This window comes from Rhododendron vialii, chromosome 7a, assembly GCF_030253575.1.
Source record: "Rhododendron vialii isolate Sample 1 chromosome 7a, ASM3025357v1".
Lineage (NCBI taxonomy): Eukaryota > Viridiplantae > Streptophyta > Magnoliopsida > Ericales > Ericaceae > Rhododendron > Rhododendron vialii.
In genome coordinates this window covers 14,490,545-14,632,839 of record NC_080563.1, presented here as the reverse complement: position 1 = coordinate 14,632,839, position 142,295 = coordinate 14,490,545, and the positions used below count along the sequence as shown (strand labels likewise).

General features: G+C 38.0%; 8 protein-coding genes, 2 long non-coding RNA genes and 5 other non-coding genes across 34 annotated transcripts; 8 read left to right on the top strand and 7 right to left on the bottom strand.

Moving 5' to 3' along the window:
- The first annotated feature begins 8,263 nt into the window (after window positions 1-8,263).
- On the top strand, window positions 8,264-20,292 carry LOC131333705 (tobamovirus multiplication protein 2B). 10 transcript variants are annotated; one of them, XM_058368382.1, is made up of 6 exons: window positions 8,265-8,523; window positions 9,692-9,772; window positions 9,861-9,925; window positions 11,973-12,063; window positions 14,372-14,477; window positions 14,792-15,100. In XM_058368382.1, the coding sequence occupies exons 1-6, from the start codon at window positions 8,365-8,367 to the stop codon at window positions 14,815-14,817; spliced, it is 528 nt and encodes a 175-aa protein (XP_058224365.1). In that variant the 5' UTR covers window positions 8,265-8,364; the 3' UTR covers window positions 14,818-15,100. The 10 variants fall into 10 exon arrangements, with proteins under 10 accessions (XP_058224363.1, XP_058224365.1, XP_058224364.1 ...); XM_058368383.1 differs by having other exon boundaries at window positions 8,268-8,523; window positions 9,707-9,772; XM_058368380.1 differs by lacking the exons at window positions 14,372-14,477; window positions 14,792-15,100 and adding an exon at window positions 13,831-14,355 and having other exon boundaries at window positions 8,264-8,523.
- Window positions 20,293-37,904: 17,612 nt separating this feature from the next.
- On the top strand, window positions 37,905-44,503 carry LOC131333693 (ribose-phosphate pyrophosphokinase 1). 2 transcript variants are annotated; one of them, XM_058368360.1, is made up of 8 exons: window positions 37,905-38,199; window positions 38,568-38,732; window positions 40,287-40,535; window positions 40,788-40,931; window positions 41,032-41,199; window positions 42,398-42,467; window positions 43,042-43,123; window positions 43,636-44,503. In XM_058368360.1, exons 1-8 carry the CDS (start codon window positions 38,050-38,052, stop codon window positions 43,814-43,816), a joined length of 1,209 nt encoding a protein of 402 aa, XP_058224343.1. In that variant the 5' UTR covers window positions 37,905-38,049; the 3' UTR covers window positions 43,817-44,503. The 2 variants fall into 2 exon arrangements, with proteins under 2 accessions (XP_058224343.1, XP_058224344.1); XM_058368361.1 differs by lacking the exons at window positions 37,905-38,199; window positions 38,568-38,732 and adding an exon at window positions 38,803-40,175.
- A 1,365-nt stretch (window positions 44,504-45,868) lies between these two features.
- Window positions 45,869-50,748, bottom strand: LOC131333699 (peroxidase 20). Its single transcript, XM_058368369.1, has 4 exons — window positions 50,464-50,748; window positions 49,593-49,784; window positions 49,213-49,378; window positions 45,869-48,597 (listed from the first exon to the last, which is right to left on the bottom strand). Exons 1-4 carry the CDS (start codon window positions 50,674-50,676, stop codon window positions 48,182-48,184), a joined length of 987 nt encoding a protein of 328 aa, XP_058224352.1. The 5' UTR covers window positions 50,677-50,748; the 3' UTR covers window positions 45,869-48,181.
- On the top strand, window positions 45,988-46,080 carry LOC131335009 (small nucleolar RNA U61). The gene has a single exon (XR_009202403.1). It is a non-coding gene; the product is annotated as a small nucleolar RNA U61 (small nucleolar RNA).
- On the top strand, window positions 46,205-46,290 carry LOC131334970 (small nucleolar RNA snoR14). The gene has a single exon (XR_009202366.1). It is a non-coding gene; the product is annotated as a small nucleolar RNA snoR14 (small nucleolar RNA).
- Window positions 46,380-46,472, top strand: LOC131335008 (small nucleolar RNA Z101). Its single transcript, XR_009202402.1, has one exon. It is a non-coding gene; the product is annotated as a small nucleolar RNA Z101 (small nucleolar RNA).
- Window positions 50,749-53,511: 2,763 nt separating the features above from the next.
- LOC131333704 (tobamovirus multiplication protein 2A-like) lies at window positions 53,512-61,832 on the bottom strand. 2 transcript variants are annotated; one of them, XM_058368378.1, is made up of 7 exons: window positions 61,695-61,832; window positions 59,714-60,008; window positions 57,338-57,437; window positions 56,311-56,391; window positions 56,127-56,231; window positions 54,882-55,094; window positions 53,512-53,844 (listed from the first exon to the last, which is right to left on the bottom strand). In XM_058368378.1, exons 2-7 carry the CDS (start codon window positions 59,941-59,943, stop codon window positions 53,737-53,739), a joined length of 837 nt encoding a protein of 278 aa, XP_058224361.1. In that variant the 5' UTR covers window positions 59,944-60,008; window positions 61,695-61,832; the 3' UTR covers window positions 53,512-53,736. The 2 variants fall into 2 exon arrangements, with proteins under 2 accessions (XP_058224361.1, XP_058224362.1); XM_058368379.1 differs by lacking the exon at window positions 61,695-61,832 and adding an exon at window positions 61,448-61,466.
- A 14,287-nt stretch (window positions 61,833-76,119) lies between these two features.
- On the bottom strand, window positions 76,120-83,399 carry LOC131333681 (probable methyltransferase PMT14). 2 transcript variants are annotated; one of them, XM_058368341.1, is made up of 8 exons: window positions 83,185-83,319; window positions 81,761-81,932; window positions 80,837-81,513; window positions 79,274-79,484; window positions 78,508-78,790; window positions 77,521-77,901; window positions 77,202-77,279; window positions 76,120-76,497 (listed from the first exon to the last, which is right to left on the bottom strand). In XM_058368341.1, exons 3-8 carry the CDS (start codon window positions 81,476-81,478, stop codon window positions 76,254-76,256), a joined length of 1,839 nt encoding a protein of 612 aa, XP_058224324.1. In that variant the 5' UTR covers window positions 81,479-81,513; window positions 81,761-81,932; window positions 83,185-83,319; the 3' UTR covers window positions 76,120-76,253. The 2 variants fall into 2 exon arrangements, with proteins under 2 accessions (XP_058224324.1, XP_058224323.1); XM_058368340.1 differs by lacking the exon at window positions 81,761-81,932 and having other exon boundaries at window positions 83,185-83,399.
- Window positions 83,400-93,390: 9,991 nt separating this feature from the next.
- On the bottom strand, window positions 93,391-93,497 carry LOC131334950 (small nucleolar RNA snoR100). Its single transcript, XR_009202350.1, has one exon. It is a non-coding gene; the product is annotated as a small nucleolar RNA snoR100 (small nucleolar RNA).
- A 2,750-nt stretch (window positions 93,498-96,247) lies between these two features.
- LOC131333691 (uncharacterized) lies at window positions 96,248-106,047 on the bottom strand. Of its 4 annotated transcripts, none has more exons than XM_058368357.1 (10): window positions 105,617-106,047; window positions 103,397-103,524; window positions 103,203-103,274; window positions 102,963-103,108; window positions 102,721-102,835; window positions 102,572-102,652; window positions 101,712-101,849; window positions 97,502-97,589; window positions 96,817-96,946; window positions 96,248-96,666 (listed from the first exon to the last, which is right to left on the bottom strand). In XM_058368357.1, exons 1-10 carry the CDS (start codon window positions 105,873-105,875, stop codon window positions 96,627-96,629), a joined length of 1,197 nt encoding a protein of 398 aa, XP_058224340.1. In that variant the 5' UTR covers window positions 105,876-106,047; the 3' UTR covers window positions 96,248-96,626. The 4 variants fall into 4 exon arrangements, with proteins under 4 accessions (XP_058224340.1, XP_058224338.1, XP_058224339.1 ...); XM_058368355.1 differs by having other exon boundaries at window positions 96,248-96,695; window positions 105,617-106,019; XM_058368356.1 differs by lacking the exon at window positions 103,203-103,274 and having other exon boundaries at window positions 96,248-96,695; window positions 105,617-106,021.
- On the top strand, window positions 97,513-100,376 carry LOC131333740 (uncharacterized). The gene is made up of 2 exons (XR_009201883.1): window positions 97,513-97,647; window positions 98,064-100,376. It is a non-coding gene; the product is annotated as an uncharacterized LOC131333740 (long non-coding RNA).
- Window positions 106,048-109,476: 3,429 nt separating the features above from the next.
- On the bottom strand, window positions 109,477-112,866 carry LOC131333734 (uncharacterized). Its single transcript, XR_009201875.1, has 3 exons — window positions 112,675-112,866; window positions 112,446-112,629; window positions 109,477-109,748 (listed from the first exon to the last, which is right to left on the bottom strand). It is a non-coding gene; the product is annotated as an uncharacterized LOC131333734 (long non-coding RNA).
- LOC131334962 (small nucleolar RNA snoR100) lies at window positions 109,935-110,041 on the top strand. Its single transcript, XR_009202360.1, has one exon. It is a non-coding gene; the product is annotated as a small nucleolar RNA snoR100 (small nucleolar RNA).
- A 3,809-nt stretch (window positions 112,867-116,675) lies between the features above and the next one.
- LOC131333709 (uncharacterized) lies at window positions 116,676-124,638 on the bottom strand. 3 transcript variants are annotated; one of them, XM_058368403.1, is made up of 9 exons: window positions 124,556-124,638; window positions 122,454-122,521; window positions 122,217-122,357; window positions 120,478-120,519; window positions 119,333-119,472; window positions 118,144-118,245; window positions 117,220-117,964; window positions 117,072-117,131; window positions 116,676-116,871 (listed from the first exon to the last, which is right to left on the bottom strand). In XM_058368403.1, exons 1-7 carry the CDS (start codon window positions 124,630-124,632, stop codon window positions 117,836-117,838), a joined length of 699 nt encoding a protein of 232 aa, XP_058224386.1. In that variant the 5' UTR covers window positions 124,633-124,638; the 3' UTR covers window positions 116,676-116,871; window positions 117,072-117,131; window positions 117,220-117,835. The 3 variants fall into 3 exon arrangements, with proteins under 3 accessions (XP_058224386.1, XP_058224385.1, XP_058224387.1); XM_058368402.1 differs by having other exon boundaries at window positions 116,676-117,131; XM_058368404.1 differs by lacking the exon at window positions 120,478-120,519 and having other exon boundaries at window positions 116,676-117,131.
- A 4,078-nt stretch (window positions 124,639-128,716) lies between these two features.
- On the top strand, window positions 128,717-137,134 carry LOC131333701 (transcription factor MAMYB). Of its 3 annotated transcripts, none has more exons than XM_058368372.1 (2): window positions 128,717-129,744; window positions 137,112-137,134. In XM_058368372.1, exon 1 carries the CDS (start codon window positions 128,748-128,750, stop codon window positions 129,699-129,701), a length of 954 nt encoding a protein of 317 aa, XP_058224355.1. In that variant the 5' UTR covers window positions 128,717-128,747; the 3' UTR covers window positions 129,702-129,744; window positions 137,112-137,134. The 3 variants fall into 3 exon arrangements, with proteins under 3 accessions (XP_058224355.1, XP_058224356.1, XP_058224354.1); XM_058368373.1 differs by lacking the exon at window positions 137,112-137,134 and adding an exon at window positions 136,377-136,811; XM_058368371.1 differs by lacking the exon at window positions 137,112-137,134 and adding an exon at window positions 136,343-136,811.
- Window positions 137,135-142,295: the final 5,161 nt, after the last annotated feature.

Here is a 142,295-nt window from a genome sequence, read left to right as displayed (position 1 = left end):
TGTGCATAGTAAAGTCTATGTCAAGTCTGTACAATAGATATGTCAAAGTCTTGTAGCAGTAAATCCTAATTATATGGAGTACTATTACAAGGATGAAATTAGTCAGGCAAGTTAATGTTAGTACATAAGTCATGATATAAACTATAGTGTTTGTACTCTCTCCTTATGCTTATAAAAGGAGAGTTCTACCCTGTGTAATATTCAGGCCAGTGCCATTGTTCTATAATATCTCTCCTATTGTTTTCTCTATTGCTCTCTCTCACGATCCTAACCTACTTTGTGTTTGTATCCACTTCGTGTCTGTAAACTTGGTATCAGAGCCATGTCTTCTATTCTAGCTTATACCCCTTTCTGGGAACTTCTTTTCCAAAACTACTTTGAAGTGTATGCTCTGTGGTTGCCTTTTAAGGATCCTCCACATCAGAAACTTCATTAACTATTTTGGTTAAATTTTTTTTGTATCAGTGGGTTAAAAGTACCTTGAGACTTTGTGCTGTTGAGCGGTGTGTCTCGGTTTATCTACCCTAGTATACAGAATTTTATTAATAAAAATTGGTTAAAGATTTTACATTGCAAAAGAAAAGATTTGTTATGTGAGGGAAAGAAGAACCCAGATTTTTACTTTAAGAAATGAGTCGTCTGTATTCCACCTACTCCTCTGCTACGTCATCCTTAGTTCCTTCACTATCTTCCACCAGTAGAAATTCCTCCACCTCTTCTTTTAACCTTGAATACTTGTATGAGTTTGAATACCTTCCTGATGATAGTAAAGTTCCTCTTACTGATCTCCCTTTCCTAAATCCCTATAATGCTTTTGTCAGACCACAAACTTCTGTAAAAGAGACCGTCACCCAACTTTTCTCCACAAAACGCCCAACGTCTGTAAAAGAATATGTTCAAGCCTCTAAGTTTGATCCATGCTTCATAGCAGCTACAGAAGCTGAACAACTTTTACCTTTAGAAATCCCGATTGATTTGCCTCGCCTTTGGCAACAATAAGGATTTACCCATCTTCACTTTGGAGCAATCTGATTGGCTGTTACTTTCCATGGCAGGAAAGGTTTACCTGTGACTTCCAGACTTGCTCTGGTAGATACCAGGTTTCTACAGTATCAGCACGCATGCATTGCTACTGTCCAAACTACGTTAAATGCTGGAACTGTGATTTTTACCTTCTACCCCAATTTCAACATGCCATTAGCAGATCCTCATCTGCTATCTGCTTTGAAGGTCTAAATTCAAATTGGTAGTGTCTCCCAAATTTTCACCATATATGCAGCAACCCTTCACTACCAAATGGCCTATTGCCTTCAAAACCATGCCTTTAACATGTCCTTACCGTTCTCCACCGATGAAGCCCTTTTCTTAACTGTCAACGCACCTCACCAAGCTTCCTGTGTCCATGTTCCACGACAGATTTCTCGTCCTGAGCTTCTCAAGCTTCTCCCAGAGTCTTGGGTTACAGCTTATGAAAAAAATCAAAACAAGCCCATACCTGTCCAATCCTCAAATCCAACTTTCATTTCAAAACCTGATGGTACAGTGGAGATTTCTTTCCCAAAAGAAACCTCTGCCTCATCCTCCACCCATCCTGTCATTTTTCCCTCAAGAATTAACATGTTTGTGGATGGTTCTAGGCCTGGCCTTCCAATTAAATATTTTGATCCCAGTGGCCTTCCAGTCTTCTATTTCAAAAATTCAAAAACAGGTCATTGTTATTTTGATGCCTGTGACTGTGATGAGTGTCTAGAAGACAGTCTCATAGAAGATGATGAGGACTTTGAAGATCCATGTCCATGTTCCATATGTCCTTCATTACCCCCCACTCCTTGTAAATCTCCACCTCCTCCTCAACCTCCCTCAAATGATGGTTCTTCTGCTCAACCGAGTGGATGTCTTATGTTCACCTCATCTTCTTCCTGGACTGAAGCAAATTTTCCTCCTTTGGAATTTCATAGTTCCCAAGAAAAGGATGACCCATCGGCATAAAATTTCAGATTCTACTACCATTCTCCCTGATGGTAGTACCAAAGCAGTTTCAGCAGCAGAAGCAGCAATAAATTGGCAGTCAGCAAATTCCCTAGCTCAAAACAAAATTCTTCAGAGAATTGCTAACTCCCAGCAAAATTTGGAGAATGTTGTCCATAAGAAGTTATCAACTTTGGAACTTCTTATCAGAGATTTGCAGCAGAAAATTCAAAATGTTCACCAGGAACTTCTCCAGATGGCATATGCCAACCAAGCATTTTTAGCAGCTTTTTCTCAAAAGGATGCTGAAATGAAGCATCTAAAAAACCAGCTTCACTCACTTCAAGCTCAGCAGTATTCTCAGCAAAAAAGCCCATTTAACATGTTCATATCTTCCTATCAAAAAAGTTTGTTTGGGTATTCTCAAATGTCTCAACCCTTACCTATAAACCCTACCTCAGAATTTGGTGAGTCAAGCTCCATCTTTGGGAGCTCATCAACCTTCCTTCCTCCACCAAAAAGACCATCTCCACCAAAACTTCATTTCCCAAAACCCCAGATAAAACCTATCCAACCTCCAACAATTCCGTCTCCACCATCTACATCTAGTCCAACTACCTCTACTCCTTCCAAACCATCTGACCCAAATTCAAAGTCACCCCAGTTAATCGTTCAGCCAACATTTAACTCTTCCAAAAATTCAATCTCCACTCTCCTACATACCTTAGCAACTATACCAGAAGCCTCATCTCTTGAACCAACCATTGAGTCTGAATCGGATACTGAATCGGATACTGAATCCATTGACTCGATGCCCATTCCTCATGTTTTCATGATAAATCCAAAAAATACTCCAGAGGAACATGTTGATGATCCTATTATTGAAGAAGGTCCTGAGTTCGATACACCTCTAGAAATTCCCACTTTTGATTCCTTTTCACATTCCATATCCACACCTAAGGTTTTTCCTTTGATAACATTCCCCCATCAAAATGGTTGGATAAACTTTATGAAATTCATGCTTGGTGCACTGCTGCTATGCTCTCTCCGAATGCTACACTAAGTATTGTTATTACTAAGTGTACATCAAAATTCCTTGGCCGTCTACATCAATGGTACTTAGCTCTTGGTGAATATCGACAACTACAACTTAAATAGCTGCCAACTCTTGATCAATTTTATCTCAGTCCTGCATACTGAGTTTCTTGGAGACCATAATAACACAAAAGAGTTCGTTCGAGAGGAATATCTTAGCATGAAGTGTTGTTCATTCAAATGAAAAGATCTGGAAATTCATTGTAACTGTATGTCTCAGAGATTTTATCTTCTCAACGGCATGAATGATGTCAATCTCAAGCAAGCCTTTCTCAATTCCCTTCCTGAACCATTGGGAAATGAGACAACAAGGTTACTTCAGACAAAAGGATTGACGCTGAATGCAACATCTCTTGGTGGTATTTACCAGCACTCTTTGATTGCTTTAGAAAAATTGTACAAGCACCAGAAATTCCTCAGAACTCTTGAAGAACAGGAAAAACTTCTTGGTAAAGCATGTGACCGGCCAGACTTATCCATAAAGTGCAAAGACAAGAAGTGCACTTGCCGCCTTTCATATCGGAAGTCCAAACACTTTCAGAAATGAAAGTTCCAATCTCCTGGCAAGTTTTCAAAGTTTCCAAAATCTGGCAAGTTCTCACGCCGGAAAAAATGGAAATTTTTCAAAAAGAAGAAGTTCAGAGGGCAGCGAAAGTCTGATCGCTGCTACATATGCGGAAAGAAGGGGCACTATGCAAAACAGTGTCCAAATAAAGCAGCAAGGGACAAAATAGTGAGCTTTTTAGCTCTCATTGATGATGATCTTGAAGATGCTGATGTCGAATCTCTATTTTCTATCGACAATGAAGCAACAGATAAAGCGATCCTAGCATTTACCTTTGATGATTCAGACATTCATCAGAATCAGGTGACTCTTCTGATGATCCTGACTCATTCCCCTATGAAGTCCAAACAATTGGGTTCTCCAACATCATGATGGCTCAACCTTTAGCCAAGGTCAAAATCTTGCTTGGAAAATATGAGAAACTCATACCAGTCGTCGCTTTCTTTGATACTGGTGCAACAGCCTCCATTCTTAACCCAGCAATCCTTCCCAGGTCCTACTGGCAATCGTGTTTTAGACCCTTTACAGCAGCCAATGGAGGAATTTTTGTCATCACTTTGATCAGTAAACCTATTACCATCCAACTTTTCCCTGGATACACCATAAAACACCAAGTCTATGGTTCTGATCTCCCAGGAAAAGATTTATTGTTAGGTTTTGATATTCTTCAAGATCTCAGCAAAGTCTCTTAGCTCAAAAAAGGTTTAAAATATAAAAACTACCTGTTACCCTGGACCTCCCAACCAAATCTTTTTTCTATAACAAATTTCTCCTCCATCAAAGAAGCCATAATCCAAACTTCCTGTGCTGAATCTCATTCCCAATTTCTCACCAAATGCTTCAACCCACTTTGGAAAAATCTAGATTTCTTCATTTCTATTCCTTTTAAGAAAAATGAAGACATCAACCCCACCAAAGCTATCCATCATGGAATGAACCCAAAACACTACCAGTTTGCTCTTCAAGAGCTCCAGCAACTCCAATCAGAAGGTTTGATTGAGCCCACAACCTCTCCGTGGGCATGTGAAGCATTTTATGTGAACAAAAGGACAGAGCAGATAAGAGGAAAGCTTCGTCTGGTTATCAACTACCAGCCTCTTAATCAGTTTTTGCAGGATAACAAATTTCCTCTTCCTCGGAGAAGTGTTCTTTTTGCAAACTTGCCTAAAGCTCAAATTTTCTCCAAATTTGACTTGAAAACAGGTTTTTGGCAGCTGGGCATCCATCCAGATGATCGCCCCAAAACTGGTTTTTGCATTCCAGATCACCATTTCTAGTGGTCAGTCATGCCTTTTGGGTTAAAAACAGCCCCATCTTTGTTTCAAAAGGCCATGATTCGGGTATTTGCTCCCATCCTATCCTCAGCGCTTGTCTATGTTGATGATATCCTACTCTTTTCCCTAGATACTGAGTCTCATGTTGTCGTACTACAAATTTTTCATTCCCTAATCCAAACCCATGGTATCATGCTCTCAGAGAAAAAGATGCTTCTTGCCCAACCAGAAATTGATTTTTTAGGGATGCATATCTCTAAAGGTCAATATACCCTCCAGCCTCATATAGCCTCCCAACTTGACCATGTTTTAGATGAAAATCTCACAGTCAAACAAGTTCAACAGTTCCTTGGAATTGTAAAATATATGGCTGATTTTATTCCTAACCTTGCCCAATACCGAACTCCTCTCTCAGCTCTACTAAAGAAAACCCCTCCTCCTTGGTCAGCCCTTTGTACCAAAGCTGTAAAAGACCTCAAAGCGATAGCCAAAACTCTTTCTCCATTAACCATACCTTCAGATGGAAAGAGAGTTCTTCAGACAGATGCCTCTGATCTATATTGGGGAGTAGTTCTTTTGGAAGAAAATTTAGATCAAAAGCGCAAAATTTGTGGATACAAGAGTGGTGCATTCTCTCCAGCAGAGCTTCATTACCACTCTACCTATAAAGAAATTCTGGCAATCAAAATGAGCATTGAGAAGTTTGAATTTCATCTAATCGGTCATCATTTCCTAATTGAGATTGATATGATGAGCTTTCCCAGCATGCTCAGGTTCAAATAGAAGCACATTCCAAAGGCTCACTTATTCGACTGGATCTTACGGAGCCTGCTCATGTACGACACGATTCGGATCTGATCATAGAAAAGATTCTCTTCAAGTGAACCAGCCATACACAGTTACTCAAATGGGCAAATTGGTTTTTCAATTGGAGTTTTGATGTTGTTCACATAAAAGAAAAAATAAATGTCCTCCCTGATTTTCTGTCAAGGCTCAAAAAAGAAATCAATCAGTTTTCAAAAAAAAAACCACATTCCTTTGTTCCTGGTTGTTTTCCCATGATTTCCTGTTTCCACCCACTCAATTTTTCTGTCCACCTTCAGTGTCACCTTTTAGAATTAACCCTCCTTTCCAGGTCTGTCCAAATATGTCAAAACCTTCAACATCTCTGTATTTTCAAGTATGGTCTTGATGAACGTCCCATAAAAGGTCTACCTTTCCATCCTGTCTATCCCTTTCTCACCCAATTTGAAGTGTCTTACCATAATATCTTTTATTTCAAAAAAGAAGCATATCTCCTCTTATGGTATTTAGTCGATGTGTATACTATACATGTCTATTTTAATAAATCAACAGTATTAGTCTATCTGACTCATGCGGCGTTCAATCAAGTTCAACCTCCAGAGGATTTCTTTTTGAAATTTCTCTTGCTTTTTGGAAATATACCCTACTGGCAACAACAGATTAGACAAATCCCCAACAGTGCAGGCGGAGATCTCCAATTTGCTTTTTGGATAAGTCGCAACAACAAGAGTCATCCCAATCCAGATGGTTCTATCACTTGGCGAAAGGAGTATCACACTATATTCCTCTCTGCATATCAGGAGTCTTAGGACATCCAAACTCACAATGGAAATTATCTGGTCATGACTCAAATACTGTGTTCTCTCAATGGATTGACACCTGCAGAAGTTTCCTCATCTCTCCTCCATTATGAATCTACAAACTAGAAATTCAATAATACTTATCTGGAAGAATGACGCCAAAATATCCGCTATCTTTTGGAACAGTATTACTTGACTGACAGAACTGAAGACTATTCTAGAAGCAGTGGTTCAGATAATCCAGAGTGACAATCACGTGCTCATGCGACCTGTTTCTCCTCCCATTTCTGGGAGAGAGTGAAATTATTGGAATTTACTGTTGTGTACTGTTGTAAGGAGTATAATTGGTGTGTTTACTGTTGGTGTAAAATAGTAGTAGGAAAGTCTGCATAGCATGCGTGATATAGTCCTTCCTTTATGGGTAGTAAATGTTGTGCATAGTAAAGTCTATGTCAAGTCTGTACAATAGATATGTCAAAGTCTTGTAGCAGTAAATCCTAATTACATGGAATACTATTACAAGGATGAAATTAGTCAGGCAAGTTAATGTTAGTACGTAAGCCATGATGTAAACTATAGTGTTTGTACTCTCTCCTTACGCCTATAAAAGAAGAGTTCTACCCTGTGTAATATTCAGGCCAGTGCCAGTGTTCTACAATATCTCTCCTCTTGTTTTCTCTATTGCTCTCTCTCACGATCCTAACCTACTTTGTGTTTGTACCCACTTCGTGTCTGTAAACTCCCCTCCAAATCCAGTCTTATGATTCCCTCTTGAATCTTTAAACATTAATCCAAATTGTTCATTTGGTTGACGCCATGAAAAAGATATTATGTGATTAAAAATCAATTTTCATAATCTTTATAGTTTAAGATGATCATTCTAGGTTAGTATGAATGTATTGTCGGACTTGAAGACAAATGTTTGAGCGTAAAAGATAGAGTAAGCGTGTTGTGAGCGTGTTGTAAAAGAGCATCAAAATTTATCTCCTTCTTTCTCCCTCCTCCCTAGATAGACTCGGATCCAATCAACCCCAATATCCAAAATCCTTCAATTTTGGAACCCAACTTATCAAAATCCCCAATTCAATTCCCTAGTTTTGCTATTTTGTAATGAGTAAAAACCTATAAGTTATCTAGCTAATTCTCCAACTAACTAGAGTTAGCTGAGTTGGTCACCCTTATGCACTTTCATAGAAGAGGTCAGGGGTTTCAACCCTTGCACACTTTCATGTCGGTCATTAATTTAGTTGTTTGTTCACTTAATGAGCTATGGACTTATGTGTCTAGTTTTATCTAATCCAAATATTTGTATTCTTTTATTGATTCTAATAAAAAGATGTGTCGCTCGTCAAAAAAGTGAAAAAGTATTCTATCAAAATCAAAATATTTTGTATTTTTTTTTTTTGGCTTTTTCTTAGATTTTTTTTTAGAAATCATATATACCAAAGAAATAGCACAAGCAAACAAATATAAACCATACAAATGACCCATAAAACCACCCAATCAACTCGGCAAAACAAAATAATACCAACACAATCAACTAAACAAGGCCAATCGAAACACTACCACAAAACCCACGAGAATAACACAAGTATGCCCTTTTTTAGATTTTTTTTTAAAAAAAGGGGTAAAAATGACAATTTTTTACTTTTTAAATTTTTTGATTAATACAAATCAATTATTTATAAAAATTTGATGCAAAATTAATAATAATAAAAAATTGAATAAAAACAAATAAAAAAATCCCGAAAACGGAGTGGCCTTCTTTTTAAACTGGCCCTGATTTGGGATTTCAATTTTTCAATCCCAAATAGCATCGATCTTTCACTCTTCCGCCGAGCGAAGCAAAGTGAAAAAAATGGCGACGAATTCGTCTAAGCCAGCCGTTCCGAGCGGTGGAAGAGCGGCAAGCAGCAGAGAAGGGTCAGCAAAAGCCATGGTGGCCGAACAAATCTCTCAGGCCGTTCAATCCACCTCCAATCTCCTCCACCTCATGCAAGAATCCTCTCCTTCACAGGCACCTCTCTCTCTCTCTCTCACACACACACGCGCGCGCGCGCGCATACACGCGCACGTTCAGACACACATTGTCTTTACTATGTTATGACTTTTCTGAAATATGGGTTCAATAATATTGTCTGAGGTATGGGTTCAGGTGTTGTAAACACTGTAACGTGATGAACCAAAATTCCCCATGTTCTTTATCAGCACAACAACAATTTAGCATAAGATAATTTCCGTTTGCAAATGGAGTAATACAGCCAAATGGGACGATAATCTATTTGATGGACAACCAAACGATAACAGTACCCACGTGTAATCCCCGATCAATGGAGGTGTTGTTGGGGGTGTATTTAAAAACATACTAGTTTTGGAATTAGGGTTTTCACTTTAGACCATGCCGTGTGGGTGGGGAGATTTCTTCGGCTAACAGGTGGTGCAAAAATTTAGAAATTCCCGGTAAGACCGTCTCCAATGCTGTGCTCAAAGTTTTACTTAGTTTGAGGACAAATCTGAGCAAATGCTTCAGAATGACCGTCTCCGATGGGGAAACCCTGAGGCCTGATCTTAGCATGAACTTGAGTAAAATCTTTGCTAATGGCAAAATTAGTGAAGTCAAAGACTCAAAGCCATAAAGTTATGGGTAAAGAAAAAAGACAACTTAATTTAGTTGAATGAATAAGTAATACTCATTTTGGCTTTGATATGAATTAAGGGAGTGGGGAGTGATTTGGGTTCAAATATGAGTTTGGAACAAAGATTTGAGTAAGGGCTGGAGATGCCCCAAGGGGAACATACGAATTAAACACTGAAGTTAAATGGTACTGTATGAGTTGACTCGTCTAAATTTTGTAACATTGTTTGGAGTACTCTAAACTCTGAAGTTCCATGCAACGATAAGATTTGCTTTTTCATGTAATGTCTATTAGTATACGTATATTTATTAGTATTCTATCTAAAAAAGTGAATACTTGTTTTCCCAAAGTATAGTTTCCATCAGTCTAGGTACCTACTTTGTTGCAAACTGCGGACTCTCGCCTGTAGATTCCTTCTCATGAACAAGAATACACGAGGACATCCTTTATAAGATTGTTATGCTTTACCGTAATTATATTTTAGTTTTGCTGTTATTCCTTATGTTTTCTTTGCCACTGTGGTTTACTGTCCACAATAATTCATATCAGGTGTCTTGTTTACAGGTCCACTTAGCAAAGCTTCCTAGAAACCTATTGGCTAAAACCTCTACTATTAAGAACACTGAGCAGGTACATAGTTCTTCTGAACACTGAGCAGCTACATAGTTCTTCTGAAGGATTCCCTTCTGAGTCTTTGTTCCTATCTTATTCGATGCAGATATTAGAGCAGATGCCCCATGTAATTTCATCTTTGGATGCACATTTGGACAATGGATTACAAAGGTTGCTTCCTGCATTCTTCTGTCATATTATATTGAGTCCCCTAAATAGATATTCCTGAAACCACTCTCATTTTAGAATAAGGCTTCTAATTTGCATTCATCCGGAAAGGAAGGTGGAAAAAAAGGACAATGCAGCCTTCTAGTTTTGAGTTGCATTTTGGCTGACTCTACCTCCACTCATTATAGTTTGTCCTTACTAGTTGTATGGCACTGTGAAGCAATGTAATTTGTTTGTACCAGCACATCTTTGGCAATACCTATGCGGATAGAGACTGAACATGGAGATAATTAGGCCCGGAATGAGTTTAAGTTTGCAAAAGATGCTTATAAAATTTCATGCATCACAATCTACTTCAGGGCTATGTCACTAGAATGGTTGATCAGGTTTTGAAAAGTTTCACTTTAATATGCTCTGGTTAGAAAACAGAGAACAGTTGGAGAGAACATCCAATTCTATTCTGCTAGTTTTTTTTTTTTTTTTATCCAAACCTTCATTCTAGTCTTGTTTTCCAAGGGGAAAATATTATGGAGGGGATTGAATTTTGGAGTTAAAAAGGAATAAATAATTTTGGTTGCTGAGAAATTGAGACAATAGACCCATTTGAGAAGTTTATATTGGCTTCTCACAGGTATTTGTGATAGATTCTTCATTTTGGTGATAATGTTTGATGATTGGGCTGTTAGATTCTCTCTGTTTTTACTGACTTCTGTTTTTAGTGACGGGTCCTCTCCACATTTAGAATTGACTGCTTTCACCTACTCCTGGATATGCAGAAAGATAGGTGGTATTGATCTTAGTTGTCCTTCAACTGAATGTGATGTTCTGTTGTGTTGTGTTGCGCGAGGCACCATTAGTGACGGGTCCTCACCACATTTAGAATTGACTGCTTTCACCGACTCCTGGATATGCGGAAAGATAGGTGGTATTGATCTTTGTTGTTCTTCAACTGAATGTGATGTTCTGTTGTGTTGCGCGAGGCACCTTTGAAACACATGCAGCAGTGGCGTTGTGTCTTGATTTGAGGAGTTGCTGCATTCCATGCCTTCAACTGTAAATTTTCACCCAAATGTCCCATAAACACCTGAACTGTACTTTATTTTGATTAAACACTTGTAGTATACAAAACCCCCTAATTTAGACCCTTGTTGTCATGTTGCGTCCATTTTGTGAAGAAATGTGGTGCATGGCCACATTTTGCCGTTAAGTGCCCCATTGGAACAGAACACTGAGACCCAACAATTGCAGCAAATCAAATCCCCTCATCCTGTCCCCTTACATCACCTTTACGGCACATGGGAGGCTCCACCCAGTTGAACTCTGTGCACTCGGAGTTGGAACAACTAGCAAACCTTCGACCAGGATTTGCATCAGTCCATGAAGTGCAAATTATTCGTTGATTGTTGCAAAGAATGCAGAGGTTGTCATTAACGGTGGTTGCAGTGCTCTTCATTGTCTGTTCAAGAAGGGAGGAGGTGGTCTGGGGTTGAAGGGATATAGATTACAGAGTAATTCTAGAGTGAGGGAGAAGGGGAACAAGGGGTATGCAGTCTTATAGTGTGAGAAATGGAGGGAAATAAATTACGTCAGGTCATTTTCCCTCCAAAACGTGAAGTAAAGGGAGAAAGGGAGGGGTTTTGATTCTTTGCAACCTTTGGGCTGTTGTCAAAGCCTCTACTGGTAGGTCGACCAAGGCTCGACAAAACTCCCCTTCCTGAACTGGGAGGTCTTCGACGGGGTATTGGTTGTGCTGGGCATATTGCTCCACAAGTTCACCATCTAAATTTCTAGTCAACTAAAATTTTAATGGTGCCCGTTTGGACGGGTGTCTGACATGGTGTCTAAGAATGGCCAAAGAGCTTTGGTAATTTGACATGACATGCCTTCTTTGAAGTGTCTGACACGGTGACATGGTGTCTGACACGGTGACATGGTGTCTGATGTTAAGGGGAAACCGAATTTTATCCTCACTAACTGATTGTCTATATCTTTCTGTAGGCGCTTTGTATTTGAGATATGTATTGGCTAACAAGGGATTTGATTCTTGCAGCGTTCCTCATCTCAAAACAGTAACTCAACTACTTGCTAATATGGAAAGCTGCCAGCTTAAGTCTTTGTCCAAAGCTCCATCCTCACAAGAGGTATTTATTGCTTTGACTTCATCTTTTTTTTAGCCTAGTGCATATTGAAAGTGAGCATGGTAGTTGTTTTGTTGTGCATTACCATTTAAGAGCCACATAGCTGCTAATATGGAGTCTTCGCTTCTGATGTAAAAAGACAAGTACACTCGAAAACTAAATTACAAATAAATTTGAACAGTCAGGGCTCATTTGTTGAGTATTGGACTGGACACGTATTTGGTGTTTGGTTAAGACTTTTACAGCCCAAACTAAAAATGCATGGCATAGAAATTAGACGAATTGTTGTAGGTACAGTACCGGGAACGTGGTAATTATCATTCCTATCGCTAGTAACGTAATTGGATTAAAAATCGTATGGAATTTTGTATCCTATGTGATTATAGTGTCATTGTTAGTCACGTCAAACAACAGGCCCTCTGGGTAGAAATGTGCTAAACTTAATTAGGTGTCGCAATATGTGGAGATGCTTGTAGGAAAGTCTTATTTTTAATGTTTAAGATAATATTTCGTCAAGGTTTTATGGGGCATTCGGTGGCAAGACCTTATTTGAGAAAGAACTTATGAGAAAGAACAAAAATAATGATGCCTCCAATTCAAAATATTCACTGAATACCCTTCTTGCCAAATCAAAGATCATGTTTAATCTTTCCAAATTCACATGATAAATACTCAATCAAAAACATTTCATCTCAATATCTTACTTAAACTTCAACATTTTCATGTGATGTTAAAAATACTTAAATTTATTCCATTTTGCGTAGAATTTTTTTTACGATATGATGCGATGCCTCGCCACAAGATATGGCCCAAAGTCAAATATTCACTTGCCAAAGAGCAAATGTGCCAACCACTCTTGAGTTTTTGTCAATTGCCGTCTTAGTGAAGCTCTTAGAATGCAAAAAAATTTCAGGTTAATTATCCTGTTTAAGTATGTAATTGTCCTACATACATCCATATGTGTTAAGTTATGGATGTAGTGTGTAATTAGTTTATCATTGATCTCTTATGTAAATAGATTTGCAGATAAGGGTCTTAGTGTGTTTACTTCTTTACTCTTGTATAACTTCAACGTAATGAGAAAAGTAACCCTAATTTTTAGGTCTCAATTCTATCGTCTAATTTTACATGGTATCATAGCTTTAGTTGGGCCTTTCCATGGTGGACCGTTGTCCAGTTGCCATGCTTTGTGGGCCAGGAAGGTGTGTTAGATTGTGTCCCACATCGCTTGAATATGGCCCCTCTATTTTGGTTATAAGATACAGCCTTTCCTACTCGATTCAAGTCTGTTCCAACCATTTCGGTGCTCTTTTCAAGTGCCCTTTTACTGTTTCGGCAGTCGCAATCTATTTTGGAGTACTCATATTTGCATTTTTGGCTTGATTTCAGTTGGGTTACACTTATTTGCAGCATTTGGTGTTGATTTTGATTTTGCATTTTTTTTAGTGCTGACTTGACTAGGTATTTGTTATTTGGGATTTCTGCTCTTCTGTTGATATGTCTGGGAATCCAAAAAATGCTTCTGCTGATAAAAAGGACGGGTTGAGTTGAGCAGGGACTCTGGATAATTTTTCTTTGGATATTTGCCATATTAAGTTGGATGGTACAAACTATTTGATTTGGTTTCGCACTTTTACTTTGGTTATTGAGGCAGAGGGATGTCAGAGTTTATGACTTCGTACATTGGATCAACATCATCGATCTGTTGCTGTGTATTATGCTGACTTGAGTGGAGCATGGCAGGAATTTGATTATTATTAGGAATTTCAGGCCGTTTGTTCTGTTGATGCTGCTAATTGGCTAAAGAGGTTGGAGAAAGAGCGTGTTTATGACTTTCTTGCTGGCCTTGATATAGACTATGATCAGATTAGAGTGCAGATGTTGGGTCATGTTCTATTTTCGTCTTTGGGAAAGGCCTATGCCATTGTTAGGCAGGAAGAGAGTAGGAGGGGTGTTATGTTGCATACTCTTACTTCTGATCGTTCTGCCTTGGTTGCCATTCCTCAGGGTCAGTTTGGTTCTAGTGGTGGACTCGTTCCTCCACAGAGTGATAAGTCACAGTTTGGTACTAGCAGCGGGCCTATTGATCGTGAGTCACTCTGGTGTGATTATTGCAACAACACCGGCCATACTAGGAATTTTTGTTGGAAGTTACTTGGTCATCCCTCTCGTGGGTGAAGGGGTGGAAGCAGTGGTCGTAGTCGTGGTCCTGTGTGTTTTCAGGCCCAGACCCATGTTTTGGAATCTACAGTTGCCACCTTGCCTGTTCTAGGCTCAGGTGTCATTTGATCATCTTGGTGGTTTTTCTCAGGGGGAGATGCAAGCTCTTAGGCGCCTAATGGCTCGGGATGATTCTCCATCTACTATAGCTCCCACTTCCACAGCAGCCTCCACTTCATCTTATTTTGCGAACACAGGTATCCTAGCTAATGTATTTACTGCCTCTTCTGCTATTCCTTGGATTATAGATTCGGATGCTTCAGATCATATGACATGTTGTTCCTCTGTGTTTGATTTTTACTCTACTTGTTCTGGTAAGGATAATGTCAGAATAGCAGATGGGTCATTCTTTGCTATTTTAGGGAAAGATTCTGTTCGTTATTCTCCCTCTATTTCCTTCTCTTCAGTTCCACATATTCCAAACTTTGCCTCTAACCTTCTGTTCGTTAGTAGTCTTACTCGTTCTGCAAATTGTTTCGTGACTTTTTTTCCTACTCATTGTGTTTTTCAGGAATTGGATACGGGGAACGTGATTGACAGTGGTAAAGTACATGGTGGCCTCTATTTTTTGGAGTCTGCACCTCTTCCACCTATGTCATGTGGTCAAGCTCTGCAAGCAGATACACATTCAGCTCTTTCTATGTTACATTAATGGCACCGTAGATTGGGTCATCCATTTTTTGGGATTTTAGAGAAAACTTTTTCCTAATTTAATTAAGCATTATTTTCAGAGTTAGTTTTTTTGTGAAGCTTGGGAAACATGAACGTTCTTTTTATGCACCTATAATAAATAGAGTGCTTCTCCTTTTATGGTTATCCATTCTGATGTTTGGGGTCCGTCCCCTATTACCTCTCGTAAAGATTTGCTGTGGTTTGTCACTTTTATTGACTCGTGTTACTTGGGTTTATTTACTTAAGTCAAAAAGTGAAGTCTTTTCTTGTTGCGAACATCAAATTTCTTCGTAGTGACAATGACACTGAGTATATAGATAGAAATTTAAGGACATTTCTGAATGACAATGGTATTCTTTTTCACATGATTTGTGATGACACTCCACAACAAAATTGAGTTGCTGAACGTAAAAATCGTCATCTTACTGAGGTAGCTCACTCTCTTTTGCTCACCATGAATGTTCTCAAATTTTTTTGAGGAGAAGCAATTTTGATTGCTACTTATCTTATCTGTATTCCATCCGGTGTTTTCCATTTCAAAACTCCTATTGAGTGTCTCCCTAGCAGTTGTTGTGTCACAACTCTTCCCCTGAGAGTTTTTGGTTGTATGTGTTTTGTTCAGTCTCCTCACCCCTTTGGTGGCAAGTTAGGTCATAAAACCCATAAATGTATTTTTATTGGGTATTCTCCTACTCAGAAGAGCTATAAATATTATGATCCTCGCTCTAGAAAGTTTCTTGTCTCCATGGATGTCACTTTTTAGGAAACAGAGTCTATTTACTCTCCGCCCACTCCATCTCTTCAGGGAGAGCGCAGGAAGAGACGCTTACCTTTTTTATAATAATGGTGAGGGGGAGAAGGAAAAATCTAGAGATGAACCAATATCTGCCGAAAGAGCAACACATGACATTGGTGGTGACATTGAGGAACTACCACAACGGCTGCGAGGGGCTAACTTAAAGACCTACACTAAACGAAAAAAACGAAAAGTCCTCTTGTGTGATGCCACCTTGTCAATCACCATCACCAGCTCCAGTTCTGGTCTCCTAGTTTCTTCAGCTGACTCATCTGGTAATGTTTCCTCTCCCATTGAACCTCCCTTTATTGATTTTGATGATCTTCTTGTTGCTCTTCAGAAAGGTGTTAGGTCATGTCCTCAACATCTCATATCCCAATTTGTCTCTTATGATTGTTTATCTCCTTTGTACCATGCCTTTGTTTCGTCTCTTTCTTCTATATCTATTTCACAGAATTGGCAGGATGCATTTATGATACCTAAGTAGAAATGAGCTATGATAAAGGAGATGACAGCTTTGAAAAAGAATGATACTTGGGTGCTAGTATCACTTCTAGGAGGGAAGAAATCAGTGGAATGCAAGTGGGTTTTCACTATTGAGCAGAATGCTGATGGTACAATTGGGAGATATAAGGCGAGACTTGTTGCCAAGGGTTTCACTCAAACCTATGGTATTAACTACAAGGAGACGTTTGGTAGTGAAGATGAACTTTGTGCGAGCTATACTTTTGTGTTACCAATTTAAATTGGCCTCTTCAACAGTTTAATGTGCAAAATGCATTCATTCATGGTGAGTTAGAGCAGGAGGTATATGAATATACCTCCATGTTTTTCTTCCTTTGAGACCGAGGGAAAGGCGTATAGATTGAAGAAGGCTCTTTATGGGTTGAAGCGCTTGGTTTAACAGATTTTCAAAGGCTATGTTGAGATTTGAATATAAACAAAGCCATGCAGATCATACTATGTTCCTTAAGGGAGGTGTTGTTCATACCATGTTAAGTCTAGTCTGGCTCAAGAATTCGAGATTAAGGATTTGGGATATCACTAAGATACTTTCTTGGAATGGAAGTGGCAAGGTCTGATAGAGGTATTTTTATCTCCCAACGGAAGTATATACTTGATCTTTTGGAAGAAACATGTATGTTGGGTTGTAGACCTGCAAATTCTCCTATTGAGGCGAATCATCATCTTCATGGAGATATGAGGGAGCGCACTGATAAAGAGCGATATCAGCGACTTGTGGGTCAACTGATATACTTAGCTCACACTCGACCGAATGTTACTTATGCAGTGGGTGTTGTTAGTTAGTTTATGTGCATGACCCTCGTACTTCACATTTGGAAGCAGTTTATTGTATCTTGAGGTATCTCAAATCAGCTCCAAGGAAAAAAATTATGTTCTCTAATCATGGTCACATGCAGTTTGAGGCGTTTACTGATGTAGATTGGGCTGGTTCGGTGGATGATAGACGCTCTACTTTTAGCTACTGTACTTTCCTTGGGGAAAATTTGGTTACTTGGTGAAGTACGAAGTAATCAGTGGTCTCACCAGGTCTAGTGCAGAAGCTAAGTATAGAGCTATGATGCATGGTGTTTGTGAGCTCTTGTGGTTCCAAATTTTGTTACGTGATTTGGGAATGTCTGATAGTGGTCCTATGAAACTCTACTGTGACAATAAAGCTGTCATAAACATTGCTCATAATCCTGTTCAACATGACAGAACGAAGCATATAGAGATTGACAGACACTTCATCAAGGAGAAGCTGAGTGAGGGTTTAATATGTATGCCTTTTGTGAGATCTGAAGATCAATTAGCTGACATATTCACAAAGGGCTTGGTAGGAAGAGTTTCCACCCTATTGTGTTCAAGTTGGGCTTGATAGAGATCTTCACACCAACTTGAGAGGGAGTGTTAAGTTATGGGTGCAGTGTGTAATTAGTTTATAATTGATCTCTTACGTAAATAGATTAGCAAATAAGGGTCTTAGTGTAATTGCTTCTTTACTCTTGTATAACTTCAACGTAATGACCCAAAACGAGCCCAAAACTGTTCTGTACTCAGGGCATGTACTGGATTATCTGTACCAATAGCATCTCTCAATTTTTAGGTCTCAATTCTATCGTCTAATTTTACAATATGTAAGCCATGCTAATTGATAACATGGGTAGTATTGTCCACCTCGTAATTATTGCAATCCAATTGTAAGTCTACATCGTAGATAGCATTTACTGCATTTGAACAAGTCAAAAAAAAATTCTACTCTCTTTTCTCTTATCACTTTTTGAACCTTTTCCCTTGTGTCTTTTATGATTTTTTTCACTAAAGTATAGGAAGTTAATCTCATTAGGTACCTATGAAGCACATAATCCACTAATTCTTGAATCGATAGCTCTAGAGTGTTAACTTCGTCTACAAAGTATGTGCCAACACAATAATCTACAGATGCCACCATGGAGCAACAACACCGCACACCATGTTTCACTTGATTGATTACAAGAGTCATGATATTTTTCCTTGTTGACACGTCAAGAGATGAAGTTAAGGCCGTGCTACCTATCCAATCAAAGGAAGAAGAAACGAAAACAAACGAGGTGCTAATTTTAGAAATCCGAAGTTAATATGCATACATAAATACGCAAATGTAGTCAAATGTGAGTGAATGTACAATAAGATACTTGTGCACAAATGTGTAAAAATACAGAGAGAGAGAATGGTTTACGGGATCAAAGATCTTGGTGGTGGAAGGGGAGAGAACTATTGACGATTTTGATGGCATTTGGGAAGTATTGAGTCATTTGATTTTGAAGTTCGTGTAGGTGATTAAAACCTTGCAAGCAGGAAATCAATCGGAGCTTTTTCTGGTTGCAAGGTCTCAATGACTCAATGGACTTCGAACTTAAAGTCCAACCACTCTTCAAGTACCGTCAATGTTTCTCTCACCCTTTGATCAACAAACTCTCTGATCTGGGAAAGTTTTATGCACAAATATATATGCACGAGTATCTTATTGCACATGCATACATACATAAAAGCTTCCATACTTGTATGTTGGTATGACTTGTGTGTGTGTATAACCTTCTAGTTTCCATGTTCTCAATAAAATGGAACATTAGTCTTGATGTCGCTCCATGGTGCCGACCCTAGGTGTTTGTACTGCAACATACTCTTTTAGCAGGGAACCCTCCATAGTAATCGGACAATAACTGATAAATTATGTGTGCCTCAAAGGTACCCTAATAAGAAATTTTTTTTTTGAGGGAGGGCAAGAGGGTAATTTCATCTACCAAACTCCCCTAGGCAATTGCTGACTTGGGTGAGGTAGAGTGAACCCTTCTACTTAATTTTAGTGAATGAACTTCAACATTTAGCTGTGTTCCACCAAAATACACGAACCATTTTGGGGATGAACTAATGACAAACAGGCCTTTAGTGGACAACTGACCCAATCCCAAGCAAATGTAAGTAAGACTATTTGACTAGCAGTGTTTCACTGAAATACGCAACTCTTTGGAGTTGGAATGACGATAAATTTGCCTTCAAAGGACACTGACATTCTACACTAACCAATTCAAGCCACCATATAAGAGTAGCTTTTATTTTTTAGTAGAAATCTTAATTTCTTTTACATCAGAGTTCAAATATTAATATTTGTTGGCTCTTAATATCGATAATGTGCAACAGAACAGACATCATTGCTATGGAAACAAAGAGTTCTTTTCTTTCTTATGTCTAGTATGTTAGTTTTGTTTGCGTAACCCCATTTTCAATTGCGATATGCTTGCCAAGGAACCGAAACTAGAAGACCAACCATCAGAGGCAGGCTAAACAAGTCTACTCTTTTTGCTTAATGCCTAGAAGCAGGTGGTTAAGACTGTATATGGACTTGAGGCTGGTCTTGTATTTCATGCTTCGATGACGAAGTAGAGGCTCTGCGTCTTGTGTTGCTGTACTGATGTTTTTTTTTGTTTTTTGTACTGATGTTAATGAGAGTATTTGTTAACATTTGACCAAGAAATTGCCCAGTTGTTGGTTCTTCAAGGAATTTTCTCTGCAGTTGCGTTGTTTGGGCTTAATGATGGTTCTCCTTTTGTTCTTGAAGGATCTCAGTAGCCGTACATTTTAAGCATCTGTTCTGACTTCCAAGTTCGTGGCAATGAAGTGTCTTTAAGGCTGCGGCCGGATCTTGGATTTATAGAGCATGATGGAAGAATCAAAAGAAACAATATGTAGTTTCTTCACTGTGTTGTTTTCTTATCTTTTTCAGTTTTCTTCCCCTACAAACAGTCCCTCCACAAATCCATGATCCAAATGCAGCCTTAGGACGCCTCAACTGTTTCGGTAATTTGGTGTACCAATAAAGACACCTTGAATTTACCGCAAGAAAGATGTTTGTTATGAATATGGAGTGAGTGTTTTGATAATGGATACCTAGGTGCTACTGGAGTAATTGTACACTTAGCCATGACCCCAAATGAATGTGTGGTCGTGAAGAAGTTGGGGTATCACGTGGTGGTTTCTCGTGAACATGTATGATTTTTCTTTACTAGAGCCACCACATTTAATCTTTCACGCTTGTCTTCCCCGGTAAAGCACTCATGTTGACTTCTAGGTCATTCGTTTGATTTTTCTTCCTTCTGCCTGTAAGAAAATACTAGGATATATATGACTGTTCCCCTATTTCAAACCTAGAGATGGACAACCTGGAAGGTCACGTCAGTTTTAATTTGTGGTTTTGAGTTCAATGGTAGTTGAAGACTCAAAATATATGTACTGATCATTTTGTTCTCCAAACATATTTGAAGTTTTGAATCACCTTTCACCACTGAGAAATTGGGCTATTTCTTCGTCTCATTATGATTATTCTACATTTCTCTTCTAAACTAGGGCTAATAGAACTTCCATACCAAATCTCTCTCTCTCTCTCTCTCTCTCTCTCTCTCTCTCTCTCTCTCTCTCTCTCTCTCTCTCTTTTGGCGTTTTCCCTTTCTTTCCTTTTGAGGATTATCATCTTGCTTAATTGTTGGGATTATACCAATGGGTAAATGAGGATGTTCTTGCCATCTTTAGAAAGCAACCTCATCTTCTACAATTTGTTTTTATCACTCAAGTTGTGTAGATCAGCTTACAAGCATTTCGACTAATTCTTGAAGGACAAACCTTACCATTTGCTAAGCAAATAAACCAGTAGTCTAAGCAAATAAACCAGTAGTTTGCTGGCAAACCCCACCGTTTAGTAATTCTTGTGCGTAAGTTGATTCAGAAACTCTAACTTGTTCAAAAGATTTAATGGCAAATGTAGTTGCCTAGGTTATGTGCCTCTCAAGTAAGAGGTTTTCTGTTTGTATAAGCTACGAAACTGTTGTCTCTTGTTGGAGATATCAGAAAAGCTTGCCATTCTGCTAATGTTTTTGTTTGACCCTTTTTAATACGTCTCAAGACTCGGGGCTCTTTTGACTACCCATATTTGAACCAAATAAGCAAGTAATATGGCGTGACAGAATATGTAAATAAACAAGTCTAACGAGTTTTATGTTACCAGAAACGCGGATCGTTTCAGAGAACGTGATACACCACGTGTAAATTATGGTACGTAAGATTATCCAGACAAGAATAAACTTGAGATTGGGATGCTTATCCCAAAAAAAAAAAAGTGAGATTGGGATGCTTATAAAAAATAAAAAATAAAAAAACCTTTAGATCGGGATGGATTTGGAAAATAAATTACCGAGATTCCCCCGTAAGTCGATCAACAAGAGAGAAATTGGGACAGGGAGTATTTTTTGCTAGTAGAAGGGAAAAAAAAAAAAACTAGACTTTTGCGATTCCATGGCAACAAGGAATTCTGCACGGCGGTGGCGGCGGTGTCTAATCAGCCGCTTATTTCTCTTGTCGCTCTTAACTTTGTCTCTGCCACCCCGGCACCACCGGATTATTACTCCCCTCGATCGGCTCCACCAAAAGCCGTTTCTGGGCAAAATACCCATTCAGACATGATGATAGTGTATCTTTTTCGGGGAAAAAAGCCACTCTCTCTCTTACTCCACCGCTGCAAAATCATCACCTCCTCAGGGAGCATCAGTTCAAGCTAGTAGCAGATGTCAGGATGTAATTGAGCAAGGTAAATGCGAGGAACTCGACAACTACAGTAACGACTTGACAGAACTCGCTAAGCGTGGAAAACTGAATCCCGTTTTAGGTCGGGAAGATGAAATCGAGCGATGCATTCAGATATTGTCCCGTGAAACAAAGAACAACCCTATTATTATCGGTGAACCTGGGAAGGCAAGAACTGACGTTGTCGAGGGGTTATCTCAAGGAATGGTGTATGGGGATGTTTCTGAGATACTGGTCCATCAAAAGTTGATCTCGCTAGATACAGGTTCGCCGCTAGCCGGCACCCCAAGTCTAGACAACACTTTGTACAAAGGCTAGAAGCTGCTGTCTTGAAGGATATCACAGCTTCTAATAATGATCAGAAGATCATTATATTTAGCGACGAGATACATACCCTGATTGGTGCAGGGGGACACCACGCAGATGCGGATGTTGGAATTTTTTTTGAATTCAATGCTTGGCTGTGGAGGTCTTCGAATTTTAGGAGCGCACAACCAATTGGAGCGGGTATAACAAGTACATTCAGGACCTTGATCTCGAATGTAGATTTCAGAAACTACTAGGTGAGCATCGAGAAGGGGTATGTATGGCTTGCACATTATATCTTTGAATTTATTAGATGTGATTTAGTATGATTTTTTCAAAAATCTTGTCATGTCTTATTACTGATGATGTTTTATCAGCCCCTTTTCTTGTAACTAGTGTTTTGGCACGTGCGTTGCATGTGGCATGTTTTTTTTTTTTCCAGTCTTTGGCATTCTCATTTACTTTGGAGCTAGGTGTCTCAACAAGATCGGAGTCGTCAATATTAAGATTTAGTAATGACATTGTTAGTAAGACCACATTCAATGACCATCTTTGTGAAATCAAATTTGTGGTTCTTGAGCTGGTCTTCCTGATAGCATTATTAAAGGTTTTTGGCCGGCTGTACAATGGTTACCTGCATGGGGCAATAAAACATACTTACATAAGCCCATTTTATGAAAGAAAACAAATTAAAGGTGTGCAATTAGCAATATAAGTTTGCATTGTACCTCAATTGTGGACCTATATAGGTATTTTTATTTTATGAGTGTGTTTAAGTTTGCATTGTACCTCAATTGTAGACCTATGTTATTCCCAGCATTAGACTTGTAATTGTGCAGAGGCAGATATATAGAGCCTATGTTATTCCCAGCATTAGACTTGTAATTGTGCAGAAGCAGATATATAGATGAATATACATACAAAGATAAGGAGTTTAAAATCTATTATCGGATCAGCACAATGATATTTTCTATCTTTTCCCGCGGAAGGGGGGGAAAAATTCTCGTAATTGTCGTCCCAAACGGCCGACCTTCATGAAGATGAAGATTTTTAGTGGTGATAATGGTGTGTTCTTTCTTTGGGATGCTGCTGCCGGTTCTGAGTTTACATAGAGTAGACAAGGTGTCAAAGCACCGATCTACTCCAACAACACAAGAAGAAAACAATGTAGTGAATCAGAAAACTTCATCTACAGTTCTATTGGTGTCTGCACCTGGTTCAAAACCATAGCAACCTCAACATAATCATCCTTGCATTAAAATCGTTTCGTCGGCGTCTCCAAAAAAAAAAAAAATCCCCTTTCCGCTGGGAAACTTGTAACCTCAGTGGTCTCAAGACCTACAATCAATCAATACTCCCCTAACAGTCCTGGTTTGTATATCCGAATTCAGAGCATATATGGCTGCCATATCATGTAAGCCACTCTCTTTCTTATGAGCGCAGGGGGGGGGGGGGGGTGTGGGGGGAAGGAATCACAGTTGCCAAATAGCAAAAGTGTGACAGATTGCATCAACCGTCGAGCACCTACGCACGTTGGATGCCGTTGATTCCTGAGCGGGTCCACTTAGTTTTTTTTTTAGAATTTTTGAACGGCTTGGATCGACCGTCCGGTGGCCAGAGACGGCCTGGCGTGGCCGTCGATATGATATTGGTCGGTACCAATATCATTTCTAGTTGCTATACCCACTTTAACCTCTCTTTTTGTAACTCTTGCCATGTTCCAACTTCCAAGGCAACTCGTTTAACATTGAGGCTTAGATTTTATTTCGGTGATCAAATTTTATTTCCATGCTTTCTTTCTTTTTTATCTTTCATTCAAATATTTGTACTTTTTGCATTGATCTTAATTGGAATAATTTAAATAGATACCAAAAATTAAGATCCTATTTCAGAATATAAAACTTACTATTTTGACTTTTTGCATTTATCTTTCTATTAAAATTTAAAATGAAAAATTCAAATATAAATAAAGAAAACATACTTTATGTAGCAATTAATATGTAGAAGTTCCTATCCTTCCTAGAATTTTTTTTATGTGTTTTCTGATTTTTTCTAGATTCCCATTAGTTTTGGATTAATCATTCATCTCGACGAGAGGAGTGTAAAAAGAAGAAAAAAATGACCAAAAGCAAAAAAAAAGATTATTAAAGAAAGTAAATTTTATTTTGTCGTTAATATTGTCCTATCTGAATCTTTTAAAAACTTTGGTTCACATTTTTATATATTTCCTATTCCTTTCATCAAGATGTATAATTAATTTAAAAAATTAATGATGTCGAAAAGTTAAAAAAACAAATTATAAAGCACCATAACCGGGATTTTGCATTTTAATGATGAATTTTTTATGTAATTCAAACTAAAAGCACAATATAACATTGTTTTTTTTCTTTTTTACTTGTTTCTTTTTATTTTGTATGAATTAATACTAAATGGGCAATCAAGCGTGAGATCGAATTTGGGCACTCCAAATGTCGGGGCGATAGTGATTACTCACTAAAGTTGGAAAACACAACTCAACATGTATGCTGAGCTGTGATTAAAAAAAAAAAAAAAAACATGCATTCTGAGCTGGGAAGATCATTTAAAATGCATGGAAACACCTCACAGCTCTAAAATGCATGGAAACTAGTTAGAGTTAAGAAAATCGCCTGAGATTGATAAGAGGCACGTCTTTCTGTAGGGCCGGTCCTGATGTTTGGGTTGTCCAAGTCCAACTTTAAACTTGATTGCTAGCTTATTATTATTAAGTTATAAGAAATAAAAATACATACAAGTCAAAAAAATAAAATCAATATTATATTGTGCTTTTAGTTTGAATTACATCAAAAAAATCAAAATCAAAATGTGACCCTGGTTATAATGTTTTATGATTAGCCCGATCCGATTCAAAGAAAACACATTCTCATTGCATGCAAAAATTGGCAGTAAAGTATATTAGTGTAAAAAATAATTGTTGTCACAAATATGTCATCAAAAGAAAATGAAACCAAACCAAACCAAATCAAACTGAGCCTTATGTCCCAATCACTTGAGGTCGGCTACATGAATCATTTTTCTCCATTGAGCTCTGTCAAGGGCCACTTGTTCACACAAATCTATTATACTCATATTTTTGCGCACAACGGTATCTAATGTCAATTTAGATCTACCCCTCCCCATAGCATTGCTACCCAAAGCTATCATATCTGCTATTTTAACTACTGCATCTCCTAGTCTACGGTAAAAATGCCCAAATCACCTTAGCCTACTTCTCCTCTATAGGTGCTACACCTACCATCTTACGAATCGTTTCATTTCTAATCCAGTCTCGTTTAGTCTTACCACACATCCACCTCAATATTCTCATTTCCGCTACACTCATCTTGTTCACCTGTTATTTCTTCATAGGCCAACATTTTGTCCCGTAAAGCATCGCTATTTGGATTCATGTCATAAAGATATATCTGACGGATTTTTTATGTGTTGGCTGTCAGCTACCTAACGCACAACCTCCTCCTTTATCCGGGATATGGACCGGCTAGAAAAGAAAGATAAGGCTCTAGATGTGTCTCTTATTCTCTTGTTCATTTTAGTGACAACATAAAAAGGTGCCAAAAAAGAAGGGACTTTGGATGGTGGGAACAAGTAAAACCCATAACCTTCCTTGTATGGGATCTTAAATGCATGTTGTTGACCAACAAACTAGCTACACCATGTGTGTTATATATTTGTTAAAATATATACATATACATATATATGATATACACCACGGATCCAATGAGGGATCCCTTACCAGTCTACCGTGCGGACCTCCCATTTTTCGAGCAAATTTCGATGATCCGAGCTGCTCAAAGTGTGCAGAACGTGATTTTAAGGGTACGCGCGAGAAATCGGCAAAAAAAATGATCGGGAAGGGCTTGATTTGACCAGTTTTTTACTGAACCGTGTACAATAAAAACTGCTCCGATCAAGCCCTTTCCGGTCATTTTTTTTGCTGATTTCTCGCGTGTACCCTTAAAATCACATTCTGATCACTTTGAGCGGCTCGGATCATCGAAATTTGATCAGGAAAGCGAGGTCCGCACGGTAAAACCGTGCGGGATCCCTGACTGGATAAGGACTGTATATTATATATATATATATATATATATATATATATATATATATATATGTATATACAGAACCCTTCTGTTGTGGACGCCCACAGATTTCTTCAATGTGGACTTCGCCCGTGAGCCGTTGGATCTCATCCAACGGCTGGGATTTTAAAATCAAACTCGCGGGTAAAATGGGGACATGGGTCAGGTAAAATTGGTATCGGGTCAAACCAGTTCCCACACGCAGATCCTTTTTCTTTCCAGCTTCCAGTGGAAGCTTTGCTTCAAACGGAGAGAGAGAAAAGGGCAATTTTGAGACGGCCACCGACAAACCGAACATGACGAAGAACAAATTGACTGCAAAAACCACGAAGTTATCTCTCTCTCTCTCTCTCTCTCTCTCTCGATTTTCCCCTAGACAAGCATAAACCCTGACTCGATTTTTTTCTTGACCCGTAATGCAAGAGACACAAAGTTATCTCTCGATCATGTGAAGGCGAACACGAAAGACCACCAGATTAGGGCTCCATTTCAGGGTATCTTACTCTCTCTTTTTGGATCTTTTTTTTTCTCTCGAGAAAATGGGTATTTTAGAAGTCTGTTAAATTTTTTTTTTCGAGTTACAGTTCCAGATGAATTTGTAGAAGGTTGGATGGAAATTTTTACTGCTAAAAATTTGTATTGCTGAAAATATTACTTACATCTGGGGATACTATGTGAATGATAGAAGAGCATCAAATTTGGAATAGAGGCCTTCAAAAATTCCATTAGTTCATAAATTTTTGGTTTCAATGAGTGAAACACCACCAACAGTTCTGCACGTTTATTTTTATTCTTTGTTTGGTCTGATGGAAATTGGATGAGAGTGGGTGATACCCATATATTTTTAGCTGTTGAAGTTAAGGGTTTTTTTTTGAAGTTAGGGGTTTTTTTTCTAGAATTTAAATTCTGTGGATTTGACTATTTTCTCAAAGGACCATATATTTTGTCTCTTGGTTTTTAGAATGCAATGTTCGGAAAATTTGGAAGAAATGGACGTAGTCTCACCATTACCATCTCAAACGTGTCAATCATCTGCCAATTCTTCCCAAATATCTTACATTTCTCAAGTTAAGAATGACGTGATACCGAAAATTAATCAAGAGTTTGTCACTTTAGACGCAGTTCATAATTTTTACAACAATTATGGTAAAGAGTCAGGAATTGGTACGCGAGAACATTCTAGCAGGAAGAATGTGGATAAAGAAGTCGTTAGGAAAGAGTATGTTTGCTGCAAACAAGGTCACTCGGTGCCCAAAAAACCTGTAGAAAATAGTGGATCTTCTAAACGACATCGGGGGATAATTAGAGAGGGTTGTGGTGCAAAATTGGCTATTGTGAGAGCCAAGTCAGGTGACAAGTATGTTGTCTCCCAATTTGTTGAGGCACATAACCACGCTCTTGCGTCTCCAAGGAGGACGCATTTGTTGCGATCTCATTGTAAAGTGTCAGCTGCCAAAAGAGCTTTGGCAGAACAACTATTACAAGCAAATGTCCCAACTTGCCAACAAATGAGTATTTTCGAGGTGCAATCCGGAGGTCTGAAAAATGTTGGGTTCGGACTGCAACATCTCTATTATACTGAAAGGGATATAAAGAATGCGTTACTAGGGCAGGACGCCAATATGTTGTATGAGTATTTCCAAATTCAACAACAAAAGAACTCAGGGTTTATGTTTACAATGGAGAAAGACGATGAAAAGAGGTTGACTCATTGTTTTTGGGCGGATGCCACGGCTAGAAAGTCGTACCAATATTTTGGGGATGTTGTGGTTTTTGATACAAAGTACAAAACAAACCGATACTGTATGATCTTTGCACGTATACTAGGGGTTAATCACCACAGGTAGACTACGCTATTTGGGTGTGGGCCTTTAAGTGATGAATCGAGTGATTCTTTTGAGTGGCTATTCAAAGAATGGTTGAAAGCAATGCCAGGAGGCCCGCCCAAAATGATCATAACTGATCAGGATCCGACAATGACAAAGGCATTTGCTAATATTCTTCCAAATACGCACCACAGATATTGCATTTGACATATTGTGAGTAAATTTTCTAAAAAAATAAGTGCATTATCTTATAAAGATCATTGTGATGAGTTCAAACAATGCATATGAAATTCTGAGAGCCCTGAAGAATTTGAGGCTAAATGGGTAGATGTTGTACACAAAGCCAACTTATCCTCCAATGAATGGTTGAAAGCCATGTACAAAATCCGTGAGAGATGAATTCCGGCATATATGAAACACATGTTTTCCGCCCACATGACTAGTAGTCAAAGGGCTGAGATTTCTCATTCTTTCTTCAAGAAGTATGTTTCTTTAAATAATTCATTGTACGACTTTGTCATGTGGTTTGCTAGGGCGCTTTCTCACATACGACATAATGAATTGGATTTGGATCATAAAGATCTCAATGAGAAGCCACAATTGATAACATCGTTTTCCATGGAGTCCACAATGAGTGAGTTGTATACATTGGCCATAGTTCAAAAGTTTCAAGATGAACTCTTTCAAATTGGGGCGTACATGGTTAAGATGATACATGAGGATGAACACTATTGTTTCTACACTGTTGAGAGCGCAAAGGTGAGTGGTTCGAGGGTTCATAATCTTTTGGTAAATAAGTCATCAGAACATGTAAGTTGCAATTGTAAGCTGTTTGAATGTGACAGAATTCCATATAACTATTACACGCATGTAGATCAAGAAATGAATGAGTTAGAAATTGCAAATAAATGTGAGCCTAGCACAATGTTAGCAAATAAACCCCAATGAGAATTATACTCGGAGTATTTCTAAAAAAAATGAAGAATTCTATTTGAAGTTGTTTGGCAAGGTCATCAGCAGAGGGATTTAGCCTCTCTTAACAATGAAAAGTGAACTTCCTTGGCAAGGCTACAGATTGTGAGAATAATGTTCCGTAATAGCTCTTTCGCTAGAATGCCTCATATTCGTCTAGTTTCTTTCGAGTCTTCTAAAATTGGGAGAAGGAATCTTTTGTGAACCAACAAATTCACATGATCTAATTAGTTGCAAAAGAGAAAGACTAATGCTCGGCATTTGTTGGCTTACTTCAATAGAATGCAGATTCTTGATCTGCCTCATGAGTTAATTTTGGCGAGATGGACTAAATCCATAAAAATTAAAACAGTTGTAAATGATGTGGGTGGATCTGTCCAACAACTATGTGATACTTCTGTGTTCGAAAGGCGAAATAAACTCTTCAAACTTGCGTCTAATGTAATTGATGACACCGTATTAACAGAAGACGAAAGTGAGCTTTTGGAAAAAGCTTTGTGTTCTGTTCGAAATAAGCTATGTGCCATGAATCTTGGAAGCAAAGGTGACAAATTGAGTGCTAGCTAAGTGTCTATGCTTTGTGAACATATTTTTAAAGAACGCTTCAAGTTAGGGCAAAGGGTTGTGGTAAGCGATTGAAGAGAGAAAAAGAGAAGGCGGTCAAGAAGAGTGGCGTTGTAATGGTTATGGGTTAACAAGATAGTCACATGACAAAAGAAATTGTCCAAAACTTTGCAACATGTACGTGTATTTGTTTCTTAATTCTACACTTGTCCTAAAGTTGATTGTTTAGTTGTTGAAATGTTAATAGTCGTATTTGTTTCTTAGTTCTTCGCAAGATGTTAGGATGAGTGATGACGACGACGATGTTGACGATAAGTGTAAGTGTTTTTGGCACATCTAAGTTTATTTCTTTAGTTGTTCGTGCCTATTTTTTCTTCTATTGATATTATTACTTATTCGGGTTGCAAGATAGATTGGTGCTTGCACATGGATTGATGCTTCCAAATGTAGATGAATTTAGAACGTTATGGAATGTTTGCTGCTTCTGACTTTAATTTGCAGTTCAATATTACTCTGTATTCTGTTTATGATGCTTTGCTGCTGTCTTGTTATGTCTGCTATTATGCTGTTTGGTTCTACTGCTGTTCTGTGAGGAGCAGCTCTAGGAATGGAGTTCTATTGCTGGCATTATGTGTTTTTGCTGGCATTCTTGTTGCTGCTATTTCCTCACTGTTTTGTTGCTGTTTTAACACCCGTGTGTCGTGTTTCACTGCCGGTGACCATCTCTTTTTGTTGCTACTTTTTAAAGACTGCAAGATGCTGTCCATGATGAGCTAAACTCGTGCCATCCGGTGGTTCATGGAGTTAATCTAGGCTCTTGGAAGCTCAATAGCTTTACTTGGTTCTTTCAGTAATTTGTAAATGTTTGGAACTGGCTTTTGATCAATGTAACTTAGAAGAGACTTGTATTTTTGCAACTAAGGAGTAGGAAGAAAAAGGTGTAATCTAGAAAATGACTGAAGGGATGTTTGTTTTTTGTTAGACCTCTTAATATGATCTCTTAATGGTGGATGTATGTTTTTTTTGTTTTGTTTTGTGGGACTTGTGTTTTTGCTATGTGGGTGCACTGTGTATTTGAACATTCTATGGAGGAGGTGTTGCCATTGCCAAGTGAAGAGCTTTATGGGTTTTTTCTTTGATTGTCATGCGTTAACAAGTTCAAGTTTACCAGTGCTTCGTAAATCTAATTGATTCTGCTAGAGCTAAACACCTGGTTTCCGATAGCCTAGGAGAAACAAATAAGCCTATTAGTATCAGATTTCCTAACCGCTCTCCAAGAACTAAACAAGGATTTGACATCATTCTCAATCCTGGCCACCAACTGATGTTCAGAGGAGCTAGTCCCTTGGAGGATCTTAGCATTCTTCTCACTCCAAATATGATAAAGACAATTTGAAAATCAAGTGTTGAAGAGAGGTACCACCTCTTTGGATACCAGCCGATTTCACCTCCTCTGATAGATCAAGAACCTACCTATGAATCTTATTCTTCACCATAAAATACGACCAAATAAAAGAAGAGAAGGAGCAGCCAAAGAATAAGTGCAAATGAGATTTACAACAAAGAGAACAATTGGGATCAGAAGTAATCCCCCACTGCATAATCTGTCCCTAGTCTACCACGAGTCTAGTCGAGTGTTAGAGAAATTTTGTTCAACATAACCATTACATAAACCAACTAAAAAAATATATACATGATGACCAATAAAATTAAAATTTCTATTACAACTCCAAGTAAGAGCATTGCAATGTACACGCAATGTTTGGGCAGCTTGGAAGGAGTTTGATCATCCATGTTTGCTTGCACAGGTACAAGCAAAGGTGGATAATCGGTTGGGAGTTCAGGAAGTTGAGGAGACAGCAATTGCACATTGGAATGAGCTTCAACATACGCAGTCCAAGCATTATTTGCCTCTTCCAATGAGGGATATTTTTTAAACGCAGCCCCAGACAAGCGAGTTACTTGTTCGCTACAAGCTATCCAACTTTCATAGATTCTGGGGACTTTTCTAATAAAAATAACATAGAAGAATCTCTTTTTTGCCATTCCTAGAAAAAAATCAACTTGATACGCAAATAAACAAGAACTTCAAAACTATCGGTACCTCTTCCATGTATGGCTTATTTATATTGGAAGGTATTTTATTCACAATGAATGTATGAGTTTATTCATGTACATGTGCATACAGGAGTACCTCGATTACAAGTTGAAGTTTATATGGGATAATCTGAGCTTGAACAAAGCAAGTGGCTAAGATAATATCCAGATGCATAGTTGTATGCTTCTGGGATGTTATTTTAGGGAAGAGAAGGGAATTTAGGTCTCTGCATATGAAAAGAATTGCAAAAGAGTCAAACCGGTACGGCAACTTCTTGCCCAACATTTGTTTATCATACAAACTCTAACTCGAAATAAACAAAATCAACTTGATAAGCAAAAAAATCAACTTGAAAAAAATCAACTTGATAACCAACAATGTTGGGGAATTCCTCCAGATGTGAGTCACTCTCGAAATTTAAAAAAAGAGAGCTAAAGAACGAAATAAACCCTAACTCGAAATAAAAAAATATAGAGATCAAGAGAGAAAGAGAAGAGAAGAGAAGTTACCTTGTTCTCAGTCAATCGTTTTTGTGTAGTACCCTCTAGTCGTTCCTCTTCTTCGATCGATCTGTTCGTGTTAACTGAAAAAACCCAAATCGGACAAAACCCAAATCAGATTTCAAACGAACGAACAAACGAGAAAGAGAGGGAGAGATACCTTCTTGGTTTTTGCAGTCGATTTGTGCTTCGTCGTGTTCGGTTCGTCGGTCGTCGTCGCAAAATCGCCCTCAATCGCCCTTTTCTCTCTCTCCATTAGAAGCAAAGCTTCCACTGGAAGCTGGAAAGAAAAAGGATCCGCGTTGGAAACCGGTTTGACCCGATACCAATTTTACCCGACCCATGTCCCCATTTTACCTGCGAGTTCGATTTGAAAATCCCAGCCGTTGGATGAGATCCAACGGTTCACAGGCGGAGTCCGCATTTAAGAAATCTGCGGACGTCCGCAGCTAAAAGACCCTGTGTGTGTATATATATTAACATGGATTTTTTTTTTTTGGGATTGCCCTAGCCTTGGGGTTGCCCAAGCCCATTGGCTTGTGAGGCTTACCCCCAGGCTGGCCCATTGGGTCTTAAAGTCATATTTGTCTTTCTTTGTGTAGGTTCTAATGGTTGAAAATGACTTCAAGATACATGCATAGATCTCACAATTTGTCTTCACATTACACAACTAGTGAAAGACAAGAGTGTCGAGTCTAAGTCGGATGGCCCATAATATGAACAGAGTAATAAAAAATAGTGAGACTCAGGGAGTGTTTCAACTAACAAAAAAACTTAACGCATTTTACCATCTCGTTTTCATTAATAAAAGGGCAAATTTTCGTAGTCATCCTTGTAGTTTTACGGTAGTCTCACTTTCGTCCCTCTAGTTTCAAAGTGCTCCAATTTCGTCCCTGTAGTTTGTTTTACGTTCCAAATTGGTAAAATCGTTAACACCGTTAACGAAACTAACGGCAAAAAAAAATAAGTGTTCCAATTTTCAATCCGTTTGAACCGGTGCAAATATCTTATTTTTCTGATCATTTTATCTTAAATGGTCATAATAGATTTTTGGCTCTAAGGCCTTTCAATGAGCACCCTAAGAGAGCCCTGTAACTAAATAAGGAGTCTTCGGGTGCTCGTTGAAAGGCCTTAGAGCCAAAAATTTATCACGACCATTTAGGATAAAATGATCAAAAAAATAAGATCTTCGCACCGATTCAAACGGATTGAAAATTGGAACACTTATTTTTTTTTTCCGTTAGTTTCGTTAACGGTGTTAACGATTTTACCAATTTGGAACGTAAAACAAATTAGAGGGACGAAATTAGAGCACTTTGAAACTAGAGGGACGAAAGTGAGACAACCGTAAAATTACAGGGACGACTACGAAAATTTGTCCTTAATAAAAAAGTTGTTAACAAATTAAAAACTTTTTTTCCTACAGCAACTTTACTCACAAACCCATCAACAACTTATTCACTACCGGAAATAACTTGACATTTCTCTCTAACTTATTCACTACCGAAAATACCTAACAATTTCTCAACCACAAATAAAAATTTACAAATTTCATTACCAGAAACACCCTCTCAAGACATAAAAATAAAGTGGGGTGGCCTTTATTTATATACCTCTGCACAAGTGTCATGTCCCTTGACTTTAAACAACACATCTTTTCATTTAATTTCCTCCTCCTAAATAAAAAGGATTGGTTTTTCAGATGGCAATTTTTGGCTCAGTTTTTCCAATTTTTGGCCCACTGGATCCATAGTTGACAAGAGGAAAAGAGGAGAGAGAAATGAATTTTTTTTTCACTTTGCACTGAGAGTCGAGAGATCATGAAGCAAAAAAGGTACTCCCTCCGTCCCACTTTGTTTCACCTGTTTTCTTTTTGGGACGTCCCAAAAAATTGTCTATATCTCACAATTTATAATATTTTATATATTCAATATGGATCTTGTTTGATAGATCTCAAATTATTTTTTTAAACAAAATTTTCAAAATCATAAAAAACATTGTAGATTGTGAGATATAGACAATTTTTTGGAACGTTCCAAAAAGGAAACAGGTGGAACAAAGTGAGACGGAGGGAGTACATTAAAGGCACAATTGTCAATTGTAACTGTGTTCGAATGTCGTGGCATTATATGCATGAAAACCAAATCCAATTCCTATTTCTTCACTATCAAGACTAATTACCCTAATTTTCTATACATGAAAACCTATTTCTATTCTATATAAAGCTTCCTAAACCTAAAAGGTATTTATCCCCTTTATCCCTTGCCTAGCTGACGATAAGCCTTCAAAATAAACCGTAGTTTAAAACCAAAACCGAATAGTATTTTAAAGGATTGGTTTGGTTCTATTCTTGGGTTGATTTGGTTTCCAAATTCATAATCCGGTATTGATTTATTATAAAACCGAACCAAATTCCGACCATGCTCACCCCTAGCAACAAGAGAGAAATTGGGTCACTGCTAATCAACAAGAGAGAAATTGGGACAGGGAGTATTTTTTGCTAGGAGGAGGGGAAAAATCGAGACTTCTGCTATTCCATGACGACAAGGAAAATATTCTGCACGGTGGCGGCCGGTGTCAAGACAGCCGCCTATATCTCTTCTCGCTCTCAACTCCGCCGCCCCGGCACCAGTACCAGATAATTACTCCCCCCGATCGGCTCCGCCAAAAACCGTTTCTCGGCAAAATACCCGTTCAGACACGATGATATCTTTTTCGGGAAAGAAGCCACACTCTCTCTTACTCCACCGCTGCAAAATCATCACCTAGCAGTTGTCAGTATGTAATTGAGCAAGGTAAATGCGAGGCACTCGACGAGTACTGGAATGACTTGACAGAACTCGCCAGGCGTGGAAAACTGAATCCTGTTTACTCGCCAGGCGTGGAAAACTGAATCCTGTTTCACGCCGGGAAGACGAAATCGAGCGATGCATTCAGATACTGTCCCGTGATCAAACAAAGAACAACCCAATTATTATCGGCGAACGCGGGAAGCGAAGAGCCGAGATCGTCGAGGGGTTAGCTCAAGGAATGGTGCACGGGACACTGGTCCATCGAAAGTTGATCTCGCTGGATACGGGTTCGCTGCTAGCCGGTGCCGAGTTTGGACGACATCTTGTGCAGAGGCTAGAAGCTGTCTTGAAGGATATCACAGCGTCTAATAATCATGATGATCAGAAGATCATCATATTTATCGACGAGATACATACTCTGACTAGTGCAGATGTGGATGTTGGAAATTTGTTGAATTCAATGCTTTGCTGGGGGGGAGATGTTCGAATCGTAGGAGCAACCACCTGGAGCGGGTACAAGGAGTACATTGATCTCGAATGTAGATTTCAGAAAGTACTGTGTGAGCATGGCGAAATGGGATGGCTTGCAAGTATATCTATGAATTTATTACAGTTGTTTGCTGATCTTCTTACAAGGATCGAAGACGCTGAATCGCTGATGTTTGTCTTTTTATTAGCCCATTTTTCCTGTAATTGATGATATCTGGCTCTCTTGATTGTGCCCCGTACGTTTTGGGATTTCAAATCTCTCTTAGCACAGTTTTCAATAATTTTTTTTTAATTTATCTCTCTTTATTTATTATTCTAAAAAAATCTCCCTCAAAACCCCAAATCGAACGGAGGGATTTCTTATCCGGTCTTCAATATGCTTTAAGGCTTTTTAAGCCATGTTTCCCGCGCGTCAAAAAATCTTATAGAAATTGAAGTAGGGTACAGCTAGCTTCTCTCCATTCCCTCTGGTGGATTGAAATATTGGACCATATTATTTCGGCTGTTTAATCGTCTATTCAACCATAGTGATTAGTCACTAATTAAAGTTGAAAAACACAAATCAACATGTATGCTGAGCTGGGAAGATCATTTAAAATGCATGGAAACACCTCACAGCTCCTTTTAAATGCATGGAAACACCAATATATGGATTGGATAGCTGGAGTTGAGAAAATAGCCTGAGATCAACACGTCCTTTAGTACTAGGTCTTAAAGTCCTATTTGTCTTCCTTTGTGTAGATTTTAACGACTAAAAACGACTTTCAAGATACATGCATGATCTTACAGTTTGTCTCCACATTACACAACTAATGAAAAACGAAAGTGTTGAGTCTAAGTCAAATTGCCCATAATATGAACAGAGTAATAAAGAAATAGTAGGACTCAAGACATAAAAATAAAGTGGGGTGACCTTGTATATCTATATACCTCATGTCCCTTAACTTTAAATAACATCTTTTCATTTAGAAACTAAAAAGTCAAACCTTATAGATAAAGACATATCCCTCCAATAAAACATGTCTTTTGATGTTTAACACATCTAAGCTCAGTTTGAATGACCGAAATCTTCAATAAGAATATGAATGTGATTACTAAGAATTAAATTGAGTGTGAATAGGAATATATTTGCTAGGAATACAATACCTAAAATAATTTTATTCCAATGTTTGGATTAATTCAATAATCTTATGCTGGAATAAATTATTGTGGAAATTTATCAAAGTCAATATTTCTTTTTTATTGATTGAGCCAAAAATCTAAGATTCCCGTGGTGTAATGGAGGGATCAGATTCCCGCTTAATCTCGTAATGTGATTCCTGGTTGGATGCGTTGTCAGGAATCATAACCTTATTCTTGTCTCTCCCAAACATAAGAATTTTGAGAGTGTGGCATCACATTCATATTCTAAATGTTGGAATCATGAAAGTATGGTGTTACATTCCTATTCCTCCTCAAGATTCCTGCCATCTATACTGAGCTTTAGTTTGATTTATGGGCCTCAGAATCAGCCAGTTGTTTGTGCTTTTTCTTGAAATTTTTTTTTTTGAAAATCGAGTTTCGATTATAATTTTTTACTTTTGCAATTCCTATCATCGAGACCAATAATTCACAAAAAATAAAAAATAATAAAAAAATGTAAAAATAATTTAAATACAAAAATAAAAATAAAAAGCCAAGATGATTTTTTTATCAGAGAAAATCCAGCCTAAATCATTTATGTTAGTATGAAAAAATTTACACATTTTTAGGCTTTTTAAAGGAGATAAATATTTTGAGAAAGTCTTTTAAAACGGTGGACAAGTTATATGGGGTGGGGAGTAATCCCCAAAATTGAGAAGACGAAAGACTAAGGGCCCGTTCCGCTTTTTACTAAACGAGCTTTAACGAGCTAAGTCTTTAACAAGTCGAGCTTTGTCATTTATTAAACGAGTATCTTCAATTGAGTTGAGCCTCTCTGAATGAGTCGAATTTTTGTCAAACGAGTCGAGCTCAACTCAGTTCTTTGATTTTTTTTTTAACAAGACTCGGATCGTTTACTAAACAAATCAAAAACTCGAGTTTAAGCTTGACTCATTTACTAAACTAACTGAAAAGCCAAGCTCGCGAGCTTGTCAGTTTGGTTACAGGCCGCCGAGCTCGCGAGCTTATCAGTTTGTTTATGGCCCTACTGAACACACTGAAAGTTGAAAGTTACTTCCTCATCATTTCGACGTAAATGAACCGACCCTGGAGTGTAGAAGTAGTATTCTGTGAACTCAATACGGCGTCGTTCCAAAGCTGCCGTATGTGCGGACCTCTTCCGCTCTTGGTCTCCAAACGAAACGAAATCCGTGAGCGAAGCGAAGCGCCATACAAATAACAACGAAGAAGCAGGGAGAGAAAGCTCTACTCTGAACTCTCTCTCTCCTTCTCTCTCTCTCTCTCTCTCTCTCTCAACAGAACGACGAAACCCTAGCCCCTTATCACATCGATACACAAACAATCATATATATCTACATCTCTTTATCAGTTTACCACACATGGCTTCTCTGCTCTTGCCCTCGCCTTCGTCTTCCTCAACTTCACCACCTTCTTCTCTCTCATCAACTCTGTTCTCTCGCTCCTCCCTCAACCACCGATGTCTCCGCGCCAATGCGCCTCGCTCTCGAATCTGCTTGCGTAACGTCGTCGTAAGTTTTTCTCTTCACTAGTAGCCGCAACATTTAGTTGTTTTGCATATGTGGAAGGGCCAAGGGGTGCAAACGAGCCAAGCCGAGCCTAAAACTCGAGCTCGGCTCGTCCTTAAATGAGTTGAGCCCTTAACGAGCTGAGCCTGTAATTTACATAATGAGACTAAACAAGTTGAGCCGAGCCGAGCCAAGAGCAGCTTGGTTCGTTTGCAGCCTGAGTCTCAACTACTAACAGTGGAGGGAAGAAATAGGAACAGCATCGCTGGGGAAAAGTTTGATTTTTGTTTCAAAATTGTTGTCAGTGTGTATATATACGAATACAGTAGTTAAACTTACATGGATTTTTCATACCTGTTCATGGTTTTCAGAAATGTAGTCTTAGTGAACCGTTGAATGGAAAGCCATGTGTACCAATACTTAATGATGGATCTCTGTCCAAGTTCTTGGCATCCAAGCGCCTGGAGAGTGCTGTTCATAGAAGCAATAACAGGTTGAAAATATTCTCTGGCACCGCTAACCCTTCTCTTTCTCAGGTAAAAGGCCTTTTATATTCCCTTGTTCCTTTAATCATTCCAATTTTGGGTGTTTTAGATCTTGCATTAGAAAAATGCTGTTTTGGATCTATAAACTAACAGAGTCACAGCTGTCTTTGCGAATAGCTTGTTTAAAGAACTGGGTATCGCACAAGATTCGATTAGTACTTAATACTTTCTGTCTGGTGTTCATCAACCATCATACATGTTGTTTCTTAGTTAGCTTAAGTAAGCATAGAATCTCAGCATCATGAGGTTGACAACAAGAAATCTTGTTTACCTATCAGCTCTATCCGGTGTTGTAGCCTCACAAATGATCATGAAAGTGGTGATGAATCAGCACAGAAGAAATAAATTGACCAAATTATTTGAGTGCAATGCATGACATTTGTGTTTTTTAGAACTGCCTAGTTTAAGCGATTTGTAATCACTAAGGAAAAGAACTGAACTACAATTATTTCAAAGTCTCTAAACGAGCTTCTTCATTGGTAGTTGTATCGCCAAAGCTATGATTTGGCAAACCATCAAATATTAGCAGAGTTTTTTCCCTTTCCATACTAGTCATATTTGGGGTGCAATCAGATGAGTGATAGAGAGGGATTATTTGGGGATGTGAAGGTTGGCTGCCAAATTTGGTGTAAGAAGTGGCATTGGAGAAGTTTGACTAGACATATAGCTAACCCATGGAGCTTGGCTTTTGGTGACCCCTTGCCAACTTTTGACAATCAAGTGTTTTGCCTAACCAACGGATAAGCTCCAAAATCTCCATGTATAATCTTACCATATAGGCATATACAACCAATCATCCTATATGGAGCTTGATACCACTTTCGTAGTTACACAAGGGTTACTGCTTTTATTCTTACGTGGGAAAAGGAGTCCTAGTAAATTTAGTGTTTAATTTTTTGAACAAATAGATAATTGGATTTTTCTTAGGAAGCCAACTACTGATATATCAGTATGGTTTTAGAAAATTTTCTTATCTGTTTTGTTCTACTCTGGGTGTGTATATGTGTTTACGAGATGTCACTTCTAGTGTTATGAGTCCTATATTTTACGAGGAACCTTTAAGTCATCTGCTGACTGCTTCCGTTGGGCTTTTGTCATTAAGTTTGCATTTCTTTTGACTTGTGATTTTTCAATGTCGATCTAGTACTTCAATGGCACTTAATTGCACTTTTGTAACTTATGCAAGTCAATAAAGTCTCTGGAAGTAGGATTATTTTGTCAATTATTTACGGGACTCTGGTGAAATGTATTTTTAGCCAGGTAAAACGCAATTTTCTTTTGCCCATTGAGCTCCTGGCTTCATTTGCTTGTTTATGACATCCTCATTTTCATAACTTCACTTCTTTTAATCTTTTTAAAGTTATCATGGACCACTTCCTCTAGAAACAAAGTGGAAGGAGGAGATAGAGAGAGTTTGGTCGCATATATTCAGAGGTGCTAATGGTTGCGGAGTAGTATCAAATTGTTGTCCTGAGCTAAAAAAAAAACTCCATTTATCTGAACCACGTTATTTCCCTTCCATGACATTGTCATTTTACCACGTAGGAAATTGCTTGGTACATGGGCCTTGATCTGGGAAGAATCAAAATAAAGCGGTTCGCTGATGGCGAGATTTATGTTCAGTTGCAAGAAAGCGTTAGAGGGTGTGATGTGTACTTAGTGCAGCCCACCTGCCCTCCAGCAAATGAAAATCTCATGGAACTTTTGATTATGATAGATGCTTGTCGAAGGGCATCGGCTAAAAATATCACTGCTGTGATTCCATATTTTGGGTATGCCAGAGCTGATAGAAAGGCAAGTTTAATTTATGATTCAGATTAGATGAAATTTTTGTAATGGAATTGTCGTTTGAGTACATTATGTATTATGGATCACAGGCACGGGATTTCTGGAACTGTTTAAGCACATTTTCTTGTTCCACCTTCCCAAACTCAACCAAAATGAAAAATGCTTCACAGGGTGGTCACTATTATCCTTTTGTTTGAGACTTGAGTAGGCAGCTAGGAGTGAATAAGTTCACCTTTTTCATTTTACTTTTGTCTTCAGACACAAGGGCGTGAATCCATTGCTGCAAAACTTGTAGCAAACCTAATCACAGAAGCAGGTGCAGATCGTGTTCTTGCTTGTGATCTTCATTCCGGGCAGTCCATGGGTTACTTTGACATTCCAGTGGATCACGTATACTGTCAGGTAATGGTCCATAAGTTGCATTTTTGAATCAATTTATATTCGGTATTGTTAAATTGGCATTTTTTTTTTTACTTATTTATTTTTCCTTGGCATGCACAAGCCTGTGATTCTCGATTATCTTGCTAGCAAGACAATTTGTTCCAATGATTTGGTAGTGGTCTCACCTGATGTTGGAGGAGTCGCTAGAGCACGTGCTTTTGCAAAGAAATTATCTGATGCGCCTTTAGCTATTGTGGATAAAAGACGTTATGGCCACAATCTTGCTGAGGTATTTAAGCTCCTGGGCTTTGCAATGATTTCGACGCTGTCTCACTTTCTCTAGTATATATCCTTGTTGGGGATTTGGGCAACTTGCTGACTTTACTTCATGAAACAATTTAGTTTGGGGAATTATTCTAAGGCCTGGCTACATGTTGTAGATTGATCAGGGAGAGAGAGAGTTGGGGGGGGGGGGGGGTTGGGTTCTTCCTATGCTCCACAGTCCACAGTAGGGAGACACAGGTGCATGCACCGCACTTGTGTGCGATGCAAAACTTTTCCTCTCCAACTGATGCAGTTTGTCCTCGTAGTATGCAGAGTCTGTAAGATGCTATCTATCAGCAAGGAAGAGGTCTATTGTTCTAACTTGCAGCCATCTTAAGAGTATATGAATATCAACTGTGTTTAGTTCTGTAACCTGAGCTAGACAATATTAGCCATCAGCATACTGTGCATGAAACTTGGGGCCTTGGAGCTTTTCTATTTCAACTACCATTGTAAGAAGCTCAACATTTTTCCGAAGGAATATCTATTTGAGTTGGGTTTTGACTTCAAAGAGTTTTGTGCTAGCTCCCTAAAAAAGAAATTGGATTTAGTATTACTTTTGGTGATTGGAAGGAAGTTTGGATGTGTACTTGCTACTTTGTCTTTGCTGGAGCATTGGTTTTCCAAAAGGGGCTGAAATTTCAGGGTTGAGAAATGGTATCCTATGCGCCTTTAGTTAATACATCAAACGAGAGGGTACAGCTGTAGTCTTTCGGAATGGTCAATGGGAAAAGTTGTATCTCCTCAGAATCTAGTCCTTGTAACGTAATGTAAGGTTCTTATGTTGCTGAGTTTTCCGCAACACTTGTTAGACGATGTTTATAAGATTAATTAAAGCAGCAGCAGACTGGCTTGCCACTTGACCATTAGCTCAAGGGGATGTTGATGTGTTTGTGATCTATTTGCGGCAATGCAAATAAATTATGACAAAGTTGAGTTCACTTGCTAATGAGCTGTGTAGCCAGAATGCTTTCATAGTAAAAACCGTAAAATAGATCATGATCTAATTGAAAATATTTTCTTTCTCCTTTTTTTTTTTTGTGCTGTGATGTTATTGTAATGGACATATTAGTGAAAAGCATCTTGGCTTTTCATTGTTTTTTTAAATTTGACATGAAGTTATCTTCATGGCCATCATTTTGAACATAAATGTTTTTGTGCAGGTGATGAATCTAATCGGTGATGTTAAAGGAAAAGTTGCAGTTATGGTGGATGACATGATTGACACTGCTGGTGAGTGAGGCCTAGCACCGAGATGTCAAAATCTAGCTTGTAGGCCATTAACGAGGAACTGAAATAAAAGTTGAAATTTTGAATAAAAAGGAACTGGGGTATCATGCTGTTTTCAATGGAGAGTGACAAGTTGTTGGTTCCACGCATCATGAGCAAAATTTCCATTGGTTCATGCTGCAAAATTGAAAACTACATTTGTAACTAAATTTGGTTATTCTAATTGTCCATTTTAAGTCGGTACCTATCTCAAGGTTTCTTATTTGTTTCATTTTTATGCTGGCCAACTTATCCGAGGTCATTTCTAGTGTTATTGCATATTATGAAGTCCTGTTGATATGTATGTTTCTTTCATCTTAGCTTTGGGTCCGAAAAGTGATTATCCTTCATATCGGGCTCAAGTTATGGCCTAAGCCATGGGAAATATTTTCTCTAGTTTTCAGAGTCCACTGTTAGGAACTCGAGGAGATGGTGTTTCCAAGTGTTATTAAATAATCTCTGGTAGAAGTTCCTCCTTTGGAGAAAACACAAGCGTGTTGTGTTTTCAGAATCTAAACACTTTCTTTGAATTGCATAGGTACTATTGCAAAAGGTGCAGCTCTGTTACATGATGAGGGGGCCAGGGAAGTCTATGCTTGCAGCACTCATGCTGTTTTCAGGTAAGGGCTTCTTTATCCACGGTGTTTGATCTTTAACTGGATCTCTCTAACTGCTTGCATGAAAGCTTTCGATTTCTCCAAATTTAACATTCTACCCTTTATCAGTGTTAGTTTCTTGACTGCTTTGAAGAAAGGAAATTAGGTCGTTGGGTAGTTGTTACTATGTGATAGTATTCCAACTTTAAAACTTCTTTTTTATCATTGGTGCGAAGATGAGAACTTTCTATATTCTGCATTCATCTAGTTTAGGAGTGTTAGGAATCTGTTAAATGCACAAATTGGGTTTCTTGTCTCAATGTCTTGCATCATATTACATGCTATGCATGCCATTGGGACATCATTTTAGATCGACAAGTCACAAATCCAATAAAGGAAGAAGAAAATATGTAGCACTTTGTATAAATATACCACCTCGTCAATTGTTTTTCCTCAAATGGAAGGGACAATTTAGGATGATCTCTTTATTTTACCTATCAAGAGCTTGTGTCGTCCTTAACATTTTCTCTTTACAGCCCTCCTGCAGTTGAAAGGTTGTCTAGCGGCCTGTTTCAAGAGGTCATCATCACAAACACAATTCCGGTGATGGAGAAGAACTACTTCCCACAGTTGACAGTGCTTTCAGTCGCAAACTTACTGGGTGAAACCATTTGGCGGGTCCACGATGATTGTTCAGTGAGCAGCATTTTTCAGTGACATCTATCTTCATATCTAGTGATTGAACTTCCCGCCATTTGCGTTGGTGGTGAATGGTTCATGTCTCTTCCCTTTGTCTATCAGATTTGTTTCCTTGTACCCTTTCCCTTACCCCCTCCCCTCCGTTTACCAAACTGCACCCCACTCCACCCCCTCCCCCCACTCCACCTATGCTTTGCCTCCTTAAAGGGGATTTGGGGTGGGTGTTGCGCGGCCTTAATGGGCTGCATCTGGGCCAGCTAAGTTGGTCCAAATTCTATATTTTCAAGGGCTTGCAGAGCAGATCATTCAGTTGAAGATCGACGTAAGTTCTTGTTTTTGTCTTATTGCCGGATGTTCTGCTATGGAATTCCTAGAAAATGATAAGTTCAGATCACATTGTGCGTCCAAAAAGCCACACAACATGGTGTTGTGCGCTGTGCGTTCCCTGTTAAAATGGTTAGGACAGCTTTTATCAGCATTTCAACCAGAGCTGCTTGAAGAGCTACTGGTTTTTATTTCTCCACATTCATTCTCTCCCCTGTAAATTCGAGTGCCTGGATTTTTTCAATTATGCAGGCTAGGCATTCGGGGATGAAAACCCAAGTATTCGATATCAAATTTAGAAATATATTGTTTGTGTAGGACATACTTGATCAAACATTATGATATCTGTAATTTGATTATCCAAGTGATTAGTTACAAATATTTTCCTATTTCATCTAAGGTGATGATATGTAATAGGGCTTGCGAAAGTTGCGATGACTCGGTTTTTTGTTTAGTTGTAATCACAAAGAAAATTATTCACTTGTGAATTGCTCCAAGCCATAACGTGTCATGGCATTTCTTGCCATGGGCCAAGACTTTTTGCTTCTCGTTTTCTACCCGGAGACTCCCCTTCCCCTCTATGGTTCTATTTGATGTTCTACCTTGAACCAAATAACCAGGGAAAAAAAATTGTCTGAATGTAATTGATTTGATGAACTGAAATGTTGAATTGGATAAACTGACTGCAGTATTTATTTTTTCGTATATCAGAACTATTTAGAAGTATCATAGGAATTAGGGATGATGCCAAAATTATTTTTGTTTATGTCAAAACTGTAGTGCATAACCTTTGTACCACATGCAGTGCAAAGTATGAGGCTTTAATGCACTATAGTTTTGACAGAAACAAGTACAATGTTGACATTATCATGTTCCCGGAAATTATCCAAATTAGATACGATACTGTAACCATTGATACACGCAATGGCAGCTATAACAAAATAGAGAGGCTATTGTGGAAAACAAACAACTCCTCAAAAACATCCCTAGTTAGAAACAATAATTAATTTCATCTGCTAGTTAATCCAATTTCAAATGTGAGAGTTTGGGTAGATGAATGATGTAACTACCCAGCTCTGAATTAATTTGAGAGGCAGAGATACAATAAATTTTCTTGTGAGAGCAAGTCCACCACCGTGGTGCCAAATTTCATGCCAAAGCCAAAATTTGACATCAAGAATGGCAAAACCGCCAACCCTTGTGCCAAATTTTCGTAATGCCATCTTTGGTGTCAACTTTGCCAATTGTCAAATCATCCTAGCCATTTAATTTGCATAAAAAAATGAAATGGATTTAATTTGATGGACTGATACAACAACATTACTACTTCTTGACATTTTGACACTGTAGCAAGCCAAAAAATGACTTTGACAGTGTCATTTTGATACCAACGAGTGAACTTTTTCTAACCCGGCCTTGTAAGCTAAAAGAAAATCACATGATATGGGGGGATAAAATTAGGTTGTGTTTGTCGCAAATAGTAGTAAATTGCTTGCTGTCACATATTTTCCTTAAATCTGGCAACAGTTGAAAATTAGTTAGATTCATGGTGACAATTCATGGTGTTCCAATGCAATTAGTAGATTCTAGGGGACGTTATCAGAAAATTATAAAACCTCAAGTCAGATAAAGTAAAACTAGGGCACCTCCTCAGCGGCCGAACTCGCTACTTTATTAGGGTTTCGCGGGGTCTAGGGTTCCTCTCCAGTCCGCGCCGTTAAATACCTCGCTCGCACTCTCCCCTACAACTCCACAGCAATCGTCTCTCTCTCTCTCTCTCTCTCTCTCTCTCTCTCTTCATATTAGATATAGATATGCAGTTTTCGATTCACGTTTTTGTTCTTCAGTAGTATTTCGGAATAGATGTGCTATGAAGATCCAATTTTGTGTACCAGAGACGGATTTCTCGTGAATCCGTCTGTGACGGCTAGCACAACCCTCTAAGAAGTTCTGAGCCTTCTCGTACTGCTTTCTGCACCAAACGAATTTGCAAATTCGAGATTTTTTTCAATTATTTCCTACCTCCTATACTTTTGGTTCAATTTTTTGTAAATATTTCTGAGATTTGGGGTGAGTGGTAAAGCGAGATGACGATAGAAATTCATTTGGTCTGTCAATCCACTGATTGATTGTGATGTTATAATGAAATCCCGACAGGTTCTGATCGCTTTTTCCCTCACTCTTCACACGCATATACGCTCACATTTATAGGTATAGTTATGTAGTTATGTATACGTTTGGGGTCGGCTTTCACGAAATTGGGCAGAGGATGAATCTCAATAACAAATGGGTAATTTGCGTCTGAAGCATTTCGATGATGCTAAATCACCTTGGAGAACTGATGCCTTTGTTATTTATTCTGTCACTGTATGCTTAGTTATTTTACTTCAAAATCGTTTTTTATTTATTTTAATTCTGATGTTTTGAGACCGGAGAAGGCAATCTTTATGCCAAAATGACGATGGGAAACCACAGGCATAAAGGTTGCCATCTCTAGTCAGAAAATATCAGAATTAATTATGAGATTTCTGAGATTTGGTGGGTTTAAATTTAGTTCTGAATAGAGGGTAATTTGATGTCTTCTGTGAAGAGGCATTGGTAGGTGTCCGATGAACGATTTTTATGCTAAATGCTGGGTGTGGCTGTTACAGAAAGTTTGCTCTCTCTTTTCCCACATTTTTTATGAGAGCTACGATTAGACTTAAGGCCAGTGGTGGTGTTTGTCCGATTAATGTACAATTATTTGGTCTTCTCTTATTCCAAGAAACGTACTAATTGATGTCCTAGACATTGGATTGATTTGCCGATGTAGCATATGATTTTTTGGTTCCCCATGTTCAAACCTTTTTATTAGCAGTTGAGCTTCAATTGAGATCAATTGACTACTCTTGCATGGATATGCTATGAAACGAGTCTTCAAATCTAGAGGTACAAACATCTGAAAACTTTTTTGGATGCTTGGTCTCCCGATGGAATCTCCATGTTTGCGGTTCACTCATTTTTGAAAATCAGTCTTGCGAAGGGAATGCATTATTTGTTCAATATGGATCCTGAGAAACGAGTATGTTTTGCTCTAACTACTCAGCACCCTTTTCTCAGTTGTTTTTCATCTTTTATCCAAATAATGTTTTCAAATTTTTGAATCTCGTAGTTGGTGAGAACCATTCAGCGTATTGGTGTTTTTACATCAAGCTGTGGTTAAACTTAAATAGATGTTCCAGTGATTAAGTGGTATTTTGACATCCAAGCTGTGTAGTAACTTGAATTGATGTCCCAGTGATTAAAGTGGGGGTCTAGAATTGTTGTTGATGGAGCTTTGTTTTCAGAGGACCCCAAAATGGTGGTGCTACATGGGTGTTATTCCATGTATGCAATCACACAAAGAAATCAGCATCCGTGGGTGCAGAATGCCACAGCTTGTATGGGTGGTGTGCAAACTTGTACTTTTTTTGTTTTTTTTGATCCGTGCAAACTTGTACTTGAAACATAAGGAATTGGGCCACCAGATTTGGTCCCTTCTCTGAGACAAGGCACTCGTATTGTGACCTAGATGTTAATAAGAATTGATGGGCTACATTGTTCTGAAGTTTGGGAAGCTTTCATATTTTCCAAAGCTGGCCTAAGATTGCAGGATTCATTTTTGTTGTATTTTTATCTTGGAATTCAGGACATGGTCGCTTTTGTAGTGTTGTGTCAATTTCATCAAAGGCTCTGATAGCAAGTGATGTAAAGGCCTGTGGTAATTGTCTCAAACTTGGAAGGGAAATTCTTAAGCCATGGAAAGGGTAAAATGTACTTATTGTTCTCAACTTTAGGCACTTGATTCAAATGAAGATCGACGCTTCTCTACTCTTTCTCTTTGTTGTTTCTGTTGTTGATTTCTCTCTTTCGACATTTATGTAAGAAGAGTATGGTGTATTTGGTTCAATATCTTCTTTATATTGATCGATCTATTTGGTGACAATTGACTAGACTGATCGCTAGTTTGCCAAATACAATTCCCTTGAGTACAACCGTTGTGAGGTTCTTAAAAATCGCAAAAATAGAGACTTTGAAGATTCATTTAGTGTTCACAAATCTACAATTCCTCCTAATCTCTCCCTCCTCTCCAGTAAGTACATTGATACTCCCCATCTTGATCATGGAATTTCCAAATGAATGAAAGAAAAAATCTTGGTCATTGGCGAAATTCCAGACATGCTTTCTTATGTCCCCTCCAACATCTTCACTCACCAACACATTATCTGATATTAACAAACCTTGTCCTTGAATGATGTTATGGTAGTAAAGATTGTCAAACCTAGCTGGAGTCGCTGAATCAAGCGGTGCGAATTTATCATCTTTCCCTGATTTGGGACATAGCGATCGTAGGATTTCTTGGTAGGTTGTGTCCCTCTTGAGATGGAACTTTTCTTCATCTTGATAGATCCCTTGCCTGAAGGTAAAGCATCTTGATTTTCCAATTGTGTGGCTGCCTGTTACCAAATCCCTTGTAATCTGGATATGTATCATTATCATTTCATCTATCTAGTGTTAAGAAAGTTGAAGAACTATTTCTGGCTTCCTATGAAATCCGATCAAAGGGAGAACTACAACGTCAATAGAAGATTTTTTTAGTCGTTGAGAATCTTGAGATGACGGCCAAATTTCAGAACAATCTAGCTCTATTTGTGCAATGTCATTTGCGCTATTTTCTTTCGAGCATTTCCAATGGCTTGTGCCGAAATGGCTGCTACTGTGCGAACTGTGATTTTTGGACACTGTTCAAATGCTATTTAAGCTGATCTATCATTCCTTATCTCCAACGACTAATGATCACTCGTTTTTGTTTAAGATTCATTATCATATCCATTGATAATGAATCTTAAAAAGAAACGGCATTGTATAACCTCGTGTTAAATATAGCACAATAACTCGGGCACCCTACACGAAAAACCCGGAATGACAAAATTCGAACTTCAATAGCATAGCACTGAGTATGTTGAAACCACTTGAAGGTAAGTGCAAAGAGTACTAAATTTGATTTCGCATTTTCGAGAACCTAACAGGACGTTCCGAACGAATCACTTAGACAAGTGTACAGACATTACCTGATAAAGCAACCAAATCTAGAGTGTCAAGACCATGTTGTTGGAAATTGGCAACAAGAATCTCTAGTGATGAGTTTGGAGCTGGTAAGAATTTGTTGGCATCATCTAAGCTTGCTTTTATAGAGTCCCTCCTTCCAAAATGAACATCCCATCTGTGTCCACCCCTCTTTAAGAGAAAAGGAACAACACAAAAAAATCCATGAGGAAAACAAAACATCATATAGCTAAACTCCGGGCCGGTTGGTGTTGATCGTGATGAATTTCATTCGTTCTGATGCTTTGTACTGTCTACCCATTTTATCATTTTAATTTTAATAAAATTATCCTTCTTTGCTGTTCAAAAAAAAATCTAATCAGTTATTTAATAGAGAAAAACGTACCAAAACGACGGCATCACGAGCAACGAGGGCTACGATATCAGCACACGAAACTGTTAGTGGACATGCCTCTTCCAGTGTGTGTTTTATCTCATCGATGACATCAAATCCTCGCAGTGAGTTTTTGTTAGGCCCTGCCTGTTTTTCACTTACGATGCTTCCGGAGTTGTCTAACAAAACTGATGCATCGCATCCCTGCCACCCCACAAGGAAATTGGAAGCAAAAACTTATTGTACTTTCGCAATATTTTGGCAATAACAATCTCGTGTCCAATAGAGTCTTACAATGCACAATGGCTAATATGAAGTGTCAAAAATCAAATTTTGGCGCACCATGGTACTGAAAAGGAATGCCAGAGTTAGCAACCATCCTCCGTTGCTAAAATGTTATACCTTTTAGTATCGATTTTAGCATGCTATAGAACGCGAGATCCTGAAACATGACAATCATCCTCCACTGCTAAAACGTTATTTCATGAATGCCAAAACATAACATTCCTCCATTGTCAAGAGTGTGTTCAGTTGGTTTTGTTCACAAATGCCAAGTTCGAAGTAGCATTCATGGGCCTCAAGAGAGGAAAGAAAAATTGACATTGTCATACCTCGTGCCAAATTCAATACCAAATTTGGCATTGCTAAAATTTGGCAAGTCATTTGACAAGTGCTCCACCAAAAGATGTAAAATGGTATTCTCTATCGCCATTAGTTTACATTCCATTTGGCCTGTCCGTTGGAGATGCTCTAATCATTCTTAGCTTCAAGTGTTTGAGAGAGAGAGAGAGAGAGAGTTTACCAAGACAAAACAATCATGAAAGTGCGAGCGAAGGGGAGAGAGAGAGAGAGAGAGAGAGAGAGAGAGAGAGAGAGAGTTTACCAAGACAAAACAATCATGGAAGTGCAAGCGAAGGAGAGAAGCAGCCATTCTAGGTTCTCTAAGCACTGCAATTTCCACATTCCGCTGCACAATCTGTTCTAAATGGGGGCATCTTTCTTTGTAGTAGTCAATATCCAAAGGCCCATTATCACTTAAACTTCCACAGCCATGAAGAATCAAAACCAACAATGCTATTAACAGTACTGAAACCATTCCAATAAACAAGCTGAGCAAATTGTTTTTAAATTTTTTTTGTTACAGCAGATAAAATGCATGGCAAGGGGTATTTATAAAGTAAAAATAGAGAGGAGAGTTTCTTGTACTGATTCTGATGTCTCTTTCTTTATAATCCAACCAAACCCTATCTTTTGAACAAACATAACCATAGTAGATACACCTAACTCATACTAATCGGTTCATGTATTAACAATCCCTATGAGAAGAATTAAGTAGGAGTGATAAATTAATGAACGAAGTTAATTACTCGAGTTTGAAATTAAATCACATTCGTTGGATAAAAGTTTGTTTGAGATCGGGGCATTGAATGAAAAAAATAAAATATGAACATTTCGTGGACCTCGTTAAAGCTTTCAAATCAAGTTGGTCCGGGTTATAATTTTAAAAAATTCAAGCTACTCGGGATTAACGATTAGCTGCTCGTTTGAGATCAACTGCTTCATAAACAAGTCAGGTTTGAACGTATTTTGAAACTTGTTAAGCCTTCAAATGTGGAAAATCAAATGCTCGATCAACTTTTTCAACTCATCTATCCGTCCAAGAAATAATCAAGTTGAAAAAAATATAAGCTGCTCGGTACTTTAGGAATTTGAGACACCAATATATTCTAATTCTTTTTTTCAAGCGGTATAGATCAGTGGTGGGAGTTAAAGGTAGTTAGTAATTTAGTCCACAAGGGTCCAAAGGATATCTATAGTCCTGAACCATAAACACGCTTGACGGAACTCGAATCCTAACCTCCCACAAGGGAAATACCAAGAAATCCCATGTTAACTACTCCATCTGACCCAAAAAGTGAGATCTTTTTTTGGATAGCGTGTCATTTTCAATTACCTATATTTTTCAATGTGAGTGTTAAAAAATATGCAAGATGAATCTTATTTGATATATTTTAATTAATTCTATTAAACAAAAATTTTAAAATCACATAAAATTTTATAAATCAAAAGAAAATATATAAGCAATTGAAAATTACACGCAGTTCAAAAAAAGTCTAATATTTTGGGATGGAGGGAGTAATTATCTCTCAATAAGCAACAATCGATCAAAAACCACTTTTACATTTTTGGGTACACAAATTTCTGAAATATATAAAGTCAACATTATATAAATTCTAATGAATAAAAAACATTATATAAATTACCAAAAGCAGGATCCGGATTCCTGACCTAAAGCAAGCGAAATGTCCAAGGCAGATATTTAAAATTGCTTAAACAGGATTAGAACTGCACTAATTTATTGGTTAAGGTAACTTTCTGGCTAACTGCTTACCTAAAAGTTTCATCTTCCTCCCCAATGAGATTTAGATAGTTTTTTTTAGCTCCTTGAGATAAATCAATACAAAAAATTTGACGCGAATCTAACCTATAGTGCACTTGAAGACAATGGCTAAAATTTAGGCCAAACTCAGCCTTAATGACTAAAGTAAGGGTTGCCCCAATGTACTTGTTACAGTTTCCAAAAGTTTTTTTTTTTTTTGCCCATCAGGTCCAGAAACCACTGTGTGAATTTTTTTAGTTAGCATTAAACTTGAGCGTTCAGGTTCAACCTTTACTGCCTACAAAAATACTGCTAGAGCTTTTGGAGGTTTAATTTGTCGTAAACTTTAGAATTTTGAAATTAGTCAAAATGCGGACAAACTAGTCAAGATATTGAGTTGTAAAAGCAAAACCAAAAAACTGGATAGCCTTCAAAAAAGGGTCACCCAAGTCCTATATTTTCAGATTGTACACTCTTTCTTGTCTAGATATTTTCTTAATATTCAGCACAGGCTGTACTGGAGTGGCTTGTAAGGTTAAATGAATCTGATGGCACCGGGGTTTTGCTGGATTCGGAAACCCTGTGCACTACAGGGCTACAAGGCAGATTCAAGCCGATTTGAAATAAACTCTTCCAAATTTGAAATACTTTATTTCAAATCCGGACCGTTGAAAGCACGTCTACAACTTGCAACAAACTCATGTTTTCTTGTTTTTTGATTTTCTTGTGGGAAACCAAAACTAATTTAGGAAATAACAGAATGGACTGATGAGTCAACAGGGTGGCTAAAATATGATATAGCTTTCAGACAAGCACAATCAGACAAGGTCACTCAAAAGAAATTGACAGCCATCCCAACTTTTTGAAATGGGAAGCAATTATCAATCGTCCAGAATAAGGAACCAAGGACGTGCAGGGGTGCAGTAGAGGGGTGTTGCGCACGATCCATGCCATCCAAATATATTTTTAATGGTCTGGATGAGTTGAAAGTATTCTCCGAATACACGCCATGACAATCCCAGTGAACCTTCAAATACCAGGCATTTGGAGAAATAGGGACATGAAATATAATCTCGGCGCAGGTGCCAGTCATCTTCAAAAACTACAAGTCCATCCACCTTGACTCATCCATAGTCTTTGTGTTTGAATTAGCTCATATGGGAACCCAATCTTCTTTAGACCATCCCTTTCGAGCAGGAATGGAACCAGAATTTTGTAAACGCCAACTTTCGAGGGGCCCTCCTTGAAGGTAGTAAGACAGATAGTATTAGGAAAGACCCACCTGTAGCTGCTCTTCCACTTCTTAGCTCGTATGGTACCCAATCTCCTACCCACGTAACAAAGCCATGGGATACTCCTAGCCACATGCCATGACGCCTTACTTCTTGGGGCTTGTACCAGTCGTGGACGTGCTAGATAGACAACATATTGACTAGGAGTGCAACAAGGCTTAGCTACACGAGCGGGGTACACATTACCGTATGACCCAAAGTCTTTGTTTTTTTGATCGGCCTACGCTTACTATTCTTGGTAGCTTAACGAAACTTAATCTTACATCACCAATTTCATGACACTTGATATTCCAAAAATCGGGGTGTAACAAGGATGTTGGGTGAATCAATGAGAAAAGCTCATGATAATTGTGTGTGGCACACAAACTCGAGAAAAAGAAAGCAATCGTCTTCTTCAGATACAAAGTTCTGCGACCAGGCAGCGAAAAACAGAGTTTCCAGGAACTGCTCCGATTTTCTAATTCTGCAAAAACCAAGATGGCGATTACATTATGCTGCAACGACTCCTCTCCTCTGCTGGCTGTGCTGCTGTTTGCTGGTTCCGGTTTGACTCGGATGGATTGTATGTGAACTCAGAAGTATCAAGTCCATACTGGTTTTTACATGCAGAAACGATCAAAGCAAGATTAGTATGTGTGTTAGGCAAAAGAAGCTAGTCACAGTGGTAAAACATAATTCGCTTCAGATGGTAATTGTTATAAATCCATCATGGCTGTTCTTTGGTAGTCATGATAAAATGTAACTTGGTGGCCCAAAAAGAAAGAAGTGGGATACAAAAAATATATGCATCTGAGGAACAGTTATATTCAGACTGTTTGATTCTGAAAGTTAAGAATAGAAAGGAACAGTTATATTCAGACTTTGATCTTGCAAGTGACCGCAGGGACTATCAAATTTTTGCAAGGGAAAATAGAGCCCCTGAAGAGACATTGAGCTAAAAATTGGCCAGAATTTCAAAATGGATCAAAGAAAGAACTCTATCGAAGAGGGAAATTTCTAAGAATAAATTCCCAAATCTACAACTACTATAAGGTTTATGGGAATCATGAATACACCAAAACTGAGCAAACCTGAGATGATCAGGTAACAACTGGTGTTCGAAAAGCATCAGAACACCGTATATATTTTCTATGACCCTTTGTCTCACGCAGGGGCGGTCCTAGGGGGGGGGTGCACGAGGGGCCCCGGGCCCCTACACACCTCCCTTTAGCCCATTATTTCTACTATGTTTTTGGTTGTCTGTAAAAATTATGAAGAATGGCCCCCACATCGCAAGCCCAATTCAAAATTCTTGCATTGCTTTTCCCTTGAGAAAACATTTACCTACTCATTTTCTTCCAAAACGTATACTTATGTAATTCATTTTGGTCTTTTCGAAGCTGAAAACATAATTCACGCTATTCATTTTCGTTACTTTTTGGCATACATTTCTCAGTTATTAATATTTAAACATGAGATTCTGTCGTTAATCTTATGAATACATGTGGTTTGGTCCCCCTCATTAAGAGTCATGTGTCCGACATTAGTCCACGTGTCCCAGTAGTCATGCAGTACATAAATGTCCCATAAGCCCCAAATAATGAACTCAGATATTTTGTAACATAACAGTCAAACATAACAGATTTGCACCTTTTCTCTCATACGTGTACTCCAAGCATCAGTTCTGCTTGAACGCTGATCAAGGGCACCAGCAGCAGGGACACCGGGAGCTGGAACTGGTGGCCTGTTGATCAGCGGTTGCCGGGCTTGCTGCCTTGGCCCACTAATATACTCATCATCGCTATCGTATTCTGCTGGTCTGTTTGCAGCTCTTACAATAAGAGCTAACAAGAATAGAAAGGCCTGCAATTACCAACTCAAGGGTAAAGAGAGAGGCAGTAGCAGATCACACAGAACATAAACAACTCAATAGCATCCATACTAAACAGCAATTTAATCAAGTAGTGTTTTTCTTCTAGAGTCATATGAGATTCTTTAAGGACATGCACATTCCAAGGTTGTTATTACCAAATTGTATTCAGGCGAATCATCTAATAAACAAATCAAGCTCAAAGTCCTTGCAGCATCGCATATTTTGCCATACCAAAAGTGCCGGAGTGTTTACAGGTCAGACTACTTGGGAGATCCTATCTAAATTCAAAATCATTTCTGCAATTTTGTTCTCTCCTCAGGTTGGCATGTCTGACAAACTAATGTTGAGGGCCTACAACAATATACTACCTCTGTGCCTTATTTTTGGTCCTTTTTCCCTATTCAGAAGTATCCTAAAAATCGCACATATTTTTTAGTCTATTGTTTATCAGATGATTTTTGTAAACTCTGTCTACACAAGCTAAATGAGATCTTTTGATTTGGGCAAATAAACTTGATTTTCTTCATAAAAAATTACATGGTGTCTTAGGTTGAGAAAAGGGCAGAACCGCTGAAAAAGGAACCAAGAATATGAGACAGAGGGAGTAACATCTCCCTCCTTCCCTCCCTTCTACAGATAAGCCATGCCCATCTTAAATACATGCAGGTGACTCAGTTTTCCAACATTCTGCCAGCAGAACTTAATCATGCCATCCAAATTTTCAGGAACCCAACAAAGTGGTTAACACCATACGCCGGAAGCTGGGAGATGCCCTTTCGCATGAGTTCTATCAAATTTTAGAAGTCAAAGGGAGAGGAAGCAAGGTAAGCAACGTAAAAGTCAAAAACAATTCTTAGTATGGTTGTTTGCATCGCAAGCAATGACATAAAAAAAACAATATGCGTATGCACGGAACTTAGATATGTCGAATTGAACGAACTTAGATTTATCTGCTACTCAGATCCAGGAAAGAATAAACTAACATTTTGTCTCAAAAGCAAGTGGAATTTTCCAGTGCTTACCTCAAATATAACAATCCCAAGAGCAACCCATTTGAAAATTTCCCAGTTCTCTTCCAGAAAGTCATATATCATATCGAAGTCTCCAGTATCATCGGTTGGAATATCCTAGAAAAGATCTTTCGCACTCTAATCAGATACCAAAGTATAACATCTTGAAAGCAAAGGTCAGTAAGATAACACTCACGTCTTTCCAACTACTGTCAAAGAATATGAAAGCTGCGCATCCCCCTTCTACCAAGATCAGCAAGAACACCAATACTGAATACTGTCTTGACTTAAGGAATCCGTACATCCTTATCAAACAAGGAAAAAAAAAGAACGAGACAAATTGAAAAAAGCAGGGGCGGAGCCAGAATTTTAGGTCCATGGGTCAATACTTAAAAACATACCTAATCTTTTTCTATTTTCTAATCAACACATAATTACTACAGGAAAAATGCCAACGACTGGCAACTACCCTTAGTGCAGTGCTTAATGTGCACAAAGTGCCACAATATCTGGAAAATGCGCATAGAAATTTGGAAATGATATTAGTGAACTTTTATTGAACTTTCAACTTTTTTGACATTATGTATGTATCATTTGCGCCTATTGAGCAGTAGTTAACAAAACAATAGTGTCAAAATATTATGTAATTGTTAGTGCGATTGCTGCTTGGGACAATATTATGATAAGGGTGGAGTCCAAAGTGACCAAATGGAGATAAAATATCAATTGATCAATGAAGAAATTTGGAAGTGAGTGCGGTCAAGTGTCCCCATTTGACCTATACCCTCTCCACCCCTGGAAAAAAGAGAACAGAGAATGCATGCCAGGTCGCCCACCATAAACGATCCAACAATCTTGCAGGGTTCCGCATCACAAATTTCATTACTAGAGCAAATTAAGATAGGCATGGTCAACAAGGATGAAGTGGCATGTAGTCATCATAATTGATTCATCAAAATCAAGAAATAAATGAGAGGGGAAACCGGAAAAGGATGCATATGCGTACACCGATTCACCCAAGCACACAATTTGGCAATCTAGCAAGGTTTCATTTACCAACTTCATTAGTGAAGTAAATGAGGCGAGTCGTACTCAGACAAACATGCAATGTACTAAAACTGTCTTTATGCTCAGGAAAATGGCCTCATGGCAATATCTACAAGGTCATCAATGTCCGATGGGGCATATCCTAGAAATGTAGAGTGCACAAGTGATTAGGATACGCTAGCCAGGCAGCATCCATTACGAGTGGCTGCTGCAATACACCCGAAACACGAGATTATAAAGAGAATCACACCAACACCAACAAATACACATATGAACCTGCAAAAACATGTAAAGTAGGAAAATAAGTTCATAATAATAATAAATAAATAAAACTCTTCAACAATTGATCCTCACAATATCATGCATTTAAAAGAACAAACAAAAACATCTGATAGGCTTTTTATGTCATGACTCCAATCACAAAAATCATTAACATACTTTACGACCTCAGAAGTGTAATATGCTTCTGGCCAACAACATGGCTCACAGTTTCTTAAAAAATATAATCACGCAATAAGCATCTCATGTTTTGACCAAGAAGTGTACATCTACGACATAAAAATATATTTAGATTCATGAAATTCCTAATAATATCAAACTAAAGCATCATAAACGGCCCATATATTTTCTGCATGTGGACCAAAAAAAGCGTGATTCTGATTACAAAATCCACAAAACTGGGTAACATGCAGGTGGGCACCAGGAAGCACCAAGACTCCTCTAGTCCTGCTTTCTTATTTTAATACTTTTGAACCTCATAGATGTAGGATATATCGTCTGAAAACTTTGAAGTTTCCTAGGGAAATGGTAACATTTTTAGATTTAATGGGCTCTAGAAGAACATGTGGTCAATTTCTATCACTATTACCTTGAGTTTCTAGACCAGACTCGGTAGGGACAGATTGATACCAAGATACATGAGACACATCTGAGGCCATTATAACGTTTCAAGAAAATGATTGGGTCAACATGTAAAATCAAAAGAGGCAGATTTCGTTCAGGATTTGATCATTTAGAAAATTAATTGAAACAACTTGGATAGTTGGTTGTTGCTACTTGCGTTGTGTTATACAACATATCATGAAACACATGCAATAAAAGAAAAGGTAGATATCACGTGAAAAATGAATTCCTTATTTTAGAAGTATTCTTCATGCATATAACTTTGTGAAATAATATTAAGAGGTTTTCATCACTCTGCTTTTACCATAAATGCAGCATGCGAAAACATTTCTTTCCTACCTAAAAAATGTGAAAACAATTTCTTAATACTTTGCTACAATGGATATAAAAAGTAATAGTTTTTTTGAAAAAAGAAAAAACAGTTTATCGTTCAATATAAACACAAATATAGTACTTTTTTTTTTGTGGTGTCACCGTAGTATCCTGTTAGTATTAGTGTGTGCGTATCAAGTTGTATCCAAGTCATGCCTATGTGCCTCTAAAATTGGAATTGCATCATGTCACCACCCCTCCGTGTCAAACTTGCACTGCTAGTGGATTTATTCCAATCCTCCACCAATATGTCTCTTACTTCACTGGGTTCACTCGGTTTGCAACTCGCCCTGCCTGCAACAATCATGAAGTTGTTACACGGTCTTGGTTCCAACTCAACCCAGAAACATAGTATTGAGGTGATGGCCTCATGCATATATGTTGCACAATACTTGCATTCTGAGACAATGGGTGACATCGGTTTTCACACCCACCTAGTATTGACGTAATGGCTCGCACATATTTAGGCATTTCATGCTGAGACAATGGGTGACATCCATGCACACTCTCCCACAGGCAACATGCCACTCGGCAACACCTACAGCATGAGAACAGGGACAAGTAAGGATGCACCCTGGCCATCCTTGTGTACTCCATTACTGGAGCCATGCTACACAATATTGGTTAGAAGTTAGAACTTAAAAGGAAACCCCCAAAAGCTAGGTAATGAGTGATGACACTGCCCCTCAAGATCATACATGCCGGTTACATTCGTACCCAGAGAATGTGGGACTTCTCTGCAGCTAACTATGCTACATATCTTGTGACTAGTAAAAGGACAACCACATAGCATGAGCAATAAACAAAGCGTTTCAATTCCAACTGATGAAACAAAAAAAAAACTTAAGCAATAAATTTAGTTGTGGCAGTGGTTCTGGTCCTCAGATAATCCAGGGAAAAAACAATGCAGTAATAGATGACAACAATGCTGTATACAATTTCTCAAAGGAACGCAGTCACACTGCACCACATCAATTCCTATCTTTCATTGTTTAATTGCCTGACAAATTTTTCCCTGAAAATCTAAATTTTCTTTCATGTTTTTACTTATTTTATTTTACTACCTTTCCCACAAAGAAGATGTAGCACGAAGAGCTAAATTCCATCTACGAAGGTCCTTAAGTGAGCATAAAACATAAAGGATCAATGCAAAAGGAAAAACGTCAGTCCAACCCCGCAGAAAACGTAACACAAATACATATGAAGCGCCTTCTAAAAAATGAATCAGCATATACAACTACAGCGCTAACGCATTTCGCAAGGGCAGGGTACCATACCAAGCTTTCGGCAGGTCATCAAAAAAGCTGCTGGACAGAGAGTCCATGAGCATCGGCCGACCAAGTTGTATCATAGCATCACTTGTGTGTGAGGCAGCAGAACTACTGGAAGACGACTTCTCATACTCCACAAACAAGTAGATCCCATACCCCACCATAGCCAGACCCACAAGAGTCATTAAGAAGTTCAAAAGCTTCAATATGCATTCCCAAAACCCCCTGCACGCCATTCTGTACCACCCCGCTAATCACAGGCCTTCGCAAATACCCTTCAATTCATCAACCCTCCAATTCACTACAACAAGAAGTAAAAGGAAAAATCAACCCCACGAAAGAATAACACTCTCAAACATAAAAACAATCTTCTAATAGAAGATTGGTTCTACAAACCGCAACCACTAGGCAGTGGATACTCCACACAAACTGACAAAAAAGTGAGGTTTAAGGGTGTTTTGGCTTACTAACCATTTTGGTTTATTTTGTCTTTATTATAATTATTTTCACCTTTGTTTTGAGTTAATTATTTTTTTAGACTATTGTTTCATCTTGATGAGAGGAATCTAAAATGTAAAAAGTTATGATCAAAATATTAAAAAAGTTTGCTAAAGCCAAAAATAATCCAAAACATATACTGTAGATTTTTCGGCACTATTATTGTCTCTATTCAACTATTTAAAGTTTCTTGGAGTATAATTCTACACTTATGGATTCCTGACCTCGGGACAAATCAATATCAATATCCACAAAAGTTAACACAAAGCTAACAAAGGCAAAACAAATAGAATAAAGAAAAAAAAATACATATCCAAAAGAATTATCAATCCAGAACACCCCTTAATGCACTTCTCACAAATATCAAAGCACTTGCACAGATATCTATACACCGAAAGATATTGATGCATTTTTTTGGCACATTAGCCACTGGGCTGTAGTTAGAGCATGTACATCAAGGGATCTGCATTTTAGCTACAAAATAGTGCACTTATTTATTTTACCTACTCAAATCTCTCTCAACCTCACACCAATCCTCTCTACTATCATCTCTATCCTTATAAAATACTATATTATATTATCCCATCTCTCCCTCACACACAAACACCCACTTCATTAGCAGAAAACTCAAAAATTGAACCCAAAAAATGACTCCGGCGAAGAAGCTGATCGGAAACCTCTCCGATTTTGAACCCAAACCCAAACCCACAAATTGACCCCAATATCCAAAAACTGAACCCAAACCCACAAATTGACCCCAAATCTCTGATTTTGAACTGTACAAAATCAGAAGAAGTCGGAAAATTCGGCCCGAAGAAGCCAACGAGCACGTGTCGATCTCTGCCGACTCCGGCTTTCTGCTGCTCGTCTCGATCTTCTTCTTCCTTGTCAAAATCTTCAAACTTTTCTGCTGCCTCCACACGGGGAGAGAGAGAGAGAGAGAGAGAGAGAGAGAGAGAGAGAGAGAGAGAAATAATAAAATAAAGGATTGCTGGTGAATAATAGCTCGGTTGAAGTACCGAGCCATTGAAGCAAAGGTATTTTGCCTGTGTGTTTGACTAGGCTAGTGTAGACAGTTTTTGTGGGTTTTTCTCTTTATTTTACCTAATAAATTGGATATACAGAGACTTGTGTACATGCTCTTAGCATGTTCCATAAAGATTGAACTACCAGCAAATTACGGATACAGATAAAATTAAACAAATACAGCTAAAATGTAAATTAAGCTGTAAGGAATTTAACCTTGAAGCTCAAAGTGATTAAGAATACATCAAGATGCGTATAATTCAGCGGAATTCTAATAAATCTAATGTTCAGATCTTCAACGGCAAATACAATGCGTGCGAATCCCCAATCAAATTCCAATTAAAAGTACTTCTTGACAGGAAAACAACGAAATGTAACTTAATTGGCCAAAAACATACGCTTTGATCGTGAAGGGAAGAGAGTCAATTTCGTCTACGGATATATAATAGAAGAGAGAACTTACGATTAACGAGAGGCGATTTGGGAGAGCTACAGAGATTGGAAGAAATCTGAGAAGTGAGAGAATCAGAGAAAGGGTCTGGAAAGAGAATGGAAGAAACAAGAGAAAGGCATAATTCAGATTCTGATCGGTGAGCTGTGTGGACACGTGGGTGTTGATTCGGGCACGTGTTGGTTTACTATGCGGAAGCACATTGCATTGTGAAATGACATTATTGTCCCCGTAAGTTTTTTTTTTTTTTTTTGGCTGGGGTTTTCGTACTGGCTCAAATATTAGAGGGGGGAAGAAATCATCCATTCAAAAATCAATTGTAAAGGTGATACTGTCAAATTGTAATAGTTTAGGTTGTCCTTGGTGGCGGAACCAGGATTTGTCAATAGAGGGTGTCGGAATTTAAAATTTTAAAGCATGAAAAATAAACTAACAAAAGTGGGCTACATCCCATTCAAAAGAGTAAGGATTTTTTTTTACATTAAAAAAGAACTTCATAGATAGATAAAGAGTCATTATAAGAGTTCAAAGATAATAAATACAGCCCCAATTACAAAAGGTTACCAAAACTACCTAGATATGAGAGAATCAACAAGCTTAAGGATAGACAATTTTCAAAACAAAAAGATCCACTTTTAAGTAAAAACTATCCATTATCAAAGGGATAAGATGTGTTAACTTCAGAGTGAATCTTGGAAGAGGCCGCAAATCTTGCCAAAAGGAAAGCTTGATGAACTCTAGAGCGCTCACATAAAGATATACTGCAAATGTGGACTTCTTGAGCGAGAAAGCAAAAGTCAAAAAACAGAGGGGCTGTGAATGCTGGAATTCCTTAGAGCTTCTCAACTGCTAGAAAAGATAAGAGTCGTTAGTGTAAATGTTTATATGCAACATACGGTTATCAATGACCCAACTCACAGCTGCCATGAAAGAAATGATAGAGGCACAGTTCCTGTGAGAATTGTAGTTCACATTTTGCCAAGTTGTTTTTACACACATACATGTGTATGTTGATGACAAAATGAGAAGATTTTGGAGATATAATAACCCAACCAAATCGAAATAGAACTCCTAACATTTTCTCCCCATTGTGAGTATTTTAGAAGCCAATTCTTTCAAATTCCTTCCTTCGGAGACTGTTTCTACTCCCCTAGATATTTTGGAAGCCAATTTTCCAATCTCTCTTACGCTTTTCTTTAAATGTCAAAAGTTCATTTTAGTGTTTTCAATGGAAGTAAAAAGTGAACAAAAGCCCAACTTATTAGGTTACCACAAAGAATAGCCCAATAAAATATTTTGCTCAATGATAAAATCTGAAATGGCATTTTTGAGATTTGTGTGGTGGGGGTGCCAATATCATAGAATCCTAATAGAGAGGTGCTATTCACACAGACAAACGGGGCACAGATTGTGCACAGATCTCAATGTGGGGTTCACTAAGGATCCCGCACAAATAATCCGAGCCGTTCATTAAATTTGAAACATTTTTTCAAGGCCCCCTGCAAAAAATCAGCTTAATCCAATACCTAAAAATACTCGATCTAATCATCTAACTTTTCATTCAACTTTGAACCTGAATGAAAACTTATATGATTAGATCGAGTACTTATAGGTATCGAATCGAACTGATTTTTCACGAAAGCCTTTGAAAAAATATTTTAAATCTAATGAACGGCTTGAATTTTTTGTGTGGAACCCGTAGTAAGCCCTACATTGGGATCTGTGCACGCTTTATCTGTGTCAACAGACTTACGCATCCTAATATTGGCCCTCTTTCTCTCTCTGGAAAAACAGGGGTGTCCTGCCACCCCACCCTACACTGTACGTTGGCCACTGGTTGTTCTCAATTTTTTGTCTATTAGCAAGAGTTGTTCTCAATAGTTAAAAGCTCCCTTTGGAACTTATGGAAAGAAAAGAAAAAGAGAAGAGAAATGTGAAGAAGATGGATTCTTTTCTCTTATTTGGTGGAAGAAAGAAAATGAAAAGAAACTGTTAAGAAAATTAATTTCTCTTATTTGGCTTCAAAAGGAAAATGGAAAGAAAAGAAATTTTTTTAATTATCTTTTCCTTGTAACTATGTGGGAGGTTTTCTCTCCCATTTTTTTCAGTCATTTTCCTCTCCAGAACTTTCCCTTCCTTCCTATTTTCTTTTCCTTTTCCTTAAATATGAACCAAACAACCCTTAAGGAATTTTTTTTTATTTTCCTTTCTTTTCTCCTATTTTCCATTGGTTCCAAACAGAGCCAATCTTATCGCATTGTTGCACCATATAATGTGATTGTGTATATATATTTTTTGATGTGGTTGCTGTCCTTTTAGCATGACTTCTTATCCAAAGCAAATCTAACGGTAATTGCACTTTGACAGCCGTCCAGTTGACGAATTTATGCAAAAAAAACTTGCAGTACTAGTTTTTTTACCAACCAGAAAATGCAGATAATATATATAAAAAATATATTATAAATAAAAACGGACACTATCGGTCTGAAATTATAGAGAAAACAAAAAACGAAATACAAAAAAAAAAACAAACAAACCAAAAGCCCCTTGAAGCCAAGACGTACGCTGAAATCGGACCTATCAATCATACTCGTAAAGGGGTTTAGAGTGGCCAAGACTAGTTGGATGACAATGATAGGTGCAGTTTTCGTTGAACATTGCAAAAGTTTACATCACCTTGGCGCTGGCAGATCTCGGGACTGAGCAAGAATCTACTACAAAGGTGCAGTGATTATCTGGACCGTTTGTTTTTTCAATTAATGGTTCAGATTTGTTATTAATTTTACATATTTGAATCATTAATTACAGAGATAAACGACTCGAATTGCACACTTCAGGAGGCATTAAAGGGTTACTCACTACAAGGTGGGCTCCCGAGCGTGTTAGGGCCAATCTCGTATTGATATATAAAAACAGAAAAGCTATGTCTTTGTACATCAGATGTCATCGTGACGCACAAACATTAAATTTTACATCCAACAAAACATTTAATTGTATACAACCAAATAAAGTAGTACAAAACAAAAGACATAGTAGTTGTGTGTGATGCATGTGGTTTCTTTATTGTCACGTAAAGCAAATCGAACTAGCGGAACAATTGATTGTTTAAGCTTAGTTTGAAACCTGAATGAGTATATTCGATCTTGGCCTGTTCATGTGACGAACCAATCAGATTTATTCAAGCTGATCATGAACTGATCTCGAGTAGCTCAAATTTTACAAATAATAAATTGAACGAGTCGAGTAATAATTTATTCAAACTTAATTCGAAAGCTTAATGGGCTTTGAAAAGATGTTTATCTTGATTTGTTTACGCAACGAATCCATCCCGAACGAACTTTCAATGAGCGAATACGATCTAAATCTGTTTGGTTTGTTTACCCGTCTCGCGAGACACCTCTTCCTCTTGTAGTCAAAAGATTGTGTCTATTCTGTCTGTTGTCAGGGGTACTATTTAATGCAAAATAATAGAGTGGGCGCTGCATGTGCATGCCACGTGAGATGTCTATTTTTTTCCACTTGAAAAGGCGGGAAGTCCGGTAAAGAGAGAGGTTTGAGGGAAGGGGGTCCCAACTTCCATTCAAAGACATTAGCTACCTGTCAAAGGAGAAGAAAAAATTGATTCAAATTTTGATTGCTCAATTATCATATAGTACTACTTCCCACCGTGTTTTGACAAATTTTTTGCCACTCAAATTTTTTCAAAAACCTCTTAGTTTTGCACCTTCCGTCCTTCAATAGAATGATGGGGTTAGCGGTTGCGCTTAATCAGATCCAAAAAGGGAGAGGACACATAGGTGAGTGAGCAGGAATGCTATTAGTAAAGAAACAAACTAAGAAGACAACAAAGAATGACATGGAAAGTTGAACAGGGAAAAAAAGGGCCCCACTACTTCTCTCCTGCGATGGAACAAAGCGCGGGAAAGAAAAATCTCCAAATTGATTTTGGTTGTATTTTAAACCAAAAAAACTCCTCTCCTCCATCCTCCCATTCTTACTCCTGCTGATCAGTGCAACCACCATCATTTGGGTGTATTTTAAACTAAAAAACTCTTCTCCCCTCCATCCTCCTGCTAATCAGTGCAACCACCACCGCGGAACCACCATCATCGATTGATCACCACCGGACAGCGGCAACCACCGCCAGAGCCCCCACAGACAGCAGCCCATCCACCACCATCGATTGACCACCAGTGTCTCTATGTATGTTCTCTCTCTCTCTGTAACAACCCGATATTTTTATTAATAGTAATATCATATAATTAGTATTATTGATAATAAAGATTAATTATTCTTTAATAGGATATATTTATATCAAACATAATTATCCTATTCTAATTATCCTATCTTTTTTTTTTATTTGCATGCATGCATATTACGAAAATTCCTTCCACCTCTCCCTCTCCTACTCAGACTCTACTCCCTCTCCCTGATCACATCTCCACTCCTTTTTCGTCCATCTCAAGCCAAGAATTAGAATCCCATCAAAACTCAATTTTATCACTTTTATCAAATAAATTCTCTTATATAAACCCCATTACTCCGAACCTAGGGCATACCACGAAATTACCCACGCCCCACCAGTCCAGAAGAGAGAGAGAATTCGGAGAAAACGGAGCTCCAATCAATGGAGTTCTAGAGAGAGAAAAAGAGACAGAGAAAAGTGGGTTTCCTTTCCGAAGCCAATCAAAACCCGAATTGACCATTCCAATCTGTTTCCACCACTCCTAGCATCGCTAAACGTCAATCAATTCGAGCCCAAGGTCCCCCGATCGCCAAAACCGAAGTTGTCTTCTCCAAAGTTTCAAAATTCGTTTTAAAATCAATTCGGCCCGAACCAAGGTAGTATAATCCCTTCCAAACACTCCTCTAAGTATATTTATTGTTTTTACGCGTAACCCAATAGCCCGAACGAACCCATGCATCAAAACCGTGACCAAAAACCAAAAAAATCGGATCTGACCCGAACCTTGCGGCCGCAACCTGCGGACCGCAAGAACCAGTCGCGAGTTCGCGGCTGGGCTTCCCACCGCAACCTTTGACCGGTCAGACCTTGCGGTTTGACCTGTTTCGTTTCGAATCGACTTTTCGACCTTCCGAACATCGTTTTCGACCCCCGAACTATTTTTCCTAGACTTTTCATACTTCAAAGATCATAACTTGTTAAGATCATATTTTTTTTTATTTAATTATCTATTTATTAAATTATTTGTTCGTTATCTATTAAAGTTTACACACGAAAAATATTTGCGACCTTCCAAACAACGTTTGAACACCCAAACTAATTTTTCCTAGACTTCTTGCATCTCAAAGATAATATCTTGTTAAGATAATATTTCTTTTATTTAATTTACTATTTATTGTTATTTCTATAGCGTTTTCAATCAAAAATTCTTTACGACCTTATAACCTTATTATAAATGCCCGAATAATTTTATTTAGACTCTCTATATTCTGAGGATGAAATCTTGTTAACAGTAGAATATTTTAAATTTGCAAATTATTTATTATCTATTTAATTCACTTTCGGCCACTTTATTTAAACGTCTTTATTTAAATTAATCCCGTGACCTTCCAAACCCAACTTTTAACACTCCACTGGTTGCATAGGACCTTTAGGACTTTTATTAAAGTCATGATAAATGTTTCAATATTTTTGTCCAATTAATGTATTTAATTAGTTTTTAATTAATCTATTATCTTAGAATTAATTAATAAAAGCCTGGAAAATTTTCCTTTTAAATTCCTTTTAAAACTCTTACTTTATTGTTGACATTGGGACTATACAAGATTAAGGGCAATGGCCCGTTCATAATAAGTTGCGTGATTACGTTGTTTATTAATTGTTTTAATTATTATTGATTCGTTGTATATTGCATCGATTTGAGTGATAGATTGGACCCTAGAGACATGGGGTGGTATGCGAATAGAGTTCACATAGACGATACTAGATAATGGATGAATTGGAAAGTTTTATTTCTAGATTGCCTGCAGGCGTGATGTTGAGATTTGTGATGAGATTGAAACTGGCGGGTGTCCAGTGATAAATTGATAGACTGGCGGGTGTCCAGTGATGAATTGATATACTGGCGGGTGTCCAGTGGTGATTGTGATGTGGTTTGTGAAGTGGTACATAAGATAAGCGAACCCTAGTCGTGATTCAGGCATGATAAGCTTTCCCCTTGTTGTAGTTATTGGGATGCATACTCGGTACATAACTTAGATGCATCTGCGACAGCAAAGGGAAGTGATCTCATGGGACCGAGCATGGCTAGTGGTTGGGGAGGAAAGATCCCGTGGAGGAGATCTTAGATTACACGACAAGTTAATGGATAGTAATAAACTGATTATATGGAACAAACTCTGTGTTACTTTTCGCACTATTATTATCCTGTTGCATGCTAACTGTAAAGTAAGAAGGGTAGTTGGGTTGGATTATACTTCGGGGTGAACTCGTTCACTCAGGTACGGATTGCCTGGCTTTCGTGCCAGATTTTGCAGATAATCAAGAAGAAACACCAAATCCCGAAGGTGAACAGTTTTATGCTGAAGAGAACCCAGAGGTGGGAGCTGAGCCAGAATATGCTTGGGATCCGTATCAAACTTAGAGGATGGCTCTGTGATTTTGTTTAGTTTATTACCACAAAGACTATTTTCAGTATTTCTACGATAATTTGTAATAGACGAAACTTTAGGGTGAATTATCCGGTTTGGATTTCGAATTTTAATTTAATAAATTTTTAGAAATTAATATTTAAACCTTCGATTTTATTTTCAAAAATCGGGGCGTTACACTCTCCCCCCTTTTTTGCAGTGTCAGCATCACGTCTCCCTTTTTGCAGTGTCGGCATCACTATGGAAGTCTAGATTAAAACTAGAGATTAAAAAAATGACGGGATTAAAATCAGGAATTAAAAAATTAAGACATTAAAATAAGGGATTCAAAAATCAGGACTCGAGATTAGAAACTGGGGATTAAATATTAGAACTCTCCGGTGGTTCAATTAGTTGAGTATAAGTTGCCCTGATTAGTTCAATAGTTTGCAGCATACTAAATGTTATGAACCCATTTAATATTACTAGGGATTAGAACAATTAGTTTAATAGTTGCCGTAATTAGTTTAGTATTACTATAAAAATTAGGACCAGAGATTAGAATTAGTTAAATTTCTCCATAGCACTGTACATTTGAACTCAAGCCTCAATTTTAGTTTGCTGCTCTGGCTCCTTAATTCAGTTTGCTAAGAAAGTTTAATTGTATTCGTTATTGTAGAATCATGGAAATAGAAGATATGAATTTAGAGAAGAATTCGAATTTGGAGGAAAATCTGAATTTGGACACGATATTGGAACCTAAGGTGGGAACAATATTCAATTCTGAAGATGAAGTGAAGGAATTTTACACTAGTTATGCGAAATCAAGAGGTTTTGGTGTGGTCACAAAAGTCTCTAAGAAGCGTGACAATGGGGTAAAGTCAAATATATCTTATGGTTGTCATCGAAGTGGAAAGCCCAGGACAACGGCTTTGAATCCCGTTAAATCCCATCCAACAACGAAAATAGAGTGTAAAGCCGGTATGAATATCTCTTTGCAAGTTGATAGAAAGTGGATGTTAAATTCGATTCAAATGAATCATAACCATGAAATGGACCCGGAAAAAGTGAAATATCTTAAGTGCTATCGGAGTATCCCACCACATTCGATGAGGACAATTGAATTGAACACGGCAGCCGGAATCACATTAAACAAAATCATTGCCTCATGTGAGATCGAGGCAGGGGGGCCTGATAATCTGATGTGGATAAATAAAGATGCAAGGAATTACAAGGATAAAAAAAGGCGTTCAGAGCTCAAAGAAGGGGATGCTGAAGCAATGCATAAATACTTTGTCAGAATGCAAAAAGACAACGGTGACTTCTTTTATGCCATCGATCATGATGAAGATTATCGATTACGGAATGTCTTTTGGGCCGATGCTAGGAGCAGGGAGTTATACAAAGAATTTGGCGAGGTGGTCACCTTTGACACCACTTACCTTGTTAACAAGCACAATATGCCTTTCGCACCATTCGTAGGGGTCAACCATCATGGACAATCAATTTTGTTTGGATGTGGTTTGATATTACGGGAGGACACAGCTTCATTTGTATGGTTGTTTGAGACTTTTCTTTCTTGCATGTTCGATTCCCACCCTAACGCCATCATCACAGACCAATGTCGGGCCATGCAAAATGCGATAAGTCAAGTTTTTCCAAATGCACGTCATCGTTGTGTACATGTATTTGTCCCATGCTTTGGTTCATTTGAATGACTTAGTCCGTATCCGTGTTGTGTCATGTCCTATTGAGTTTTTGGCATATAATGAAGGCTTGAACGTTTTCCTTTTGCTTTTTAGTTTCTTTTCCTTTTCGAGGTGTCTCACATTTACTGAAATATAGGCGGTGTTTGCGCTGCAGAAAATTCCAGAGAAGAAAAGAAAAACTTGATTTGGGTATAAAAGTACTATACAACTCAGTCAAATTCTAACAAGTATGAAGTATCTAATCTATTGTTAGCTTTATAGGAAAAGCAGTCCCAGAAAGATACATCAAAACTAGATTTCATGCCTGCATCTTCATTGAACAAATTCTCTTTATCAAAAAACATGCTACTTTATTTTGGATTTAACAAGCTTCTTTAGTGGATTGATAAACGTGCATCTCCAGTCAATGTATACACTTCATTTTCAAAACAGATTTCGCTTTTAAAAAATGTGAATGAGGTTTGAACTTCTAAATCCCATGTCTTAAATCAATTAAAAGATCCCAAAATGTGCAACTAACGGGGAAAAAATTTGACAGGGTTTCCTTGCTTTATGCCCTAACCCGATGCCTAGCGTCTCAAACTAACAGTTGCAACAACAAACATCAGAAACACAACATTGCATATGAGCCCACGCCGGACGTTTCTCATCCTAAATTACCATTTACAATCAAAATTCACAAAAACCCACACTAGGCCTTTTATCGTCATACTTATCAACAATCCAAATTCACATAAAATCCATAAGCCCACACCGGGCGTTTCTCATCCTAAATTACCATTCACAATCGAAACTCACAAATAAACCCACGTCGAGCCTTTTATCATCCTACTTATGAACATCCAAAATTCATCCATAAGCCCATGCCGGGCTGTTCTCATCCCAATTGTCATTTAAAAAGAAGGTACAAAGTTTAGCATTGTCATTAAGCCATACATTATTCCAAAAAATAGAATCACGACGTCAATTACATTAATTTGACATGTGGATAGTCCACATCCAACTTCATTTTTCTGTTTCACTGGAACTTCCTTCAACAAATTCCAATAATGTAGGGAACTGAACTTGCTCAACTGTTGTTGTGTGTCCGTTGTGCTGCACCCAAGCTTTGTTTACATCGTCCAAATAGCCGTATTTTGTATGCACGACATGAGGGAATCCAGTCACTGGTTCACTACAACCTGACCAAGATTCATAAACAAAGAAATTTAACGAACAAAGTCAAAGCCAAAGAAAACATCTAGGTATTGGCATGCAAAACAAAGTTAAGGCCTTATGCTAGCAGAAAACTTGGTACTAAACTGAGGACAAAATTACCTTTATAAGCAAACAAACATAACTGGTGGCATGCAGATATAGAAATCCTATTCAGTATTGGTATTCTATAGTCTGGTTTCTCAAGGAGTGCCTAGATGGAGTTTTATTGAATGGTCGGCTATTTGGGGCAGGCTCTCCACAAAAGATAGGTTGGGAAGTTGGGGGTTGGCAGTTAGCTCCCAGTGTTTTGTGTGTACTGGTGGTATGGAGAACCATTCTCATCTTTTCTTTGAGTGCCATTACTCTGCTGCTATGTGGAAACAAGTTTTGGTCAAGATTGGTATATTAAGGGGACTGCTAAATCTGCCTCAGGAGATTGAGTGGGCTATCCAGAACCGAAAAGGCAAAGGCTTTAGGAATACCAACTACAAGCTGTCTCTTGCAGCTTCTATCTACTATCTATGGGGTGAGAGAAATCTAAGAGTATTTCAAGGGAAATCCAGAGAGGTGGCTGATTGTACTGATGTGATTTTTACTGCTATTAGAACTTGCAAGCAGCAAGATTGACAATACATTGCGTAACTCAACCAAAAAGTAGTGTCTAGCTTAGCACACAGCAATTCACCCCATAGAAAATATACTGGTATTAGCCAATAATCCAACTCCAAGATTGATTCGGTTAGTGCTTAGGCACCAAAATGTTTCAATTTATTCCTGATGTTTCTTGGATTTTAATTAAAGCCTATCAATAGCAGTTAAGTACCTTAAATTAGGTTTCTAAGACTCCTTTTTTTTTTATCAGTTGATTTTGTTCCTAGCCCAAGCTATGGCGGTGAGTCCGAATCTGAACTCTTTGCCAGAAGGAGTTTCTCTTGTGTGGAAATTTCAAGGGTTCGGGTTCGCCAAGTGCGAGAAGAGGAAGAGATACAGTGGAGGAATAAGGAGCAGTCGGAGTGGCCAAGGGGCCGGCAGCGGTGACTGCCCGTTTCCAATGTTGTGTGCGGGAGTGTTGTAAATTAGTATGAGTCTCACTACTTCAGCATTAGAAGGTGAGAGAAACACAATACAGTGATATGCGCATATAAGAGTTCTCCCTAAACAACAAACTGATAATCCAAGAAAAAGGTTTGCATCTAAAAAAGCCATAGCACGCACGTTAAAAGAACAAGTCAAACCAGATAAAGAGAAAGCAAAGAAAACTAGACAAAGTAGATCTTTCAAGCGGCTGGTTTGTCTCGAGCTCCTTAATCCTAATGATTTTTCCTAAATTACCGAAAAGAAGAGAAGGGTATCCCAGCAGAAACAAACGTGATCCCAAGCGGCGGAGGTCGGGGTGGGGTTTTCATACAGGAGTAATTTTTGGGTTATGTTGTAGGGCTTTTTGAAAGAAAAGAGAAGAACCAAAATTAGGGCTTCGAAATTACAGAACTGTACCAGCAAGGCGAGAGGCTGAAAGTGAGAATAACCGTCGGTGGTGGTCGTGCGTCGGCGGAGGTCGTCCATCGGTGTTGGTTGAATTTTCACTAATTGAAGTGGGGTCTATTATTTTGCTTGTCAACTTTCCATGTCATTCTTTGTTGTCTTCTTTGTTTCCTTCTTTACAAATAGCATTCCTGGTGAGTGAAAGACGAGGAAATACCAATGCCCTCTTCTCTTAAAATCTCTTAGGAGGCATCATGCGTTGAGTCTACACCCGGTACCCAGCTTCCCGTAAACGATACGACAATGGAAGATCCGTAGACATAATGACCCTCATTACTGGAACAAGGGATATGGAATCTTAATATGCGATAGGAGACGGGACTCAGGCTTCATTCCGGAAACCAAAATAAGTTCTTATTTTTTAAGAAGACAAGTTCAAAAATTATGATCTTATTGAAATCTAAAAATCTGCAATATGGATCTTGTTTGAAAATTTATTTTTCATTTACTTTATTTTTAAATTTAAAAATGTAAAATAAGTTACTTATTTGGGGAACTTAATTAGCCATCCTTTTTACCCTACTTATTTAGGTGTTCATCCTAATGTGTTTAAATACTTATCTTTCCATCCTCAAATTCAATTAAATCCTAAACTACCCTTTCTTTCTCCTAATTTTTCAAATCTTTCTATTTTCTTTTTTCTAATTATCTCAATTCTCTCTCCTCTTTCAAACATTTCTCTCACCTAATCTTTTGAATTTCCCCCAATCTTCTCTTTCATATTTTCATTCTCCTAAAATCTAAAAAGAAAACATGACTCTTACAAAAACGAATGTGTAAAAATATGATCAAAACCTGATCGAGGTAGATGAATAAAACAAGATCAACTAAAAACATGACAAGGTTGGAAAACATGACAAGTTTCGAGAAGTGTAGGTTTCGATCGAGATAGATGAACAAAACATGATCAAATAAAAACATGACAATATGTGAACATTTCGACAAACATGATAAGTTTGTTACCTACGTACATTACAACAAACAATATCAATTTAAAAACTAAGCTATCCCGAACATGATCAATATTACAAACATGAAAAAATTGTTAAAACCACTACTGCCCATTCAGAATAAAGAAATGTTGCATTGAAACTCAAACAATCCCTTTTTATACGCACTGTCGACAAAAAAATTGTACCAATCTACCATTAAACTCAAACAAACCAAAAAAAGATAATAACTTGTATCGCATAATAAACTTTTAAAGTCATGATCAAATTTAAAAAATATGACCGAGCGATCTTCCATACAGATTATGAAAAATAACATATAGCACAAGGAATTTAGGTAAGGAATAAACATAAAAAAATAGAGAGTAATCCCCACCAAGATTTTTGGATGAGTAGTACTTTACATGGTCAAATTTGGTGCCAAAAAATAGGTCGGGTAATCGGGATGACAAACAGAAGAACAGAGTTCACTCGAAGGAATGAAAAAACCGATCGGATGTCACCGGAATATTTGGCGACAATTTCTTGAGTAGTATGGCTTGGACAGGGCTAGGATCGTAGGAATACCACCGCTGATTTTGTTCTTCTTCAGCAACCAAACCATCACCGATGCAATCTTGGTTGATTTTGTTGTCCATGGAGAGAGAGAGAGAGAAAGAGTGAGAGGGGCTGTTCGAAGGGAGGAGAGAGAAGCGGTGGGCATAAAATTTGGTTCCAGAGAGAGAGTTTTATGGGCGAGAGAAACCTGAAAATAGGGGCAGATTTGCTTCAATTGGGATTACCCAATCCCTGTAATCGTGGGAACATAATAATGGGTATAAAATATTTATAAATAAATAGCTATATATATATATATATATATATATATATATATATATATACACACACACTAGGGGTATAATGGGCCAAGAATACATTTTGAGGATGTGAACATAAGTATTCAAACTCCTACGGATGAGCACCTAAATAAGTCTTCTATTTAGGATGCCTATTTAATTTCCTCTACTTATTTTTTAAGAAGACTTTTGGAACGGAATTTCAAGTCCTTCCTCGCGCCCCTACTAGTATTTTATGGGCATAGAAATCAAATCTTTTTGTATGAAATTATATACTCCATTAGTGACGGAGATGGTATAATTAAGACGAGTACAAATCTCCATGGATGACTGACACGTTATAAGGCTAGTATGGCGGCAGCCCTAACTAAATTTTTTCAAAATGTCACTTTGATCCTCATATTTCTTATTGATGAATAATTGTATTTATTCTTGAAAAAGGTAATTTATCTACTTATATTTTGTTCATAAAGATTTCTAAAAGGGCCCCCTTTTTAGTTTCATTTTAGGCCCTAAAAAAAAGTCAGGGTCGGCTCTACCTTTATGCACGAGCATCCGTTTGTAACTGAATAGTTTAGTTCACTTGGGCATATGTAGGAAAATACATTTTTTCAAATTCTCCCTCAACAATTGACAATCTTCAAGGACGAAGCCAGGATAGAACAACAAACGAAAAAGAAAAACCCCCAAATCCAATAAGAAATAACAATTGTATGAATTGGTTACTAAAAGTGTATAAATTTAAGCTTGGGCATAAATTTTATTAACTACGAACAACAAACGAAAAAGAAAAACCCCCAAATCCAATAAGAAATAACAATTGTATGAATTGGTTACTAAAAGTGTATAAATTTAAGGTTGGGCATAAATTTTATAAACTACCAAACAGCAAAGAAACGAACTATCGCAACAGAGCTGGCCAAAAGAATCCCAAACGTTAGCTGAGTACTTTTGATGCTATAGGTATGCATTTTTGTAAGGGTGCTGTTTTGGTTTCTTGTGATAACCGCACAAGAAACCGAACTTTTCGAAATCGAAAATCAAAACCAAAACCATGGTTAGCACCAATCGGCTGGATACGATTCGGATAACCAACAGTTCGGGCGAGATTGTCATCCCTAGATACCAATAAAATCTCATCTTTTGTCCCCAAACGCTTGTGAAACCAACGATAAATTGAAACCACGTGATAAGAACTTAAAAACAGCATTAGAGAGCGGGAGGAAAAAAAAACTTTATCTAAAATGTGTGCGCGCTCATACACAGAGAGACTAATTAGCATCTTGATTATTGAACAACAATTTGAACATCCTTGTGTTAATTATCAGTTGCGTCACACCTGCCAATGCCATTCATCTATTCCGTCAACGAACCTATCCCAGAACTATATGTAGAATTAGGATCCGGAAAATCCGATATCGTCGATCCTATAATCCAAATCTGGCAATCGAAATATGGATCGGATCAGATCGGATTCGGATTGTGTCGGATTCATATTCGATCCGGTCCATTGACAGGCCTACGTAGAATCAAACTATACGTGTGTCACCTCAGTCGTACCATGGAATTGTGAAGAGATTTACCAAGAAAGAAAGGAAAATACAAGCAGTGAACCAAAGAAGTTATATTTGTTTCTTCAGTTTCCACTTTTCATTTGAGCTAAGGAACGGGACACTTTGAATCGCTCCCACATAACACTTGAATTTCCATGCATACGCTTACTTACCCAAATAACACTGCAGATCATTCATCGTAGGATGTGTTGTTTCCTTCATTACCGCCACCAACCCAGTATTGTTTGACGGCAACCAGTATCTTTTCAGGCACCAGGGGACCGTCGTCATGGTCCATCATTTTGGCATCCCATCTCATGCCTCCCACGACTTTCGCCACCTTGTTTAGGACATCAACTTCATCTCTGAATATGACTGTCCCTTCTGGCCGCAAAATACGGTCCATCTCTAGAAGGATGTCTACAAATTCACACCTGTTTATTCATACGAGACATTAAAAGTAGTTTAAGGATTTAATTCTAATATATCAAGTGATTTTCATCATAAACAAAGAAATATAAGATGAAGATAATCTCCCAGAAACAGATGCTAACTTTTTCAAGTTATTTATTCAGGAGCAGGTCCTTGACTAACAACAGGTAAGGAATTTTCTCATCCAGGAAACTTGTGATCGAGGATGATTCTGTTTTCGTTCTCGTGAATTGAACTCAACAGAGAACTCCCCAAAGAATAGAAAGTTGTATAACTGTTAAGATTAATTCAAATATTCATTTTGCGATATTGTTTAGGGCATTGGTGACCCTAACGCGAGCCATGCAAGTCACTTCGAAAAACCCCACTAAACTGTGAGAACCAGTTTGCATCCCTCAAGCTTGTGCTTGTATTTAGACATTTTTGTCAAAATTTATTCCAATTTCGCTTGTAGAAACATGAAATCTTTTAGATGAGAGTCCTAATATGTAAGTGATCAATGCCATATATCACCTGTAACTTTTTCCACAGTTTCATATCACCAGGCCATATGACAGGGTATTATTCCCCTTCAAGATTTGGTTAATGATCTTTTCAAACAAGGCACCAATAATAGGCACTAGGTATCCAAATAGGCATGATACGAACAATGACCAGAAAACCTGACATGGTAGCATTTTTTAATCAGAGATGAATAGGCTTTTACCTGTTCTGATACAAGCTGAACAAACCATTAGCATGAATGAGATCATAAGTCCTTGGATAAGTGGAGAAGCCCTCACACCTGAAATTACCCAAGAAAAGCCACATAAATTTCACCTATAGTTAAACACCAGCCTTGTAACTCGAGCAGTTAACCGAGAAGTCTACAGCTTATGACTAGTTGAGAGAGAGAGAGAGAGAGAGAGAGAGAGAGACCTCATTAAGGTGGACAACAAGACAATCAAAAGATAAAATTACATAATATACAATTAGGCCAGTGTTTGATAAGGATTAAAAAAAAAGGAACATTTGATGGGTCATACCAGTCATGATATATGCCAATCAGACCCCTCTCATAGATAGCACCAAGAGTATTCTCAGCAATGGTAGGCACAACATTCATCACCCATGATTTTGGTGATTCAAGTGCTGCTGCTAACCCTCCAAGGCCGGCATTCATGTCCATAATGTTACGGTATCTCGTAGTGCCTATTAATCTATTTATCCTTTTGTAAACATTTACATGCTTTTTCCACTGTTTGTTGTCTTCGTGATAAGATTCAGTTGTAACCCCTGCAACAGATCCCTTAGCTATTCGAGGAGGGACCGCAAAAAGCCTATCTGGAAACTTCTTCAGTTCCCCTCCAGCTATTTCATTCATAGCATCAGGTAAGGGAGTTATACATGCCTCCATTTTCTTGTACCTACATTTCATATGAAAAATAGAAGTAAAGATAAGATAAGAATAAGAAAACCAATATTATACTTTCTTAGAAAAATTAGAAATGCCCTAATTGGTACGAATTATATGCAATAGGACACAAGTTGGCACTGGTTGGCTACCACTCGCATTGCATACTGCCCCTTGTTGAACCTACAATTTATTCACCAATTTCTGTTTCTGTTCCATGCTTGTTAAAACAAAATTTACACTGTTAGAGTTGTTATATTACATATTCCATTTTCCGTTTTGTACTGAGTTCCATGTAGTGAGTGGTGTGAAGAGGCGTAACAACAGTTGTGGAATCACAGGTCTGAACTATATAGGAACCTCAGCAATTTGTAAAACCCAATACCGTGTAATACAAGTCTACACACTCCATGCTGTTACATGATTTATGACTCTACTTTGATTAAAGCATCACCATAAATGAATAGTCAACATCTGAGTTGAGAAGCAGGGAATAAAAAGGAATAACAAGACCGCGAAAACATGATGTTAATAGACCTTTTTTTGTCTTCTTCAAGACCCACATCACAGGGGCTAAATGAGTGATAACAACACTAAATTAGGAAATGCTGTGACTCACCAGACATTATCAGCATCGTCAGATTTACAGAATTTGGCAGACTTCCTTTGGCAGGATTTGGCATTCACTTTTTTCCTCCAGATGGCAATATCTCCTTTTTCGTACTTCTTCTCCCAGCAAAGAAGTTCAGCCAATTCTTCAATCTTTCTTTGCTCAGCCTTGAGATCTTCCTTAGACCTTTTCCACGTCCGGTAGTAGGTCTTCCAATTAATTGGAGGGCCAGATAAGATCCAGTACCCACCAGGTCGAAGAACTCGGTCAACTTCCATTAGGTACATCCCGTCTGCATATTAGTGTTTGTGTGAAGTTCATCAAATTCAGATAAGTGTACAAACTCAACCAACAATATATGTAAAACGTCCTGGAGTCAAACTGAAATGGAAAATAATAGGCCAGAATATCAAACTCCCATCTCTTCCTTCTCTCTGTTTGGTCAATCCTATCGCCGGATACACAGCCAAAAATAGAGGAAATAGATTCAAATAAACATGTGGGCCTTACCAAATGTAATTTTCTGTATGGTAATTTTTAAAGGTAAACGTTTAAAATGAACTAAAAAGGCCATATAAGCATATCAATTTTATCCTTTTTGGAGGTCCAGATTTTTCTATATGAGCATCAGTCACATTGAGGTTTCATCTATGATGTTAGGCCTCAATAATAGCTTAAGTATAAAACAAAATGGAGAAAAACAAAGGAATCAACATATGATTTTGACCAAGTCACGGACTCACATAATTCGGCATTTGCACTATGAATAACGTACCATTTGATGTCCAAGGTATTAAACATCGAGAGCATTGAGCCATATCAAACGCACTGGATGGGTAAGGAAGACTTATTGTTCCAAGAACACCAATAATAGCAGGCACACCCCGCTCCAATGCAAATTGGACTTGTGCTTCATGATTGTCTTTTGGTGCGAAAGACATAGCCAACACATTTCTCTTTAGTAAATAAGCACCCCAGCTTGCAACCTATGTCATAATCAGTCTTATCAGCCTTGCAATAATGAATAACAAACCACATACTGGCAGTAAATAGAGGAGTAAGACCATTGCAACACTCCAGCCAAGGTGTTGTATTATAACATAGAATAATGTATAAATGAACACGTAAGAGACAAGAAAACAAAAAACAAAAGAAAACCTACACCAACTCTCTTGGTTGAGTCATGTAGTTGCTAAAACGTTTAAATAACGAGAGATATATCCCCATCATGAGTTGCAAATGATATATATTGCAGGCCACAACTCTTCCTGTTTTGAGTGGATAGTGTTACATAGTCTTGGGTAAAACTCAACCCCAAAAGCTAGCTATTGAAGTAAGGGTGCCCTCACACTTATATTCTGCATATTACTTTGGTACCCAAGCAATGTGGGACTTCGCTTCACACCCTTCCTCATGCCCCGTGTGCTCACTCGGCAGCACCTGCCACGTGCAGGCCAGGGACACGCACCCTACCCATCGTTGACATACTTGGCTCTAATACCATGTTACACAGTCTTGGGTAAAACTCAAGACCGTGTAACAAAACCCCATGTGTTATGGTATCTACTTTGGAACTCCATCGACAAACTGTTAAGGGTCCAGAAAAAGAGTCCAAATGATCAGATTTTTTGAACATACAACTGTATTTTATTGATTGTGAACGAACATTGTGTATAATTCTGTCACATGGCGTGTGTTTTACCCAACTTCATATAAAGCATAAATGTTACCCAGTACTAATAAGATTACATAATGACATGCACTGTTGTCAAAATCAAAACATATAGTAGTAAAAACAAGAACCTAAATTCAATAGAAAGCACATGTACTCATTTTGTTCGAGCTCAATGAGTAAGGCATTGTCTATGTATCACTTATGGTATGACATATATAAGACTTCATTATCACATTTCATCTTCTCAAGAAGTACATACTCCTATTTGGTACAGAGAATGCAGATTGTGTTGACTATAAGTTTGATTAAAATAACATACAGTCCATAAAAGCAAGCAACTTCGAACATCAAAAATGGAAAATATTGAACCGGTCAAATGTTTCATTATTAAGTGTTTAACATTGCAGTACATACAAACCAGCTATTGAAATTGTCCAATTAGACTTGGTCATTTTCTCCAAAAAGCCTCAATGTTGCTCAAGGGCAAAATGTTGAAGAACCACCTCAAAGAGGCTGCAACTGCCCAGAGGTCCTTACTTTGGTCATTTTGGGGCGCCTAGGTGCCTAGGAAGTTGCCACTGGCAACTAACGAATAACAGGTAATAGGTAGAATGCAAGAAATTATAATAGATGCAGAACAAGAAAAACCAAAAGGAAACATACTCCACAGCCAGTATCTAGAGCTGTTCTGACTGAGCCATCTGCAATCGGAATAACTGATGCAAGTTCATCAATATATGCATCTGCGCCTTGAGGAAACATTGTTCCTCCGCCTGGAAATTTGAAAACATTACCCTGAAACTGCACCCAGTTCTGGACAGCTTTCTCAACGGTCAAGCTTTTATGAGGAACATTCGCATAGTAGACATAGTCCCTACTTTTTGGCCAGGAAAATGGAGTCAGATATCCTATTGGTGCAGGAATAAGACACCGCAATTTTTCCTCTTCAGGAGGACAATGCCTTTCCCTGTAGTTCATATTTTCCCTTGGGAAGGTCATAGCCCGGTCCTGTTCTTGGCAAGGAGTATAATCAGTGTATTGAGCATCACAAGGCTTGAAAACTTTGGCTTTTGGCTCAGAAGAATCAATTTCTGGAACATAATTGTGCTGAGGTTCAAAGTTCAGTGTGGACATGACAGTGCAGTTGGTTTGTTTGGGAATCTCTACGGCTATACTACTTCCCTTTCCAAATCCACCCTTCTGCCATGCTCCCAGTAAGTAAAAGAAACAGCATAGACCAAGCACAACAAATATAGACACTGGACTTCGAGCTTTGTTGCCTGGTGAGTTATGCTTAGTGCCCATAATACGGTTGGGACGGCAACTCGAAGCTCACTATCCTGTGAAGGAAGTTGAAGAAGAATTAGTTAACATGTAGAAAATAATAGTTAGAGAACAGAAAACATAATATGAAGCACTGAAGTAGACATTCTAGGACTAAATACAGTGTTTAATGGTTCCTCGTAGACATTAAAGATTTCAGAGTAAAACATAATCATCCGCTGATGAATCAAGTATACAAATATGATCCAAGGGGCGAAGACATGAATACACAACGGAATCCATCTACAGCAAACAATATATCACCAACAGGAAACTATTCAAAGTTGTCAATAATCATCTGGAGTTGTTGGCTAAAATCTCTCAAGATGATCCCCACAGCTTTGGCTTGTAATCATAAGAGACTTCTGTGGCCGAAGGAAAGAGCAAAAAAACATTAACTCTACAGCTGCTCACACCCATGTTTTTTGTGTGCAACCTAAGGATTGAGGAAGTAGGAACAGAGGGGAGCGGGAGAGAGGGCGAAAGAGAAAAGGATAGCAACATTAGGTAGGGATATCACTCAATCCTACCTCAGCTATAACAGAAATTTGGAGCTCATGGGCAAGAGCAAATCATGGAAGCAAGAAAAGACCGGGTGCCAAGAAGCTTCTTGCTTTCTTGTAAGGTTAGTAGAAATGCCAGAAACTGTGAGGCGTAAAACTGTCTATTTTGACTTTTTGAGGATGAGAAAACCTGATGTTTTGATGGAGGTTTTTACGTCCACCCAAAGTTGTAGACATAAGTCCATGATCGTATTTCTCCAACAAAAAAGCACGTTAGTGCAAAAAAAACTGTATTTAAACAACACAACAGAAATAAAAAACAGTTTAGAGTTGTGTTTGAAACCCCATAATCAGCATGACAGCATCAATCCAAAGAAATTCCACCAAACTCAAATTAATGAATTGGACACTTCCTATCCCAAGGATTAGAACAACCAAAGGAATAGAAACAAAGTCTAAAAAGAAGATATCCATATGAACTCTCTCTGGCGAAAGGTGGTGCCCTCCAAACACCAATTGCTACGTAGTCATCTATAAGCTAATGAACCATGATAGTGCTCTCATCAAAGTGATTGTTCTGGTTTTTAGAGTCTATAATTACTCACCACAGGTGTAATGCGTAAATTCAGGGAACATCTCCAAGAGATGGTTGTATCGTATGTGAAAGGAACATTCATAAAATGTGAATGTGTACCAAGTACCTACTTTCTATTAGTAACTAGATTATTAATGAAAACAAATGGACCAATTGTAACATGAAAACATGACTAAATTGGCCTCAATTACTCATCGGGGCACGGCAGGGTTCTAAACGGGCACTGGCACGGCACAACAAATACAAAGTTCTAGTTGTTACAGAATTTTTTTCCTGACGAAACACGATTGGAGATGGGCCGGCATGGGCACAGCATGGCACGATTGAGTCAACGGCCCGGCCGGCCGTTTGACACCTCTAGTAAAATGCATGAAACGTAACAACTAAAACTACATAACCAGAAACAAAAATCTCACAATTGCTTTGATTATAGCGCGATCACATTTACACACAATCAATCAATTGTCATAGAAAGGTAAACTCAAAATCAAAAAGGTGAAGCGAATCGATCTCAATTATTAGTATAAGAAGCTAATTATTTGAGCACAAGGCGTAGTAAGAACCAGAACCGAAGTGAAACGATCCATCACCTGATTGATAGAACTCTCCAATGGCGTAGAAGAGAATGTAGCCAATCAATCATGAATCGCTAAAAGGCTTCCACAAATTCTTCAGCCCCCACAGTACTTCTGCTGCTATAAATGATGAGCCATCGAGTGTGAACGAGTGACCAGTGTGTAAAGTACATAGAGAGAGAGAGAGAGAGAGAGAGAGAGTAGAATAAATGTGGGGTAGCTAGGACATGTAAATTGCTTTTCCCACCCCCCCTGACACACACCCCTCCCGGTCCCACATCCTTTTTCCTCTTTTACCCTCCCTTAGCCCTTTTAATTACCTCTCTCCGCCATTTTAATTGGTCTGGGCTCTGCTAGCCCCAAACGGCGACGTTTAGATTAAAAAGAAATTCTCACCATCAATTTGCAATCCTATGGAGCAGAAACGTAATTATGAGAGCCTTAGAGACAAAATTTGATTATGTCTCTTTAGAATAATATGATCAAAATAAAAAGATCTTCACACCTGTTCAAACGCATTAAAAATTAAATTACTTAATTTTTTAACCATATTTTTTAATATATAAACGGTCAAAAAATTAAATGCTCAAATTTTCCCTCCGTTTGAATCGGTGCAAAGGTGCAAAGATCTTGTTATTCTGATTATATTGACAAGATCTTTGCACCCATTCAAACGGAGCGAAAATTTAAGCACTTAATTTTTTTAGACCGTTTATATATATTAAAAAATATGGTTAAAAAATTAAGTGCTTCAATTTTTAATGCGTTTGAACGGGTGTGAAGATTTTTTTATTCTGATCATATTATTTTAATTTATTTCTTTATTTAATTACTCATATCTTTTTAAGGCCTTTCAACAAAACACCCTAAGACTTATTTTTTAGTTCTAAGACTCTCTTAGGATGTCCATTGAAAGGCTTTGGAACCAAAAATTTATTACGACCATTTAGGATGAAATGATCAGAAAAAATAGCATCTTTGCACTGATTCAAACGGATTGAAAATTGAAATACTTATTTTCGTAACTATATTTTTTAATCTATAAAGGACAAAAAAAGAAAAAAAAACAGTCGTATAAACATGATCAATTGAAACACTTTTTTTTTTTTAATTACTTTACAAAGCCTAGAATTAGACTTGAACCTATTATTAAAGAGAAAAAAAAATTCAAACTAGAAAGAAAGAAAAAGAAATAAAATGAAAAAAAAAAAAAAACTGGAAAGAAAAGGAAAAGAAAGAAAGAAGAAAAGGAAGAAAGAGAGAGAGAGAAAGGGGCGGGGTAATTTCGGAAAAGGGGTGGTGGGGCCGGGAGGGGTGTGTGTCAGGGGAGGGGGGAATAGCAGCTCTCCTAGGACATGATGTATAGGTTGTTGAGGTGGAAAGAGTGTCGGTAGTTCGTTTTACAGGGGTTTGCTGGAGTGTTGAGTGGAGTATTATTGACACAGATTTTGCTTTGCTTTGCTTTGCGGCAGTAAATTCGGAGACCCAATGGCGATGGCGGGGGGTGGGGACTGACGAGAATTGAGAGAGAAAAAGGAGAGACCGCATTCGGACTCGTTTTTATTGGATTACTAGCATTCGGCCCCGTTCCGGAACTCGTTTTAAGTACTTATTTTTTAAAAATGCAATTTCAAGCTCAAAAATAATGTGTCTACGCAAATAATTTTCTTAACAATATGGATTTTATTTGATAGATCTTATCGAGATCTTTTATACGGTGCAAAAAAAATAAAAAATAATTTTTATTTACATTATTTTTAAATTTAAAAATATGAAATAAGTGCTTATTTTTTAAGAAGGTGTTCTGGAACGGGGCCTTCACCTAGGAGCCTAGGAGCCTAGTAAGTTGAATAACTTATTTATGGAGGCGAGCAACCTCATCGATCTATCTCGGCAATTAATGGTCAAGAATCGGGACGTCAAAGGAGAGAAGAGTTTCACACGAATAGTTCTTTTAAAATCCAGATTTCGCGATTGAGCTCCGTAAAAACTTATTTACAAAACCTAAGCAATTAAGTTTTCCTCATTGTTCTTTACGATTTCACTTGGTGGATTGGCCCCGTTCCACGTTCCAAAATAAGTACTTAAAAAATAATAATGACCTATTTTCAAACTTAAAAATAATGTGTTTACGAAAATATTTTTTCAATTTTTTTTTCAAGATTTGATAGATCTCATCGAGATTTATAAAATTAGATCCATATTGCATATTTTGTAATTTCAATAAATCAATTATTTTTAAACTTGAAAATTGCAAAAAAGTACTTATTTTTTAAAAGGCAAACTGGAAAAGTAGATTTGGTTTTCGGGGAGGGGGAGGGGGAGGGGGGCCGCCGCCTCCTCCTCCTCCGCCCTCCCCCCTCCTCTCCCTTTCCCTTCCTCCTCCTCTCTCTTCTCCGTCGGTGTATCTTCTCATCGGTTTGGGAGCATGTGCTGCCATGTTCGTGGTGACCTTGTTTCAGGTGTTTCGACCTCCGGCCGGTGACCTGTGGGCTGGTTTCGTCACGGCTCCACCTTGTCTTCCCAGAATTCGGAGTTTAGTGGCCATCGGAGGAGGTAATAATGGCGGTTTGGGGTTAGGCTCTGATGGGGTTAGGGTTTTTCTGTTTTTTTTCGATCGTTTGGCTAGATTTCTACCGACTGGGTCTCCCCCAGTCCGGTTTTGCATCGGTCTAGTGCTCTAGATCAGGTGGGTGTTGGGTGGTGAGCGAACAATTTTAGTTAGGGTTTTGGTGGGTGTTCGGAGTGAGGTCTGCGGTGGTCGACGGCGGTGTCGGTGGTGCTTTTTAGGGGTTTCCAGCAGTGGTAGCAGTGACGCCGTTGTTGGGGTTTTCCGGTAGCAGCTCCGGCCTATTTGTTCGCCGGCGTTGTTTCCTTGTTCTGAGCCGTCAACGGCAGTTTCAGGCGTGAAGCAGTGTTCGGTCTCCGGCATAGGATTAGATTTCTTCTTTCGCTTGTGATCTATTTGTTGTTTTGATTACATTCATTATTATTGTTTATGGTTCGTACTGAGATTTTGTTTGATTTCTCTCTGCCAAGTCCCGGATGGGATTCTCATATTGGCACCTAGTGCTAATTTGCTTTTGCAGGTTATTCTGTAATCCCGGAGTAGGTAGTTTGGTGCACTCATATATTTTGCGATGTAATCTTTGCCTTCGGGCTTGAAATGAATTGACTGATTCAAAAAAAAAATGGAAAAGCAGGAACTAATATGGAGTCATTTCCGTTTGGAAACAACCCTTTCCCACCTTAATTTTTACGTTCCCTTCCTTTAATTCCTATACTATGAATTTTTTTTTTTTTTTGCAGAGAAAGAAGAAGATTATATTAATCTGTAATGGCGGAACAACGCCTAAACCTAAAGAGGACAAAACCCCATGGAGGAAGAATAGTCGTCCATAATCTAGACGAACTACTAGAAAGGGCTTTTTTCGCACTAACATGTGCAGCCTGATTACAATCACGATTAACAAAATTAAAATCACATGATAAAAACGAGCCCGATTACAATCACGATTAACAAATTAAAATCACATCATAAAAACGAGCCCTTAAGGGCAAGGTCTGTTTGGATGGGGTATTGCAAAGGGGGATTGTGGAATCCCCCCATTTAGTACCTGGGCCCCACCTGAATACCTTGTTTGGCAAGTCAAAAGGCAGGGGGGATTTCTCTTCACCCCCTCTTCCACAACACCGACTAATACCGACTGAGGGGGTCTTACCGATGGGTAGGGTTGGACCTGTTGTTCTGGAATACCCCCTAATCCCCCTCCATTTGGGACGATTGTACCCCTCTTAATCCCTCTTCCCAACCCCGAAGTACCCATTTCCTACAGCTACTCTTTCCCGCACTAGTTGTTCGAAGCAGCAAGGGTTTGTGGCGATTTGAGTGCATTTTGGGTCGATTTCTTCTGGATTTCAGTGAGGTATGGTTTGAATTTTTGGGGCTTTTTTTCTCTTCTCTTCCTGCTCGCGTTTCTGTTACTGTGTCGATTCCATGGTTGTTTTAGGGTTCGATTTTTTTAGCATGGGTTTCGACTATATCATGGGTTTGGATTCCACAGTATTTCAATTTCAGATTTTTTATGGAGTGTTTTGTGGGTTTTCGATTCCATGGCTGTTTAGGGTTTGATTTTCTTTTGTGGATTTCAACTGTATGCATGGGTATTTGATTGCAGAGGATTTCGATTCCAGATATTATGGACTATTTTGTGGGTTTTCGATTCCATTGATTTTGTGGGTTTTGATATTGGGTTTTTTCTGTTGGTTATGTGGGTTTATGTACACAAATCCAAGGATTTGTGCTTGTGAACTGTTATGCATTTTGTTAGTTCAGAAAATGTTGTAACCCAAATTTTCTGACTTTTAGGGGGAAGATTACGAAACCCCAACCGAAAATCTTGAATTTTTGGTGTAGATTTTGAAACCCGTAAATCCTAAATTGCATTTTTGTAATATGAAACCCTACCTAAAAACCCTACAGCCTACTGATATAGGCTTTGTTTTTTGCTAAATATTGTTTAACTGAAGTCATTTGGAAAAACAAATGAAAGACATAGTAAAGCACAAAACCATGAGAATATGCAACTACGTAAAACGTTATCGCACAAAGTCACAAACCAAGGATTACAATCCCATGGCAAATAACCTAAAACAATAAGAATAGTTGCATTTTGAATTGTATTTTGCCATTCATGTAGCTCGGATGATACCTTATGTCTTTTGTCACATTTCTTTGTGGAAAATATAGAAAGTCTATTGTCTTAATCTTATCTTATTATTAAGATTGTTATGTAATTGATAATATCTTTGCATGACAGGGTTTGGTTGATTGTGTACAACAAGTAGGGCGATGATGAATAAATTAAAAATGGTAAAGATGGTAGTTACCTTGGTGAGGTAACCTTAGTTGCAGCCATGAGTAACTTCCAATTGTATTCCGATCCATTAATTGGTTGAGCCCACAACGATTACATAATTGGTGGCTATGTTGGTGGCTATGATGTTAATTTTCTGAGCCTAATGTTTGTATCACTTAACTGCACTTGCACTCTATTCATGAACATTAATGGTGGCAATGATGAAATTGTTCTGAGCCAATGGCAACCATTCACACTTTTGCATACTTGGGGCCTGTTTGGATGAGGTATTGTCAAGGGGGATTTTGTGTGTGTGTGTTTGTGTTAGTGCAGTGCAGTTGTATGTGCTGCTGTTTGTAAGAGATCAGGTGGTTTTGGACCACAGCAGTTTCGACAGTGCAGTACCAGGAATAGTTCATTAATTTGTATAAATCTGTTTGGTTTTGTGACTTAGAACTGCAGTTTTGTTGGCTAAGGCAATGATGAATCAATTAATTAAGGTCGATACCTTGGCGGGGTAAACATTTGTTGCAGCCAAAGTGTCAACCTTATTATCTGATCCCATCCAAATCCAAACAGGTTTTGCTGGCCTCTGTGAGTGTGTGTGTGTGTGTGGCCTCTATGTTGCCATGCTTTGGCATAGGTTTTGCTGGCCACTTGGGCGTGTACAATGACTGTTTTTTTTTTTTTGCAGTTTTGTGGGGTGTTATGTCATCAACTACTCTGTCCAAACTGCTGTGTCCAAACTGCAGTTTGTTTTGGGTTACTTCTATGCTAAAACAGGTGTTGCTGCTGCTTTTGGTTCATTATCATTTCTATGTGTGTGTAGCAAGTGTGTGTATGGACAGTTAGTTAGTAGTGTCTACTATTTTTTCAGGTAGTTACTAGTTAGTCTATGATGAAATTTCTCTGAGACACATGGCATTACTTATAATGATGGTTTAAGGGTTGCTAACTGTGTTCAGTAGTGTTTGGATGGGGCATTGTGAAGGGTGAGTTAAAGTGCAGTTTTATGCACCATAATTACAAAGTGCAGATCAGTATGTACGTGAGTGGAAAAATGCAGCATACTCGTTTACAGTCTTACTATAGTTGTACATTTAAATATCGTAATTGTTGTATCCAAATAGATTTTCGATTGGAAGTCAAGATAAAGATAAGTATTGAGTGGTTTTCGTTGGAAGTAAACCGAAAATATATACAAATTGGGCAGCCGCGGAACTGCAAGTTAATGGATACGCAGAAAACTTGAAGAAAAAGTACAACACACTAAACGAAGCGGAAGAAGTATTGTTGGCATTTCATGAGGAAAGATACCGGCTCATTCAAGACATGCAGTTGGCCGAAACCAAACATAAATCAAGTGACAGTACTTCGACATCCACAAGTGCTTTGAAAGTTCAACATCAAATTAGTCTAACAACATACTTTGTTGTAATTTTTTTGTTAGGTTTCGTATGTTGTATTTTATTGGCACATCTGTTCGATTCGGAATGAAGTTGTAAGTTTTATTTTAAGAATTTGGGCAAATTAGGTTGGGAACACTATTGTAGTATGCTAACATGTTTTAGTTGTTGTTTTGTGAGTTGTTTTGGAAATGAACACTATATTATTTTGACAACCAATACTAATGTCAAATAGAAGTAATACTTGAGATACATTAGGCAGGCTACAAATTTTTTTGTCAATACATTTATTATCACAACTTCAATTTATTCTTCCAATGCCTGCCTTAAACTTCGAACTTCAAGTTCTGCTGAGAAACAAAGCAATAGGCCCATCGATTAAAATAGGGAAATTGTCTATCCCGGAAATGTCTCAGATGTCGGTGATCCTACACATAAATTTTAGGAAAACATTAACAAAATTTACAAAACAATACTTTATACAAAATTGAAAACAAATTTAAGAGTACTTACTTGGACAAATGCATTCCAAACTTCATTTTCCACCACTAGTTTGTTTGCATTTCGATTCCACCCGAACCCAAGATGCCTAAGCATAGCGTTTAGTATGTGATAGTCACTCTTCTATTTCTTGATCCTTCCTTCAATATGAATTTCGTTTATACCTGCTTGAGGGAACGAAACTCGCATCTCATTTTTAAGAACTCCCAAGTAGGAAGGGCGAAACTCTCCTTTGTCGGTTCGCCAAACCCCCTGAATCTACAAGGCTCGTAAGGTTTGTTAACAACGTATCCTCCTCCTCCTCGCTCCAAGCCCAGCGTGCCATTGAAATGATAAAAAAAACAAATTTACAAAATTAGAAAATGAAGATAAGATGTGGGATGAGAAATGAAAAATGAGTGATATTTATAGAAAAAAAATTTATATAAAAAATTTATTAAACCTACTCCTCACATGATTTCAACTAATACCCACATGTTTCTAACCACCATCTATTCCCCATTCATTTTATAAATTTCGGTTTCTTCAACAATTCAAAAAAAATTGGTATTATTAAACATTATAAAATTTCATAATTTTAAAATATATATCTCATAAATATAACAAAACACTTAAAAATGAATTGTTAATATTTTTTTAGTAACTATAATTATTATATTAGTTAGGCACTTTTTCACCAAAAAAATATGTTGGCCACATGGGAATTCACCTAACAAAATTGTTGGACACATTTTCAACTACCAAACAATGTGTTTTTTCAACAAAATGAAAATAAATATAACTTTTAAAAAAAACAAATTTTATAAAATTAAAACTGACATTTTCCATTTTTTAATATTATTAACTTAATACATTTGTTAGTAAAATTAAATATTACGGCTTAAAGTGTGGAAGATTAATTATATTTGTGATTATATATATAATGTAAACCATAATTAAGTTTGGGACTGCACAAGGGCAAAAGGGTCATTTGACAGCTTTTTACATCATCCATCTTTCCTTATACCCCCTACTAATCCTCCATCCAAACAAAGTCTTGTTTAATCCCCCTTCTCTAATACCTTATCCAAACACCTTACTATTTAATACCCTTAACATAAACATCAAATTAATGTGGGTCATCCCGTATTAACCAATACTCTCTACTATTCAATCTCCCCTTATTACATAACACCTCCGTACCTAACCCCGCATCCAAACGAGCCCTGACAGTCCTAAACAAGAACTGCAATATCCATAGCTGGAGTCTAACAATAGCCTCCGCATTTGATTCAATTACCACCTTAGAAAAAGGACGCCACTATTCGCAGCCCTCTATTTTCTCACATAGCCCGTTAAAAATTTTCAATTATACTCGACAGTTAGTTACTGAAATTGAGATATATTGTCAGCATCCAATTACCGAAATATAATATTTTTTTCAACAGCTATTTACTGAAAATGCATGTTCGGCAATTGTTTACCGAAAGTTGAACATATTTTCGACATGTAGTTACCGAAATATAATTTTTTTTTCAACAACAATTTACCAAAATGTTATTTATGATTTTCAACAACTATTTACCGAAATGTAATGGGCTATGGGAGAAAATAAAGGGTTACGAATAGCGGCGCCCTAGAAAAATTCAATGCAATACCCTTGAACATTCCTTATCGTTACTAAATTACATACGAGGATGAGTTTTGATTGCTAAGCCCAAAATCTCCCGGTTTGCAACTCTAGCGATGGCACCATTCCCCACCAAATTGAGCTCTTTAGACACCACGACATCAACATTAATCTTAAACGTACCTTCCTCTGGACGCTTCCAATTGTTAGTATGAATTTAGGACAACTTTATTTTACGAGTATTGACAGAAACACAACTTTAAAAACACAATTGCATTCGGACTCATAGGCTGATCCAATTGCATAGCTTCCGCTTGGACCGGGCCACGTATAATCCAGTTGTAAAGTGATAGGCGTACAGTGAGTAAAGTGAAAAAATGGTGGAGAGTCGGATGGCTAATTGAGGGTTAGGAATTTACGACCACATTATTTTTATGAGTATTGACAAGATCATAACTTCAAAACACAACTGCATTAGGACCAATAGGCTAATCCAATTGCATAGCTTCCAGTTGGATGGGGCTGGTATAATCCGGTTGTAAATTGATAGTCGTACACTTGAGAGTGAGTAAAGTGAAAAATGGTGAAAAATCGAATGGCTATTAAGGGTTGGCCTTCCGGAGATTGGACCAGTACCATTGTAGGCCTTTCCTTGCCCTTTACGAATCGAGTGATTAGATTGAATTTATATATTAATGTTTCTATATGGCGAGTGATTAGATTAGAATCAAAGGTGGATCTACACACATTTGACAATTTCGAACATAGTTGTATTCGGAATTTTATTCAAAAGTTGAGTTCCTAGATTATTTTATTAACTTTATTTTATCTTCTTCTAATCGGCTTTTGTTTTCTAATAACCGGGTTTGCAAGCCAGGCATGAAATATCCAAAGTCGTCCCCGAGTTAAAGCCCAAAAGGTGTCGCCTTGGACCCCTAAAAATATGTAAAAATTAGGGCCTTCAATTACTTTGGATGCTAATAACGTCAAAATCTTTTTTTGTTCCTGCCAAATCTCAGGGTATACTTTTTATTTCATGAATTAATTGCCCACCACTATACCACTTGTTTTACGAAAATGTCCCAAATCCAAAAATAGATACAGATATACTCCAACCATATTCAAATCTACTTCTATCAAATAAGAGACCGTTGGCAGTTGGACCCTACTGACAAATACTTATCATTTTCGCGTCGCATTCTTCGCCAGTGGCAATATTGATAATGATGGTCGTTTTCTGGGCCGCCCGTTAGTACTACTGCCAGCGGTCATTGTAAAAGGGTGCTGCTAAATGCAACTGTAAATTTACTGGGATTTTCTTTTATGAATTAGCTACATGTAGTAAATTCGCAGTTGTATTTAACCGGGCCCTTGTAAAAACACTCATCATCATCATTTGATGTTTTGACAGAAAAAAGTATGTCTTTACATGTATCTTGATAATGATGATCCATTAATTTTTTTTGACTGAATCATGACCCAGTATGGTTATGGGAGCAAAGACGGAACCAGGATTTTACCTTAACAGTAGTGAAATATATACTAAAAAAATAAAAAGATGCATTACAATATTAATAGTTATCAGTTCCAGAAAAAAAATTAAAATAACATAATAACAACTATAGTAAATAATGTTTTTTATTTGCACATAGAGTATGAAAAAAGACTAATTTTAATTTTTGGCATCGATAATGCCACTCCAACAACAACAACAGCAACAGAACCCATGTAGTCACCAATCATTGGGGATATGAGCAGAGGAGGATTGGAGACAGACCTAACTTTTAACAATATGTACAAAGTGGTTGATCTCAGAATACCACTTAAACAGTAGCCCCATTATATGTGTTTTGCTGTGGAACTATACTCCAAATCAAAGCCAAATGACATCAAAGAGGGCAGGCCTAGAAACCCAATTTAATTTATGTGCACATTACCATGTTTTCTTCATTGATAATCTATAGCATCAATCTGCACAAAGATAGTCACTCCCAAATTTATAATGTCACTCCCCAAATCCCTATATGGATTTTTCCCAAATTGATAACCGCACTCCCTTTTAGAAGTGACATTATATATTTGGGGAGTGACATTATAATTAAATTCCCTTAATTTTTTAGGTTAAGTTATTTTAGGGTTATAATGAATGTGGAGTTTTTTTTTCTTAATTACACATCATTATTTATATTATTTCACTTTGGTCCATTGAATTTAGTTTTAGAATACTTTTTTGGGTCTCATGTCTTAAAAAAAAATAAAAAATAGATTTATGACTAATATATAATAAAAAATAAGGAAAAAAATCTAGCAGTAGCGAGACTATATAGGTTGAAAATATATATTTTTTTCACATATAATAATTGTGTTTTCTAAAATTCTTGTCGTGGCGGCCGCCGCCACTAGACCTCCCGGATCCCATCCTTGTATGGGAGTAATGTATCGGCGCTTGTGGGGCATTTGTCAGGTCCTGCTCAAGCTTTGAATCAGTAAAACTTTGCCTCCAACAACTTACTAGTCAAAAAGTGATTCTCCATTTCTGCCTCCACCATTCTGTTTCATCGCTCAATATCTCACCATCCGTCTCGGTAATTACTGGAGGAGTTTTTTAAAATTTGGAACATCCAAAACACTTTTGGATGGTGAGATTGAGAGCGGTGAGAGGAGCGATAAATGTTGAGCGGTGGGCATAGACTCGGAGAACCCTTTTGGAGTAGAATTTTTTTTTTTTTTAAATCAGCAGTAGAAAATATTTTGAAGTTTAATAACAAAAGTGATGCTCGCAATCGCCTTAAAGAAAATACTCCCTTCGTTTGGATTTAATCGTTCTTAGTTCAATTTTAACCGGATAAAAAATGAGTTATATCTTTAAATCAGTAATGAATTAACTGTCCCGCTAATAGGTGCCCGTGGGGCATAAGTTTGGAACACATGTTTAGAGTTCTTTAAATGCTTTAGGTGCAATAAATACATTTAAGTCCATGAGTTGTGTTTATGGGTACTCGCAAAGTATTACTTTTCATCACTATTTTCTAAACTACCCATAAATGTTTGTAATACTTTTTTTAGAGACAATACTACCCTAATTTCCTTTTAAAAATTAGGCAGGTGAAAGGTTTTCACTTTTCAGTGCAAATAAAAAGATTAGATACAAAGGGGTTTTTTATTTTTTTTCCTGTCGGCCACAAGGAGAGGAAAATGCTTTTGGAGTTGGTGATATGAGAAAACATCAAAACAATGGTGAAAAAAAACTAACATTAGAATATCTTCGTAATAAGGAAAATTAACAATTGGATAATACTACCACAAATAATTAAATAAAAATTTAGGAGTTTCAATTTTTAACATCTCAAAGAGAGGAAGAAAATTACAGTTGTATGACAACCGTATAAAACTCGGGTGAGATAACTAAAATAAAAATTGACCAAAACTCCAATTTCTAATACTTCACACAAAATATATGATTCAATCCTATGTCGCTCGAAGTGACTTTCTTCTTCTTTTGTGAACCAGTGATGATGTTTTTCTTCTCCGGACATATAGTAAAATTATGTCCTTCCCTTCTACCTTTCGCTCGTTTTCTTTTTAGACGACCTTTCATTTTCGAAATCGAAGGACAACCAACTTTGTTGAGCATATCAACATTTTCATCCGGTTGGGGAGCCTACAAGGTTGAAAGTCATTTTCCACTAAATTGTTCATCTCTTCGACACTTTCACCAGGAATCTCATTCAAGTCAAAAATGTTTCTTCTTTTCATTTGGTTTAACTCACTGTCCAAACATTCACCATCCATTGTCCTACAAATTAAAATACCAATATTTGGTGAAAATAGCAAAAAAAAAAAAAAATCTGTCTTGTAAAATAATTTAGAAATTCTTTCCAAATAGCTTACAAAAAGATATGAAAATGAACATAAGAAAAAAATTCATACCTTTGTAATGTCCTTAGGAAAAGGAATGTAACGAACTTGAGAACACGGTTTGTAATAACTTGAGAACACGTTTTTTTTTTCTTTTTTTCCAGTTTGAAACAGGGGCCCACCTGCTCTTATGGAAAGAAACTTGCGCCAAGTCCTTCTGAAAATTGCTCCACCTGCTCTTATGCAAAGAAACTGCTCCAACTCGGAGGAACTAAAGATTTTGCTCATATAAAAAGAAATTTTTGGCGCCCAGTCCTTCCATACGAAGAGTCATATGTTGAACTAAAATTTTCCTCCAAAACAATAATTATTTTTCTCACCTTAAAGAGTGAAGAATGGGAAGAGTCATATGGTCAATTTTGTCATTCAAAATATTGTTTGACTTCTTTTAATGGAGTGATTTATAATTTCAATGTCATTATTAGTAGATGTTGGAATGGGTACAAGAAAATGTAATTATGCTTTGTTTGCTTTACAATTCAAAAAGAATTTTTTTTAAAAATTCTCCCTAGATTTCCCTACTTCCAACATTTATCTCTCTATCTCTCTCCACTTATTATCCCTACTATTTTTCAAAAAAAAAAATTCAAAAACCAGCATTTAAAATGCCCCTAACTAGTGCCCCAAACTTGTGTCCCAAGGGCACCTTGTAGCATTTGTCATCCTATAAAACTGTACACAAGTGTGTCAGCCTTATAGTTATAACCAACAAGCATCGCAGACACCGTAGAAGAAAATAGAAAAAACAAACCACAGCCGTATGAGAAGTTTAGTGAATCTGAAACTTACAGAGACTAAGATTTTGTCATTCAACCATTTTAACGACATTATCCTCTGATCTTTCCTTCAAAAACTTCCTCTCTTTACATTATAGGTAACGTAATCTTATGGAGAACACCGTTCAAAAAAAAAAAAAAACTTACGGAGAACGAAGTTGTACTCAGTTCTCAATAACACAGAGCCGTTGCAGATGCAAAACCATTACGTAATGCTCATTATAGACATAAGCATACACTACACACACATGCGCCTGCGCGCGCACACACAGAGACTATGCAACTGTGTCGTCATGTGATTCCAGCCAGAACCCTGTTGCTGAGCTTCCTAGATTATCAAGGCTTCTGAGAACAACAGGGGACCCTGTCGACTTCATACGATTCCTTGTCAGTTATGTAAGGATGGTGCCTCTTGTTTTGCCCGAAAACTGTAATGGCATGAACACTTATGGTAATACTTGTACAAGCCATACAAAAAACCAAGAAGTAGGCGTTAAGGAGAATACTGTACGACTCTTGTGATGCACATACAGTACATTAGCCCAAACAGGAAAAAAGGGTTGGGATACAAGTTTTACCTGTTTACCCAATCACCACCTTTCAATCCATAGTTTTGCTGATTCAAAGATGGTGTAATGCCTTCGCTCAACTTCAGTTTGCTTTCCTCGGCCTTCTTTCTCTTCTTTGAAGAGCTCAAAGAGCCTTCAACTGGAAAAAGGAAAGAGGAACAATAAAAGAAGTGGGAGAGAAATTCAGGTGTGAAAGTTGTAGATGAAGTTCATCAAGTTATTCTACCAAACACAGTCCATCTATTTCTTCACATATTTTTTTTCCAGTAATTCATATTTGGTTGGAGAATCTTTCGTAATGATTGGGCATCACACTTTCCTTATCCACTAGAAGCAACAGTAGTAGAAGAAATCAACGTGATTCATGATGTAGCTTAAACAACAAGGGAAGACATAATAACCAGCACTTGAGGTCTGCCACAAGAAATTGATCCAAGCAATCACATACACAACAACTAGGAGCCTCTTATACGCGTTTCCAAGCCAACAAATCACATTCAAAATCTTCATCATTTAATCTGTTGCTTGCGAAGATGGTGAATCTCCCATCATAAACCAAAAAACAATATTTCTACGGTCCTATTTCAAGTCTTCTTTCATTCTCTTCCAGGCTATCAGATGCAGCTAAAACATATATCTCACGGCATTAGGTGGAAGGCATAATAGTCGGGTTCAAGTAGAGCATGTTTCATACCTTGCCATTCCCACACCACTTTAGATTCACCCTTCACCAGTTTTGGGTACTGATCTAAACGAGAATCTTCCTGAACCAACTCCTCAACCTACAAGAAAGTAAAGGCAATCACAAACTCTTTAAACTTGTTAGGCTTAATGATTAATGTTTGATAAGTGAGTTAGAGGTTGGGATAGGATTGCTAATTCTGTGGAACCTCTAACTCATTGTTTGGTTGCACAAAAGGGGATGGTATTAGGATGGACATGGGATTATCAATCCTCCCAATTCATGGGATTAACAATACCACCTCCTACCAGGTATTACTAATCCTTTCCCAAGCTTTGGCTGCAAAATGACCTCCTTGCCCATACTTCCTTCATCGATCAATTCTTCATTGATATCCACAAGGGCAATGTTGGAACTTCATTATTCCAATCCTATCCTATGTGTGCGAAACAAACGTGATATTCCTAATCCCATCTCTTTACGAATCCTACCCCTAATCCTATCTCCTTACGAATTCCACCCTAATCCCATCTTCTTACGAATCCCACCATATCTAACACAGTTATCAAACGAGGCCGCTTAGGTATGCAACTATCAAAACAAAGCTTCAAAAAAATGCGAAAAAAGTTGCACATGCAATAATTACATTTAAGTGGAGATGCCAGTGTTTGACCCAACAGTTGGCTTGAACCAGCCTGTACTTAACTGAACCACACATTAAGGAATATATGCTGGGAAAAACAGGCAAAAGCCCATGATGCAAAGTACTAAGTAGAGATATTATCGGCAAACAATGGCTATTTGATTGATTACAAGTCCTTCTCATCTTAAGACGAATAAGCAAGGCCCTGTAGAAGTTCTAGAACAAGCTGGAATGTTGTATGCTCATACCAATGTCTTTTTGTTCTAGATCCCATTTTTTAATTTCTATCATATGTTCAGAAACAAATTATTTGCAATTTGGGTCCCTTGTGTTTTCACTATTGGATAATCCAAACCAAACCAAACCGAGCCTTACGTCCCAATCACTTGGGGTCGGCTATTCACTATTGGATAATCCAACTTTTAAAAACCATCTTACCATGTTGAGGGTTTTCTAGTTCCTGTGCAAGAAGAATTGAGAATCGAACTAAACATATGTCTTGATTAAAGAATAGATCTAAAACTGTTCCATAGATTAGATACAGAACTAAAGCATTTTCATTACCATAACATGAACCTCCTAAGTGCGCTTGATCTTGTAGCTTGGTGGCTAAAGTTAAAGAGGGTTCGACCAAGCGGTTTGCCCCTTACCTCTTGAGGGACTTGCATCTTGATTAGTCTTAAAGAGTGTGCTATTTCATATTCTCATTATTAACTGAGCAGGGCTAGTGTTTTTACAAGAAATCTCTACCCAACCTTCCTGCAAGAGCTCTTTTCTTAACATCAAACGTGTTGGTGCTAGATAGAAATGATAATTCCAACAATTTCTTTGTTCTCAACGCCTCTGAATTTCTAGGAATGAGTCACTTCAACAGCCTTCGATGGTTATACGAGTATCCAAAATACGAACGAGATGGACGTTTGTTGTCCCAACCATTCTTGTTAATCCCGAGCCCGATAAGTATGGGGGTAATTTATAACAAAGTTCCATTTACTCTATACTGATCTGCTTCCATTTCCACTTTCCGTAAGTGAGCCCGGGCTTTTTCTAGTTGTTCAATGACCCCCCCGCGTAGTTCTTCTGAATTTCGAATAGTATTGAAGATCCTCTGTTTTCGATTATCTAATAAATCGCTAAAGCTTGTTTCTTTTTCTTACCTAGAAAAATTGAAGCCATAGGGCTCTATCCATTTATTCATTCAACCCAACTAAAAATGGAATTTCTTTTGTGCCTTAATTGGCAATACTACCAGTTAGCACTAGCCCCCAAAGAAGGTGTAAGCCCCTCAAAGGCTCCAAAGGCAGCTTGCTGGCCTTTGCACCATTTGGGCATGTGCCCTCATATAATGGTGCTCCTCCCACCTCTGTCTCTTTACATGCAAGCTATTGCATCTACAAGGAGACAGGAGACTTGATTTCCATCAATCCTGCCCTCAAATGTCTCTCTTTCCCGCTCTTAGATGGCCTTTCGTCTCGCACAACCACCCTCCAGCGACTCAAGCACTATCTTAGTGACCACCATAGCTCCAAAAATAAACTTATTCATTAGCCAATTCATTCTCCATTGTCAACTATATCCAAACTCACTAAGGTATCTCTTTCTCAATGAGTTTGTCTTATGAAAGATTTTTTCGATGGCAACCTGATGCAGGATTAGAAAGGGGAAGAAAGGTAGTGCACAAATGGGCCACAGACCTCACTCAAGGCCACAACCTTAAACTCAATTCTCATTAATCAAACTGCCAATAATACATCAAAGAATCTCTTATTTATTATATAAAATCAAAATCTTAACAGGATAGAATTAGAATCCTAGTAAAACCAGAAAAAGTGTACTCATAACAAAACATATCATAACTAGTTTCTAATCATGATCTTATCTTACATTATCGTAACTAAATACTTACCAAGAGTACCCTACTAAATCATAAGAGCGACAACAACAACAATAATGCCGATTATGGTAATAATAATAACAAAAACGTTCTTTGTGCCTTGGGGATGAATAGAGTCTTTGGTGACTGAACAGGGCTACATGACCAGTAATTCAGTCATTTGTGAAGAAGAAGAAGAATTGAGGAATCTCTCCTAGAATTCCTTAAGCTTCATCCTATTGAGGTTAACTATAGCACACGTACACAATCCATGTGCTCATGAACTCAATTCTTCATACATAAATATCGAACCAGATACTCATATAGGGTACTGTAGTTCTCCAGTCCAACTTCCACTAAAAGTCCAACTTCCACTAAAAGTGCAACTTGAAAAAAAGGAGAAACTTAGTACAACATAAGAACAAAGAACCCATAGTCACAGACCCATGTCCAACGAATCTAGAATTGTTGATATTTTTTTTTTTGTTTTGGTCGGCATAGAATTGTTAATATTACCCTTGGCTCATTAGTTTTTTCATTACTAAAAATACTAGACAAGGAAACCACCTCTCCAGAAATGGAGGTAAGGTTGCATACATCTTAAGTTTCCCAGACACCACTCTAGCAAGAGCTTCATGTTAGTGAGTCCCCTTTAAGTTAGTTTACACCAAAGAAAGAGAACAAGGGGTGCCATCCATAAACTTGGCTCATTACTTATAATTACAAACAATGAAACTATACCAAAATAGTGACCTAAAACGAGCACAATAAATTCTGAAGATAAACGGGCAATTGATTAGATACGGTCTATAGGATACTGCAACAACCTATCCAATTTTCCATTTTTCTTTGTATTGACTTTTGTCTTTACATTTCACTCCATATTAACAATATTAGTGATCGTTTCCATCATTTTACTTGTAAATACCAAGAACCTATACACAATGTTCTAAAAGTCGCTAGGCGCTAGTCAGGCGGTCGGCCCCCTTCGAGCTATTAATCGGATTAATCGGTGCATATTAATTAGTAATCGGCAATTAATGGTTAGTCGGACCTAATCAGATAGGCTCCGCCAGCAATTAATCGCTGATTAATTCCTTATTTTAGAACACTGCCTATACACCACAATATGTTGAAGGATAATTCAAGAGTGCTGCTATTGGTACATACAATATGTACATACAATGTACATATAGATTTTGTGGGGCCCAATTCGGGTCCCACAAAGATGATCTGAACCGCTCATTATTTTTAAAACATCTTTTTATTGAGCCCTGTAAAAAATCAGCTCAACCCGATATCGTTAAGAATTTTTCTGAATTTGTAAGGGCGAAACTAAGCAGTTAAGTAGTTTCGCCTCCACAAATTAAGAAAACATTCTTACCGATATCGGGTTGTGCTGATTTTTTACAGGGCTCCATAAAAAAATGTTTGAAAAATAATGGGTGGTTTGAATCATCTTTGTGGGACCCGAGGTGGGCCCCACAAAACTGATATGTACATAATATGTACATTTCATATGTACCCCTAGCATTTTTGATAATTCAATTCACCAAGGAAAAGTACCTTTTCATTAAGCATTCCTTTCCCCTCACAAGGACAAGGAAGAATTTTGCCAAAACTGTTTTCTTACCAATTAGAAGGAAGAAAGAACAAGCCATTCATTTACTTCAGTAAAAGCAAGGTGACAAGAGATACATGAATACCTTTTGCCATATGGTCATGTCCTTCCTTTCTTTAGGCAACAAAAGATGATCTCTTAACCATGAAGCAACAACCCAAGGTTCACCCTCACCATTTAAACTCCTGGCAACCAAAGCATGCTCTTCAAGTATCTCGCAAACCTATCACATTCGCATCAGTTCAATGAGTGCAAATATTCAACAAACCACAATACAGCCATAGGCCCATAGCAATAAGTTAATCCAAACCAAAAAAAAAAAAAGAGGACAAAGCAATAAGCCATCTCATCCAATATGTATTAATGATGCTCGCCAGCCAGTCTTTTCACCACCTTTTTGTTCAGAAGTAGTCAGTGGACACCTGCACATTTGGCCTAGTCACTGATAGTTGCAAGAGATACCACTTAGCTAACATTTTGTGGGCATGCTTATGAATTCTTATGCAGCTATGTGTCCATGAGAGTACTTTTAATTTGAAGTTAGCTTCCAAGTATATTTGCATTTTTTCCTAGTAATCCTTGACTTAGAGATAATTGTCATTCTTTACTTTCCCTTCACTTAAAATACCAATGTCATTCACTCATCCTTCAACTGCCCTCTTCTAATATTAGCCCACAAATTTTTACAAGTCAAAAGTAGTTCAACCATTACCAACTGTGGGAAGAACTATTCCTATGACATCATGTTCTTCCTTTACAAGAATCACATGGTTATACTAGAACAGGATAGTGTAAAATGGTAACATCTCCGTCCTGTGTCAGTGCATCAACCAAGACCTCCTTAATTAAGAAGGGACGCCTCTGTAAGGAGTAAGGACCAAACTCATAGCCGGAATAACAATTCAACATTGAATGTTCAAGGAAAGGAAAAAAGACCTTTCATACCTGGTGGTAAAGGTTTCCAGCTCTAGTTGATAGATAACATCTCCGTTGAACTTTCAACCATAACCATATGCTTCCAATGAGCTGTTAATATTAATGTTGTGAGCAAGCTTTGACAGGTGCTAGCATAGCTAAGCTTTAAAGGATAATACCAATGCACAAAGTGGCACTAAAATAAAAGCATGTTTGGCGATCCACTGCTGGACATGACAGGTTATTGGTTTGTAGTACTCGACTAGCAAATCTGGACACTTCATTTCCTTGACCCTATATGAAAAAAAGAAGACGAAGAAGAAGAAGCAGAAGAAGGAAGCCTGAATTAGACTTCTCCCAACTGAGGCCTAAAGAAAATAGAAATGCACTTTTGCCTGATTGAAGGTGAGCAATAACTTACCCTTCATCATTTTTCCTCGTCTCCAACAATTCACCAACCATCTCTATTGCTCTTTTCTTTGCATACATATATATGGGGCCATCCAAGCCCTGATTCTCCTTCAACTTGAATTCGTCTAAATCATTCCATAACTTATCCTCCTGAATCTGAAAAATAAGTACGTTGTTTAACCGCATACAGAAATAGAAAGAACTCAATTATCCCCTATATGAAGTTCGGAGAGTTTTAAAGGTGACAGACCCAAACTACCCCAGTTCCTTCGCACAAAAATTGAGCATATGCTTCACAGACACGAGTTTCTACCAATTCTGACTGCAATGCAACATGCAACACATGCAGATTAGAAAATCACTCATGATATCAAGAGGATAGATAATGAGACTTTTTCATCCATAGTGATCAAAAGACTAGAATAGGTAACCATAAGTACATACAAGTTTCTTAGCTGTTTCATTTATTTCTCCATCTTCTACACATAGCTTCCCATGCTTTCTATATCCATGAGCACATTCCAACTTCCCTTCGTAACACTCTCCATTGCTTGGACAAGGCTCACAGGAATCTGTAATTTTTTTTTGGATAAGTAAGCAATTGTATTTAAAAGAAGGCATTAAGGGAATGCCGCCCGTATACAAAAAGAGAGCCACCTGCACAAAAAGCCCTGTACACCACCACTATTCAACAAAAAAGCTCGAACCGATCTAAAAATTGATCAATAAAGGGGCCTGTAAATAACTAAAAATTTACTGGAATCTGTAAATAACTCTGTAAATAACTCACATTGGCTAAAAGAGTACATATATGCAGGTAAAAGAACACAACGATGCCCCTTTCAACAAAGTGCACATGGCTCGGTCGAAGACTGAACAAAAGGATTGACAACGCAATAAAAATCCAAAACTTCACAACTGCTTAAGTTAGTGACGAGATAACAAAGACAATATGACTTTGATAAACAAAAACAACATAACCCAACAACTTTTTCCTCCAAACAAAAGATGTAAGAAGTTGGACAAACTCCAACTATAGCATCCCCAGATTTTTTATAGGATGAGTATATAACAGCTGCAAAATCCTAGCAAGAGAATTCAAGAAACTATAATAGATTAGAAAATGCATGAACGAAAACTCTCACACCATAAATATTGAGCATTACTGGTTCCTTCTGTTAGTTTTTGGCCATTATTTCCACCGAACTAAGTCCCTCGTTTTGTGAATATTCCTGCTTGACGCAGATACCGTTCAGTTCGGTGATAATCAAAGCTCTTAGGTTTAGTGTAGTCAGTTTGCCTATAAGGGATTTAGAAACAGCGGCGAAGAAGATCAAACCATGAATATGAACACGGAAGTTGTGAGATTGTCAGTACTATACCATCCAGATTCCAAACACTTAAGTTCTTCGTGGAACACCCAATGAATATTGATCCATATGACTTAAAATTGATCATTGTAGTGTCATTGAACAAAAACTGAATAAAGATCCCCGATTACACACACACACAGACGAGGGTAGGAGGCCAGAGGTGAAATACATCTGGTAGGCTTTTCACTTTGCATTGAGGTCAACAGGGTTACTCGTGCTTGCTTCTTGCATTTCTGCAGCATATGGAAAGCATAGATGTGCTCTACCACTAAAGAAACCAAGGGCTGGAATTAGAAAAGGACAGTAGAGTAACTAGAGTTTCAGAGTCAGTTTGGTTCAGTCCTTTACCCGCTCAAACGAAACCGAACCGATCTTTATGGTTTTTCAAAATATTAAAGCAAACCGAACTGAATTACATATAAAATCGACGGAAGTGCGGAAATTTTTCCAGGTTTGTTCAGTCAGTTTGGTTTTTCAACACTAAATTTTATTGCGAGTTGGAGCTACAGAATTACCTCGATTTTCATATGAGACTGCAAGTATCAGACTATCAGTCTAAATGGATCCAAAACTGAACTACCTAGAAGGCCATTGCATCCCCAGTCAAAACTCCTACTGAACTCCCCATAATTCTTTGTGACCAATGCGAATGCGAACTGACTTAAATCACCTATTTCTTCTAACAACAATGACACTCTTACTGCAATAAATCAATAACACTCTCACACTTTGCCCAACGAATTTTTTCCATTTTGTTTTGCTTACAAAAGTAAAAGAAGGTAAAGAGTTCCTATTCAACACAACACCACCAAAAATCCCAATAAATACCCACCATGCAACACAAAACCACAACCAACCAACCAGTCATATCCTAGCTCAAAAAAACCTGTCCTCAGCTCGGATTGCACGCTGCAACTCGCCTGCATGAAGCCGGAATCGCTAGTAGTGGCTGGACAGCCGAGAACTAAGGCATCATTTCATCTGATCACCCTAACCATGAAATACTCCGTTTCATTTTTATTTATTTTTTCGATGCTCTCCATTAACCATAAAGTGATGATACACGAACACCCAACTGCCCAAGTCAAATTCTCAGTTTCTTAGAACAGTTCTTAGTCTAAAATTTCAGCTTTTCTTCTTCTTACATAGCCGAGTTTAACATTTTCCAACAGTTTGTTCGTTAAAAATACGAGGTAATACTACAATCCAATAAAAAGATACCACGAATGAACCCTACAATCAAGGAGGCAACAACTACATATAATTCAAAGACAGCGAGGCTCGTACGTACCGGAGAGAGAATAATCGAAATCCGCATTGCTGTCGCAGAAGGGATTCGGCTGCCGATTCAGGAACGAAACCACGTAGTTGCAGGCGAAGGCGACGGAAGCGGCGATGGCAACGACGGCGATGAGTCTTAAGAACTCGGACGCTGATGGAAACAAGTTCGGCGGGGGTTCCTTAATGAGGAGGGTATGTGAAGGAGAAGAAGGAGATTTGTGGTGTTTGTTGGTTGTGGGTTTTGGCCGCTTTTTGGGAGTGGAAGCCATTGATTAGAATATGAAACGGGTTTTTCTCTCTTCAGGTTTTTTCCCCTGTTCGTAACGCAGGGAAGGGAAATGGGGGTGGAGACTGGAGAGGGAAGGAAGATGACGGCAACATGGAAAGTGGGTCTACGGCGAGAGTTCTTGGACCGGGTCTGTCCCGAAATGGATTTTAGGGCCTGTTTGAATGCACATCATTGTGAGGGGATTGTGATATTCCCTTTTAGTTCGGACCCGGTTGTGATACTCCTTTTTAGTCCGTGGGCCCGAGCCTTAGACCTCATTTGGAAAGTAAAAATAGATGGAGTATTAGCTAGCAAAAGTGCTACACAGACAACGGTTGTGTAAAACACAACACACAATCAATCTCTAACCGTCTATTGTTGTAATAAATGATCAGGATTCGCTCAAACTTTTCCCCATAAAAATTAATCTTTTCCTTTGAAAAGTTTTTATAAAATCTAGACCGTCCAAATACATCTGGACGGTCAGAATTACATACACAATCAACACAACGGTTGTGCAAGTAGCATTTTTGATTAGCTAAGCCTCGAATTCTATTATATCCTTAATACCGTGGGCCCGAGCCTTAGAACTCGTTCGGGAAGTAAAATGGATGGGGTATTAGCTTTGCCCCGGATTCTATTACCCCTTAATACCCTCGGAGGGGAAATTATTTATGGAGAGATTCTGGAGTGTTATTACATAATATCTATCTCTCTTCCATTTCAACTACAAAACAACATAATCTCTCATTTTATCTGAAATTCTAATCGCAAGGAAGGTTTGTAGGAAATCACGCAAGAAAAAACGCGTTTGGGCCCATTCCAGGTCCCACAAAAATCTAAAAAAATATCTATAAATTTTTGAATATTATTTTATAGGGCTCTGTAAAAAATCTGTTCCAATAGATATCGGTAAGTATTTCCTTTGGATTCATATGGCGAAACTGCTCAATTCGCTCTTATAAATCCAAAAGTAATACTTACCGATGTCCGTTAGAGCTGATTTTTTATAGGGCCTCATAAAATAATATTAAAAAATTTATGAATATTTTTCTAGATTTCGTGGGACCCAGAATGGCCCATACGTGTTTTTCCTTGCGTGGTTCCCTACAAATCTTCCTTGCGAATAGCAGGGCTTCCATTTTATCCTTCATCCAAACCAAGTACTATTTAATCATCCGTCACATCAATGTGAGCCACCATTCTTACATAATATCCCCTACTATCCTATCCCTCTTCATGACTAATACCTCCAATCTTTATCCCGCATCGAAACAGGCCCTTATTTTCCAGCTTTATATAGGTACATACATCCATGTACATAAAACCTCGTACATAAGGGTTTTAGACCTGTCTCGCATCCCAAGAAAATGATTTGAGCGGCTCATTTCGCTTAAAATAATTTGTTTAGGGTCTCTGTGAAAACTCAACTCAACCTGATATCGGTCTATGCATTTACAAAACATCCAACTTTGCTTCACGTTTCGTAAAGGCATTTCATTTTCCAGCTTTTCTATAGTTACATATATCGCGTACATACAGTTTTAAGACCCGTCTCAGGTCCCGAGACAATAATCTGAGTTGCTCATTTCGTTCAAAATGTCTTTATAAAAACTCAACTCAATCCGACTTCGGTAAAAGCATTAACAAAACGGATGCTTCACATTTCATAAACGCCTTTATGAAGCAATGTTGGATATTTTACTGATATTGGATTGAGTCGAGTTTTCAAGCTTTTACACGGAGTCTAAAAAAATCATTTTGAATAAAATGATCGGTTCAGATCATGTTTTAAGACTCGAGACGAGTTCAAAACCCGTATGTTCTTGACATATGCACATGGATGTATGTACTCATATGTATGATTTTTTTTTGTTTATTTTCGCACAATGCCTCAAAAGTTTTGGAAAAGTTTTTCTTTTTGAATATCTTTTCAATATGACCAATTTCATTCATTCATTCATTTACTCCTCGTGTACCTCATATTACATAGTCAAAACTGGGCAACATAGCCATAGCCAACTTGATTTAAGCAAAAACAACTCATAACAAAAATAAATTGAAGTCAAAATGAAGAAAAAAAATAGATACTAAGGGCTGATATACTAAACTAACTGGCAAAATGCATCCCAAGACAAAAAAAAATACCGTGAAAATGGCAACAATTCTAAAATTGAGTCGTCGTTGCCTTGGACTACGATGTTGCTCCGGATACTAATAAGCCTCTTGGTTGGTATTTTCCCAAAACACTTGCTACCCCATTAGCCCATTCCTGGAGCTTTAATTCCTCTTAAGTGCAGCTCCTCCAGCTAATTCTCCAAGGCTTTAGGTAAGTTCAGTAGCGATTTAGTGTGAAATAGAGGTTGAAATGACTTGGTTTGGTTTGGATAAGACTCCGTGCGACCAAAAGGAGGTGTTTTTCATTCACGGAGAGACTTAAAACAAGGTGCGTTGCCCACCAAAAAGTGGGTGGAGAGAGTAGGGGTTGGAGTAGAATTTAGGTGTTTTGTAGAGATTGTGGAGAGGATGCTGATGGAGGCTGAAATGACTTGGTTTGGTTTGGATACCGAGATACAAATCGCATATCTTGAGATATGTTTGTTTGTTAGAAGAGTATGAGTTTCTATTGCTTAATTGGACAAGATTTTTGGAAGATGAAAAATGGAAAATACTAAAGACAAAAATGGGGAAGGAGAGAATTTGTATTACACTTGAACTCAAACTTTTGTTTCGCTTGGTAAAAATCGTTAGAACCCATCCCTATTTGTAATACTCCATGGAAGACTCTAGTACAAACATATTTTCAGACAATATAAATTTTGAGATAATTCTAGAATTACATATGCGAATAATTCTCATAAAAAAAACTCTGATATATCACAAGTATATTCTAGACCTTCTAGAGTTAAATATTTTAAATCCTTTTCGTTTTGAGTTTTAAGGGAGGTTTTTAGAGTAATGAGTGGAAAGATATAGATATAGAAAAAAAAAAATTGGGGACCGTACTTAGGAGTTTTGAGACCCCCAAACGAATAACCTAAAGATCTTATCATTAAAAGAAGGCGGAGCATGACGGACCGCTACATCAAGTATTGGTTCAACCTCATGAATAAGTCTTGATGCTTTATTACATTGCATACCTTGTTTACGTATCATTGGGAAACAGATCGTAGCGGAAATAACTAGAGTTTCTAAAAACTATCTTCTTCAATTATATTTTTCATATTTGGGTTTTGTCAATTGGATTTGTTTGAACTCAACTTTTTTATGCCAAAATACTAAATTTAGTTTATGCTTCAACAACGTTAATTATAATGAATATACAATTAAAAAGTAGATACACCTAATAATATCAACAAACTATGCTTACATTTAAAAATAAAAGTTTTTAAGATGCAAAAACTCAAGTCTCTCAACTGGGGCCTATTACATTAAGGTTTTATGTTCCCTTTGTTAAGGGAAAAAAAGTCATGCAAAAAACCCATTCGAAGTATGGTTCTTTCTTCTATATAAGCCCTTCATTGAGGTTGAATTTTTATCAAATGGTGAAAGATGTCATAACTAGATCAAACGGCATAGAGTAATGCATTTGGGGCTCCACATGAAATAAGGTCTAACTTTTTCCTAATAAGTAATCATAGATTACGTACCGAATTAGGATACGTGTATAAATCATAGGATACACGATCGTGTCGAACGATTTCTATACAAAAAAGATACAGAGTAGGATACGTATCATGTATAGTAGATTTTTAACAACTATGCTAATTACCACCGTTCCACAAAAAAAAAAAAAAAAAAACCATTAACTAGCTACCCAAAATTACAACTCAACAATTCCATCAAGGCTATTATGGTCTTCAAAATCAATCGCCTAAAAAACAAAAAATCAAACCAAAATTAGAACTTTTCTAGAACCTATGAAGTACAGATACTTCTAGATAAGAGTCGTATCCGTATCTACGGATACCAATACCTGAAATATCCAAAATTATAAAAGTTATTTTCTTAATACTCAAAGTATCGGATAAGTGCTCATTAGTCTGATTCTCTGGACCATGAATGAAGGGAGGATGGTAATAAGCACATAAATTGATTTGGGTCTTATGGATTGCTTCTCTAATGCCTTTCAACTTTGATTTGGGGGCATGGTTATGCACCAAAACGTCCCTATAGCTCCTCGGATCTTGGAGGTTTAGGGGAGGCCATTGTTTCAGTGATATTCTAAGAACAACCACTTTGTACATATATTGTCAAATGTTAGGTCTATCTCCAATCATCCCTCACCCATACCCCCAACGATTGGGGAGTAGATGAGTTCTATTATTGTTGTACTCAAAGTATTGGATACTTTTAAGACATGTATCCCAACTTTTGCGAAATTAAGATTGTTACACTTCTTGCATAGTAGTGCAGCAAAATTGTTCGGAACAATGAAAATGGTAGATTTGTTCTGCTTAACTTACTTTCTAGAGAGAGAGAGACATACTGAAATTCTGAGAAGTCTATGGTTTTTTGAACATTTTATTGTGTCATACATGCGTTTCATAAAATCAAACTTCAACAAATAAGCAAGCAACCCGGTAAACTTACATTGTACAATGGTAAAAACCAATAAAAATGTATCCCAGTCGTGTACGTGTTCTATTTTTTTGGATTTTCTCGTATCACAGTATCCTCATCGTATCGTGTCCATATCCGTATCACAATATCCGCATCATAGTCTAGAACTAATGGGAATGGGATTGCATGAACAAAGATTGAATTTGGCAGTAAAATAAATAATAGCAAGACCCTAGCTAGCATCACTCCAAATCTCATTAATGGAGAGTATTTTCAGAAACAGCACTATGCTAACCAACTTAGGTTACTAAGCTAGTTACTGAACTAAGGGTCGGTTATTGAACAATACGTGTTGTTCATCAATAGCTTCAATGCACAATCAAGTAGCCAGATGTAGTTAATCTAACATGAGACACTAAACATAGTTGAAGCATCACAACAGTTTACATCAATAAGCCTCAGATAAATTTAAAAGCAATAGGATAATTCTCTTTGACATATCAGGAGTCTAAAATACTGAATCAGCAGCTGCGACAGAGGCGTTATGTTATACTCATAAAAAGTTTGAATAGTCGATCTCCCTGAGTTCAAAATAGACATTTTGATTGAATAAATTGAGGCCCATAATCAATGCCCAATTAACATATTAAGATTACACATTACCAGTCAATAAGAAGGCTGTCAAATGTTGCTAACAATTAGGTGAGGATTATCGGGGCCTTAAAACTTTTGGATAGAAAGAGCTTTGCTCCCGTTTAAATCAATAAGATGTTGTGCTAGAGTTTTTGGAGAGAGCTTTGTTCATGGATGAGGAAGATTTCAGAGACAGATTGGGTGTTAGGAGACAAGCCTGCTTCATGGATCAAGAAAAAAGAATAAGCTTATTCTAAAGGAAAATTCTAACTCCACACCCATTTACACACCCCCACTCACAATAGGGGTGGATCCCACATACACTGGGTGTGTAGTGTGTGCGGGCTCCACCCCAATTGTGAGTGGGGGTGTAAATGGGTGTGGAGCTAGAATGATTGAATTCTAAAATAGTAGTACACTAAAAAAGGTTGTATTAGAATATTACAGTAGGTCATAATAGGGGGTAAAAACTGGGCCAGAGGCATGTGAATCAACCATGTAAACAGAAAAAGGTTACAAGTATAACCCCTAACAATTTGGGTTTTCATGAACTCACTGCTATTTATACTCCGGAGTGTCCCGTTGCTGAAATTTTCAACGGCATCAAATTACCACAACTGGATTTTGATGATCCCAAAGAATCCACCCGGTGATTTTTGTAATTTACGTACAGAATAATGAAAAATCCCAAGAACTGAGTATTAACTACTATTTCAGTTCCATCCGATATTTCATACCAAAAATATCATATGGAATGATCTCTCTGTTAGCAAAGTCCCATAAATTTGGGTACGACGGAGTATTAACTACTCAACTCTTTGCAATGCTAAATTCTTGTCTAATGGAGTGCATGTCTTTTTGAACAACTATAGGATTACCATCCATTTCCAATTGTGCCAACAAAAATCCCAAAAAATCACTGAAGGGGGAAAGAAATGGAATCTTTGGGATATGAATAAACCATGTCAACACAAAAAGGTTATAACCCATAACAAATAAAATTTTCATGAACACACTGCTATTTAAACTCCGGAATGTTGGGAACTATTTTCAATAGCATCAAACTACCACAACAGAATTTTGATGATTCCAAAGAATCCACCCACATGGTTCGACTGAGGTGTTGACAAATGAAAAAATGTGCACCAAAAAACTTGAACGGCCTGGAATGCAGTAAAAAAACTCAGGGGAAAAACCTTAAATGGAATTTTAAAGCCAGTGGGTCTAGAAATCGAGAGAAGTGAAACCACAGGATCAAACATGGTTCTAGAATCATCAGGGTTCTAGGGAAAGAGGGAAGACAATCCATAGATTAATAAACTGAAGCTCACAATCAATGCTCGACAGTCGACATAGAGTGCTATTAAAAACTTACCAATCGATAAGCAAAGTGCTGATCATTGCTGATGATGACAGCATTGGAGGGTCGTATAATCAACCAATTATAACTGGCAAGAAAACAAAAACAAAATTAGCTTCATGAACAAAGACTGAATTTAGCAAATGTTAAAGGCGGGAGAAAGGGATGATTTTCGTACTCAAATTCCAGTGTGTACTTACTCAAATTCCGTATAACTGCTTTGACATTAGAGTTAGACACAAACCTATTGTTATCAAACCATTAAAAATTCATATTTTCCAATTAGATCCAAACCTATTGTTCCCATTAGACACAGAAGATCACTAAATTAGTAAATTTATAATTTGTGAACAAACCCATCAAATATCCGAAGAACTGACTACCAAATATCATATGGAATGATCTTTCTGTTAGTAAAGTCCCATAAATATTGTTGACTGTATTTAATGTATTGAATGTAATTAGGAAGATACTCAATTTGGTAGAATCAATTAGGGATTTGATTAGGTGGAATCAATTAGGGATCAGTACCTTATCAATTAGGGATCAATTAGGGATTTGATTTGATTTGATTTTCTTTCCTTATTTTACCTTGTATTCGGTCTATATATTGTACCTCATTGTGACAAGAATAAATATCAATCAAAGTATTTCAACATGGTATCAGAGCAGGTTCCAAGAACCTGATTTCTTCTTTCTCTTCTTTTCTTGGTCTCTCGATCAAGTATCGTCTTTATCTTCTTCTTCTTTTTTCAGAGCCAGAGAGCCTGTCTTTATTCTCTCTCGAACGATCTCTGTTTCTCAGAACTATCTGAGAAATCCATCTTGTCCGACGAAGTACTCTCAGTTCTCAGCAATACTGAGACTGCCTTCTCCGGCCTTCTACAGACTCAGCCGCCCACTCAGTCGGACGTCGGCAACCTTGCTTGAACCCCAGTCAGCAACGTCATACCCTCATCTAAACCATATCAATTCCGGGTATCTCTGTTGCATCCCCACCAGATCCGGTAATATTTGGTTTATTCCTATTTTTTGGTTTGCTCTCGTATTATGGGTAATAAGGATAAGAAAACCGAAACATCTGGCTCTAAGGACACTGTTAGGGATCCATTTCATCGTCGTTCTCTCACCTCAATTAAATTAAATGGGGCCAATTATTTGCCATGGTCACGTGCTGTGACTGTTTCTTTGCGAGCAAGTGGTGAGACTTCCTATATCACTGATGCCCCATCTGAAGATTCTATTTGGATTCAAAATGATTCATATATTATGACTTTGCTTTGGAATAGTCTTGAACCTGATATTTTTAACAATGTTGCATGCCTTGTCCATAAATCATACTTGGACCCTTGTTTCCAAGCCTATTGGAGCACATATTGTTGATTGTCGTTGGGTGTTTACTGTCAAACAAAATCCTGATGGTACTCTTGATCGACTGAAAGCTCGTCTTGTGGCTAAATGTTTCACCCAAACCTATGGACTTGATTATACTAAGACTTTTTCTCCAATGGCCAAACTTAATTCTGTACGGATTTTTATCTCTCTTGCGGCAAATCTTGATTGGCCTCTCCACCAGCTTGATGTTAAGAATGCCTTTCTACATGGGGATCTGTCTGAGACTGTCTATATGGCACAACCACCCAGTTTTGAGTCCAAGGGGGAGTGTGTGTGTCGTCTCCACAAATCTATATATGGCCTCAAACAGTCTCCGCGGGCTTGGTTCGATAAGTTCAGTAATACTATTATTTCTCATGGTATGACTCGGAGTCAGGCTGATCACTCCATGTTGTTTAAAAAGACCACTCGTGGTATTGTGATTCTTGTGGTCTATGTGGATGATATCGCCATCACTGGTAGTGATAGCATTGGGATTCAAACACTAATTCGCCATCTTGGTTCTAGCTTTCTTACCAAAGATCTAGGCAAGCTTCGATATTTCCTTGGCATTGAGGTGGCTCATTCCAAAGCGGGTATCAGTTTATCATAAAGGAAGTACACTCTTGATCTCTTGAAAGATACAGGTTATATTGGGTCTAAACCTGTAGCTACTCCCATGGAGACTAATCTTAAGTTAATGCCTGAAGAAGGTGAGCTGATTGACGACCCTGAGATGTATCGGAGACTTGTGGAAAAACTTATTTATCTAACTATTACTCGACCCGATATCTCCTATGCAGTTAGCGTTGTCAGTCAATTTATGACTCGTCCTCGAGTTCCTCATATGGAGGCAGTTGTTCGTATCTTGAAGTATCTAAAAAATGCTCCCGGACGTGGACTTCTCTACAAATCATCTGGACATCTTCGTATTGAAGGATATACAAATGCTGACTGGGCAGGATCTCCTGCTGATCGTCGTTCTACTACTGGCTATTGCACCTTTATAGGAGGCAATCTTATGACATGGAGAAGTAAGAAACAGTCAGTTGTAGCACGATCTAGTGCTGAGGCAGAGTATAGAGCAATGGCTCATACCGCTGGTGAGTTGACTTGGTTGCGCACACTTCTACAAGAGTTTGGGATCCTGGTACATGGTCCTACTCCTCTATATTGTGATAATCAAGCTGCTATCCACATTGTTAATAATCCAGTATTCCATGAGAGGACCAAACACATTGAAGTTGATTGTCATTTCATTCGGTCAAAGGTGGAATCTAAAGATATTAGCACTCCTTTTGTTCCTTCAGGTTCTCAACTGGCTGATATTTTCACCAAGGCACTTCCCAAGACTTCCATTGATACTATTTGTCACAAGCTGGGAGTACACGATGTTTATGCTCCAGCTTGAGGGGGAGTGTTGACTGTATTTAATGTATGGAATGTAATTAGGAAGATACTCAATTTGGTAGAATCAATTAGGGATTTGATTAGGTAGAATCAATTAGGGATCAGTACCTTATCAATTAGGGATCAGTTAGGGATTTGATTTTATTTTATTTTCTTTCCTTATTTTACCTTGTATTCGGTCTATATATTGTACCTCATTGTGAGAAGAATAAATATCAATCAAAGTATTTCAACAAATATGACAGAGTATAAACTGCTCAACTCTTAGCAATGCTCGATTCTTGTCTAATGGCGTTCATGTCTTCGAACAACTATTGGATTACCATTCGTTCCCAATTATGCTAAAAAGTCACAAAAAATCACTGAAGAGGGAAAGAAATGGAATCGTGTCATGTCAATGTTATAATCACTTTTGAAAAAAAAAAATGGTGTCTATAATGAAAAGGAATGACCATATAAACGTCATGAAAACAAATATGACTATTACAGTCATCACATAGACAACGAAACAGTCAAAGTACTCATGTAGTCTACCAGCATTCATCATGATTGAAGTATTACACAAACAAATTTAAATTACTTTTCATATGAAAAGGGAGTGCAAGGCACAGCCACTTGGGCATTTCATTTCAATTCCAAACGAAACACGAGGAAATCAAAAAAACAAATTACAGCACTCTTGAGTCTTATCCTTAGTTGCAGGAACCTCCTGTTGGGGTGTCAAATCTCCCTCAAAAACTTGCTCCCACGTTCCCAAATCAAAACCCCCTAGGAAACCTCACTCCCATCTAGAAAGGAACTCGTTCCCAACTAAGATAGATCTCGAGCATAGGAATCCCAAAAGAAACAAAAGAAGAACTACTAAGCAAGAGAAAATATCCAAACCCCCTAAGATACTCGGAAAACATTAACTCAATACTGCACAAATACTTAGTATAAACATAATATGTACTTAGGTGACACCAATTACTAGTCTTTCTTTGTATTTATTTATAAATAAGCGCTCCATCCAGTGCCCCCAAATAAGGAGCTTCTACGTGCCCCGCCCCAGCTACCGCTCCTGTCCCCACCTCTGCTTCGTGCAACTAAGGTCTTATCCATTTGAATACACAAGATGTTTTTAAATGTTAAGTATAATTTTCATGGTTAAGACAACTAAGAGCTACATCCATGGTGACCCTTTTGGGCTAATTGGCACTCTGTTGCATGAAAAAGAACAGTAAAAAAACCTACATGAGTCTTGACATATCAAAACTTACTGTAAACCCCAGTTGAAATGCCTCTAGCATTTAAGTACCAATCCAAAATCAAGTACTTGTGGCTAAGGCTGAGGGCTATCATGGTCTTTAAAGGATCCCACTTCACTGGTTGATAATCAAGAGTGGACACACTGCACAACGAATCCTATCCGGTGTTTTGATATGTACTTACCGGCATATAATGGAAAAAAATCCTCAGAAATTGATTGAAGAAAATTAATTATCAAAAACTGGATAGAAATATCTGCATTTGTTGCTTATAAAACAAAATTCAAGAGGTGCTGGATGAAATGGATCTGTTAATTGCACAAAACCCCCAAGGGAAAAAAGTAGTAGAGAAAGCAATAAAAGCAGCCTTCCTATTTTCTCTGCACTAATTTTATGCATGCCGTGTGTACCTGGAAAAGGAAGGAAAAAAATCACCTTAATCAACATCAATGCACACAGTTTAGTAAAACGTAGACAACAGATGAGGAAAACCAATGGGGGGGAAATATATGTCCAAAGCCAACCTTCAATCTATGGGTGTAGGAAAACTTTTACACAATGAAAATGAGAAAAAAAAACTCGCAGAGCTTGACAATGGACAGGGGCATACATATGAATCATCTGAGTCGGCCCAGCAAGAAATTAATCCCTCAGATCTACAATATAGAAACTGAAAGGAGATAACAAAGGTTAAACCACGTCAACTCAAAGAAGAGATGAGAAAAGACAAATGGAACACAGAGTGAGAGTGGACTCACCGGTGTTATCGTCTTGACTGTGAAATTGACGCTGCCTCAGTCTGAACAATCCCGTCTTGGTAAAGGACGAAGGAGTGGAACATGTTAAGGGTTTTGGGATACCAGCAGTGAGAGGGAAGGAGAGATAGACAGTAAAATGAAAGGCTGGAGAGAGAGAGAGAGAGAGAGAGAGAGAGAGAGAGAGAGAGAGAGAGAGAGAGAATTTTGAATTTTGGAAATGCAAGAAGTGAGAGGCTTTTTTGGAGAGAGAGAGAGAAAGAGCCATATTGAAACCAAACTGAGCGGTACAACTGTCAAACAGCACACGTTTACCCTGTCCTTTTTGTTATGGGTGAGAGGTTGCAATCTCAGCCCTCCAGTATTTGACAAAACTAATCTCAGCCATCAAAACATTCATAACTAATCTGGACCATTAGTTTACAATCGGACAGCTCAAACTATAGGGTTTTGAAAAGAACAAGCGAGAGTGTTCTAATTAGCTGCTCTCAACTTCAAACTGCTATCTTTTGGGCATTAAATATAAAGTGAAATGTCATAGCTATCAGCCAAAGTATTCTTTCTTTACAGTTGGTTATTCACGAAAGTGAATCATCCTCACTGAAAAATCCTGTGTCACTCAGGCAACAAGTCTCCAAGCTTGATGCATGATTTCATCATCTATAAAAGGCCTCAAGGACCACATCAGGTTGTAGCTCTCCAATTCTCCTGATGACGACTTTAGATTAAGTGAAGAAATTATCTTCTCCTGCAACAAAGTCATGAGTTAGCTCTATGAGAATCCCCCAAAAAGCGTAGATCATTGGAGAACTCACACCTAGTCAAAGTATGCTTCCAAATTCAATACATTTTACAAACATTATAGGCACTACTCAAATTTCTACATTAGCATATGAATATGTGATACAAGACAGGGGAGCTTCATACCTGCATGATGTAGTCCCTTTTCAACATGCTGTATATAACACCCATCATGACGGCATATTCAGGAATTTCAGGTCCATGAACATTAGAAGATATAATTTTCTCCTGAAGAAGAACAAACCCTACTGTTATGGACTAAATTGGAAACCAATATGAACACTATAATGCTCAGATAGCCAGACTGGTTGCATTCACAACTACAGATTATCATGCACCAGTTAGTTAAGAGTTCAAGGCTACTTCAAGCCCAAAACAAAACTTACTGAAGCCCAGTGGTGGTTTAATAGTCACAACTAAGATGTAGGCATGATATTCATGAGTATAGTAAAAAATGGAAGAAACGCCAAATATTCAAACTTTAGAAGGGGGAAACTCAAATGGATAACAATATCAGCTAGAAAATGCAATAATAGAAACCCGTATAAAGTGCGCAAAATGGAGCCTGGTCCCTTATGGGTGGGGCTTGGTAGTTGTGAGATACTTATATTCATTTATGACAAGGCTGGAGTGAGAATACAAAGACATTAAGTGGTGTAGAAATTGCAGGATTGATGGATGGTGACAAAGGTACGGAGGAAGAAAGAAAAGGATCTAAATCATCTAGGAAGAAGTAACTCAATTGGCTTCAAAGTTTGATCAACTGCTGAGTAGAAGAAGATCGAGGGGGTGTAGAAAGAGTGGGAGCCAGGAAAGGATTTTAGAAGGGAGCTTAAAAAGGAGCATCCTTATTCCTGATATTAAACCGGACTCCGTCACTGGAAAAGCGGATGATGAGAATTGGAAATCAACAAGGATGAAGGAAAGAGCATTTTGCACAACTTGATGGTGATATTTATCTATTACAGGGTCGTGGTTTGAAATTTCTTGTTTGGTAAATATGATTTCATTAGCCGAAAAAGTAACCGAGCTACATCAAACAACAAAAGCAAATCACAAGTTACCAATTTTGTGCCCTCATGAAGGATGAAGAACTTTTGACTGAAAAATAGTATAGCTATCTCAACCCGTACTACCCCCAACTCCTCAAGAATAGTAATTAAACTGAAAACCAATAAACTATAAACAGCAAAAAATAATAAGTAAAACACTGGTTAAAAAGTAACTGGAAGACAAAATAAGTTAAATCTCAACAGCAAAAGAAAATAAATGAATTCGTTAATTTAAGAACAATATAACATCAAGAATAGACTACCTTTTCAGAAGCGGTTGCTTGTAGACCAATCAAATCCCCAGTAACATTGTCCTTCAAAAGCATTTTGTCTTCATTTGCAGCTTGCATCGCACCTGTTACCTCCTTGACAAGGCCTTCAAGTTCATGCATTATGCATTTGCCTGCAATATATTTAATCAGATCAAGTATCACACCTGACAGCAATATGATTGCAGAATAGCTATTTTATCAACAAAACCAGAAAAGCCTTTACTTTTAACCATGAAACCTACAAAGGTTCATAACGTAAAAGACAAGATCTGCATCACAGCTCAATCCACAGATTCCAATTATCCAAAAACAAGATTTATGGATATACACTATGTAGCGTGACTACTTCTAAATCCCCATCTTACTCATACCAATAACGTACCAGGTACCAGTTCTTGCATGGTACTTCTAAATATGTACCGGGTACATAAAACACGTACTGAGATTTTTCCGTATGATTACTGCCATAGCCCAATACAGTGATGAAACTAACTGACAAGACTTCATGTTTCTATGCTTAGCATGATTCTACAACAAAGAGTTCAGTCCATAGGTTCTCTAGTATAATGGCATTAAACTTTGATTTGCACCATAAGGTTGGCGTTAAACAGTTATTTGATGTAGTATTCTTAGTCGTCCAAGTTATTTGATGTGTAATTATTATGTGTAATAAATTGCTCTATATTATAAAAACAAATTTGCTATAGCCGTACCCAACATTTCGTCGTACCGCCATACCCGTATGTACCAGTACCCGTACTTATACCCATACCCGTGCTTCTTAGGATATAGACAGGAAAAAATACCATTTTGTAGCATGGCTGTTCTCACTGCTAGCTTGCAGGTTAGTGTAATGCTGTCTACTAGTGATCAAAGAAGGTGATGTAAAACTGTTCAAAAATCCAACATAAGGCAAGCTTCTTACTTGCGTTATGATCAGCGATCTGAGTTGACTTAAGTAGGATTTTATAGAAATAATGTAAACTGTTCACAAATGTGCTCGGGGAAAATTTTATGAAAACAATGTAAGAACACAGTTCCACAAACATGAAATTCCATCATTAACGTACCAAATCACGAAGATTTAGGGAGAAAAACATCACAAAAGAATGATGATAATTCAAGGAATGATTTACCTTTACTTACGTGGTCCTGAAGTCCGACTTGGCTTGTATGCACTTTTCCATGCAATTCCCAACGTATGGGGAAGAAAAAAGAAAAGAAAAGAAAAAAAACAATAAGGTCAAATAGATCTAAGACAGCATGCCAGCAAATTCAAGGTACCAAACATGCTAACATCTAAAAACCTACAAAATAAATTAACTAAACAACAGCAAAAATCAATCAATCCAGGTTTTCAATTAGCATCAAATGGATGACAGATTCCAATCCCATGTATACATCATTTGCCGGCTGCAGCAGAGACCTGTAACCAGTACAATCCACTGAAACAGCTCAAAGCCTACAGATGGTAAACATATCTTTCCTGATAGTCAGAAGATACTATTGGAATTCAATATGCAAGATGTGGCTACTCTGATAATCATAGCACTGCATCACCAGTGATGGGATTCAAGTGGCGACGAAGAAATTTTGTCAAGCTATATAACACTTAGAGAAACCCTAATAAATTTAAGACTGCCAAATACTAATGCAAGAATACAAAACTTGTCAGTGCTCTCTCTTATACACGGATGCTCCAGAGTAGCGAAAGAGTAATATCCTGGAACTTTGTTAATAGTGATCTCCATAGCATTTTCACTTTGATTGGGTATCACAGATATAAGTTTTTTCAGAAGGTATGTGGAAGATGAGATGAATAATATCCATCTGCTGATGAAAGTAAAAGAACATGAAATCCAATGGACAATTTGTTCCAACTTTTCCAATCCAGCCCCCCAATTTGGTAAACGTAGGCCTCCTCAGGGGTAGATAGGTCTATTCGCCTGTTTTGGCGTGACTACCAAAGTACTTTCCAGACTTTTGATGTTTTCCCTCTGTGTCCCATGATTGTGTTCTGTTTTGGCAGTTTGTGCGGAGGTATTATCGTCCTTTCTTCTGCGTTCACATTGATGGTGACAGATCGATAGAGACAGGTGGTCATTGTCTTGGTGAACAATTTGGTCCATTGAATTGTTGTGTTTGCCTTAAGTCAACAGAGGAAATTGTGACGTGCTTTCATCCACACTTTTTTCCTCTTGGACACAAAGACAGCCACACATAAACAGAGGAAATTGTGATGGTGACTCTGAGGAGGTTTTTGTTTGGTAGGCCATGAGAGAGTGCTAGCTATGGGTCAATGCTACACGGCCCGACCGCACCTGTAGTCGTAAATCCTTGGCTATGCTGGGATTTATCCCGGGGAGAGAATTAGAGAGACTCATGGTACACGTGTCCCCTTCTCAGTGGAGGCCTTCTTTAGGACACCGGTCCCTTTCCCATTGGCTGCCTTTTGTGGATAAACCACACAGTGCCCATGTCTGTATATAGCCTTCATTTCTTGCTCATTAAAGAAAAGAGAAAAAAGAGACCCAAGAGTCATAGAGAGAAAGAAAGGGAGAGAGAGGAGGCTCTCAAGAGATTCAAGAGAGAGAGCGTCTCTAAAGACATTTTCCCTCAACTTACTCCACCATTTTCTCATACAAATTACTTCTCCTATTTATACCATCCACAACCAACAAAGAGCATGTACAGATTCGAGTCATCTAGGCAAGACGTGTTCGGACCTTCTATATTCGGGTTATTTCTATCCCAAACAAGGTTAAACAGTGTTTTCTTTGGTAGGACTTAATTTCGTGAGACTTTTGCCTGTGTAAGAATTTCATGTTAAAAGTCACTTAAAATGTGAAGGAACCATAACTGGAAATGCACTTACGTCTGCTTATATTTTGCACACCATCATGAGCATTTACACATCCAGCTTCAATATACTTTAAAACCCTCCCGGTTTTGTTAGTTCCAATGATGCGCTCGACCAACTCTGATGTCTTGTTAATTGGAGACCGTCGAAGAGACTCTGTACGAAATCATGGGGATGGATCATAACAATGAAAAGGAGAACATCGTCCAACCACCTGCAGCAAATGATTACCAGACTTCTAAAGTCACTAACCGAGTCCTTGGTGAAAGCCCACAAGTAACCTACTTCCTACAGCCACTAGCTCCTCAAATTGTGTGACCCTGGAAGCACAAGACATGCATTAGATAACATGTACAGAAACAACATTTTTACCAGTGGAAATAAAGAGCATATCTTTTACAAGTGCTACGTTAAAGACTAATAAATGATGCCTAGAGGAGACATCTCAGAACACATTGTCAAGCCGGTGGAACTTAGCTCTGTCTCCAACTGTAACTAGGAGGTATCTACACCATTTAGTAATATGGGGATGAACATGCATGACCTTATTGATGGACTTATCCAATGGCATTGCTACAAAAAAAATTAACTGAATGGCTTTGCTACAATGACATTGCTTGATCTCATAAACAAATACTTGCAATGTCCTTCCAGTATTGATTTGACACTTCAAATCACATAGGTTTGGTAAATAATGAAGTTACTTCAAATTATATATGAAGTGTATGTCCGGATCTACATTGTGTGACTCTGCTTTGGATGTGTCTGTCCTAGAGATAAAAATCTTTCTTGTACAGCAGCTCACAAGGATTAATTTTTTTAATTGCTTTCTCTTCGTTGTTTCATTAAATGTGCCAAAAGGAAACAATTTCAGTCAAACAACATGCCAACTTTGCACTGTTGCTGAGAGCCTGAGATCCTCTTTAGTACTGTTGAAAAAGTAGAGTTCTGCCTGGGTTCAAAGCTTTGCAACAAATGTCGAATTGGAGTTGCACAATCTCCCATCGAGATAGTTTTCTATTTTACTTTTGCCCAGTGGTTGTCAAAAGGTTGGTTTGTACCCTCTTTGTGGGGAAAGGGTCTTCTACTCCTCCGGGTTTCAATCTTTCTAAGAAATCCCTCCCTAGTCCCACATTGATTAGATATAATAAGACTATTGAGTAGTCTATAAGGTAATCCTAACTAGCTACTATTAACCTCAGTTATAACTTTTGAGTCAGATGGTTAGACTAAGGGTAGCAGAACAGTAGGCGAGGTAGTTACAGGTGATATCATCAAAGCCTACACCAATCAAAAGTGTTGGCGGATCTCGCGAGGAGACGTGCTTTCGTGGCCATCACAAGGATCGAGCTTAAGGTGCTTATCGTGCTTGGGTGGGCCACATATTAGACGAGCTAGAGGAGTTTGATATGCTTGAGCGGATACTTGTCTCACATCGCTTTCGCTTAGTGGGTGGAAGTTGTTGGATCATGGTGCTAAAACCGGCGTTCTAAATGGCAGCCTAGGCGGCGCCTAGGCACTCGATGCCATGATTTCCCCCTCGGCGGCTCATTCAGCGGAGCTTGGCGGCTAGGCGACTAAGGGAGATTTTGCGGAGCTAGGCAGCCGTCTTGGTGGGCTTGGCGGGGCTTGATTGCCTTAAAAATATTTTAAAAATTTATTTTGGAAAAAAACGCCGAATCGCTCGGCGGCGGGTCGCCGCCCAATTAGCGCCGAGCGCCATTTAGAACACTGGCTAAAACTACGCGTAAGACAAGTATGACAAGTATATACTCCCTCCGTTCCAAATTTCTTGTCCACTTTTAATAGTATGGACATCTCAAATAATTCTTTATATGTTCAAAAACTGTGGGCATGATTTGTGAGCAAAACTCACTCATCCATTTCGCTTTTACAAGGGGGCTTAGTGTATCCATAGCATGTGTTCTAGCATGTCAATATCATGAAGTTGATTGTTGGAGATCTGATTATGGGACTAGTATTTATTTCCTATGGTATGTGATTCCACAATCTGACACTGCCTATTTTCTACATCCAACGGATTCAAGTATGTCCACAAGCATTGTACACAAGGGGTGGCTTGTTTGTAGACAATACACATTGCAATGCAAGACACAAGAGTGTATAATTCCAAAATTAAAAGGTATGACTTCATACCGTGCTCAAATCGCCATTCAATCATGTAGACAAGTTCAAGGGTGTATTTTTTGAAAAAAAATGCAGTTCTTCAATAGAAATATCACACTAGTTTTGCACAACCTTGAGGTATATTTCAATTGGTAATCAAAATAAATATGGCAAAGATATTCTAAATTTAAAAATCAACCTTCAGTTACATAGGGTTCCACACTAACCTTGACATAAAATCTGAAAAGATTTGGAAAATCTTCGGGTCCAAATCCATCATCAACATGGGTTCTTCCCTTTCCATTTTGTACTACACAGAGTAAAAACACTACATTGTATAAGCCCTTGGCAATTTATGGCTAACCATTATAAAGCTCCCTCACACGATTAAGAAGGAAAAAAAAAAAACTATGCGCTTGCAATACATTGACATTCGCAGAAATTTACACCACATTTGTGCCAACACTAAGGCACAACAAAAATAGAAACACACCTTATACACAACTATACAAGTCCATTTGTATAGGCCTACCCTAAGAAGCACGGATGCAGATACAGGATACGGATACGGATACGGTACCATACGGATATGCGGATCCATGATTTTTCCAAAAAGAAGGATATGATAGGTTGAGGATACGTTGAATATAAAAAAAATTAAAAAATATTACACACACACACACACACACACACACACACACATATATATATAATCTTTAATTCCTAAAAATTCCATTAATGATTAAAGTTTTCCATTACACAAGTTCACCATAATTATACTGGTAAAAAAAACACTAAAATCATACGCGCGAGAGAGAGATGACAAGAGCTCCGGCTGGACAGAACGTCGGATTTTTTCTGACTTGGCGAGAGATATATTTACATATACACAGCGCGGGCGCGCGCGAGCGAGAGAGAGAGAGAGAGAGAGAGAGAGAGAGAGAAGATATTGATCGTCTTCTGTTTCTGCCTTTCTGGTGTCGGTGGGAAAAAAGAGAGTATATATAGTCATAATTGCAATCTTAACCCATATATTTTAAGTAATAATATATGTATCCCCGTGTATATCCAAAATGTATCCAACACGTATCCAAAACGTATCGGGATACCAAAAAATAATTTTAAAAGCAGGATACTTTAAAAAATGTATCAGACACGTATTTGGAGCGTATCCGTATCCGATACGCGTACAATACGTGATAGAGAGGCCAAAATAGAGTATCCGTGCATCATAGAGAAATATGTAACTTCCCTTGAGGTTAACTGGTTCCAAACATGTCAGGGAACCCAAAAATAAAGCTAGAGTTTGGAATAACACACTTTTGTTACAGTGAGCTGAAATGGCATTACTATGGAACTTTAGTAGAATTGTATTGTCTCTAAATATTATTTTAAAGTACTAAACAAGGGAGGAAAAGAAGGGGATAATAACAAGCATTTAATCATCATTTCAGATGTAGGTAAGATGCTCAATATTCATCTGAAACATAAACACCATGAGAAGGATAATGCACTTTCATCAGTCCAAACAAACCAGCTTTATTAAAATGAGAAGGTGTTTATTCTTGTGACTTCCAAAGATTACTCTTGTTAGATCATCTCACCCTAGGAAGGACTCTGGTTTCATAGCATTAGACCAACTGGAACTTCCGACTTTGGAAGTTAATTGACCTAAGCATGAGAACAGCGACTCCAAACACAATCTTCTTTTGGGATTGCTGGTCGATCTCCTTATACTTCTAAGTATTTTTGTTGTTTCTACCCTCCCTCTAGCCCTGTTTGTTTGTCTGACCTATAGCATTGCATTGAATTTTACATCCATAAACTTTTGTGGTCAGGATTTCACATTGGATACACTGTCCGATACTATATCTCAGAAACTATGAACTCTACATGGGGATGTGTTATCAATACCATTAACCCCCTCACTATTAATCCAGTTTCCGACCCATCCATGCTTATAATCCTTCGGAGTATGCCCCTTCTATTCATGCTATTTTAAAAGCATAAGGCAGTGAATATGAATATGAAAAGATCAGTTGGGACTTGGGTGTACTAAAATATATCTAATTCAAGAAGAACAAAAAGTAACATTAATGAAAGCAAAGGTTTTCTAGCTGAAGAATTCTATCAAACAGTTAACATGCGAAAGTGTAGCCAAACCCAAAACACCTGGTGGAAAACAAAAAAAAAAACACACACACACACAAAGACAATGACAAGAACACTGCAAATTCGAGAATTCGCAAAGGGTGGTTTGGATTAACTAAAAAACCTCGTCCATGGAAATTCATCCTAGTTGAAGCCAAGATAAACTGCTTTCGTACCAGCGAACGCGATTGTTAATAACGGCGTGCGAAAAAATCGTCGCCGGTGTCGGAGCCTCGGAATATGGTCTCGGCAACCAACGGCTAGTAGGGTTTGGGTTGGGATCCCCTCCTCTATTCCTGCGGTTTACTGTCAAGACATCCCCCCGGCAATGAAATTGCATCCCTGTAAAGAAATAGGACAAATTTCACTGACCCCCTCGACGTTTCTGCCAATAGCAGAGATCTCTCCTACTTTTTCTCAAATTTCAGTCCCGTTCCAGTTTCCAAAGTAGTACTTAAAAATAATAAACTTATCGAAATCAAAAAAATATGTAATATGAATCTTGTTTGACAGATGTCGATGAGATCTTTTGAACAATGAAAAATTTGAAAATTTATTTTCATAAATATAAGTATTTATTTTTATGTTTAAAAATTGAAAATAAATACTTATTTTTTAAGAAGAGAAAGTGGAACGGGTTACCCCTTATATTTATTGCTTCTCAAACGGGGTTTAAATACTGTACTTAAATGATTACATAACCATTGGAAAAACATAAAGTTACGGCCACCCTTATTCCTCTTTGCTAAACTCTCTTTCCTCCTAAAACTTGGTCGATTATCCTCCGTCCTACAGAGTAAAGAACAATTTCCTTATTTTTTTAATCTCTCACATTGTGAGAGAAAAAAAAAATTCGAACATAGAATCGTTGAAAATTTGTATATCTTTTCTTGAACTTCAAAGAAAAATCTATGATTGTGTAGTTTGAGTGAGATACATATGAGTTCTTTAGGAGATTCGTCTGCATGCCTTGCATCTCTTCTCCATCAATCTGCTCCCTTCGCACATGATTCACAATAGTTTCTTTTTAAATGGTTGGTCCAGAAGAGGTGGTTTGTTGCAATTTGCAACTCAGACCATTACTCCACAGTCCACATCTTGTATTGCGTCGGTTTTAGTTAAACCCGAGTGAACACCATAAATGTTTGAAGTTATAGACTTTAGCCGAATGGGCCACAATAGCTTGTATTAAGTATTCGTCTTGAAGCGAGAAACTATAAAATTTATTTAACGAAAAACTTACGAAACAAAAATAATACAAAACATTAAAAGTTTTGTTTGCTTTCATTTTTCTTCTGTTTGCTTCACTTTAAGCCTGAGGGAAATTTATTTCCTGAAAATTACACACGCATCGCGTGTTTGCATCCATATGCTAGTAAAAATTTAAGAAAATGATTTCGCCACTATCTTTTTTTGTTAACGCCACTCCGTTTTTTGTGTAAAACTACACTTGCAGGGGAGTAACATTAACAAAAAAAGGAGTGACAAAATCAGAAGCCAAAATTTATGAGCAATTCTACCATTGCTTCTATTTTCTCTGGTCAAGGCAAATATTTAGTTCACAAACACATAATTCTAAATTTAATATATTTTGAATTTTTTTTGGAAAAAGTGAATCATTTTATTTTAAAATGAAAGTCTAAATCGGAATATTTAGCACTATTATTTTTTTAGGGTTTAGGGGGATTGTTTATCACTAAATTTTGATTTAAAATTGTTAAGAAATAATTTAAGCAAAAATAAATAAGGAAGGCAAAATAGATGAAAGAGCACATTGGTAGGAAAATTAATGAAAATGAAATAAAGGAAATTTCATACTCAAATATAACGAAAATGAAAAATAATATTTCAAATTTTTTTGCATCGTTTAAAAGATCTCAATGAGATCTATCAAACAAGATCCATATTGGTAGGAAAATTATTTACGTTTACACGTGATTTTTTAACTTAAAATTACATTCATTTTAAAAAAAAAAAAATTTATGAAACCAGAACGCCCCTGATCCGGTTTGGCGAGTTTGTTCCTTACATAATTGATTAAGGTTCGATTATTGTAGTCGAGTTGCAAGAAAGTTACTACTCCTACTTGTGAATTCTACAATTAAGGCGTGTGTGGATGATCTTATTTTAACCGAATCGGGAAGGAGATTAATTGAAGCGTGCGTAGCTGGATCCAAACGGGCTTGGAAAAAAAGGAGGAGGAGGAAGTTAAGTTGTGTTTTTGTCGTAACGGCCACTCTCTCTCCCTCTCTCTCTCTCTCTCTAAAAATGGAGTTCCTAGACGAAGCAGAAACCAGACCCAGATTCCTCTTCCAATCTAGGTCCACCCCACCTTCCCCTCCCGAAACCCACCCCCCATCCCTCCACAAAACCTCCCTCCTCATCTCCCTCTCTCTCTCCACCCTTCTCTTCTCCCTCCCTCTCCTCTCCCCCCCACCCGAGCCCCCCCAATCCCCCCTCCTCTGGCTCGCCCTCTCCCTCCTCCTCGGCCCCTTCGCCCCCTCCTCCCCCACCGCCGGCGACATCCGCGTCGGCGCCGGAAAAATCCTCGAACCCCCTCCTTCCCCCTCCCCCTCCCCGGATCTCGACAAGAAAACCCCCAGCCGCCGGTCCAGACCCCGTAAACCGGACGAGCTAGGGCTCAATCCGGTTCAGGAAACCGTTGAAGTTTCAAAAAATGGAGAGGATTTGCGAGGGTCGTGTCAATTGGAGGGCAATTTGGGGGATAAGTCGAACGGAGGAGAGAGAGAGTGGGACGAGGGGGATTATGAGTTGTTGAAGAAGCTGTTGGTGAAGCATCCGGTGGGGAAGCCGAGGCGGTGGGAGGCGGTGGCGGAGGGGTTCAAGGGGCGGCACGGGGTGGATAGCGTGATCAAGGCGGCGAAGTCGACGGGAGAGAGGAAAACTAATGATGCCGATTCTTTTGCACGGTTTTTGAAGGACCGGAAGCTCGTCGATAAGCGGATCGAGGAGGAGGCGGAGAGTGGCGGAGATGGTGGTGTGGTGGTGGAGAGTGGTGAAGTGGTGAGAGAGAGTGTGGGTTGGAGTGGCGGAGATGATATAGCTCTGTTGAATGCACTGAAGGCGTTTCCGAAGGATGCGCCGATGAGGTGGGAGAAGATCGCGGCAGCTGTGCCGGGGAAGTCGAAGGCCGGGTGTGTGAAGAGGGTTGCTGAGTTGAAGAAGGGGTTTAGGAGCTCAAAGGCTTCTGCTGAGGCTTGACAAAGGATTTCTTAATACAACTGTTCTGAGTGGCATTGGAGAGGTAATTGGGGTATCATTGCATTATGACAGATTCTTTCCCAGAAAATTTTGTTCTTTTAGAGTTATATTACTGCCTGCTTGTTTGATAAATGAGTTGAGTCCATAGTCCATAGATAGAGTTAGGGTTTGTCCCAAATATGGACGTTTTACAAAGTAAGTGATCAGTTTATGATTGTCTTGACGGTACGTATGGAATATGAATGGAAATTGTATCATTGTATTTTCCTGTTGAAGCCAAATTAGTGTTGCGCTTTCCTCGATATGTATTTACTGTTTTACTCCTCTCTTCGCTTGGATGGATAAGAAAAGGTGGGAGAGAGAGAAATTTAATTTGGATTTTGAAACAACGCAGGTGGTGTTTGGGATTTCTTTGGAGAAACTATTAGGTACGTATGGAATCCTTTACCCTCTTTGTGGGGAAAGGGTCTTCTACTCCTCCGGGTTTCAATCTTTCTAAGAAATCCCTCCCTAGTCCCACATTGATTAGATATAATAAGACTATTGAGTAGTCTATAAGGTAATCCTAACTAGCTACTATTAACCTCAGTTATAACTTTTGAGTCAGATGGTTAGACTAAGGGTTAACAAAACAGCAGGCGAGGTAGTTACAGGTGATATCATCAAAGCCTACACCAATCAAAAGTGTTGGCGGATCCCGCGAGGAGACGTGCTTTCGTGGCCACGACAAGGAACGAGCTTAAGGTGCTTGTCGTGCTTGGGTGGGCCACATATTAGACGAGCTAGAGGAGTTTGATATGCTTGAACGGGTACTTGTCTCACATCGCTTTCACTTAGTGGGTGGAAGTTGTTGGATCATGGTGCTAAAACCAACGTTCTAAATGGCAGCCTAGGCGGCGCCTAGGCACTCGGCACCATGATTTCCCCCTCGGCGGCTGGGCGACTAAGGGAGATTTTGCTGAGTCAGGCGGCCGTCTTGGTGGGCTTGGCGGGGCTTGATTGCCTTAAAAATATTTTAAAAAATTATTTTGGAAAAAAACGCCGAATCGCTCGGTGGCGGGTTGCCGCCCAATTAGCGCCGAGCGCCATTTAGAACACTGGCTAAAACTACGCGTAAGACAAGTATGACAAGTATATACTCCCTCTGTTCCAAATTTCTTGTCCACTTTTAATAGTATGGACATCTCAAATAATTCTTTATATGTTCAAAAACTGTGGGCATGATTTGTGAGCAAAACTCACTCATCCATTTCGCTTTTACTAGGGGGCTTAGTGTATCCATAGCATGTGTTCTAGCATGTCAATATCATGAAGTTGATTGTTGGAGATCCGATTATGGGACTAGTATTTATTTCCTATGGTATGTGATTCCACAATCTGACACTGCCTATTTTCTACATCCAACGGATTCAAGTATGTCCACAAGCATTGTACACAAGGGGTGGCTTGTTTGTAGACAATACACATTGCAATGCAAGACACAAGAGTATATAATTCCAAAATTAAAAGGTACGACTTCATACCGTACTCAAATCGCCATTCAATCATGTAGACAAGTTCAAGGGTGTATTTTTTGAAAAAAAATGCAGTTCTTCAATAGAAATATCACACTAGTTTTGCACAACCTTGAGGTATATTTCAATTGGTAATCAAAATAAATATGGCAAAGATATTCGAAATTTAAAGATCAACCTTCAGTTACATAGGGTTCCACACTAACCTTGACATAAAATCTGGAAAATCTTCTGGTCCAAATCCATCATCAACATGGGTTCTTCCCTTTCCATTTTGTACTACACAGAGTAAAAACACTACATTGTATAAGCCCTTGGCAATTTATGGCTAACCATTATAAAGCTCCCTCACACGATTAAGAAGGAAAAAAAAAAACTATGCGCTTACAATACATTGACATTCGCAGAAATTTACACCACATTTGTGCCAACACTAAGGCACAACAAAAATAGAAACACACCTTATACACAACTATACAAGTCCATTTGTATAGGCCTACCCTAAGAAGCACGGATACAGATACAGGATACGGATACGGTACCATACGGATACGTGATTTTTCCAAAAAGAAGGATATGATAGGTTGAGGATACGTTGAATATAAAAAAAATTAAAAATATTACACACACACACACACACACACATATATATAAAATCTTTAATTCCTAAAAATTCCATTAATGATTAAAGTTTTTCATTACACAAGTTCACCATAATTATACTGGTAAAAAAAACACTAAAATCATACGCGCGAGAGAGAGATGACAAGAGCTCCGGCTGGACGGAACATCGGATTTTTTCTGACTTGGCGAGAGATATATTTACATATACACAGCGAGAGAGAGAGAGAGAGAGAGAGAGAGAGAGAGAGAGAGAGAGAGGATATTGATCGTCTTCTGTTTCTGCCTTTCTGGTGTCGGTGGGAAAAAAAGAGTATATATAGTCATAATTGCAATCATAACCCATATATTTTAAGTAATAATATATGTACCCCGCGTATATCCAAAACGTATCCAACACGTATCCAAAACGTATCGGGATACCAAAAAATAATTTTAAAACCAGGATACTTTAAAAAATGTATCAGACACGTATTTGGAGCGTATCCGTATCCGATACGCGTACAATACGTGATAGAGAGGCCAAAATAGAGTATCTGTGCTTCATAGAGAAATATGTAACTTCCCTTGAGGTTAACCGGTTAACCGGTTCCAAACATGTCAGTGAACCCAAAAATAGAGCTAGAGTTTGGAATAACACACTTTTGTTACAGTTAGCTGAAATGGCATTGCTATGGAACTTTAGTAGAATTGTATTGTCTCTAAATATTATTTTAAAGTACTAAACAAGGGAGGAAAAGAAGGGGATAATAACAAGCATTTAATCATCATTTCAGATGTAGGTAAGATGCTCAATATTCATCTGAAACATAAACACCATGAGAAGGATAATGCACTTTCATCAGTCCAAACAAACCAGCTTTATTAAAATGAGAAGGTGGTTATTCTTGTGACTTCCAAAGATTACTCTTGTTAGATCATCTCACCCTAGGAAGGACTCTGGTTTCATAGCGTTAGACCAACTGGAACTTCCGACTTTGGAAGTTAATTGACCTAAGCATGAGAGCAGCGACTCCAAACACAATCTTCTTTTGGGATTGCTTGTCGATCTCCTTATACTTCTAAGTATTTTTGTTGTTTCTACCCTCCCTCTAGCCCTGTTTGTTTGTCTGACCTATAGCATTGCATTGAATTTTACATCCATAAACTTTTGTGGTCAGGATTTCACATTGGATACACCGTCCGATACTATATCTCAGAAACTATGAACTCTACATGGGGATGTGGTATCAATACCATTAACCCCCTCACTATTAGATGGATGGGATTAAAAAGATTGTAAACCTTTTCACTATTAATCCAGTTTCCGACCCATCCATGCTTATAATCCTTCGGAGTATGCCCCTTCTATTCATGCTATTTTAAAAGCATAAGGCAGTGAATATGAATATGAAAAGATCAGTTGGGACTTGGGTGTACTAAAATATATCTAATTCAAGAAGAACAAAAAGTAACATTAATGGAAGCAAAGGTTTTCTAGCTGAAGAATTCTATCAAACAGTTAACATGCGAAAGTGTAGCCAAACCCAAAACACCTGGTGGAAAAAAAAACACACACACACACAAAGACAATGACAAGAACACTGCAAATTCGAGAATTCGCAAAGGGTGGTTTGGATTAACTAAAAAACCTCGTCCATGGAAATTCATCCTAGTTGAAGCCAAGATAAACTGCTTTCGTACCAGCGAACGCGATTGTTAATAACGGCGTGCAAAAAAATCGTCACCGGTGTCGGAGCCTCGGAATATGGTCTCGGCAACCAACGGCTAGTAGGGTTTGGGTTGGGATCCCCTCCTCTATTCCTGCGGTTTACTGTCAAGACATTCCCCCGGCAATGAAATTGCATCCCTGTAAAGAAATAGGATAAATTTCACTGACCCCCTCGAGGTTTCTGCCAATAGCAGAGATCTCTCCTACTTTTTCTCAAATTTCAGTCCCGTTCCAGTTTCCAAAGTAGTACTTAAAAATAATAAACTTATCGAAATCAAAAAAATATGTAATATGGATCTTGTTTGACAGATGTCGATGAGATCTTTTGAACAATGAAAAATTTGAAAATTTATTTTCATAAATATATTTATTTTTATGTTCAAAAATTAAAAATAAATACTTATTTTTTAAGAAGAGAAAGTGGAACGGGTTACCCCTTCTGTTTATTGCTTCTCAAACGGGGTTTAAATACTGTACTTAAATGATTACATAACCATTGGAAGAACATAAGGTTACGGCCACCCTTATTCCTCTTTGCTAAACTCTCTTTCCTCTTAAAACTTGGTCGATTATCCTCCGTCCTATAGAGAAGAGAACAATTTTCCTATTTTTTTAATCTCTCACATTGTGAGAGAAAAAAAAAATTCGAACATAGAATCGTAGAAAATTTGTACTCCGTATATCTTTTCTTGAACTTCAAAGAAAAATCTATGATTGTGTAGTTTGAGTGAGATACATATGAGTTCTTTAGGAGATTCGTCTGCATGCCTTGCATCTCTACTCCATCAATCTGCTCCCTTCGCACATGATTCACAATAGTTTCTTTTTAAATGGTTGGTCCAGAAGAGTTGGTTTGTTGCAATTTGCAACTCAGACCATTACTCCACAGTCCACATCTTGTATTGCGCCGGTTTTCGTTAAACCCGAGTGAGCACCATAGATGTTTGCAGTTATAGACTTTAGCCGAATGGGCCACAATAGCTTGTATTAAGTATTCGTCTTGAAGCGAGATACTATAAAATTTATTTAACGAAAAACTTACGAAACAAAAATAATGCAAAACATAAAAGTTTTGTTTGCTTTCATTTTTCTTCTGTTTGCTTCACTTTAAGCCTGAGGGGAATTTATTTCCTGAAAATTACACACGCATCGCGTGTGTGCATCCATATGCTAGTAAAAATTTAAGAAAATGATTTCGCCACTATCTTTTTTTTGTTAACGTCACTCCCTTTTTTGTGTAAAAATACACTTGCAGGGGAGTGACATTAACAAAAAAAGGAGTGACAAAATCAGAAGCCAAAATTTATGAGCAATTCTACCATTGCTTCTATTTTCTCTGGTCAAGGCAAATATTTAGTTCACAAACATATAATTCTAAAATTTAATATATTTTGAATTTTTTTTGGAAAAAGTGAATCATTTTATTTTAAAATGAAAGTCTAAATCGGAATATTTAGCACTATTATTTTTTTAGGGTTTAGGGGGATTGTTTATCACTAAATTTTGATTTTAAATTGTTAAAAAATAATTTAAGCAAAAATAAATAAGGAAGGCAAAATGGATGTAAGAGCACATTGGTAGGAAAATTAATGAAAATAAAATAAAGGTAATTTCAAACTCAAATATAACGAAAATGAAAAATAATATTTCAAATTTTTTTGCATCGTTTAAAAGATCTCAATGAAATCTATTAAACAAGATTCATATTGATAGGAAAATTATTTGCGTTTACATGTGATTTTTTAAATTAAAACTACATTCCTTTTCTAAAATTTTTTTTTTTTTATGAAACCGGAACGCCCCTGGTCCGGTTTGGTGAGTTTGTTCCTTACATAATTGATTAAGGTTCGATTATTGTGGTCAAGTTGCAAGAAAGTTACTACTCCTACTTGTGAATTCTACAGTTAAGGCGTGTGTGGATGATCTTATTTTAACCGAATCGGGAAGGAGATTAATTGAAGCGTGCGTAGCTGGATCCAAACGGGCTGGGAAAAAAAGGAGGAGGAAGTTAAGTTGTGTTTTTGTCATAACGGCCTCTCTCTCTCTCTCTAAAAATGGAGTTCGTAGACGAAGCAGAAACCAGACCCAGATTCCTCTTCCAATCTAGGTCCACCCCACCTTCCCCTCCCGAAACCCACCCCCCATCCCTCCACAAAACCTCCCTCCTCATCCCCCTCTCTCTCTCCACCCTTCTCTTCTCCCTCTCTCTCCTCTCCCCCCAACCCGAGCCCCTCCAATCCATCCTCCTCTGGCTCGCCCTCTCCCTCCTCCTCGGCCCCTTCGCCCCCTCCTCCCTCACCGCCGGCGACATCCGCTTCGGCGCAGGAAAAATCCTCGAACCCCCTCTTTCCCCCCCCCCCCCCCCGGATCTCGACAAGAAAACCCCCAGCCGCCGGTCCAGACCCCGTAAACCGGACGAGCTAGGGCTCAATCCGGTTCAAAAAACCGTTGAAGTTTCAAAAAATGGAGAGGATTTGCGAGGGTCGTGTCAATTGGAGGGCAATTTGGGGGATAAGTCGAGCGGAGGAGAAAGAGTGTGGGACGAGAGGGATTATGAGCTGTTGAAGAAGCTGTTGGTGAAGCATCCGGTGGGGAAGCCGAGGCGGTGAGAGGCGGTGGGGGAGGGGTTCAAGGGGCGGCACAGGGTAATGGAATTTAGTCTAGCATCTATAGGTTCCCTTCAAAACTTGTATGGATTGCAATTTAAAATTGTACTATATATCTGTCAAAATGAGAAATTAGTTATGCACTCTCCTCCTCCCCTTGTTTTACCTTTACTGGATTTTTTGCCCCAGCATGTAAGGAAGGTGGTAATCCTAACGAGTGCAGATTGCTAGTGCTGCCTATATAGACATGAAGTCTGATAAAGTGAGTTAAAGCTGTTCTCTTACCGAGGTGGAAATCGCCTGTGAGACCTTCAGAGGAGTGTAAAGAATTAGCTAGCTTTGTTGAGATCCTTCTTGGGTTGTGTTTGGATGAAGAATCGTAGGAGAGTTATTAAGGAAAGGAAAATGATAGGGCTTTGTGAAGTACGTTATTTCGCATGTAAGCTTCTTTTTTTCCCCACACTTTTATTTCTCCTCATAAATCCCTGATCCAAACACAGCTTAAAGTTTTTAACATCAAATGATTTGCAAATCCTCCACACTAGGGGATGCCATCCATGCCCTGTATCATCCCTAATGAGAGACTCATTTGGAAATTCTGATTCTATCAAAATTGTATGATTGCCTGCTTGTTTGATGAGGGCTTTGAGTCAATCTATAGAATTCTCTAGTCTATAGAATTCTCTTGACAACATGTGTGGATGGACTATAATTAGGCTCTACTTGTTTCGATGTAAAATATTTTACTATGGTTTTTATGGGAAAGTTTTTACATCAAAATATTAATTCTACTTTCTTTTATTCTTTGGTCTGTGGTAAGTGTTGAAAAAAAACTAAAAAATTGTCAAATTCCTTTCACTAAACATGTAAGCTTTGTCTGGCCCCTTCTACATGCCTCTCCCTCTCTCTCAATCTTGTAATATGGTATGTGAATTATTGGTTTATCTCAATTGTTTAGTGGACATGGCTACCGCGAAGTTGTGTGTCAATGAACAACGTTCTGTTCCTAAGATATGAAGTAGGAAGAGAAGAGCTATGAGTAAGCTGTAATGGAGATCAAGAGTCATGCGAGCGAGAGAGTGAGGGACATTTAGGAAACTTGCGGGAATTACCTGGGTAAGTCATTTTACCTTGAATTGCTGAAAATTTCTACTTGTACAATGTTTTCCCCAGATTATGTGCAACCAAACACCTGAAAGTCTAGTGAAAATATTCAGTCAAACAAACAGAGTGGCAGAGCCGTAATGTATCCAGGTGTAACGAAGGATAAGGTTTTGTTGTCTTTCTCATCTCGTGCATACAGGCTGTGATTGAATTGTTGCTTCGAAGCCATGCCTTTTAGTCTTTTATTTTGAACTCAACTTGTGAGGGGGTTAATCCTAAAATATGCAGTTTGTAGTGCCATACGGTATTGTCAAACAAGTGAGTGTGACACATGGGAGTCTCGCTACGACGGCTCAAGTTTGAAAATTTTGGGATGCGTACGAAGGTATTAGGCCCCGTTCTGCTAACAAGTACTTGTTTTTTGAATTAAATTAAAGGTGATGTATTGTGAGAGAATGACCTGTCTCATGAAAAACGGTAAATAAGTACTTAAAAATAAGCCCCATTCTGCTAACAATTATTTATTTTTTGAATTAAATTAGGAGAGTTTATAAATACAACTGCGAATTTACTGCATGTAGCCTTTTGCTAACTTAAACCACAAATCTTATAAAAATTTGCTATCATACAACCTCAAAATAGCTGTGGACTTCCAAAATTATCCTACCCTACTCCAACCAAGTACTTCGGCCAAAATTTTGAAACGTCTGCTCTTTATTTTCTGAAACCCACTTCTGAAAATCAGTTCTAAAAACCCTAGAGTTTGAAATTTCGGCAAAATTTCGAGTTTTAGAATATGATATTATCCTCAATTTTCAAACTCTAGAGTTTGAAATGTTGGCCTAATTTCAAATTTTATAATCTGACAATGTCGTGCCAAAACTAGGTTTAAAATGGATGAGTGGTTATTGTCGACAAGTTTCGAACTCTAGAGTTTGAAATTTTGACAAAATTCCGAGTTTTAGAATATGATATTGTTTTCAATTTTCAAACTCTAGAGTTTGAAATTGTGGCGTAATTTCAAGTTTTAGAATATGACAATGTCGGGACAAAACCAAACTAAAAATAGAGTGTTGTGTCATGATCAGAGAGAATTACTAAGAGTTTGTTTTTTCTCTTCTCAGTGGTCGTTACTTCCCTTAACAGAAGGGAAGTTGGTTAGTTAGTTAGGGCTAGCTGAGCTAGCGCGTGCTTCTTGTAACTTTGTTACTGTGTAACTATTTTTCCTGTTGCTTTATACCTAGGCTATAAGTAGTGGAAACGTTGGGAAATAAGGGCATGCAATTTTCTTCTGTAAAATCATTGGGTTGGAATAAGAATCTGTCCTTCTTTTTCCATTACTTTTCCAAGCTTTTTTCTTTTTAGTCATTACATGTTGAGTTACCTCTAGCTGTGATTTCGGTTCTAAAACTACAACATCCATGGCTCCCTCTTCATTGTCAACTTCCATTTCCATTGCATAACCTTCCAATCGCCAATCAAAATGCACATTGCTCTCATATGTTGGGTCAAAGACTTCTTCTTTACCAATGGAGGGAGAGGAAGCAATGGAGGTTTCCATTGAGAGTAGGGCTGTAAACGAACCGAATCGAGCCGAACCCTGTTAAGTTCGGCTCGGGTTCGTTAAGGTATGAGTTCGGCTCGAATTCGATTCGAGCCTGAACAACTTGGCTCGAGTTCGGCTCGTTAAAATTTTTCAAGGCTCAGGTTCGGCTCGATTGGGTTCGTTAAGATACTAGTCTGGCTCGAGTTCGGCTCGGATTCGGCTCGGGTTCGATTCAAACTTGAACATCTTGGCTCGAGTTTGGCTCGTTAAACTCAAATGAATCGAGCTGAGCCGAATCTAAGCTCGAATTGAGCTCGTCAAGACTCAGGTTTGATTTGGCTCAGCTTATTAAACTCAAGCGAACTCAAACTCTCTCATTGATCGTATAGAATTTGGAAGAAAAATAAGTATTGAATTATATATACAACCTTAAATTTTTTTACATTTACAAATAGATCCCTATTGAATTATTAATTAAATTTAAGTATAGGTTCGCGAACCTAACCGAGCCGAATACCGTTAGGCTCAGGTTCGGCTCATTTACGGAACGAGCCTAGAATTGAGGTTCAGGTTTAGTTCATTTAGCAGACGAATCGAACTCGAACGAACTCTTACCAAACCGAGCCTCGAACAGTTCGCGAATGGCTCAGTTCATTTACAGCCCTAATTGAGAGTTAGGAGGTGTGAGGTGAGAGTTCGGAGACAGATGTTGACTGGGTTTATGATGGGAGGTTAGAGCTCAACAATGGTGGTGGCATGGAACGGCCAGAAGAACCATAAGCAAAAAAATCCCCCCCGGAAGAAGATGGAAAAAAAATGGAGGGAAATGTGAGTTATGGGGTGTATGTGTTTTGGATGTGGTTATATGTTTGTGGTTGTATGTAATAAAAGTAGGAATATTTTTGTCCATTTTTATAAGGGCATTTTTGTCCGAATATTATTTACTTAAAAATAAGTTACATGCAGTAAATTTGCAGTTGTATTTATAAACTCCCTAAATTAAAGGTGATGTATTGTCTCACAAAACAGTAAATAAGTACTTAAAAAATACTCCCTCCGTCCCACAATATTTGTCCGGTCCGCAAAATGGAGACGTAAAAATGATACTATTTTTATAAGAAAAGTTGAAAAAAAATTCAACAATTTACTAGATCTCGACGAGTTCTTTTAACTTATGAAAAAAAATTTAATTTTTTCTCGAAAGAAATGCATTATTTTGTAGTCCTCGTTTCGTGGACCGGACAAATATTATGGGATGGAGGGAGTAATATCTTTAGCGGAACAGGTTATTATGCTGTGGAGGTTGGTGGGATTTGAAATTTCTCTGCGGTTGCTTCTCAGTGATGCACGTTGTTGTTTTTTAGGATTTTGATTGTTCTCTTTCTGAGAACACTGGCACTAGAACAGAATGTCATGGTTCTAATTGTCAGCTGTATTGAACACTGGCACTAAGAAAGGAATCATTGTCAGCTACACAAAAACATATTCTATAGTCAGATTTAATGAAGTTTAGATCGTTTGTGTGAGACCCGAAGTGAGCCCGCGATCCGTCTGTGCGGACTCTCTACAGAAAAAAACATATTGTCAGCTATCGCTTGCACACGCATCACTAATAGCTTCTCGCTTATGAAATTTACAAAATTTGACTTGCACATACATCATGTGTAACCCGACCTCTAGTGTAACGCCCCGAATTTTAGGAACGTTAAATAGGACAATTTTATTGAATATTAAAAGGAGTCTGGCTCAATATTACAACATAAATTTCAAAAGAGTACTTCTAATCAACAAAGAAGGGGTAGCTAGGGTTTCTATCTACTGCTCCGCTTCTGTTTCCATTCGGGCCAATTCTTCAGCTCTAAAAGCTTCCAAGGTATAAAGTTTATCCTGTTCATCTATGAGATCTGACATATTATACCGGCGTCACCATCAATATAATGTGTCAGGGTCACCAAAGGTAACATCGTGAGCTACAAAGGCTCAATAGAATAACCCATACCCACTAACTCCTAACTTACAAACAATGGATCAAAAGTTAATGATTTCGACATGTACGTGATTAACACCATAATTAACAATGATACACCACATTCACTATTCAACTAATGTAGGTGTCTATGAGTTTTGAGTTTCTCCTACGCGACTTCTCGTAGACCGTGTCATCATTTTTCCTCATTTCATTAACCTTATCATTATTTCCAAAATCCATTTAACACACCCAACCTCGGTTCCGCCGTTCTGGGTTCCCGAGTATCCTCACAATGGTTCTGCCGCACCGGGTTCCCATTGGCACACTTTGCATTGGCTCATCTCCGTGGATAACCAAGCCACAAACCCAACCTTAGTTCCACCGTTCTGGGTTCCCGAGTATCCTCACAATGGTTCCGCCGCACCGGGTTCCCATTGGCACACAAAACACACACCACACAATGGGCTACCATGTCCAACCACATTGCGGTGTCCAAAACATTTCACATTTTCAAAACACGCATTTTCACCAAACCGCACCATATGTGTCATGTTTCTACTTTCTCGATTTTTGTGTCTCGTTTTCATGCATAGACTCCGCGGTAGGGCTTTTCACAAACATAAATCATTCATTGTAATCTTGAAACTAAACTAGCAAGATCATCCAACTCTATATTAGTAATCATGCTCATAACCATCCTAAAGATCAAAATACGAATACTTCCATCAACGATAAAGTCTTATCTTTCGAAAACTATTCTTTCTTCCTTTATGGGAAATTCAAAACAACATATATTTATTAGAGTAAAAGTAGCTCATTCAACATGCTCATTCTTCCATTATTAAGATACACTTGTTGACTACCATGCATGGCGATAATAAACGATAGATAACCTTATTTACTTGAAAACTAAATAATAGATAACCTTATCTACTTAAGAAAAACGATGAGGATATTGATATTTTGAATTAAGAACATTCTACCTTCTAACGTACGATTCTATGCTATACGTAGAGTTATTGGACTAGGGGTTCTACCTTTCTTCTTGGCGGTAGTGGTGGCTACGGAAAAAGTACGTCGGGTGGAGTAACTTCTTAAGGTATGCTTCCGGAAGTTTCGAAAGAGAAAGGTTTCTCTCGAAACTTGATCTTGACTAAACTATTTGGACTTTATGGATCGAAAAGCTGTTTTAGGATGAGTTTTATGAAGAACTTCAAGAACAAAGAAGAACTAGGCAAGAACACAAAATTTCTTAGAGAGAAGTTGGAGGATTGGAAGGTGTGAGTTGAATGGTGAATGGGGGGGTGCTATTTATAGCAAAAACTTGAGCTCTCTCCCTCCCTCTCTTGGCCGGCCTCCCCTTCTCTCCTTTTCCCTCATTTTTTTGTTCCATTGAATTGTCATTTCAAGCCTTTCTATCAAGTCATAGCCTTCCATGGCTTGTCACTTCCATCCTAGGCCAAATCCTAGGTTATTATGAAGGGTTTAAAGGCTTGTCAAGTCTATGGGGAGGTTGCTTGCAA

What these genes read in the sequence shown, in the direction of transcription:
- LOC131333705 (XM_058368380.1), top strand. Translation starts at nt 8,365, where the DNA reads ATGGCGACGAATTCGTCTAAGCCAGCCGTTCCGAGCGGTGGAAGAGCG. An exon ending in CTATTAAGAACACTGAGCAG is followed by an intron (nt 9,773 to 9,860) that starts GTACATAGTTCT and finishes TATTCGATGCAG; the next exon opens with ATATTAGAGCAGATGCCCCA. An exon ending in AAGCTCCATCCTCACAAGAG is followed by an intron (nt 12,064 to 13,830) that starts GTATTTATTGCT and finishes TAGGAATTTCAG; the next exon opens with GCCGTTTGTTCTGTTGATGC.
- LOC131333693 (XM_058368360.1), top strand. Translation starts at nt 38,050, where the DNA reads ATGGCTTCTCTGCTCTTGCCCTCGCCTTCGTCTTCCTCAACTTCACCA. An exon ending in ATGCCAGAGCTGATAGAAAG is followed by an intron (nt 40,536 to 40,787) that starts GCAAGTTTAATT and finishes TTTTGTCTTCAG; the next exon opens with ACACAAGGGCGTGAATCCAT. An exon ending in TGACATGATTGACACTGCTG is followed by an intron (nt 42,468 to 43,041) that starts GTGAGTGAGGCC and finishes TGAATTGCATAG; the next exon opens with GTACTATTGCAAAAGGTGCA.
- LOC131333699 (XM_058368369.1), bottom strand. Translation starts at nt 50,676, where the DNA reads ATGGTTTCAGTACTGTTAATAGCATTGTTGGTTTTGATTCTTCATGGC. An exon ending in TCCATGATTGTTTTGTCTTG is followed by an intron (nt 49,785 to 50,463) that starts GTAAACTCTCTC and finishes GTGGGGTGGCAG; the next exon opens with GGATGCGATGCATCAGTTTT. An exon ending in CTCGTGATGCCGTCGTTTTG is followed by an intron (nt 49,379 to 49,592) that starts GTACGTTTTTCT and finishes TTTCTCTTAAAG; the next exon opens with AGGGGTGGACACAGATGGGA.
- LOC131333704 (XM_058368378.1), bottom strand. Translation starts at nt 59,943, where the DNA reads ATGGCGTGCAGGGGGTTTTGGGAATGCATATTGAAGCTTTTGAACTTC. An exon ending in TTGACAGTAGTTGGAAAGAC is followed by an intron (nt 56,232 to 56,310) that starts GTGAGTGTTATC and finishes GATCTTTTCTAG; the next exon opens with GATATTCCAACCGATGATAC. An exon ending in GTACACGTATGAGAGAAAAG is followed by an intron (nt 53,845 to 54,881) that starts GTGCAAATCTGT and finishes TGTAAAAACCAG; the next exon opens with TATGGACTTGATACTTCTGA.
- LOC131333681 (XM_058368340.1), bottom strand. Translation starts at nt 81,478, where the DNA reads ATGGGCACTAAGCATAACTCACCAGGCAACAAAGCTCGAAGTCCAGTG. An exon ending in CTCTAGATACTGGCTGTGGA is followed by an intron (nt 79,485 to 80,836) that starts GTATGTTTCCTT and finishes ATTATGACATAG; the next exon opens with GTTGCAAGCTGGGGTGCTTA. An exon ending in TTCAGCTTGTATCAGAACAG is followed by an intron (nt 76,498 to 77,201) that starts GTAAAAGCCTAT and finishes ATGAATAAACAG; the next exon opens with GTGTGAATTTGTAGACATCC.
- LOC131333691 (XM_058368355.1), bottom strand. Translation starts at nt 105,875, where the DNA reads ATGGCTTCCACTCCCAAAAAGCGGCCAAAACCCACAACCAACAAACAC. An exon ending in ATGAAACAGCTAAGAAACTT is followed by an intron (nt 103,275 to 103,396) that starts GTATGTACTTAT and finishes GTTGCATTGCAG; the next exon opens with TCAGAATTGGTAGAAACTCG. An exon ending in TAGTGCCACTTTGTGCATTG is followed by an intron (nt 102,653 to 102,720) that starts GTATTATCCTTT and finishes TAATATTAACAG; the next exon opens with CTCATTGGAAGCATATGGTT.
- LOC131333709 (XM_058368402.1), bottom strand. Translation starts at nt 124,632, where the DNA reads ATGGAAAGGGAAGAACCCATGTTGATGATGGATTTGGACCCGAAGATT. An exon ending in TGTGCAAAATATAAGCAGAC is followed by an intron (nt 120,520 to 122,216) that starts GTAAGTGCATTT and finishes TGCATGGAAAAG; the next exon opens with TGCATACAAGCCAAGTCGGA. An exon ending in AAGCAACCGCTTCTGAAAAG is followed by an intron (nt 118,246 to 119,332) that starts GTAGTCTATTCT and finishes GTTCTTCTTCAG; the next exon opens with GAGAAAATTATATCTTCTAA.
- LOC131333701 (XM_058368372.1), top strand. Translation starts at nt 128,748, where the DNA reads ATGGAGTTCCTAGACGAAGCAGAAACCAGACCCAGATTCCTCTTCCAA.